A 144,179-nucleotide genomic window follows, 5' to 3' on the forward strand; every position below is an offset into this window, starting at 1 on the left:
CCAAGTACAGCAGAATAAAGCTTTGGACAGCAGAAGAGCAGAGGCAGTGCAGCAGTTCATCAGGGTTACCAGACAAAAAGGAATCAACAACTAACTACATAAATAAGTGAAGGGAAAACTACGTATATCTAGTTTTCCAAGGTTTTATAAAGCCAAGAGTTTCAAGGGGGTTGCTGGGGCTGTAACCAAGCATTGCTACTGAAACTTGGTTCTCCCTTCTGGAAAAACAAAGGGCTCGCAAGGCCTAACGACAATATCTGGCACTGAGGATTGAGTCTTTCCATTGATTTTATGGTCTTTGGCTCAAGTCACAGAAAGAGATATTATGGAATGAAGAATGGCATTTTTATTTGATTTAGGAGACACTATCAGACTTGCCTTTACTAATAAAACGTCAGTCAAAAATTCTGGATGAAGTAGACTTTTTCTGACACTAAGAAAGAACATGTATAAGTAATGTTTTGAGATTTATTTTTTTTTCTCAAAGGTTTCTTTTCTTTACAGACAATATGCCTTTCCTATAAAACAGAATGGGCATAACTTGCCTTCTCTTGTAGTTGGCAACTTATCTGTGGGTATGTGAAAGAGAAAACAAAATTATATCTGAAGTCGGTGGCATGCAGCACTCCTGTTCATTGAAGTGCAATAATGATTTCTCCCATTATAAGCCTCACTGAGATAAGGTTTATTTCCCCTTTCACCTTAAAACACAGCTTTTCGTATTGCACAGAGTTATTGCATCCCTCATCCACAGATGCACTTAAGCTTATGCTTAACCTTGTAGTCTTTAAGAGTAAGGCCACTGAATTCAACTGGAGCAGAGTCAAACTTTCATGTGCCTACAGAAGAGAATAAATAAATAAATAAATACATGGTATCTGCCAGATGTCTGACAGATTTTTCACGAGAATGAACCAAGCATTCTTTTAGGGAGGTCATGGTTTAGAGCTCATTGAAACTGATAGGCAAACTGCCATCCATTTTAATGAGCTTTCTGTCAGTCCTGACTTGTCCAAATGCTATTTCTGTCTAATTCTCAAAAATTGAAACATCTTATCCAAAGCTGCCAAAATGAATAAAGTCAGACAGTTAATGAAGCCACCAAGAGATGAAAACTCTGATAAGAGCAGGACAGTCTCACTGCCTCCATCCACATCTCTGTTATGAATCTCCTGTTTCACCTTTTCATATTTTAATTGTTAATAATTCCCAGTGGAATACAACGCTCATTAAGCGCTTCCTAATTTATTGAACATAAGTTTCACGAGGTAATTTTAATCATACAAAAATCATTCTAAATTAATTTTGATAAATAATTTCCTGTTGCAGTCTTGTAAGCTTCCTTTTGCACTCTGCCATTTGAAGCAGCATCTCTGGTTATTCTCCCATCTAGCGTCCATCATTGCAGATGCCACGGAATTTCCATAAATTGTTGCATGTATTTATGTAACTGCTGCCAATTGCTAAAGAGTTATGTTTTATTTATTTATTTATTTATTTTGTGGGGGGGTGAGAGAATTGATTACCTGAACTATAGTGAAAAAATTGTTTCACGTCATATATCAAAACCCTGCCTTCCTGAAACTCACATCTTGCAAATATGGGAATACTTAGGAGTCACCACAGCATGCCTTTAATAAGCTGGCTTTACGAAGTTGTCATATGTTAGATATTTAGGATAAATAGGCATAATCTTTTTAAATATGGAACAGGAAAACTACTCATAATACATTTGACTCAATCAGTCTGGCAGTATCAATGCCAGCAGTTCTCAAATTCTTTATATTGCGCAGCCTTTCCTTTTGTCTGAAATATTTTGCACCTTTCCCTTCCTTTCTCCCCAGTACTTGTCTCCCTCACGTGTACATCTGTTTCATTCATATACTGCACACGTGTAGGTGGGTGCATGTACACACAACACACAGGACGCCACCTGCACAGCCAGCCCATTTTATATGTGTATTTATAGGTATGTGTAACCATAGGTGTATATACATTTGAGTATTAAATACACATATTTAATTAATGTGCAGGGACTGGCAGGGGAGCAGCCAGTTATCTCTTATACAGATAACAATTTCATAGAAGATCACTGAATTTTAGTACAAACGTGCTTAATACCTACGCTCTTTCAAGGAGCAATCCCTTCTTGCTCTAGTTTCGGTGATACAGGATGTTCTCCTGAGCTACAGTTCTGATTAATGTTACCCTGTTGCTGGGACAAGACATTAAATCCACCGAGCTCTACATATGCGAAGAAAGGGCTGAGAAAAACAGGAAAGCACGCAAAGCAATGCAGCTGAATGACGAACATAATTTGGTTGTTTAAAATTCACAGACAGCTGCCTCCACTGCAACCAATGATGGAACTGAGACCTATGAATGTGTATTTACAGGCGGAACTTGTTTCCTGACATCTCTGATTTTTTTTATCCCTGTTCTTTCCACAAGTCTTATTGCCAAAAAAAAAAAAAAAAGTAGTTCAAATGAAAATCTTGTTATTATTCACTGTCTGCAAGCATAATAAAGATGTTTTCTAGCTGAAAACAGAAAGCAGGGCCTCCTACAATCATGGGGAAAAGAACAGTGAAGTGCCATCTATTTTTATTGAAGATGTATTGTTCATGCAACTTTTCTCAGGAAATCCAAATAATTTGCTCCCAATTGCTTTCAGTTTGAAAAAAATGGCAGCCTCGTGTTACAAGCAAGCAGAAAGAGCATTATTTCCCTTCAGTGCTTATTTTATAGGAAGGACACAGACACACTGTAGCTAGAAACTGGCACGTCCTGCCAAGAGAGATGAAATGTAATGAAAATGTGTTTCTGCTTGAAGTCAGAGAATGCATTTGCCGTATCACATGATCATAAAAACTTCACAAAGGCACAAGAAACTTGGGAAGAAAGGAGAATATTCACGTCCTGAGGGCTACATCTCTGTTCTCTGGCACTGAGGAGACACTGCTCTGCTCCACTGTTTCGGCAGTACTGGGAGTAGTTAAGAGTTCCTTGGACTGATTTTCCATGGCTTTGTCCCTCAGCTGTGTGTTTGTACCTGCTGCTATGCAGGTGTGAGTGCTGGCCTCACCAAATGGGGGACTCTGAGCAACAAGCATTTCGCATTCACAAAACACAAATATAATTATCAAATTTAAAACAGGTCTACTGACTTTGTAGAGAAGGCATTCTTGACTCGTATGTTCGTTCAAAAGACAAGAAGACCTTAAAGTATCTCCAGTTGAATAGGGTACCTTCCGCTACTGCACCTAACACTGCCTTTCTGCCCAAGCGTTGGTGTTACAGGACGCCAATCTCCCCTTTGCCTTGCTCTGCCAGTTCTGTGTGGTATTTCAGCAGTTGGAGAACATGAAATTCCTTTTCTCCTTGACTTGCACTGGGGGAAGGTGCCCTGCCTTCAGCAGGAAACCTTATGTGGAGTTGTTGCATGGTCAGGCAAACAAATCTTATTAAAAAATGTGACTAGGTGCAATTCTGTTGATTAGGGTAGCTTAACGTTTCTACTGGTACTTGTAATTTTTTATCCATTCAGACCCCTGAGTTTTTGCAGTCAAATTGTGAAAGATCAGCAGCTGAGCTTCAATAACATTCCTCCTCATTTTGCATGCTGCCTTTCCTGTTTTGTAGAGCTTCTGAATACAAAATGAAGCAGCAAGAGTGTGTTTGCTCTATAGCTAGCAAGGCATGAAGCACTTCTTTCTACAGCTGTGGAGTACGTCCAGAATATTCATAACAGTGCTGCAGGAGATGTGATTCAATGTGTGACAGTCAGTGTGCCATTGTGCGACACCAGATGATTAATGCTCACAGCAAAACACTGCTTGGTTTAAGCAAACAAAATTAAATATTTCTTTATGATTATAGAAATCACACGTTAGATCTCTGAGGGAACATCAGCTGCTGCTCGCAAATGCTTCGTATTTGTTGACTTGTTTTCAAATGCTTTGATTCTGCACTGAATTTCCCTACCACATAAATCCATCAACACTTTGGGCCAGCATGGTGATTCAGGGATGGGGGCGGTAGCTCAGGACACAGGGGGTACCTGCACATCAGTCTGCCTCTTGTTTTAGGACCTGCAATTTACAGCATCGTTATTGTTCCCATTTGCAGTCTTAGGAAGACACCACGGGAGTTAAAAAGGGCAGGGATCTTAACCCATGTGCCAAACCACTAGGGTTCTTCCTTTCCAGCCCCCAGGACATTATACCAAAGCCATTTAAAAAAAATGTTTCATACAGAAAACCTAAAGAATAAGCTGGCCTTACAGCACTGAAGGTAAATAAAGGTAAAGCATGTTTCCCACTTGAAAAACTTTGTTTACAGAGTTGCCAGGATGCATCTTCCGTGGAAACAGCAGACTTTGATCTGTCTTGTTCTTGAATGCTGCTCAGATTATTATGCTTACAATGAAGGAGGGTGGAAAATGGGCTGCCAGATGGTTAATGGCCCTCCTGAAAAATAGCCTTCTATGTTGTTTTTTGAAGTCACTTGTCAGGGAGCTATCATAATACAATCTCTGTATTCTTGTCATTCATAGAAGGAATCATATTTTAAGCAGGTGTTATCAAGGCCAAGAGAGCCCAAATTAACTTGTCCTAAAGCTACTTCTCAGTGCACTGCCAATAAATCTACTTACAAGTTGCTGTATCCAGAAAATACATGCAAAATAATACACAGGCAGCATATGAAGGAGTGATTGCTGCCAGCTCCTCAAATGAGGGTCACGACTCCTCTCCAGGGCTCTCTGCACTGAGAGTGGCTGGGTGGCTGCTGAGCTTTGCCACTGCCCAACATAAGCACTGATATCCCTTTGTTTCCCCAGCACCCTTTGCCTTCATTTGTCTATTTATTATCACTTGTGAATTCTCTGTGCAATGGCTGTAGCAACAAGAATGCACTGCCAGGAGTCCCAAGAGGCCTGAATTTATCTCATTTAATTTCAGGGACCCAAGGAAAGGCATCTAGCTAAGTTAGACTCCCTGAACAGTTAACGAGAAAGGAGGAGAGGCAAACAACCTATTTTTATTCTATTACATGCACCCTGCACCAAAAAGAAGTCCTCCAAAAAGCGCAGAATAGCTTGACTATTTTGTGCTGTATTATCTTACGGTTTCATGTAAATATACTTAGGTTAGGTTTTGATTACTTATTATAACATAATAGTATAATAATAGCAACAGTATTTGCACCCAAAATATACTTTTATAAATTCTAAAACTTTCATGCTTATAGTCTTTTTATTTATTTATTTATTATTTTTTTTTTTTTTTGGTAGAAACACTGATTACAAGTCCATTTTGCATTTTCAGGTATGTGGCCTGACGTCATATTTGCAATAATTGGTCAAAAATCACGTTCTTACTAATTATTCAAAATTAGAGCTCTATCACTTCCCACCTGGTTCTCTGTACTCATACATCAGGGCCTGACAGAAACCTGCAAGTGATCCCAAACTGACGGAAACTAATGGCATTTTTTTTTAATGGACTACAGAAGGATTTGGATCTCCAGATGGCTTTGTTTAAAGTTAGCTTTCTATGATGTTCTTTGTTGTTGTTTTGGACAGTACGCGACTGTTTACTTGATTTAAATAATTAACATCATGGAACTAGACTTTCCTTAATTTCTGCTCAGAGGTAACTAACTATACGTGGTCTCTTGGGATTGTTTTACCTACCTTGTTGTAATGATCACAGTGAAGGGGAAAGCTGGTAATGTCCTCAGCTTTTAAAGTGCTTGATACAAGGCTACTTTACTCTGTCCAACGTGTATCACGATTCAGAAGGTCACAAATCAACACATCACTTCTGCAGAACACTTTGTTCCATAGATATATATACATTACAGTTGGAAAAACTGGAAAATAAATGAATTAAAAGTATTCAAGATTGGCCTGTTCTGCTTGCGTAACTGTAGCACTATAGCACTAAAATATCGCGATGATTGACAAATAATTCATGTTCAAAAACTCTGAATCGAGCCTATAAACTCTACACTGATTAGACCAAGATGAAAATTCTGTAGAGGAAAAAATCAATGGAGGGACATATGCAAGGCTGGTGGGAGCAACATTAGAGGTGGTTGCTTTAACCTGTGAATTTCAATGAGGTTTTTAACAGCAGCTCAGATGATGAAGACGTATCCTTGGTTCAGAGCTGGCAGAAGAGTTTTAGGCAGTCCTGCTCCTGGAGGATGGAACCGCCTCCACACTCTGCTAATTCCAAGCTGCAGCTTGGCCCAAAGAGACCATTTCCCAGAAGACCTAATGAATTTTTCAGACCAATATTTCTCTTGTAATGAAACAGAGAAATTCTGTTAATTTGTCGAACTAGAGCAGCTTTCTCAATGTTACTTTTAGAAATATGCTATTTACAAAGCATATATAAAAAGCCTCAGAGAGACTTCTTGTGTAGGATTGTTGGTGACTGGTAATACCTGGCATTGTCTAGCCCATGATCCTTACATGACTCAGGGAAAGATGGACTTTGATATCTTGTATTTCTTGGCATGTTTTGGCATACTTCTTTCATACAGTTACCACTTGTAAACAGTGTGTTGTTACAAGTTGCTTGGTTCTAAAACACCGATCTTAACAAATACATGCAAATAAAATAAAAATGTTGAACTATGATTGGATGGAAGTGCATTTGGTAGCATTTGAGTAGTTGAATTAATGGTTGAAGCCCATCTAAACAAATACTTTTGAAAGAAAAAACAGGATTTTTCCATGGCCAATTCCAATCACCTAATGAAAGCATGAAAAATGTGATTTAGATACAAACCAGATTTTATTCGTGTATTTTTTCTTCTTTACTTAAAAGCACTTCTACACAAATTCAAAACCATTTTTCCTTCAGTTTGTCCAAAAGATGTCTCTTCCATAAGGAACAGAAGATGTGTGTTTATGAGAGCTAGATGGTAAAACAACTTCTCAGCAGCAAAGCACTGGTCAGATCTGAAAAGTCGTTTATGTCAAGATTCAGTGTGGCTGCAAAGATAAAAACTCAGGCAACTCAGGCTAAATTCCCCAGCTGCAGGAATGATTTCAATCTTTTTCCTCAGCCAGGTCCTCGTAGACTTAGAATTTCACTACTATTTGCCAGATTAGTTTCCAGAACACAGCACTGCAAGCACATCATTAAGAAAAAATCTTTCAGACTATTTTATCATAGTGGAGAGTGGACAGTGCTGTGAAGACGTTTGCATACTTCACTTTTTAGCAACAGCTGCCAACATCTTAAGCTTTGCTCTGCTTCTGCTTTTGAATGATTAGCTGCCTGACTTCCAGATGCAGTCATTAACAGAATCTTGAGGCTGCATTTGTAAAGTGCTTTGAAAACATCTAAACAATTTTTAAAATAGTGAGTGTGTCACCTATTGCTTGGATAACATTTATCTTCACTGCCTTTCTCCCTTTACCTACCTGCCAGGGTGGCTGTGAGTTAAGTTTGCTATCCCTCACTAGCCTTACAGCCTTGACTACTATAATGTCCTGGTGTCTACAAACTGCAATTTAAAATGCATTTTGTTACAGGACTTGTGTCTATATTTTGTTTTGTTTGACTACTGCCTCAAACAATTGGTCCACGACTTCTAATTACTTCTGTGAAATGAAAAATGTTCATATCAGTGTGGTTGGAAGAGCAGCCCTATATAGAGAATGTCACTTGAGAAGCCCCAGTAGCTGGGGGTAACATATATAGTGTTGTTCACAAGTTACATAGTACTGCTGTGTTTGTGTATTGCAAATGGTTTTCCATGTCTAACTTTGTTTTATATTCCTTAACCAATGCCAGCTGGAAGCTGAAGACAAACTATTGAACCAATTACTAAAGGTCCCCAGTAAGCAAACAGTTTTCATTTTGTCTGGACCCCTGTAACTACTGCAGCTTGATCCAAAATGCTCAGAGACTGCAGACAGTTTCACAAGCTAAAATAATCTACAATTCCTCATCAACCACATCAGTGGATGCAGAGTTCACGGGGGAAGCGAATTCACTTCTTGCTGGTACTAGCTGAATTACTAAGGTATGGTTTTCCTCCTCCTTGGCACCATGCTTTTAATAAAATCTATTTCCATTTCCCGCAGCGGGGACAAATGCAAAGATTGTTCATTAAAATGGATGGAAACAACATGAGAATTAGCTTGTAAACACAGCTTTTGGAGTATGCCTGGTATTCTTTTTTAGAAAATTCTTGTAGGGAAAATATTGCTTCCTCCCCAGGAAGAGAGGACAACACCTTACACTGGTGCAATTTCACTGTACAATGGGAGAATACACCGGGAATCTGCTCACATGGAAATTCTAGTGGTGGTACACAAGGCAGCAAAGGAAAGGGGAGATAACAGAGGTAAGCAAATGAAAACAACGGAATAGTAGGATCAGTGCATCAATGACTTCAACCCTGCCATTCCTCTAGTTAAGAAAATTCCATAGTTAAGGAAATGTCTCCTATTGTAGCACTTACGGCTCGGAAATAAGCACAGTACAGCTCTACTGTGGTTCATCAAAATGGGTTGAAAAACATTTATCATCCAGACTATGAACAGGACAAAAACACCCCTATGAAGAATGGATTTTATCTAGCAATCTTTTATCAAGAATCAGAGAAGAGCTTCTAAGTTGCTTTTTCTTCCAATCATTAACCTCAGGCAGTGGTTAATTACGCTCTCAAACACAACCCATTGATTTTACCAAGACCTACATACACTCGAACCTCATTCAGGATGTATTCAGCTTTCCAACATTCCCCTAGGATTACTGCCCTATGAGAAAGTACTTGTTGGCTTCTTAGGATAGAGTGACATCTTGTGGTTTCTCCTGTCCATCATTGAAAAATTACCCACAAAAGCTTTGACCAAATCTTTTGCTGTTACCTGTACAACACAAAGATCTCATTTGAGTAGTATCACGTACTTCTCTCAGTACCACATAAGTCCAGTTTTATACTTGTGCATTTGCTGTGAAACTGCAGTGGGGTGAATCAAGCAAAAAATGCAAGCCATGATCCTTACTGTAATTTAACTACAGACTTTGAGACTACAGCAAATGAAAAGCGCTTAGCATCTAATAGAAAACCACAGCCAGAAACTGACTGGCTTTCAAAAAATGTCAGTCTAGCCCCCCATTAAGTACATGTGTGATTGTACTAAGCAACAACTTGCTCTGCCATTTTCAATAACCTTTCAGTCTCTTCTGTGCACCTGGGAAGTGGTGGTTGTGTTTGGTGGTTTTTTCAGTCATTCTCAGGTCACAGCACCGCTACTAAAAGGACTTGCAGGAAAAATAGTCTCTTGAACTGAAGCTCTGAAAAACATTTCCAGCTGGACTCCAGTAAATGTATGCAAGAAGGACAGATGACAACAACATTAGGGAACCGCATCTTGTGTTTAAACTCGATGTGTTTCACAGAAGGATCTCAGTAGACACTCACATCATGGGTCACTTACACAGCACAACTACAGAAGTTTCAGTAATTTATTTTCTGATATAGCCCCCAACACAAAATACAAATTTATTTTTTAAGAAGACCACACACCTAAACTCAACATATGAAATACTATTGTGGAATTCCCCTTACCATAAAAACAGAAAGACAAAGTATTTTGCTAATTTCGTCTCAGAAGCAATAGCATCTTTGAAAAGAACATACAAAATCTAGATTAAAACCACAATGTAATAGTATTCATACACCTCAGTAAACTGGTAACAATACTTAAGATATTACTACTGAAAAACAGTATTGTTTGAGAGCTGCTCTTGTGGTGTACGACTAACAATTGTGCATAACTTAGTGAAAAACCCACTCTTGTTACTGAAAACCAGATAATTCTTGATTCTCAAGAAACATGAAATGGCTGTTTTGCACCTGTAAGGACTAGGTGAGTATCAAGTGAAATAACTAGTGCTTGCACCTCTGTTTCTGCTTGCTTTCCAATATGCCCACAGAGACAATTCTCAGAATAAGACTTAGCACATGAGAAACATAATTCCTCTCAGTACCTATGGTCTTCTAACTGCTAGGGAAGTCTGTGCACTTGCCTGATATCCTCTATAAATACTTCTGACTGGCAGTTGTCCTTCCATAATTCCATAGCTTTAGTTCAAGTCTATCTTCAAAGTCTTTCCCTTGGTAAGGAGCATCTACACTGCAAGGAACTAATACAGAAAAAAAAAAAAAAAACAACACAGAATTGGTCAGAAAGATCTTTCACTGCACTGGGAATAAACTTCACTGAGTTATCTTTCTCATGTTTTTCCACTTCAGTGAGCACCTCAAAAATTAGCCTGAAAAAATGTAACAGCATAAAACTCAGGCTCCCGCTGAGGTTAAAAACACGGATCTTTACCACGTGGGGTCACTTTTACAGACGTTAGGTGGTTTCTGTGAAATCATCTAAACATGAAGATCCAGCCCTTCTCTAACAGTGTCAAAGGAGCTGGATTTAAGTGCATTGAGACTAGTTCTACACCTTGGTAAAATTAGCCTTCTCTTTCTTCGGAGGAAGAAGGAATGCTTCTAGGTACATTTTTAACTATACAGAACTAAGATTATAATTTGTCTAAATTTTAATACAAAAAAATTCTTATCAAGTCTAGACTATAAGACACTAAGGGCTATACCAAACGGGAGAACAGTGCAGAAGAAGCAGGAGCTTCATTTTATTTTTCATTTTTCCTCTTTGCAATAGAACAAAACAGTCCAAGAAGGCAGGACTTGGTGTGCTCAAACGCCCTCTAAGGCAGCACACCCAGCCTCTGTGGATTGCACACATCACTTCGCAGCCTGACCTGTGGGATTTGCACCAGCAGGGTAAAAAAAGTGAACCACGTGCCAAACTTGGGAAGTTCTCCTTGCATGAGTAACTTTATGAGCAGTATCTATGCTGTTTTAAACTGAATGCATGCCTAAGAGGCCTGTAAGTTAAAATCAGCCAATGTGCATTTGTTCCCATAGAATTCAAAATAAAACTTCTATTGTCTGAAAACCCCATTTATCTACAAGTCTGTATTTATCATCTGTTTCGAGAGCTCCTCCCTTTTCTCCTATTCTCTCACCTTTTTAATAACTTCTGTTCATCTCATATTTTTTGCAATAAGGGAAGAAATAATTACATGCCTGTCTAGTGATCGCTGGTACTTCTTGCAAATGGAAAGAGCAGCTAATTCCAGGCTAACATTTACTTGTGGTATGTGTCATTTTCCTCTGACTGTTTGTCCTCAATAAAAAGTTAGGGAACGATAAGGACTATGCTGTTCCTTTAGACATTCATGAACTGAACATCTTTAGACATCTTTATACACTTAAAATTAAGAAAATAAGTATTGAGAAAGATTGTTCTAGATCACTGAAGTGAGATACTGTAAAGCTCAGGTTAAAAGTAGAACATCTACTTTTGTGGAAAAATAAAAAAGTGTTCACACAAATAACATGACTTCACCTATTTTTACTTCAGTCACATACATAGCTATTCTATACTGACTAGGTTCAAATAATCATGCGATCAAATTTTATTGGCATCAACATTTATGGAAGGTGAATCGCAGAATCGCATGCAGGAGCATTCATAAAAGCAACATTTCAGAATCACATGTGGGAGTTCACACAAAAAGTCAACCACAGTTATCTTAGAATCCATTAGGCTTAATCTTTTCCCATTAACTTTGATGAGACAGCATACCGCAGTCTGTTTACTATTACAAGAAGAGATTACATTTTCCAGATGTAGTTCTTCAACTGTAAGTTATCATCAAGGTTTGCCATTTCATTATTCAGAGCTGCACACATTCTGCTCCTTTATCATTGATCCAGTCAGTCTTTGGACTGTGAAAAATTTAGGAATTATGGATTTGCAAGTTTGTTGCTTTACAATTCACTAGAACAAGAAACAGTTGTTGACATGTACACAGTTTTATTTTAAGGACACAGCAATCACAATGACAAACAGAACCATTATTTTAATACTGTGAACTTTCCTCTGGAAACTTGACTTGCACACAGATCTGAAAGCATTTTAAACAGTATCTTGGGGGAAAACACAGCAAACCTTAAATACATTAGCTTCAAACTTCATGTGCTTTTTTCCTCATTTTGGTAGCTGGCAGTAGTTAAAGCTCTTCAAAGTCGTGGCCACTCGTATTCATTGCTTCAGGGTGCATTACCCTCCCCATGAATAACACAGTACCTGGAAAAGGGAAAAAGAGAGGGGAAGGAATGATGTTAGAACTAAAAGGAAATGTTGACGTTATATGATGGTGAATTACTGGTACTGACTTCTAGACTGTGTGGTCCACAATTTTTGAAAACAGGAATCAATCACAAACACTTTGGATATTCTTGAGAATCAGGGTAACCATTACAGAGTTCCCTGGCTTGCTTGCAGAGCAGGTAAGGCACTGAACACAGATCCATCTGACAGTCAGCTGCTGCACAGTAACATTTTGACACCCAGCCACAACCACAGCATTAAGACAACTTACAAATATGAAACTAAGGAATTAACTGAATCGTTGCCCATTTTGCTAGTGAATGCTGTTCTCATCTCTTGCCTGCCACAGAATATTTCAAGAGCACAACAGAATTATTCATAGCTGTAATATATGTCCATTATGTAAAACACTCAGTACTAGGAGCACAGCTCTTCCCACAGCGAAGCTCTTACGGAATACAGTGATTATGGTTATTCAGGGCAGTAACATTGCATTCTGATAAAAATGGTGAATTTTTATTCCCTGGGGCTTTTAATCACTGAGCTGAGTATTTTTCATGATCCAAATTTCAGTTTTGTATTTGGAGAGACATGAAGTGGACGTAGACTCAATCTTTCAATGTTAGGAATTCCAATACAATTTGAGGAAAATTTGTAATACAAGGACAATTTGTTGATCAAAATATGTTATTTGCTTTTGTAACCCTGGTGATACACTGGTGAAAGATGTAGAAGAGTGAAAAAAATCTCACCTGTTCTTCTGTTCCTGACCAAAAAGAAAAAGGGATGATCAACTATGACTTGGGGATACAGCACTGCCATTCTGCTAATTGCAATCATTCCTAAAGGAGAAAGGACATAGTCAACTGAAGCATCACTGCACATTCACTCCTGCTCTTCAGGAAAGATACTTGTAAGGCTGATGAGAAGACACTGAAGTACCAAACCCCAGCACTGAATGTCACCAAGAAATTGTGCAATCTAACCAAAAATTAAAATGACCTCCATAATAATTGCATGCCTAGTTGTGCTTTAAGAAATGTTAGGAATGAAGTGGTACAATTTCCCAGGCTGAGGGAACAGTTTATGATTTAAGATGCAGAACCTTAAGAGAAATTATGAAACCTGCTTACTTGTAGAAAGAAAATGCATTATGTTAGACAGCACTCCTGACCTCTTTTAAACAGCTTCTAGCCTGCCTTTGATAGGAAAAGGTAACCCTTAACAGCTACAGAGAATAAAACTAAACGGGCTGATCTTGCAGCTTCTAGCTTCACTTGCATCTTTAAACAATGCAAAGGTTGAGGGTAAAATTAAGTGGGAGTTGTACAGAATTTTGCTCTTCGTTATTTTTATTTGGTGATGCATGGATTTCTCCAGGGCATTATCTCCCAATGTTTCATTTATTTTTACAGTTTCACTGCACTGACAATGAAGACTCATGCATGACAGTAATCCCTGTCCATGTTAATGTTACAATCTAGAACAGTTTCTAATATTCATCAGCAAGTCAGTCATTTTTCCCTTCCTCAAAGAAAGGTAGGAGTTGAGGCAATTAGAAACCAGGTAATGATATGAAATGGAACTTATTTTCACGTAAACTAACAACCTGGGCTCCTAGGAGTAATACTGGAGAGCTTTTTTTTTTTTTTTTTTCATTCATCACTTCCCATCTTGCTTCTCTGTAAATGAGCTCAAAATGCAATTGCAACAACTCTCAGCTCCTAACTACTCTAGATCAAATGCTTTCAACCATTCTTAATTAGCAGATCAAAATTTATGAATGTTTATGAATGCTCAAGTTCCATGAAGATACAATCTGCAGTCTGTCTCCCCTACCCCCAACACTCATAAGCAAAATACTGAAGGTTTTTCACAGGATGCTCCAAACTTTGTGAAACACACCATGATAAGAAAACGCTAACACTTGTTTCCAAATTTCTCTTCTGATGAGGAATATAGTTGCTGTGCTCTGCCTCCATGCTACATGCTATTTAGCTTTCCTGGCTTTCCAGCAAGTCAGTTTTAAAATATTAATTAACACAGAATAACTCAGCATTTGAATTCGTTCTGCTTTTCAGTCAGGTACCTGAGGCAGCAGCAGCTTCTGATCCTTCCTCATTAACTTCTAGGAAAGCCTTGTGAAATGCCTTTGCCAGGTAAAGTTCTTTGTTATCTGGAGAGGAAAAAGAAATATATTTCAAGCAGCTCAATAAAAATGAAGCATTTAGGAAAAAACACAGCCCCAAACCCTAGCACTATTATCCACCCTCTATACCAAGTAGGGAATGATAAGAACGTTGTATGTAGGACTTGCATTACAATACCTTCTGCCATCGCCTTTAACAGGCCCCTTTACCTTGTTCAAGACCCTAGTGCTCTTCTACCCTATATGTATTAGAATAGCATGGCAATACCTAGAGCACGAACAAAACAGAGTAAAAGACAATCCTTGCATTCAAGATTTTGAATGTAATTACTGGGGAAAGGGTTTATGACACTGTAATACAAATAATTATAGAGAAAGACTTTGTCTGGGGGAAAAAAACAGGTATTTTCTTTCTTGCCATTACAAATCTTCAGTTTCTTTTAAATTTATTTACTGCAATAAAAATCACCAGAAAAATGATTTTTTTCAGTCTTGTTTTCCATCCTTCTTTCCCAGTATTTTAATTCAGGTCCAAGCCTACTCCTGCTTAAGTCAGTGGATGTTTCATTACTTTTCTTCGGTGTCTAAGTGATCAGACCTATTGAAATAGTCAGCACCTTGCAGGAAGCAATACATTACACCATTTAATCAGTTTGACTAAGTTTCATCAGTACGACATAATGAGGATTAGATATACATTTATTGTACCTGCATAAAACGCACAGTAATGACAGAGCACAACTGGCAGTTAGGAAAGGAATAAAAGCTTTCTCAACAGGGAGTTACACAGCCATGAAAATCTAATCTAACCACCCCAGTGAGACAGCGATGCCATTTTGCATTTCTGATCCTTCAATGCCAGAATTCGAGCTGAAGACTGAGTAAGAGGGGAAAGGCTGGGACTATTTTCTTCTAATTATTATTCATTTTTTTTGGCTTGCACAGCTACAGCCGGCAGATGTAATACTAACACGAACCAAAACCACAAGAGACAATAGTTTAAAATGTCTCTCCTGGCAGGTCTCACTTCTGCTACATACATAAGAGTGAACTAGACCTCATAGTTCAGCTGCTTAACTTAAAACTCTCCACCAAAAGCCCCAGATGATCCCCTTTGAGACTGTATCTAGTAAAACACACTAGATTGCTAATATTAGCAATTCTAGGCATCAGATCCAAGCCTTCAGATGTTGAGAGCTAGGATAAAATTTCCATTGCTGCTGTAAAACGTGGGACGTGCAGCATCCAATTATCTTGAAAACTAAGCACAATCCCCCCAGCATTTGTGTCTGTAACTCTCCTTAACTCATTTCTGTTAAGGGAAACACCACCTGAAAACTGTGCTTACATCCCAACACTAACAGCCCTTCCAAGCCCTGAGTGCTATCTGTAAAAACAGCTGAACACTCGGATCAGGTGCTTAATTGCCATCCCCTAAAGCTTCCATTCTTACAAATGCATTAAGACCAAAGTTTCCCCAAACCATTTTAGAACAAGCCCTGGATGTGCAAGAACATTTCCAGATAGACCAGGCAAAAGAGGGTGACAGACCCCTGCAAATCTGATTTCTATTGCACATCTTGCATTGTGTGCACTGACTTTGTGAACATGTCAGTTAACAGGATTCCTGGTAAGCGTGTTGGTCAGTTCTGCCCATTTCTTCATTCCAGGCAGCTGCATTTTGCTATCCTTGCTCAAGACCATTCCGCTGCTCTATTGAGCACTTAAGCTTATATACAACACATACCAGAAGAAAACAAACTCTGCAACCTTCAGAGAAAAATGCTGTTTCAGAGCTTATCTTCAACCCAAATAAATATTTACGTTTATTAGACAAAGACTTTGACACTTACCCTAATCACCCATTTCAATCATGGTTTTTATTACGGTACTTAGCCTGTTCCTGTGGCCTGTAATATTCACAGCAACACTCCCCATTTTCGTCCTGTATGTTTGACTCCACATAGCATGGCACTTACGTTACTCTGAGGTATATTTCTAGGCAGAACACTTAGCACCTTATGAGATCGGTTTCCATCTAATGAGCTTATTGAGTGTTACGAAATAGGGCCTTAACTCAGCCAACACAAACATCGCTAATATTTACCATCAGCTATAAAAACAAGCCTAGTTATAAGGGTATTCTGGATCTGTGGATAGAAATGTAATATATTGTTAACAGGAACACAAGTTCCATGGAAGATGAGACTGATATCTCCACCTGATCTAGTGCACTACTCCAGCTATAGCCTTATTGTTGCTTCAGTACCTGATAAAAGTCTCAGACAAACACTACTGCATAATTTACCCGAGAGAAAAACCTCCTCTTACTCAGCACATGCCTTATAACCTAAACCAAGTTTCTAATCCACAGGATGTATAGAGTGTCTAATCAACATAGTATGAATAGCTTTGATTGCCCTGAAAATAGGATTGTTTTTTTTAAATCCTATCAACCTCATGACCTCAAACTATATCCAAAGATCTCCGTGGTTAAGTTTTCCACAAGAGGGGTACTTTATTTAGTTTCAATTTCTTGTCTTTCACTCCAATAGATATCTTTGTCCTTGGATGGTGAAAATAGCAATTCCACATCCAGTTTACCTTCTCTAGACTATTTTCTTTATATTGCCACCATCTCATCCCTCTCATTTATCTCTCCCTGAAGCAAATCTGTTTCCATATGGGAGGATAATGTTGTCACCTGGTATTCAGACATCCTTCCTTGCTGTACTCCGTGATTGTCAAGTCACTGCCTGCAGTACTTTATCATATACAACATTATATCTTTCCCTTATGATTTCAGCTGTGGAAGAGGTGGGGCTTACCTGAGTATCTACTATCATGCCATTTTTCTCCAGCACCTTCTTTGAATACAGATTTTCACAGAGGTGATTTGACCGCTATCACCTCAGAAAAGACCCATGCAGATTTGGTGTCAGGGTAAGCCTTCTGCAGGACCCTAGCCTAGATACCCATTAATGTGTAGGAGGCTTACTTCTAATGTACATGACTCTGTTAGCATCACATTTCATTTGTCACTACACTCCATATGCTTGCAAACTCCTACTCAGAGTTGCCAACTGGTTGCTCTGCAAGTCTCATTTTTAAGCATGCATATTTATTGGCTTTTTCAGCTTAGGTTGCCCCAGAAAAATGATACCTTCCTCAGCCAAGACTTTGAAGAACCATTTACTGGGATGGTTCCCTTCCAACTACATTGTATTGGGAGAGCAAGTCATTAAAATCACTTCACTGGTCCCCACAGTGCACGACACCTTGAGGTTTAAAAGCATTTGCCATTTAAGGCATTATACAACAGTAAAATATTGTAATCATTTGAAAGAGAAGGGGAACTTTGCAAGTTCAAGTGTAAGCCCCAAGAGGTGCCAAGATACTCAAGCTGCAAGATCACATGCTGTGTAAGTTATAAAGCCCCAAATACAAGAAGCTGTTTCCAGATTTGTTTATTCCTGAATTCCAGGTTTGGTTATTTTGAACACCTGATAAAATCAGAGATTGAAATCAAATCTGTTAAAGATTTTTTTTTTACTGAAAGTGAGTCAGAATACATGAAACTAGATATTTGAATGTCCTCCTACTCACCTGCGTATATTGACAAATAATTTCTGCAAGAGCTGTATCTACAGCATGCATCTAGATTAATACTTTACTTGGTTGCTCACAATCCAGACATCCTGGAAGGTAAAACTGACTCAGCTATTTCCATTTTTCAGATTGAGTGTAAAAAGTAAAATAAATATTGAAAAATCAGTCTAATCCTGCAATTTGATTTATATCCACTAAACCCACATAGAGTTTCACTGAAGTCAACAATCTGTGCCTGGATCTGATTACAGGATTAGGGCTGTTGAAACTGCAGACGGCTTTCCTTGACAACAATCCAAAGGCAACAGCAACAAGAGAGGGGGAGGAGAGTATTTTTAAATGCAACTATTTCTCAAAAAGTCTCATTTTCTTCCCAAATTAAAAAAGTGTTGAGACAAACATTTTCTTCAAATATTTTCATTTAAGGTTTCATGAAGTGGCAAGTTTTCCAGAGGGCTGACACTGAACTGCATGTAAATTTCTGGCTTCAACCTCCTTATTAGCTGACACATTATTCAGGTAGTTGCAAAAGCAAGCTTATAACATTTTCCTTCATCATTTTCTTTCCTTCTTCCCCATCCCCATTTTACATTGGGGAAATTAGAAGTGCGGAGCATCGTCCATATTTTAATTACTTGAAAATTCGTCTCTGTAGCATGAACAGTAGGGTTTTCATTAAGGATTATTTCAAAAACATTCTTATTCTTAATTTATCAAAGACCTTTTTTGTTACCTGGTGGCACGTGCTCTATTAAGTGACAGGTAAGAATGTTACAGTAAAACTCATGATTTCTCTCCACACACTGCTCTACATTTAATAAAGAAGTTACTCTTTAAATGGTAAAGGAGTTAATTCATTTATGCAAAACATGGTATTTTGATTTTATATGGCACAATTGTAAAAAATATAAAACTTTAAACAAGCCATTAGTCACATGGATTAAAGCATGAGCAAGTTCCAATCTTTCTGCTTACCTCAGCTACAGTTGATATTTCACTGATATTTAGGCATATTTTAAATGAAATAAGAGCCAAGAGCTGCCTTTGCAGTTAAACCTGCACTGTGCATTTTCTATTCTCCTCAAATAAATTTTTTTTCCATACACAGACCAGAAGTTATTGTAAAGCTTACTTTTCTTTGGGGCAACAGAGAAATCAGAAGTATTTCTCTTCAGAAAACTGATTTTAGGGAAGCATTATTCATTTATGCAAATTGCTTTTGCATGAGCTAACTCTAGCTTTTCCCATCATTTTGCAGGAAAAGTCAAAGCAGCAAAACAGCAGGATAGGCTACACGACAGCCTATAAACAGCATTTCAAACTTAAAAGTGAAAAGGAGATGAAAGTGTTAAGCATTTTTCTGCCAGTTTTATAGGAAGGTTCCTCTTCATTAGCACCACCTTGAACAAGCCACACCAGTGTGTTTGCTTCCAGGATCAGCCCATTAGCAGCAGTTATTTCCCATCAGCTAAGCAAATGTCTGGCTGATTAGAAAGCAACCCATAGGGCAGGAACACATACAGGGAGGTGTCTACAAGCATCAATTACAAGAACCATCATCATCATCCCACACTGGTAGCATGTTTCTAGACAGAGAACGACCTGGTCTGCCACACCTCAGGTCTGGACAGACCATGCTAAATGTACCGCTTGTGTGGCTACTTGTCTTACAAACAAAGGAAGAAACTTTATATGAAGATCACTCAATTACCTTTTTTTAAGCCCTTCCATACCTTTTAGAAGGTATTAAATGCATAAAAATATCCTGTCCAACTATTTTTTTTTTTTTTTTTTTTTTTTACATATATTGGATATTTCAACTTCTGAAAATAGTCTTGACAACATAATGAAGAAGACAAGCAGCATACATTTGTTTATCTCAGAATTTTCTTTCCTGTGCTGCTCCTATACAGAAGGTGTCTGGGGAGATGACTAATTGTACAAGAACTGAAAGCTCTTATTGCCATGAACAAATAGCCTCTGGAGATGAAAGATGACAACCCCTGTGGTGCATGAACCCCATCTGCCATCAAGACACTGAAGCCACACATTGCTTTAACGTGGATCTGCTTCTTGCATAGTACTGAACTCTCTAAATTTCTAGTAAGACTCAATTGTAAAACACCCCGAATTAACTTTCCCAGGTCAAAATACTCCTTCCCACCTTGATGGATTGCTTCCCTGCCCCAGCGGCTCCTACAGTGAAAGTACTCATACATCATCCCCAAATCCCAAGAGATCAAGAACTTGCTAACAGCTTTTTTGTAGTTTTTATTTAAGAAACAAAACAACTGATAAACTCTATAGAATGTTATCTTTAGGCGGATGATTTTAGTACTTCCTCATATATCTTGGAAGACAAAACAAGAACCTCTTACCCGACATCGCAGTGAGGTCAGCGCTATGGCTGAACAGTTCTGTAATTCCAAGACCTTTCAAGACATCTTTCAGATCAATTTCCTGTTCCACTGTGAACCTGGAGAACATAACAGAAAATTGCAAAAATCAGAATGGAAACAGTACCTAAATTAAAGATTAAAATTTCTAGCTAATGATGATTAAAGGACTGAGGTAAATAACATAAAGCAGGAGATTCAGCACTAGTTGTGTAGCAGTGACACTTTGTATAAAAATGCTTACAAATAAGTTAGTTTACTTTCACAGCAAAAATATTTTCTAATGCAGGAGCAGTTAAAAACATGCTGATGGTACATACAGTCCCTGACCATAAAACCTCAGAACAAAATTATGCAGCATCTAAATGCAAAACGCTCGCGTCTTACACAACAGGTTTACTGTAAGAGCTGAATTTAATTGTAGACACAGTAGAATGGAATAAATAAGACAAAGGACTGTAAAAACTTCACAGGCAGCTGTTGGCAAAGAAAGAATAGGAAAGGATGCTCCATTTTTATTTAGTCAGATTAAGCAAAGACCAACAATTATGAACACTAATAGAACACCACGAACACAAAAGCATTGCTGACTTTGCGTCTAACTACTGCTGTAGCAAAGTTCTAATTGGGTTTTGAATATGAATGCAAAACAAAAATAATTGCTAGTGCAAATGCACTTGTGATGATCACCTGCCAAGACTTTGGGGACTTCGGGGTTAGCTTGCAAACCTGTGCTCTAGGTTACATTGCTATTCTGGCAGGCAGCACAAATTGAGATTTATCCTGAGGGCAAGATTTCAACCAAGAGCTTGTTCCATTTGCAAAGACTTTTCAAACATTCTAAAAACTTATGCCTGGTATTCATAAAATGAATGGATGGAAGGTTTGTAGATGGGCAGAAACAGACTGGGCAGCTACAGAAACAATGAAATGTGTCAAAATACAACGGCAGCCCTGCCCTGAAGGTGCCAGAAGTCTACAGACACAAGAGACAAATTGAGCAGAGTTGTGAGTTCTTTGTAGAATGACAGCATTAAAGATTTAAATTACGTTGACAATGACTGGTTACAGCAAGTGTACAGCAAAATATATAGTACATACAGTATTGTTAGTTTCTCCAGCAAACCTTTTAGTCACAAACAACTCTGCAATTACACTGTACTCTTTAGTGAAGGGTCTTGTCTGCGCTAGATCCAAAGAAAATAAAATATTCTTCTGTGCAATTTCCTATATATATTTTTTATTTTCTCCAGGACTAAGCTTCCTCAATTACATGTAGGAACATGTTCTTTCCAGGAGAAAGTATAATCCAGAAATCTGAGCAGTGAACAGCGGATGAAAAGCTGGATGAGTGATATGTCTGCATGTACAAGCCCTGGCAGCTTGAAAAAGAATAACCTGGACATCAAAAGATGACTCAGTAAGAGTCAAGTGGATCTTCCTTCCTTACACCAAGTGCATTCATAATGATCCGCGATAGAATAAATGTTAATCATTACTCAGAGAAGGATTTTATGCAAGCTAAAGTAAGATCCGGAGGGAGTTCAGGTTTGACAAATCACTGATTGCACTGCATGTGGTCATGTAACCTGTCCAGATGAATTCCAGTCTGTGCCTGGAATAAAACAGAACTGATACTTGTGGTTTTATTGTTTTGGCAGTTCTCAAAAGAATCAGAGGAGACCAAAAGATTTATGTCCAAGAGGAAGCTTCTCAGGTGTTCTGGCACGGAATGCATCAGCACAGCAGCATTTTTACAGGTAAATAAAAATAGAAAGCTTTTCTTAATGAATGATTGCCCAGAACTGTGACAATTAAGAAGTTTCATGTGGTCAAAAAAGCAATCTAAATGAGCCACCACTCAAAAATAGTATCTCCCCTATTTTCTCACAGATACTAAAATGAGTTATAGACAAGCTCTAATAATATTTAGATTTCCACGTATTTCTTATAGCCGGTGATGTCAGTTTTCATTTCAAATATCTACAACCCAGCCTCATTTCCCAAGCCAGGTATTTGCTGTATGGCCAGACTTTGGCAATGCTGAACTACACGATACTAGCCCCAGCCCACGGTTATCTGCAGTATCTGTTTCCTGTAACAAAACAGATGGCCTTTTTCCTACAATCTTTCAGGTGTTTCTGATGCTGAAAATAGCATGAGAAGTGAATTTCAGTACTTCGGTATCAGAAGTCAAGTTGCAACTGGGAGCATTAAAGACTGAATGGAAGTAAGAAAGCACAGCCACTGAAGGGAAAGCGAGGAACATTTTCACCATAGGGCTAGAAAAGAAATGGAAAGACTGCTTTATTGAGTCAAAAGGAGAGCTTTCAGAGCTAAGCAGTTCCGGAAGGTTCACCAACACACACGTACATGGCTACAAGCTCCCACAGGCCTCCTTAGGAAGCACTCAGCAGGAATAGTGGTAAGGGATAGTGACTGCCCATTCGCTATTAGTCAAGACAACAAGAAGTGAAGATGGGAATTCAGCTCCCCACCCCAATGTTCCTTTGTGAAGCCTTTCCTATATGTAAAATGCAGTCCAAAAAGCTGATCAAAAAGATGTTTTCCTTCATTTCCATTATCTTTGGGTCACTCCCACATGAAATGAAGGACAGAAAGATGCTTTGGAAGTAGTATTAGATTGAGAAACTAAAGCAGCTCTCTGGAGAGTTGAGCAGAGAAAGATAATATTTTCATGTTTTTCAAATTTAAAACTTACATCAGCATTAGATTCAAATTACACATTTATGTCATTGACAGTCTCCTTTGTTGTGTACCTGAAACTTTAGGTTTATATAAAGCACTAATTGTTTCAGGCTTTCTTCTAGTTTATAGACTTTCAAGGCAGAAAAGACAGCTTCATCTTGTACGAGGCTGTGCAGCCCTTCTGAAATGCTGAATTTTTACTGAAGTCCTTAGGTGTTCAGGATCATGTGGGACTGAGCACACTTTCTAGTTACACAGCAGAAGTGAACTACAGTCTAATGCAATTCATCCCAGAGGCTAGAATTTCAAAAATTACTATAAATTCTGAGTGAGAAAGCACAAGAAATTCCAGGTTCTCAGTTTTGTTCTAATACACTGCATTCTGCAGAACAAGAAGCAGAGGAATAGCTCCATTTCAAGAAATCAACAATTTCTTGCTTGGAAAAGAGGCCCTCAGGATCTGAACCACTATTTCAGCTTAGTAAGCGGCCTATAATACCAAGCTGCTAGCTGACATCAATTCCAAGTTTTCAGCTGGAATTTCAGCAAGGCTGTCCTGAGGTGGTAGAACTAGCTTGCATAATTTAATAGACTGACATCAAACAACAATAATCCTACCACGCTGCTGTTCTAACCAAGCAGAGCAAGGCAGGTTATGGCTCTTTCTCAGGCAAAGTCCTTCTGTCCAGGGCTAAAGATAAGCTGCAGACGTTGGCTAAGTGTGTATTTATTTCAGCAGTGCAGTTCTACACCTCCTGTGATAGCATCCCAAGAACAGTAAGAATGGCCTCATAAGAAGGGAACTCAAGACAGCATGTTAAAAAGGGATAATGGCTGGATTTTTTGATAGAAATAGAAAAAAAATCACACAAAGAAACTTATTTCAACACCATCTCAGGCATTTTTAAGACTCTTTCAATGAACACAAAAGCAGGAAGGTCATTGTGGAAAGCCAAGCGTGCTAGGACAGTCTTTAGGAGGCGATCTGCAGACTGTGGTACTGTCACTAGGTAGCAGTTCCTCCTGTGTTCTTCAAATAAATTGTTAGTTTTGTAAATTAGATTCATGGTCTGTTTCACTTCTATGGAAAAAACGGATTAAATTGTTGATCACTTTAGTCTGAGTTAAGCTGGAAACAATGATTTGAAAATGAAAATGAGAAAGTATAATTTAACAATTCTGTACAAATCTCTCGTTTGCTATTAAGAGGCGTAATATGCAATTTCATTTGCACACAGATAATGCAGACAGAAACTGGGAAGTTGTGATTAACTCTGCTTTGGCTAGTTGTTCAGGCCCTATTACAAGTGTATAAGTTTAAAAAATGTTCACTTTATAATTGGATAGCATCTTCCAGGATATAAAAATTTAATTTTATTCCACTGCTGCTTTCAGTTTCTCAGTGGACAGAGCCTGCAGGCCACATTTCATAACATGCCTTCCTGAGTCAGAGCATAAAATATTTATGAAGTTTTTATTTAGAGCATTGATAAAAATCCTGCAGATACCCTCCAAACCCCTAATGGAAATCCAACACCTTGGGAACATGCAATCAATCTTTAATTTTTATAAGGAAATTGCAGTATTACCGCATGGTGTTTCAAGCTCATGAGAGCTATCTTATAATCAGAAAACACTGAAGGTAATCAGCACCTGGTTGTACCTGTTTTACCTCTGTATAGCCTCAGTTTGAAAACATTTACCAAGTTCTTTGAGGTTCTTAAATGAGTGACATGCATGAAAACTAGCCTGAGGAAAGAATTGTTGGGCACAGAATAAATAAGGAAGTTATATGACCACACAAAACCTCAACCTCCAACTCATGTCTGAGATTCTGGCTGCAGAGAAACCTGGAGTCTCTGCTCACAGCTCCTGGGAAATGAAACTCCAGGTGAAAAAAAAACACAAGACACCAAGACTGTGCATTAGGCTCAGCCTGTACAAAATCTGCGGTGCATCTCCGCTGCTGTGCCTTCTTCAAATGAAATACTACTAAAAAAAAAAAGGAGCACTTACTGCAGGACAAAGATACAGAGCCCCAAAATGCTGCTGATCCCTCACGGTGACTCCAAGCATAATGGCTTTAAAGAGAAGCAGAATTCTATCTTGAGCTGGAATCAGGGCATGCCAACAGCACCAGTCCATCTCAACCTAATTTATCCTGGCTGCACTTGGTTTATGGTGCTCCGCTGCAGATAGCTCCTTGAGAATGGTTTTTACTAAGTTGATAAAAAGCAGGAATTCTTGGCCTGCTCTTTACTTGTCAAATATGACCAACCCAAATCTCCAAATCACATGAAAACAGTAACTATTTTAGTGATTAAAAGAATTCACTATATTTTTCTTCTTCCATGTACTGTTTTGCACAGCACCACAGAAAGCTGAATATGTAGGGGTAATCCACACCAAGCTTGTGCCATATTGTTATATCAACGCTTCAATTAAATCATTATGAATCACTTAAGGAGTATTATGAACCAACAACACAGTAGTAAACAAGTATAAGGTAAGCATGGAAAAAACAATTAGAGGCAGATGAAACAATTCAAGGAAAGAGAACTAAAGTGGTATATTTGAGTAAATACACCACTGAACACATAACTTATGTCTACAAATAAACAAGTTTTACTGCTCTAAAGAAAAAAGAAATCAGCCCTTATAAATAAAAAAAGACAAAAATTGACTGACTGGAATTACCTCTCAACATTCAGCTGTTTGTGTCTACATAGACACACCATTAGAACTTTTTAAATTAGCAGCAAATAGTAATCTAATTAGTACCCAAATGAAACATTTTAGCTTTTGTTAATAGAGGCTAGCGATATTTCTATGGCTCCCGTCTAAATTGAGTGGTTAACATAATGAGCTCTGCAATAAAAAGGGAGCCATCATTCAGGGCGAATATATTTCTGATGATGTAATCCTTTCAGGAGCTTACACACCTGGAAGGGACACAAATGCAGTGTTCACTTGTTGCTCAAACTACCACCACTCTACCCTGAATGCCCTCAGGCTCTCTTGTCACAGCAGCCTTCATTCGGCTGCTACATAACTACAGATTTGCTCAAGATGTTCAGGTTTTACCTCTTCCGCTGCTTCAACCAAAATGAATGCAGTCTTTCCCCTTTATTGACATGAGAGCATATTCTCACCTTGGTAAATATACTTCCACTTTTTGCTTTTTCACTGAGTTAGCCCATTCGTTAATCAACGAGGCTTTGACGAGGGGTTCCAGTGTGACCAGCGGAACTTCTTGTCTGGAAAGAACGATCATCATACTAATTTCATCTCCCTCATACGGTATTTCCAGAACTTGATAGATACCACCTGCTTCATTGGAGCCATCACTGAACTCTCCTACAAGAGAATACACAAAAAAATGCTATCAGTAGCGTTTCCTTCTGTCTACACCAGAGATAATGAAAAAATAAAAGGTTAATACTAGGCAATGTTTACTAAGTACTGGAGCTAAAGATGACCCACGATCCTACATAAAATTTATAATGGTTTCTCCATCATATGATTTGAGCCCAATTTCCACTTCCTTAAAGAAGGTAAGCTTAGGCAATCACAGTTTGTAGGTAATCATACCTCTGAACTTATTTATCTTCCATTATTTGAACAGAGAACTCTAACAGTTGTTAAAGCTGCCAAGAGTTCCATGGAAACAGGTAGAGGTTTTGTTTTTTTTTTTAAATTCAGAAGAGAATTTATTAATGAGTGAAATACTGCCCATGCTAGGTGCTTTAGAACCCATCTGGAGCTCAGGCTTAAGCTAAAAACAATCATTAGCTCTGCTGTTCAAAGAACTCGTATTTTACCTAAGCATGTTAGAGCATTAACGAACAAGCATTATTCTTAAACTAAGACTTTATATTTATTCAGAATAGTTCAGCTAGAAGATACCTACAAAGATCATCAAGTCCCACTACCTGATCACCACTTCAGGGCTAACCAGAAGTTAAAGCATTTTAATGAGGACATTATACAAATGACTCATTAACACTGACAGGCTTCAGGCATCAACCTCCGCTCTAGGAAGCCTGTTCCAGTGTTTGACCACCCTCACAGTCAAGGAATTTTTCCTAATGTCCAGTCCATTCATTTTTTAACACAGCACAAGAATACTTTAGCAAGAAGCAGGAATAGCTCCATAGTTGTAAAGAGTTTAGAGATAATGGATAAACATTCTGAAATTCCCCACGTGGCACCAAACATATCTAAAAAGTAATAAAAGATGTCATTATATATGTTGCTATCCAGTATAATACAGAAGCACACACATTATGAAAGCATCAAATAAGCATCCCTTCACTGGGCAAACACCACATTTAAAATTCTAGGTGGATGAACAGTCAACAGTACAAATAGGTATTACTGCAACAAAGCTATTAAGGGAAGACTTACTGGATTTAAATTGCTAAATCTCCAACTCACCATAGTAAAACTCTCCCTGCTGGTACATCATTGGAATCTGCACTTCGCTTTCATCATCTTTAGTAAAAGAAAAAGTTCTTGTATTTTCAGGTCTGAATTGTGATTTCCAGTTGCCTTTAAAGTAGATTGCGTTGATGAGAGCCAAATGAGTTAGAGCACCAAAATCTCTTGATGACACAAAATCTTTGATCATATCTAAGAAGAAAAACAACTGTCACTCTGCATGTCAAATTGAGCATTAAATCAAAACTTAAGACAGCTTGAAAAAAAAAAGCAAGAAAATAAAAAGCTTTGCTAACATGTAATTTCCAATTCAGATGTTCCATTAAATCTCAAATTAAACTGTCAGTGTTTTGTAAACCTAAAATCACAGTGTAGGTGCATAAATCTTTCCATCTAGTACATGTTAGTCAACTGTTCCTTTACCAGTACTTAAATATAAGCCCACAATGAAATCAAGCAGAAAAGGGATCAAAAATATTTACACAGGTGCTATAATATAGTTCAACATTATGCTCTTAAGGTCTGCTCATCTACAAACTCAGGTTCCAATCCAAAGAAGCACTTAACATGGGTGCTTCAAGTGCATAAGCATACCTATGGAAACTTCACCTAAGCCAATTCTGAAGTGCTCAGTTTCTAATCAAGTAACATCCCACTGATTAGTAAGGACTAATCATCAAAAAAGTTCTCAGCATTTGTTCCACTGACACTAACTGTTGAAAAATACAAAAGAAAGACATCCGGCATCTGCTCTGTGCAAGGGAGTGTGTCAGTTGAGCAAGGCAGCTGCTTTGCTCCTACTCCTAAATAAGCAATTTACATGAGAATAGTCTCACCTGCCTTAACTCACCTTAAATAGCTTGCTTTCCAGCAAAACAATTTTGAGTTTGTTAAATTTGGTGCACTGACCAACCACATTTGTCACTATTCTTGAAGAATTACAGCCTACTTCAGATGGCTTTCTTGCTTGTTCCTATTTTTAACTGATATTGCAGTGTAAGGTGTTAAAATAAACACATTCCTCAGTCTGATTATTACTTCTTAACCCATGGTTTAAAATAAATTGCATTCTGCTTTCTGGAGCATATGACACCTATCAACTGGAGTGAAATTTGCGTACCACAGGGCAGTATTTGTTTTGGTTCGGTGTTAATACTGCATTTTACCTAGAACATTCTTAAAAATGAGATATGACCCATACTTTATGGTTGGAAAAAAGGAAAAAATAAGGAATATACATCACGTTTTTCCTGTTTTATTTGGTACATCATTTCCTCTTGTGCTTTTCAGCCACATCTTGTTAGTACACAAACATATGCTAATTTTTCAGGCCAGAGAAACCTTCATTTATGTTTTCTGCTCTGAGCCTCCCATCATGCTAAACATGCTGGAACTGGAAACCTGACTGTCTTATACTCCTTACCTAATGAGAAAATGAGCCTTCTGTCAGAGCTGGCAGACAGGAGAGAAATAAAATGTAGTGCTCAGAGATTAGGCTGAGGGACTGTTACTATCGCAACCTAATGCTGAGAAACCTATAGCTGCCTTTGTTAGCTCGACAGTTCCTTGCAGGATGATGGTTATGAGCTTGGTCAGCAGATGTGGCAGCTATTAAGCATGAGATCTGGGTGCTCTTATAAAAAGAGTCTTACTTTTCCCTCAGACACCATGCTTCTCTGAAAACACTGTGCAAGCTGCTGTGTTACTTATATTCCCTCTATTTCTGCAGCTTAAGATAAAGGGCAGAATTTATTATAAATATAATAGGCTCTGTTTTCCCTTGGAAAAACTAGATCATTTCAAAAATGGTTTAGAAGCATTATACGAGGTGTTTTCCCACTTTGGTACTGTAAATTTCCATACAGCATTATGGATTCTTAAATGCTCCTACAATAACGATGGCGTGTTAGTTCCTAAAGGAGGCTCCAGTACCTTCAGTTTCACAATGGTACAACTGATGTTAGAACTGGATTTCTGTTGAATTGCTCAAAATATCATCCATCCCTCAGAGGGCACCAGATGAACTGCAAAGAGATTATGCTTTGATCCCTAGAAGGGGGCACTAAATTCACCCTCGTGCCTTGACTGCACATGCATTCAGAAAGTGTCACATCTCTGGGATGCCACATGTGAACAAGCACCACGCCAAACAGATCTAATAGGTACATTTACATCCGTAATTTTATGCTTTCTCCTTTCCCCTGCTACACGTTTTTGTTGTAAAACTCTGGTGACAATATTCTTACAATCAAATACCCTTTCAACATGCGATCTAGTTCCCTCACATGGAAAAGATTAAATTACAGGGTCTGATTTTGCACTTATTACAATTACCTTTAGCATTCATTAGTATTCAATTTCTCTGTACCTTGTACCTATGAGTTTCTCAGCATGTGTGATCCTCCCACACATCCAAAGCACAGGCCAATTACCCCTCTGTAGAGGTGTTTTAAGCATTTAGCGATACCACCTATCTACTTTTTATAGCTTAATACCAAAATCAGTATTAAAATGACTACCATTGAAACATTCTCCTTCAGTAAATATTACAGATGATCCCTGCACAGGAAAAATATAAACGCATGGAGAGCTAATACCAGTATGTGTTTGTTTTTTTTTTTAATGGGAGGATATATCTTGACTTTTATCTGTTTTGTTTAAGACTAAAGTAACAATTCAACAATGTTGTGTAACTCTGGAAACACAACAAATGCTTACTGCAGGAAGTATATAAAAATCACGTGGACTTACTATTTGTGTGATTCTCCACCCACTTATTGATGTGGGTAGCTACAGCTGCACTCTGGCTGAAATCTATATTCTCTACTTCAGCTTTAAAGTATTTTTTCACCAACTGCAAAAATTTGTCACTGACGTGAAATCCATTCTGCACATAAAGAGAGTTAGCAATATTCAGAACATAATGACTTTCTTCACTAGTTGCCATATCAGAAAGGTCCTTCAAAAAGGTAAACTCATCACCTGAGGAAAGAAAAACAAGTTCGGTGAGAAGGTTTTAGAAAAAGTCATTCCACATTTTTCCGCTGCAAATTCAAAGTCATTTTATGAAAAGATTCCTTTTTTAAAAATTGTTTCTAAATCCAGTAGTGATCAGCACATGTAGCCTCATTGACTGAAACCTGAACACGCCTTCAGATCTGAAAAAACAATCTGCAAGGCAGAACACGTTTAGAGCTTATTCTTTCTACTTCCTATAATTAGCAATATTAACAATCCATTTGAACTCCATTACAGACAAAGCTACCAAAAGCAATCCTTTCAACACCAGGAGTAACTTAAAATTATTTTTATGAGTCATACTTCTGTGCTTTACCACCACAAAGCCAACAGAATTTTCATTATTTCCTAAAAACTGTTTAGGAGCTTGGTAAGGCAAATTAAGTTCTGATGCTAAGGGACCCCCACAAGGTTCCTTCAATAAAGATTGGGTTTAGAATTTCCCAGGGTACTACATGGATTTAAAAAAAACATAGGATGTTTACCTGTTCCTGCAGCCAAAAGCCAATGGGACTCAAAAAATGTGGTCTGCTTCAAAACATAAGGCTTTTACTGTTGCGTTGCCTACTTGAAGCTGAAAATTCTAGCTTAAAATTTGAATTCAATTATATGTTCCAATCTCAAATTGTTGGAGTACTTTCCCTGAATAGCACTGATGCAAGAATGGTGAACGATCTGGCTCAAATCTGTTGCATAACTCCCTCAGTTACAGCTAGGGGATAGTTTAATCAACATTTAGAGAAACTGCAGAACTCAATATTCACCATTACTTCCACAGAAAGACATAATCTGCAGAGAGGTATGGTGCAAGAAAACTTGTCAAATAATTCATTTCTAAACTATATTCAGAATTCCTTCCCCAATATCCATTTGCTGAGGACTTAAAGTCCAACAAGTTCGAGGAATGAGACATTTAATTCCAGTTTTAAACCAGTCATTCCAACATCAAAATTCATAGAAACCACTTCTCAGAACAATTCTTTCCTCCTTTGCTGATCTTCTCCATTTGCAGTCATAATAGAGTGGTTTGCATTGAACATGCTTGCATTTCACAGCACTACATCCAGATGCATGACTGCTTATCCCATAGTACAAACAGGATGGCACAGAAGTATTGTTCTCTGCTAAAAGTGCATCTTGTGTATCAGCAAGGCTGAGGGGAACATGTTTGGTTGCTGAAACAACCAAAATGCTTCTATTTCCTAATTTAGCCTGCAAGCCTGTATGATGTATCATGCAGTGCAAACTGAGCATTTAAGACCTAGAATTTACGGTAAAATCTATGTGTTCTACCTATAAGAACCAAGCCAGTTTTGTCAGAGTAAGACATAATGGCATCAGTTAAACTACCAACATTTTCATACTTTCTTCTAAACAACATGGCTTAAAACAACTGCTTTCCTTTTCAGGTTTCATTATAAGCCCTAAAGAAAAGATACTTCCAAAAAGTCTTTTCACAACTGTAGAGACAAAAGCATCTTTATTTTGAAGAAAGGAACAAAGTTAATAGCTAACTGTAGTCATCTAAAATTCAGGTGCCCAAGTCACGATTGCAAATTGGCATCTCTTGACTTGGAATCCACTCAAGCACACCTCAGCAGATTCAGGCCAAACAAGATGTCAAGAAGGCTACTTATTAAGAATCTGTGAACATCACTGGGTCATTTTCATGGTGGTTCAAGCATTTTCAAGCATTGTTATCTGTTTCTTTAAGACAAAAAGCCCCTTGGAAAACATGATTAAAAGGCCTTACCATTTTTTAAGCTGTCAAAACCCAATGAATGACGAATTTCTTTCAAAGTGGTTCCATGGGCTCCAAGCTCTACCATTCCCATGGCTATTGCAATGCTCAGAGGAGAGAAAAGAATATTCTCATCTTCTCTTGCAGCTCGCAGCTGATTGTAAACATTCACAGAAAGCTCAGCAATAGTTTCATCAGGAAAATTTGTCTTGAAGGCTTTACTTTGCAAAACAAGCAAAGACAACAGTCCAAGGAAATACATGTTGTAAGATTTTAAGATCTGCAAGATGAAGTATAGAGGAAATAAGTTAATCTTATAAATAACAATGCATAACACTCAGAAAATATAACAGTATTTCAGTTTTAATGGTGTCTGGAAAAAATCTATTGATGTTAAATGTAGACAGTAGTTATTTGGGAGAGATACTGATAGATATACCCTTTGAACTGAAGGAATCATTTATTTTTCCCCCAAATAGCCTATTTCATTATGTGACCCCATGCAACTTCTACAGAAAAAGACATCAAAGCACAGCAACGCCTTTCCTACTTTTCCCTTTAAAGCAGGGTATTGTTAAGCAATCCTGATTTGGCATCGGTGTGTATTTCTGCACTTCATCCACCAAGGAGTCTTAGAAACACAATTCTTTCATTTGACCTTCTGGTAAGATGCAACTTATTCATCTAAGCCGCTCTAAGCCTGGAACTGGTAGAACTGCTTCAAGCACTGCAGGAGAGCTCGCTGACACTGGTGACAAAGGCAGCGTACCCTGATGTTGCTTGGTTGCAAAACCCACGGCAAGCAGCCAAAAAGCCTGTTGGTAAATAATAAGAGTTGGCTAGGTAAGCTAGCTAAGAGAGAAACCCTGCTCAGAGATCTGTAGAGGAGAGCTAAAGTTACTGTGTGTAACAAGAAAGTGAACGGGAAAACAGGTTGGTACTAAAACATTTGACTGATCTACCCCCACCCAGGCTTTCCTAAAAAGCTTCAGTAAACAACAGTTCTCATTCCAGCCCAGTTTGGCTTGTCACACAGCCAGTGACACCACCAAAACTCCACCTCATGGGAGACTGCACATCTTCCTTTTTCCCTTTCAGCTCCCCACTGCTGTGGCACTGAACCCGCCACTGCCCGGGGCAGCCACACCAGCTGACATCACCTGCATTTCAGCTACAAACCTTGGACACTTAGGGCATCTCTACCACAACAGAGTAGACAGCTCTGGTCCAGAAGTATTTACATGTTGTCCTGTAAATATGGGACAAATTCAAGTGGATGTTGCTTTTCTGAAAAGTGAAGACCACACACAGCCAGCCCCAGGGCCTCTGCCTCGTGCTTCCCAGCTCTCCCAGCTCCACAGTTACCAGAGTTTCTGTGCACCTCACACAGAGACCCTTGGTAAGCCTTGTACAACATTTATATAGCTCATCTCGTCTTCAGAGGACTGTGCAGCATTAGGTAATTAACTTCCATAACACCAAACGATACATAATTTAAGCACTATTCTTCACATTTTATAGCTGAGAAAATACAAGAAGCAACAGGGTGCACGTATGCGCCTTGGCAGCAACCCATGCGGCCGCTGTTTTAAGATTCTTCCTGTCCCTTGCCATGGCTCAGCCTTTTGTTTGGTTTTTTTTTTTTTTTTTTTTTCAGTGAGAAAATGAAACAGATGAACTAGTGCAGCAGACGTGCTGCAGGGGAAAAGGGCAGCATCTCAGTGAGACACAAGCCAGAGGCCTGTTCCTCCCTTTCCCCACCTCCCTTCTGATGACTGCGTACATATTTCTATGAAACACGCTCCATTTCTCAATTCCTAATGAGCCTGCCCCTGTGCTGGCTTCACTTCATCCCTGGGTTACCGGATGAATCTTTTTGAGTCTTCACAAGATATCAAAAACCTCCGCCAAAGGCTCGTAATCTCCTAAGGAACGGCACCGAACAAGTCACAGGCCCACAGCTCCCGCTCCATACTGTGCTTGGTGGCTGTATTTCAGCACGCTATAAAACTAACATTCCCCTGCCTCCCAATGGAAAGGCTTCAGACTGAGGCACAACTGCCATTTACCTCAAACACTGAAAAACTGTGGTCCAAAATAGTCTGAATATCAACTTCCTTAATAGTTTTTTAATAACACTTTAATATAAGTGTTTTTTTAAGCTATCTATTTATTAGTTACTGACAAAGATATTACAATTTTTTAAAGTAGACAACTTGATTTGTGTTTTTTTTTTTTTTCTTTTTTTGCAGGGGGTATTTGTCTCATCCTAAAAGCCCTGCCAGGTGTGACATGCACATGAATTTGTGTGCCAAAAAAAACATTCCAAAAACAGTGAAGCAGCAGCTTCTCTTTTATGTTGAGGATGAACACAGAGCATCCTTGTGGCTTTTAAATTAGCCTGTAAAATCGGGGAATCTCACATCCTAATTTAACCTAACTTGTGTTGCTCAATGATGTTGCAATTACACAGACACCTATGGGTTCCCCCTCCCACCCTATATGAAGGCCATAGCACTGCACTGCCCAAGCTGACAAGGTTACAGAAGACCTAAGATCATTTTCAGTTTTAAAAATGTAGGTTTCCCCAGCCTTTTAGTTGCAGAGGCTGCTATCCAGCACTCCACCACAGCTCCTTGCCACACATGCTATTACTAGGCAGGCTTAGATGACTGCAGCAGGCAGGCACAGCCAGAGGATGTGCTCAGGTCCCTTGGTGGCAGCGCTCTCAGGCTATTTGTGAGGCAAGGGCTTTCTCAGTGCACAAGTACAAAATGAGGGAAGGTGTTTTAAAGCAAACTAAAGATCTTAAAGATCTGTGAGGGATGTCAGTGGGGAAAAGGCTGTAGAATAACCCTTGTGCTAGCCAAAGTGAAAATGATTAGCTGTAAATTTTCTTTAAGTTTTGTTCTCAATCTAATCCAAGACATTCAGGGTAAATTCTTTAGTTCAGCTGTTGTGCTGGTACACATGCACACTGTTTTCCTGACAACTGGGAATCTCTCTTAATTATTATTCTAGTCATAAGTTACTGCTTCTCTGATTCCACCTTACTTTAGGCTATATTACACTTGGTTTTATGCTTTCACATGCCTCTTTATGCAGGTCTTGATCTAACAAACAGCTGAGCACTTACAGTGCAGCATGTTCTTAGTATCTTTCTTCAGTAGGATGAGGGCACTCTTGTTCCCACAGCAGTATGGAATTACAGAGCATTTAAAAAATGCCCGTACCCTGCTCACAAGCATACTTTAAGCAAAGGAAACGAAGCTGAACATTGTGCAACGTATGGCTGGGAAGTTAAACAGTTCTTGAGTATCAGACTTCCCAGGCAGCCTTTTCAGACTGTTTATCAGCAGTGCAGTCTGTCATAGTCTGTCTGTAACAATGAAATCAGTTAAATACTGCATCAGCTGAAGATACGAAGTCTACACTGAACAGTTTAAAAAATTCGAAGCCAGCTGGTTAAAAAGTTACTGCATACATTTTGCATTTATTAGCTACCTATATGATTAAAGTTGTTAGAGTTGCTTTCATCCCTTAAACACACAAATATTAAGACCAAAGATGCAAGTTTCTCATCTGAGGTCCAGTGACAGATGCTAAAATAAAGCAGAACTTAAATCAACTGGTACATGAATACCACTCTCTCCTACTACCAGGTGATCAAAGAACCAGCCCACACCCTTCTTGCAGTAGCCTCTTCTTGAAACAATTGTGTATCAAATCATCTGTTCCTACAGGTTTGTCAGAGCATTAGTTTTGTTCTTCGTTGTAACAGTTCCCAGTAAAAAGGCAGTAACAAAACATTAAATGATGCAGTATTGCCTCAAAAAACTGAAAAATGCCTGCAGCTCCATACAAAACATTATTGCACAGTTGTAGAGATGTTATTTGATGACTTGTACCTCCTGGTGTTTGCTCTGAGTACAGAGACATGTCTGTTTCACCTAGGGGCTTCTTTAGGTTTTGCTCTTTGGAGGTTTTAAGAGTTCTTTGGACCCATCTCAATGAAAGACACTCCTCTTTCTGATTTTTGTTTATTAATTCTCACACTACCTAAAATAATCAGAAAGAGCTTCCAGCCACATGCTATTCAGTAGGTGTTTGCACTGAAGGCTAGTTTCATTCCCCAAAAGCTTGTGTAAAGGTTTCATCGCTCCTGGAATTCAGCTTGCCACATTCCCACAACAGATCACTGCCAGCTCAGTGGAAGGGCAGCACTTCTGTTCTTTGTCCTTTAGCCAGCACAGATGTACTCCTGTACATGGGCAGAAGGGAAACCAATTTTATAACATTTGAAGAAAAACATGCATAGGCTAGAATACAGTGCTGATTAACTATAGCTCTCGCCTTCCTCCAAGCATAAGGCTGGAATGACTAAGAGGAAGTAGAACAACATCGCCCCCTCACACCCACAAGCTGTGAACTATTCAGATCATTACATATGCTTTCAGAAAAATGCAAAAAGGGGCAAGCATCCTCTGTAAGCCAGGATATTTTGAGACATCATACCGACAAACTCAAACCGAGTTCACAGAAATTAAGCACCGTGAATTTTGAAACAGCGAGAAGAATTGAACTCACAGTAGGAAGGTGCCAAAAATTCAATTAAGGGTCGAATTCTAGTACCTTGTGCATGCCAGACAGGTTGGAAAAAAAAGTTCTCTTTTGGTTGTCTTTTACACCTTCAGACTGTGGGTTTTATAAAGAAACTCCTTTACTGCTTTAGAAGCCTAGAGACTTTACAAAATAGAACTGTGATATATTGCCTCAGTTCCTCAACACGGACTAAACTAAGATTAGTTGCCTTAAAGATTACTCTTGGCTACATGTAAGCTAAACACTGAAAGTGTGGGAAGCAGAAATGGGAAAAACTGCTGATTCCTTCTGAGCAGTGCGTAAAAGAAAAGCAAGTATGGTGACAGGACTGGCTGCATTCTTTCCTGTAAAGAAGGGCATCTGTAGGAACAGACATGTCTGGCAGAAGGGTTTTGTAAAGCATGGATGCATTTACTTCAGGAGCAAGCCCTGCTTGTTGGAGGGCAGAAAACACCAGAGTTACATCCTGGTTGGAGCTGGGTGCCTTCTTCTGCCCCTCAAGGCCAACAGAATTGTATCACGGCTGTGACAAATTATGGAAGGAGACATGCTGAGTGAATTCAGCCTACTGCTTTGCCAGTTAGTGAACAGGACAATCAGAGAAACCCTTCTTTATTCCTGCTGATCTCTTGCTAGCAATCACAACAAACAGTACCATGGAGAGAGGGCTGCATAACTACAATTGTCATTTAGGAACTCGCCACAACTCTCCCTCCAAAGACACCAGAGGACACCAGTGGATCAGAGGAGATGCCTGGAGCAGCTCACATTTGGAAGGGCCACACACAGCTACCCTGAAGGATAAGCAGGAGGCACACAGCAGCACAGAGCCACTCAGGAGCTTGGGCATGTCACTGTAATCAAGCATCTAAATACAAAGTGTACATCCTACCAACTGTTTTACAGTCTGTGTGCACAATCCACTTGGGCATACTTGTACATGGAACCAGGCGGGAGCCTTCTTGAAGAAGATAAAAGTAGTATTGATTTTCAGAACACAAGACATGAAATTCACGAGGTGTTATTGCTTACAGCCAAGCAGGATGATGTACCCGAGGAAACAGGGAGTAACTAGGTGTCCATAAGAGATTAAGATACAGCTATCATGTGCAGTGCAAGCAGTACATGATCATGTTTACACAGTACCTGCCAAACTACTTGCTACGACAGGGATTACCTTTAGCCAGCAAGTCAACTTCACATCAGGGCACACATTTTTATATTCCTGTCTCGCAAAACATGTTTACCTCAAACATTTATCCTTCGCTCATGTGAGCATATGACCTTGTCAAATGGAGATTCTACAGACAGATGTAGAATCATTAAGCTCGTTTGATTCCGTTTGTTTCAGAGATGTGCAATTACATTCATATTTCAATCTGCACAGACATTAGTAATAAAGTTATGGGATTTTATCACCATCTGTCAATTATGGAATCACTGCCTTCTGGAACAGGAAACCTGGAGGTCAATTTCATTAGAAAGCAGCACAATAACAATGTATCAAATACTGTGGTATTTAAACCACTAGCATACAGGAGCTAAAACTAGGAAATGCTTGGACCATACCGAAATCTTGCTTTCCAACCCACAGCTAGGCAAGCCCTTCAGGACTTGGTTTTAAGGCCCCATGATATCAGCAGCTTCTAGGAAATCTGAAAAGAAAACACACTGAAAACTTTCATATTGACAATTTCTACCATTAAATCCCAAATGTTTTTAAACTTTCATGGAGCTTGGCACTGAGTCACTAACCTGCTGAGGCAATTATGCGAGCCAAAGTTGTCTTAATTGAGCTTCCTCAGGCATAATCCCTCAGCTCCAATTAAAAAATAGCAGAAGATGCTGAGAAGCTATGTCCAAAATACTTAAATTTGAATAGCCTAAAGCAAACATCTAAATCCAAGTCTAGACAATTAGGGTGGTCTTTTTTTCTTCCAAGGAACTGCTGCTATGAGGCCTGCAATTTTAAGGACCTATATACAACCTCTATATTTGTTTTTCCTGTCTAGGAGAAAAACATTCAAGTTCTTTGGCAGAGCATTTTTCTGTGACAGCCTCAACGTGTCCCACAAGGAATAAACTATAAATAAGAAAAAATACAAAAAAAATCTCAAGTGGGAGAGCTGATGTGCTACTACAGAAGTGGGGGATCCCAAAGGTTCAGAAGGGGGGGGTGTCTGCAAGCAGCCCTTTTGAGAAAGTCAAAGCCAGAGTGTGGAGAGCTTCAAAGCTGGAGACAAATACTGCATCGATCTGCTTTTGACAGTCCAAAAGGGTCTACCTGTCAAGTCCCACAGAAACAGCTTAATCAGGCATAGATTTTTAATAGATGTTCTATTTATGTTCAGGGGGGCTGTCAGTCCTGTACACCACTGAATGAGACCACTCCCACGCATGTTAGTCTTGATGTAGTGAGTTTAAGGTTTTGGGCATTTCCAGCATCCGTAAGTGATATGGATGGATTTCTCATATGAACAGGAGTTAAGACAAACAGAAAGGTCTGTGTAAGTGCCAAGCTACTTTACCTTGGATCCTGAGAAGCCAGCAGCTGGAGCCTCCCCTTAGGGCTCATTTTGCTGTGATCAGTGCCTGACCTGGGAGGGGAAGCTGGGTCTTAAACCCAGGAGCTGATTTTGACAAGCTCTACTGGAGGTTTTTTTTTGACAAGACCAATGTACTACTCCACTCATAACGCAACCATCTAGGAAGGATCCCAAATGAAACAGTAACGTTGTTTTTCCTCCCTCAGATTTCCACTGGGTGGTTTAGGAAAGGAAGGAAGAGGAAGGGTACGGTCTGATTCTGTAGTAGTCATTTTCTGTCGGCAGTAGAGATGGCACACTGAGTTATTTTAGATACAAAAACAGCTTCTTGCCTGCTCTTGCATGTACTGCAAATTCCCTTACTTACAATAAGTCACATTTCTGTTATTTTACTGTGAAATTCAGTTGATCAGCAAGCTCCCAGAAGCAAGCTCCCAACTATAATTTAATTAAAAGGGCAGTAGCTAAGTTTCACCATATGCAACTGCCAGATGCAATCACTGCAGTTCAAGTCTAAAGGCAATGTTACTGCATGTACTGGAGCATGGTTTTATAAGTGATGAAAGCTGTCACTTATGTCACAGACACTGCTGTAATGCATTATGATATTACAGTTTCAGCAGAACCAAAAAATATTAATACATTTTGTGAAAGCATCTACAGGCTGCAAGTTTGAAAACACATATGGAGTTGCAAGAAAGCGCATGGCACTTGGAACATTGTATGCAGAACGGGAGTTGAGATACTGCATTAAACTGCACACTGCATCTGGCATTACACAAGCTCTCAGAGCCAGTATCAGACCTTCAGGAGTTGGAGGACAGAAGGACACAGCTAATTAAGGATAAACAGAGCAGGGGCCCTTCAATATCCATAAAGTCATTGGAACGGTGAGTATCGCACCAAAAGTACCTTAAAATTGTTTCTCTTTGTAGGAAACTTTCTGAATCCATTTCAGAAGCTTACCAACCGAGGAAAAGTTCATGAATTTCTTAAATGCATTTTAATAAAGAGCTATTGCCTTTAAATCACCTCAAAATAGCTAAATAGACAAGGCATATACTCATTGTGAGACTATTTCAGAAGTTCAATGTATTGAAGCATTAACTTCTGCTTGATTCGGCTTCCTTCAACTGGAATTCAGACAAAAAAGATCAGGTTATGGATACAACTAAATCAAGAAAATGAAGAAAGTTAATTAAAATGTATCAGGATTTCAGAAGGAGTAGTCTATCACTTCATGAACTGAATGCAAGTCAGACACACAAAACAGCTTTCTAATCTACAAAACAATATTGGCTTCAGACTTGCAATCAACATTGAGCTCCATTTACATTTAGGTAATGTCACTATTGCAAAGAGAGTTATTATTCACTTGTTACACCACTTAGATCAGAATTAAATTTCTCATGGCACACAAATAAGACACACAGATTGCTTTAGAAAAATATAACAGCTAACCCTAGCTTTAAAGTAGATGCTAACACCCAATTAATTAAGTGGCAAATCATCTTTGTAACGATAATTTACAGTGCACAGGTATCACTTCACCTCATGGTCCATTCCCAGGCACAAGACAAGACAACAGCAGCCACAGCCATGGGTGAGCTTTCAGCCAGCTGCAATTCCTCCTGGAAACAGCTGCACACACCAGACAGGCCATCAGGACAGCCCTGGCCCTGACAGCCAGCAGCAGCAGGGCATTAAATGCCAGCCCACAACAGCTCAGGAGCATGCCACCAAGGCCAGGCCAGCAGCAGCCTGCTGGTAGAGGCTGCACAGGACCTCCAAAGGACTGCTTGGAAACCAGCTGAAAGAGCTGTTTTGGCAAGCATGCCAGGCCTGACCACAGAGCCACTATTGATACAAAACCAAAGTGAACACAGTTGTAAAGCTTGTCTCACACCAGAACTGAGACAAAGACAAGAAAAAAACGTATTAGTGTTTACTTCTGAACCAGCAGAATTGAATCAATGAACAACATTTAACACTAATGCTATTCAAGATTCCCCACTTGGAGTATTTAACATCAGAACATCTGTTACAAAATAAAGACTTCTAAAACCAGAATCATCTCGATGCAAACTTCAGGCAGCAAGATGTTCCACCCCAGACTTTGTACAACAGGAAACTCCAACCTAGGCTTTTTGATGTGAAGGGTGCTGATCACTGAACTTCCCAAAGGAAAGAGAAACATAGAAGACCTGCAGAAAACAAACAAAACTTTCCTCCTACCCTAAGGCCAATACCATTTTGTATCTCTCAAGCTTCAGCATCATTGCTGTGCTAGTTGTTTCCACGTATTTTCAAAAGTTTCACTTTCCTGTTTTATCTCCGTGATTTCTTCAGCTTCAAACCTCCAAGTTTATCCCCTTCTATTTGAGGGATAAATACATCAAGGTATTGATCTGCAAACATGGAAAGAAGGAAAGCATCTGGAGCTTTGAAGCTCTCTGGATCATGGTTATAGAAACCAATACAGACAACTGTTCAACTTCCAGTACCTGGGCAAGAAGAAAGAACTGTCCGCTATTTCATGTAAGCTGAACTATGACTAAAAGTCCTCACGTTTTCTTCCACATCATTCAGTTGCTTCCTGCCTCTCACCTCTCTGCATCCACGAGGTTGCCACCTTAGAAAAATGAAACAGTAACCTCATACTATTCAAACTGGGTGAACAGACAAGGTATGAAGTCAAGAAACAAATTCAGCAATGCGTTATTGGAATTGTTCGGAGGGCATTTGGAACAGCAGCACTTCCAAGGGATAAACAGCAAAGTGGGAAGTGGAATGAAAGCCATGGAGGAAAAAATCCCTGCTTTCTGTGGAACTTTTCTATAGAGGAAAAATACCTGTGTAGGCATCTTGTCCCCAATAGATGATGTGCACCAAAGAAATACAAATTCTTCAGTTATAGGAAAAAATAAGTCTCATTTTACTTAAAGATACAAAGAAACTACTCACTGTTTTTGTTCTAACAGTTTTGTTTATCCTGGCCTTTGAGACCTACAGCTGTCAATAAATCCCTTCTGGCTCACCATGGGCAAAACAGCTCAGTTTAGAGTCCAGTATTCAAGCTGTGTCTGGAAGGTGGAATTTGGCCTTGAAGATCACTGTGCAAGCCTCATTGGCTTGTGTTTATGAGAACTGATGCTGCTCCAAGTATCCTCTCCATGATAAGCCACTTAAAGACCACATGCAGGGAGCTGAATTTGTTTTAATCTTGCTTACTGTCCCACACAGAAGCCTGTATCATGTTAGATCTGAAAGTAAATGCTGAAGTAACTCATATGACCAAAAGCAAACGTGGAACACTTGTGTTGTTCACTGGCTCACACCTATACAGTCTCCCTGGGGGCAATATGAACATACATGGGGCAGGTTTCACCCAGATCTATGTATTTAAGATCATAAAAGTTTATAACTGGAGAGCTCCAATCCATTACAAAAAGCAACCGACACATTTCCAACACCTACATTCAGTGAAGAGTCAGGGTTGAACCTCAGTCCCCCTCACCAAAAATATGACTACTTGTTTTCCAGTAAGTCGTAGGTGTTTCCTCTAAGCTTTCCTATGGCAAGTTAATATTAATTCTGCCCTTTGATACAATATAATGCTAGCCCCGTATTTTGTATTAGAGACTATGATTCATGCGCGTCTGGTATTTTACATTGGTGGGTAAGACACACACCCTTCCGAAAAATTAGGTTAATCATCTTAATTAGCTTGGCTTTGAAAAACAAACAGGCTAACCCAAATTCTTGTGACTGTATATACGATTCCAATTTTCAAGCGCACCACAGGTTATTTGGTCAAGACTAAATGAAGACATTAAATAGGTGAGGTGGACAGCTGTACCTCAGAGCAAGGGATTTTGACCCCACTGTGTGCCACCCAGGTCCATTAGCACACAAGAGATATTTTAATTTTCAAATCAATACATCTCAGCAGCAGACTCATTAGCCAACAATCAGCAAGAACACATTGCCTCATACAGACCTCCTGCAGTTAGTGCAGCTGTTGCAAAGCACTGCCCAGAGCATGCAGACTTTTTAGTTACTCACTGCAGAACAGTTATTCTGGTGGTTCCAAGTACACCCCAAAGTGTAAATGGGCAAAAGTTCACCTCTGATCATACAAAGAAGCTGTTAACCCTTGAAGAAACACATCAACTGCACACCTTGTAGGTTCTACACTCCAGCCATCTCCATCATATGAAGTTCATCACCTTGATGCACTACATGTTTTAAATTATGGCTATTGGAGGGAGAAAAATCAGGCATGGTAGTGGAATTAAAAGCAGAAGCATTACTTACAATATGAAGTTATCCACCTGATGTTAATTTCAAGCTTATTTCTCCTTTGTTCAGTAAGGAAACAGGACTATAAAAGCTCCAAATGAAGAACCACACTCAAAGACTTGCTTTAAGCAGTAAGCTGCCTGCATACAGGTGGAAACAATTTATCAGCATCAAGAGTCCAATCCTGTTTGACATTCAATGGCAGGCACTTCTGCATGGCTTAAAAAGCAAATGGTAATCAGCTGAGACATCAGCTTGGTGCTTGTTTCCATAAAAATATAGAGAAGCCAAGTGCAAACATCAAACCTTGAACAGGACACCTTTTCCAGCTCCTGGTCTGCAGTGACCTACCATATTAATAACGGAATAAAAACTCACCCCATGTTTTCCTCTAACACTAAATTAAAAAAGCTAGCCTTTAAACAAGCCAATCTTTGTTACACACGGAGTTGCAGTATTTCCGTGTTTACTGTAGCTACCAAATACAATGTTAATGATGTCAGACAAACACACACTTGGCTAGGTAAGACTTATGTCTCTATCCAGAAATTAATAGCCTTACATTTGTCTCCCGTGATTCACTGGGTTTCAGGAATTGTTGCCATGTAATAGGAGGGGCAAAGAAAGGCCTAGTAAAATAATGGATTAAGAAAACTAAGTACAGCAAGACTTGAAAACAGGTTTATCAGAGCTCTAATTGCAAGCCTGAATGTTCACAGTTGATCCCTAACCTCAAACACCATCTGAACTCCCACTCTGAGGCTGCATTAGAAAAAAATATCTTTAGTGTGGCCTTATTAAACATCTTTATGGTTCTTTTCATTTAACATGCTTATATAAAGCTTTTACTTGATCTTGTGTCTTTTCCAGCCTAAATGGTTCTATGATTCAGGCCACGACATTACAAAGTTAGACCATTAACTACCTCAAAGTCCTCAGGTTGCACAGTTTTGCTGAAGTCTCATCACTGCCTTTTTGCTGAACTGTTTCAGGAAGGGAACAGGACAGGACCCACATTAACCTGCTATTTGTCAGCTCACCAACCCCTCTAACAATTGCTCTGCACTCCTGGGCGAAGCAAGCTTACTATTAACTTCTTTTAACGCTGTCCTGATCAAACCATGGATGTCTCAGTGTACGTCTTCTGGTGTTGCTAATGAATAAGAGCGCTAGATGGTTAGTGTGAAATATTACCTTGTATTCTGAAATAGTACTTTTCAAAAACCAGGAGAATTTTTTATGCCTAAGTAATTTACTCCTGAGCTTGGCTGTGACTCCAGCCCAGTTATGAATTCTATAAGGCAGGTGCTTATTTCCGTAATTGGACTAACAATGATGCCAGTTGAGGTAGCCAAATATCAAAGTAATGTGGATTTAAAAGCTCGAAGTCTGCCAGTTTGGGGTTGTTTTATTTCATCTTCTTGTTTGATATCAAAAAGGGAAGAAGGTGGAAAAGAGCACTCAAAACACTATTCTGACTCCATGCACACAGTAAATGGGATAAGAACAATCCCAAATTGCAGCAACCAAATGCCAGGTTAGAGTGAATAGTTTACAACAAAGACAATGAAGCTCTGGAACAGACCATCTGGGGGAGGCTCTAGATCTACCTAACATCCCATAGAGTCATTTAAGAAGGTGAGGCAAGCATGTCAGGAGTCAAGGAACGGTTGACTGGAAAGACAGATGAACTGGATGAGTGAGTTTTGAAGTTCTTCATATACAAACATACATTTCCACCATCCCCATGCTGACATACATCTCCTCATACGCATTGACTTAAGGGCCTTTTACAGCCTAAATGATTCCATGGAAAGCGAAATCCAAGAAGGGTCTATTGCAAACTCTTGGTTCAATGCTTATGCAACTCTTTGGCAAGGCAGGCATGAAAGGTTCCAACCTCAGGTCGGAGCCTCATATGAAAACAGGGACTATGTCCATGTTGCAAGTTATATGGCTGGCTTATAAAACCTATTAGGAACCAAGTTTTGTTCACTACACATCTTCACTGCTATTTAAAAGGCATGAAAAAAATAATTCTTTGAACTATTACAAAATATTGAGCTACTCAATTTGAATGTGTTGGGTTTCTCAATCCATAGGGGAAGAAGTTAATGACAGAGCCCAATTGTGCATTTATTGTCCCAGCACCAAGTCACTCACTCTATGTCCAGAAGAAACATTGACAGAGCTCATCTTGCTTTACAGAAGATGCAGTTACCACTTCTAAATAACTGAGCAATTAACAATATGCTGCTTCACACATTATGAAATTGAACCAAAGTGGCAAAATGGTTGAATTTAGCTCAAATGCCAGCTTATTGTGAACATGGCCTCTTTTTGTTCCTACATACAATGTCAACACTCAGGGCTGGAGATCAGAGAGCAGCACACCAGAGTGCAGCAGGAGCAGCCAAGCACATGAGAAAGCAAGCCTCTTATTGCCTAAATGAGAGAAATATTCCAGGAAAAAGGACTACTCCTAATCAGCAGATAAGCAATTCTGAGAAAATCAGCCTTTGACACACCTGTTTCCAGTAACATAAAGAAGGACAAATTCTGACCAGCTACCAGAGCTTCACTGGACTTTAAGTGAGCAACAGCAATTAATTTTAGCTAAAAAATCTGGTACATTCTTCAACAGATTTAATAAATATGGACTCAATTCAACTGTCAATATCCAAGAGATGTTATCAGTGATGAACTGAGCCCACAGGCAGAACTGTGCCAACTGAAAGGTAGTTTTGCCCAGACAGAAAAAGTACTTTGCATATTTCAAGATCCTATCAGCTGATCTATGCAGAACTAGTGTCCAGACAAATCTGCCACGCATGAGTGGGAACAGTCTGCAGTTACAGCTGAACTCTGGAATCCCAGAATTAACTAACAAGATACTTAAATTTTTTATTTACTCTATTAAATATAACATAGTGAACTTAGTAATTGTATTCTAAATGTAGCTAACCAATAACAATTAACTATTTGCACATAGACAAGCAGCTAAGACAACAATTTTTTCCCCTATAATATCCAGGGAAAGTTTTAGAAGGTCTGAATAGATTGGACTCCTATTAGCTGGAGGGTGACTTGCGAAGTATCATAGCAAGAATCTATTTGTAATTCATTAATATAATTACATAATTCAATTCATATTCAGAGTTCTCCAAAATTTCCTAGTTCAAGTCCTTAGACTATTCATCTGGACCCCAAAACCCACACAGCAAGAATACAAGGATGTATGTGAAGAAATTTTGCTACTTACCATGATTTTTATTTTCAACCATTCCCTTACAACAGGGGTAAGGAAACTGTTCTGAAGGAAATTAAAGCAGAACTACCAGTCACTTAATTACAAGAACTTTTTTTTTTTAAAAGGAAAGTCAAATTATTGAGAGAACAGTAACAATCTCTCAGAAGGGTGCCCTAAAATTATTTCACCCAAGCCACTCCCACACACCAGGTCCTTTTCTCCCCCTCCTACTTCCCCATCCACCCTTTATATTTTGAGTAGCTAACTGAAGAACAACCAGAATTGTTACTGTTCAGACTTGCATAATTGAGCTTAGAAAAAGATTCAACATGGAATTTTCTAGCATGCCTATGAACCACTAAAAAAAGCAGAAGGCTTTAACTAACAAGTCACTTCTGGATTTTGAAAGTTTCAACCTTAGCAGACAAGCTACAATAAAAATACAGCATTCTGGAAAACAAGCATTAAGTTAAAAAAAAAAAAAGCAGTGAAGGGAGAATACACGGTGTTAGAGTTAAAATGTAGGAAGGAGGGAATAAGAAAAGGAATTGAAGTTAGAATCCTAGAATTAAGATTAAAAGCAAAATAGGTGGAAAAGCCAACAATAGTATGGGTCAGTTATGGTACTGAATTATAGACTATATTCAGACCTAATCTAACATCACATTTAGGGATCAGATAGCTGTTACCAAACAGTACAGAAACAGGCTCTAGAAAAGAAACAAATGTTATTGTGCCCACCTCCCTGAAAAATAAAGGATCTATTTGGGAAGTATGCATGCATACAAGCCTCCTATGCGTTCCTAGCATTCTGTTTATGTAATGAAAAATAGAATTTGCTGATACAGGAGTCACATAGATCTAAAATTGACATTTTATGTAAGAGACCAGCCAATAAAAGACAAACACTGAAGTCTCCTTGATCAGTAATACAAGAACTTCTACGGCTTGGTGCTTTCACCAAGATAGCCCAATACCTTTGTTATGGGTTATTGATATTGTGCTTCTGAACCATTACTGAAATACCATCAAGCTGCTGGCTCCCACTGGGATACTGACCTAGCCACGTCTTCCTTGTTTTGAAGGCAGAAACCAATCACAAATCGGTACGTACAGCTGTAGGCTAGTAAAACCCTAACATTTCCATTAGGGAATGGAAGGGATTCCTTTGAAGCCAACAATTTGTAGCTTTTCTTGACACACAAAAATGGTTATAGCATAATTTAACTTTTACAAGAATTTTGACTTGTGTGCTAATTATCCTCAGGTTCAAGTCTTCCAACCAAATATACATGTCAGTCTTTGATGTGCTTACCTCCACACAGAAGCATGTTGTCACCTCATCAGGTAATCACTTCCACCATGCCAAAATATAGGAAGGTCTAAATACCAGCTAGCACAGTATATATTAGCTCTTGTAATCCCTGTTCGCATGACCAGATCTAACATGATTTCTGAGAAGTATTTTTATCACATAAGGCTACTGCTGCCTGGTATCATCACCATGTCAGGCCCTTTTGTTAGAAACCTCCAAGAACAGTGGCTCATCCAATATTCACACACGAGCTTAGCCCAAGGTTAGATTCTGCTTTAGAGGCTACAGCCCAGTACTACTCAGGCCAGGAAACATTCTAAACCAAATTAAAAAAAAAAATATACCAACAAGAAAAATAAGCGATTTCCCTAAGCATTTCCATGGCTTGCATAAGGACGTCAATTACCATAGCTTGTCTTCTAAATTAATGATTCACAGTGATGGATTATTCATGCAAGTCGGCCAGCTGAACATTATACTTTGACTCTGGGGAGAAAGTATAACATGTCTTAATTAACTATGTTTTGTATAAGCTAGAAGACAGTCAGAAACATTTTTCATTAATGTAGTCTACCAGGTAAAATGTAAGGAAATAAAACGAGTGGCAGTTGAACAAAAAGTCTCCAGTACTCCCCATAATTCACAACTGAAGTGAACTGGATAGAGCACATTGCTTCAACTAAGCTCTGTAAAGTAGTTCCAAAGTGCTGTTTAGTTGAACAAACAGACTTCAGATTTACTCCATTTAAGCATGAAAGATGGGAATTTCATGTTAATGGTGTCTGCTGTACACACAGCCTTGCAGAACTTCAAGGATGAAACAATTTGTTTCAGAAGGGTATCAAGTATTTTCGCACCATTGAACAAGATTCCACTCAACAATGAGTTTTTCCTACAAGTGAATGATGCATCATCACCTTTAACATTTTCTAAATGAATGCTGTATTCTAATGACCTCCTTGAACATACATAACATTATCCAGTATCATGAATAGGCTTATGTAACAGATCAGGACAGTGCAAAGCACCTGCAATTCAAACAATACCTAGGTCTTACAACCCTTAGCTTTCAGACAGCATTATTCAACTTCCGTACTGAAAGACTCACAAATTAATAATGGAAAGTCTAAGAACAAATGGTATCATTTGTCATAAAGTAACATGAATGATCTAGTATCTCAAGATCTATTGCAAGATGATCTAGGAAGGCAAAGACAACCATGCCTGATGAGTCATGGCCACCTAGTTGCTTACCCAGCTTATGTATAACACATGAAGGTTGTTAAAAGTATTAAACCCATCCTAATTGACCTATACCTTTTTAAAGCTAATACCCAGATGCCTGACAATCATTATTGGATTTTACTTTGAGAAAAGCCTGGTTTCATTTTATGCTGGAGAAATACAGGTTAAGTATAGATTAAGTTACTTGTTTTCAGATCTTAGTAGCAGACAAAGGAGTTTCTTCTTCTTTAGAACTAGGCTATCAATTGTAATAAGTAATTAAATAATAACTCACGGATAGGATAGTTACAAGATTATTTCAATTAATAAGAAACTCATTTAGGAAGGGATGGTAAATATTAATTCAATTCATTTCTACCAACACTGACATGACATACAGTGGGAACACAAACAACACATACATCTTCCTCTTCAGGGCTTTCACTGCAGGTAAAGGTGATAACATCTTAGATAGACTTAGCTCCTTGCAACATTCTTGTGTGCAGATTTGAACTTATATTGATTGCTTTTCCTTTTGAATAGGAAAATATGATAGAGTTCTTGTTGGGAAATATGTTCTTATCACATCAAGAATTTATTTTTGTTGTGAGCTTGTCCTCTCAAAGCTAGTTGGTATTTTGCTGTCACTTCATATATGAAGATGTGGTATTAGTCCCTATCAAACCTGTAAATGATGTCATAATATTGTATGTACATTTTCCTCCCTTCACACGTGAAAAGTTACCAATGGCATTTTGATTCATGCATTTCATCCCCTCAAAATAATCTACTTAGAGTCAATTTGTTTGACTCAATCTCCTGGATAACCTCTGTGTCTGCCCTGCTGCTCTGTATCCTCCATAATACATCTCTGCTTGCTTGTTTTTCTGATACTTGTTTTTCTTCTCAGTATCTCCTCATAAAGCTAGTATTCTGCTTCCTTTAGTATTTCAACACATGCACTACAGGGAGAGCAGATGGAAATTGCCAGCTACAGATGATGCTGAGTAGCTTCTGTGCAAGTGGAGACTCCAAACGTTTCCGAATCCACATGTTATTTGTGCTACCACGACATTTTCTGTGCCTCGGAGACATTGTGGAGGACTAATCAAAGGCTCTCCTACAGAAGACTGAGCACAAGCACAGTTACAGCATGCAGTGGCCACACCGGTGACAGAAATGAGGAGCTGCATGCAGACATGAATGGCACCTGACTTCAGAGCCTGTCCCCAGGAGGAAGAACAAGCACAGCCACAGCTGCAAAGCACCACGAGCTTTGTTTTGGGCTGCTTATTCCTTCAGACATCATTCTTCTGTTAGGAGTGTTACCTCATGCCTCACTGAATTTCCAATAGGTATTTAGGGATGCTCTTTACACACCTGTCAGTTGAGGGGCAGGGGGAGTATGTAGAGAAGTTATTCATCAGTCACTCTCCTGTTTCTGACTAAAACACATTTTAAAACACTTTTTCCAGACAAAGTTCATCGGGAGTTATATTTCAAAGACTATTATTTGCTGTTTGGACTGGTAGCAAACAAATTCCTCCTGTTTACTCTGAAAGAAAACCAGTCAACATTACTGCAGGATGCAAGCAAGATCACAGCAGTGAAAGACCAAAGCAGTGCTGAGCAAAGCTCTGCATCTCGCTGTTTATATCGTAATTGCAAGATGGGTTGGTTGTTCTTTTAGAACTGCCTTCACAGATTCTCATGCACAACCGTCCTGTTATTCTTAACTCAACTGGGATACCTCCAGTAATAAGTTCTCTGGATAGAGAGAAATGGGGGAACAGAATGAATTCTGCACTGCCAGGGAGCCACGGGACAACTTGCTGAAACAAGATCTCATTTTTCACATCAAACCATGGAATGAGAGGCATATTAAGCATTAAACTAAAAGGCTATTCTGTGATCTTTGACTCAAATGTCAGCTTTGACAAATATTATCTGAATCTTTATTTTAGAAGCACAAAATCAGCTTTTTTTTTTTTTTAAACTTTACAGGCAGCAGCTGTTTTTATTACAGCAAAGTTATTAGGAATACTTCAGTAGAGGCTTATAGTCACCATATGTAAGTGCACATGCTTTTAGAGGCAAAACAGAATTACTACAGTGTTTTAAAAGTCCATATCCAGTCTAATAAGATACTGGTTTATTCCTTTTTAATACTTATAAGAATCATTAGACATCTTTTGACTCCCACTAATGACTTTGGTTTTGGCAGACATTACTATTTCCTCCTCCTGCTTTCTGAATAAATCTGAAACTAACAAGTCAATAAACTGATATATTTACAGTAAAAATAACTCTGCTTTCTTATCTTCCTCCCACTTCTCATATTTCTTTTTGCAGATGAAAAGGATACAATTCACCTGCAGGCTTACACGTACTCAACTCTGTGGGTAGAGACCCAGGCATCTTTCCTTTACATCAAGAGGATCTCAAGTCGAAGACTCGGCATTACAGTAGCTGTTTGTGTTGTCAGAGGTTTAAATATCTTTAAGTTGTTTAGAAACTAGAGCAAATACCTTTTTTTTTTTTTTGAAATAGATATCTGAGAAAGAAAACATGAGTTGCTTCAGTGAACTTAAATTGCTATGTGAAGTACCCAATCATTAAATGCTCCAAGAACTGCTTTAATTTAAATGTACAAAGAAAAGCATTCCAAAAGGGCAATTTTAGTGTGCCAATTAAGGAGATGTCTTAAATCTTTAAACCTATTTTCTTTCTAGCGATAACTTATATAACTGATATGTACACAGGAAAAACTGGGGCAGTAAACGCTACCTCAGACAGAAATTGCAGTTGCTGAAAAATGGCATTTTGCTCTATTGTCAAGGCGGGACGCAGTCTCCAGTGGCTCAGTGATCATGAGGAATTCAGACAGGCTGTCTTTAGGAGAGTACCCATGCTCCTAACACTACCCTGGCATGCCAAGGTCAGTTAAAAATAGCATTTAAAAGTCTGTAAGTCTTTAGCTTACTCCAAACTTCTGCAGGAGAGCCAAGGGCTGGACTGGCATCTGTGCTTTAGAAGTCCTGGATGCAAAATGCAACTGGTGAGCAAGAGTCTGGGCATATTTTACTGCAAAGGCAATTAAAGTGCTTGCTGCGGTGTCTGAGCAAAATTCAGAGAATTCAGTGAGAATTCCTGAAGTAAGACAGTCTTAAATACGTTGTTAGAAGAAGTTAGAAAGCAATTGATAGCTCTCCCTTCCCACACAAGAAAAAATAAGCCTATTACATAGAGTATATGAAAGCAGATGAGCACAGGAACTGAAGTCCTTCCAAGGCTTAGAGGGATCACTGTGAGCTAACCAGCACTCCTGTTTGCTTAGTTCAGAAATCCCACTACACACACAGCGCAGTTTCAATTTTGACAGGAGATCTTCCCAGGAGCCAGCTGTCCATTAGACCCATCAAGTCATCGTGAGTTTAAATTTCTCAGACATACACGGCACATTAGATACACTTTACATTATTAAGTGATTATTAGTGCAGATGCAATGGTAATGCTGAAGAGCTGCAGGGTTGAAGCACAACCAGATAAACAGAAAGATGCCCTCTGATTAAGAGGCTAGTGATTTGGTTATATCTGAGCACAGCCACATTGCTCAACTTTCTCCTCCTGGCAGGAATATTACTTACTATTAATTCTTCCAGGAAGAATAGTCTCAAGATTTAAGAAAATGTTCCTAAAAAATCATCATAATATTTAAACACTAAGCTAAACCAAAAATCCTCTACAACACAGAAGGTCAAATCTTATTAACCTAAAAGCAAGGCACATATTTAACTCATTAGCTTGTATCAACATAAAATTTTCCTCTTTTTACATCTCATAGCTACAAGCTGCTTTGCAATGACTCTGAAAGACCAAAAGGGATGTGGATAACTCGCGCAGCTTTTATCACATTAGCCACACTCCGCAGTTTTCATAATCATTAGCTTTGAAGTATATTAAACAAAGCAGAATGTGACCTTAGAGTTGATATTTTAATCACACCCCATAAAAACAACTCCTTATCAAACATTTCAGGCCACCAAACGAGATGCTGTTCAGAATTACTCAAGACGTGAAGAGGCAGTAGAGAACACCACTACTGCCCTGCCAGGGAAGCCAGGCAGTGACCTCCCTACCAGGAAGGGCTGTTTTTTAAGGGACAAGTCACTAGACAGCTCACAATTTGGGCTTAGTTGAAGAAATAACAAGCAACAGCACACGTATGAGACTAATATGAGAAATGAAAGCTTACTAAGGCAATGTAGCATAGCTCCATTTATTAACAGAATGCATAGATTATCTCTAAGTTTATATTTAGTGTAGTCTGATTACCAAAATTCCACTAACCTTCTGACATCCAGTTCAGAAGACTAACAGTATTCAAGACACAAATTAAACCCAAGAATTTTAAAGATGTTTCCAAATTTAAATTAACTACTCTGTTCTTAAGTGCACATGAGCAAAAATAGTTATCACTAATCACAGTTGACTACGTAGATGTCTTTCCCTACCATCTGTCCATTACACTGTAACCATTAATACCCACAGTATCAACGATACACAGCTATATATACAAATAGAGGGAACTAGGCATTCATTTTTAAAAATGTTTACATTTTGATTTGTAAGATTATTTTAATAACAGAATGATGGAGATGACGACAACCTAAATACATAGCATAGAACAAATGCATCTTGTATCTATTCACATTCAGCCTCTGTTTTACAAAGGCACGATAAGTCTTGCCTGCTCAGAACATGGTTTGCCAGAAATTATTTTAAGAGGTACTCAACCACATCAAATGTGTCTTCATAGAAGATGAGCAACAAAATAAATTTGAGTTTGAGGAAAAAAAAGTTAGGTACAGTAGATGAAAAATAATCTAAAGACCTAGAAGTAGCTAGAACTTGATGTGAGGAATCCTAACCTTATTAAGCTTCAGATAAGCATATGACATTTATCCTGTAGATGCAGGTGTCATCTGAGCAATTACAGCAGTGTAGTAAGTGTAGCAGTGTAGGTGGTCAGACACACTCCTAGAACCCTGTCAGACTGTGTGCATGCCTTCTTATAGAAGAAGAGAGGTTACAAGAGACAGATCTTAAAATTAAGCACCAGAAGCTCACCACAGCCTCACACTGCAGTAGGAACCAAGTCACGTAACAGGTACATTAATCCCAGGGCAGTTTTGGAAGCAGCTTGATTGAGATGCACTGCTGTAGCTAGAGGATTCAGACACACGGAGTACTGTACAGTTTCAAAAAGAGGTAAGAAGATGAGTGACAACTTCAGGAATACCTTCACATACACATGACCAAAGCATTCATGGGAAGTGGCTAACAGTGTAACAGAATTAAAACAAATTTAGAAGCCCAAAATCAGCATGAGAGCATTAACACCTAGGATGGGCAGTCTTGCAGGGTCAGTACAAACTCTGCAGCTTGTGTATAAAACGAACAGCAAACTTAGCCTCACCACAAACCTGCACCCTGTGCTGCCTCCTAATTGCCCTGTGCAGTCCTGTAGAGCATCCATAGCTTGAAGTACAAAGCCAACAATCATCCCTTCTTTCTCCCTCACCTTACTGAGGGTCACTCCTCACCAAGCTTAGAGTTACAACTGTACTTAAAAATACAAAAGACAAAAATAGCCAAGAATGAAACCGGTCTAAAACCTCAGTGCTGAAAAAGAGCATCATAAAGTATCATCAGATAGGATATACTATATCCTATAAATAATATACATTAGATAGGATATTTCAGGTGTTAGCAGGACTGCAACTTTGTAGCTTTAAAGCATGCTAGTTTCACTGAGAAGTGAAAGCACCCCAGACAGGCGCATGCTATGACATTTTGGCAAGTCTCCCTCCCCTAAGCAGGGCAGCATCACCTCCTCCTGGGCTGAGGCACTGACCGCATCAGAAACGGTGAGACGAGAAATCAGGAACCGGAGACAGCAGGCGACGAACAGCACACACAAACCGTGCAAGTTCGGAACAATCCTTCACCAGCACGACACGCAGAGCGGCTGACACAGGGGCTGACACACACGGACCCGAGCAAAACAAGGCAGGCTGGCGGCCAGGACAGCGGAGCACCGCCAGCCCTGTGCTGGCTCCCCCGCAGGGAGCTGACAGCGACCAGGAACACGCGTGGGGTGAGCACGGTGCCCTCGGGCAGGTGCCAAAGCCTCTCCCCTTCGCATCCCAGCGTTACAAGAGGTCGGAGCCCGGCTCGGTGGGCACCGGGCTCCCCCTCCCCACCCGCGGGTTAGCGCCGGGACCTGGAGCTCTGCTCACAGCAGCTCGCGCCACGCAGAATTGTTAAAAAGTTACACGGCAACGCACCAAAAACGCGGATACCAACCCAAAACGGAGCCGCACTGCCCAGACCAGAGCTCGTTGTTAACTCTGACACCTTCCGAGCCCCTCAGCGCCCCCGAGCTGGGCAGAGCCCCTCAGGGGGCACCATGAGGGCAGCAGCGGGGGCTCCCCTCAGCGCCCCCACCCCACGCTAACCCCGCAGCGGCCGCTCCCGGGCGGCTCCCCCCCACCGCTCCCAGCCCCACAGGAGCCCCCTCAGCCCAACCCCACTTCAGGGGGCACTCACCAGCCCGCCGCCCTGCCCGCCCGCTGGGTACCGGCGCGAGCCCGCCCAGCAGCACCGCCCCTCACCCGCCGCCCGCGCCCTGCCGCGGGCACTGCCGCTGCCGCCGCCTCCCGCACCGGGTTATGCCCAGCGCCCCGCCCCGCCCCGCCCCGCCCCTCGCTCCCATTCGCCGCCTCCTCCTCCTCGCGCCCTCCCTCCGCCCGCGCGGCATTGTGGGGCGGGTGGTTGAGGCCGGCGGACTACAACTCCCAGGGGGCCCCGCGGCCGCCCCGGTAGTTCCGGGCAACGCCTGCTGGGCGCTCACCGCGGCGGGCGCTTCCTCCTTGCGGGCGCTTCCGGCGGCGGCGGTGAAGCCCCCCCGGGGAGCTCCGTGGGCCCGGCGGGGCGGGGGGCGCCCGAGGTACGGGGCTGAGGCCGGGGCTGTCCCCTGCGGCAGGCTGAGCCTGGGGTGGGAATGAGAGAAGCAGGGCGGGCGGGTGGGGGTCACTAGGGCGTTTGCGTAGGGCCTGGATCTGCCCGCGGGGCTGCGCCGCGCAAGGAGCGTAAGGCTGCTTCCAGAATCGGGGGGTGGCGGAGGGCTGAGGGAAGGCGGCGGGCGCGGCTCGGGCCTGGCCGGGCGGGGAGAGGCCGGGGGGGACTCGCGGCGGCTCGGGGGGGATTTGGGGGGTCCTGCCCGGCCCCTCGGGCTCCCAGCCCGGTCTCCTGCCCCCAGCAGTGCTGTCTGGAGGTGAGGGGCGCTGGCAGGGCCGTCCCGGGCCCTCCCCTGGGGTGGAAGCAGCGGGCGGCCCTTCAGGGACGGGTGGCGGCGCTCTGTGGGGACCGCCCGTTAGTGGGGGCTTGGGGGGGGGGTCCTGACCTGAGGCTGGGCCAGGTAGGGATATGGGGACCCCTGTGGGAGGGGTGGGCTGCTCCCTGGGCTTTGTGTGCTCGTTGGGGGGTGGTGGTGTGTGTGGGGGATGGTGTCATATCTCCTAGTGCCTGGTGGAGTAACGCAGCCACTGTGCTGGCTTTGCTTTTGGATTCCTAAGGAAGAGGAAAACAACTTGAAAAAGAAAACAAGAAAACACTGTTGCGGTTATATGCACGCAGAGCGCTGTCCCCTTTCACTTGTGCTGTGTTACAGCTCTCAGTGGGTGACTACTGAAACTGGGGCCTGATCCAGGTGCTGTAGCTTCTCTGGTAGGCACACAAAACCAGCACTTATGTATTAGAGCGGACTAAACAACTCCCAGCCTGAAGTTCACAATGTGAATTAATTGTCAGCCTGATCTCAGTGTGGGCTCGAATTGTTTTGGAGTTGATGTGAGCCTAAAAATAGGCATCTTGTGTTTGCTGTGGTTCGTGTGACGTGAATTAGTCACACAAATTGCCCTCACAATAATAAAATGCATAAGCAGTTATGCGTTGTCTGAGTGAACCCGACCGTTAGTGGCTGTGATACACGTGCATGGAGATGTTGGAAGAGTGCATGTCTCTTCTAGCAAGAGGCATTTAAAGGCATTTAAATGTTTTAAAACTCCAGTCGTATCTTCTGATAATATTCCTTTGGCCACCTCTTCAAACTGCCAAGTTTTAGTAGAACAGGGAACTGATGCAGTACAGTGCCTTTTTCTAAGTTTCTCGCCATCTTCGCTGGTTAATAAGGGAAACTTAAAGGCACCAAGCTGTGCAAGGGGTAGGTGTATAGTTAAAATAGCACGCTCTGTAATTTTTTCTCTTGTGTAAAATTTGCATCTGTAGTTAGGCAAATATCTAAGCTCTGTTCTGCTGTGCCCATTGGTTTTACACGTAAGGGCCAAGAAGACCTTTGCCCTTAAAATCAAGATAGGCATCATGTTAAGTGCTCTTCTCCAACCTTTCTTCCTGACCTTAAATATGTTGTTCTGGTAACTCAGGGGTCTTGGAGGCTTTTCCTTTAATTCAGTCTTCTTGAATCCTCACCACAAGGAGTGGAACAGAACTTCTTGGCAGTAAGGATAACCTTTCTGTAGCAGGGGCAGAGCTGTGACTTGGTTCTGCCTTATAAGCCAGCCATTGAATTAATTGTTCTGGTAGATTACTGCCTCTTTAGTGCTTTTCTTAAAGAAAGAGCATCTAAAAGTGCTTAAAACTTTCTACATCTGATGTAGATGGAGCCTGGAGAACAGAGCAGAGACAGCACTGGTGGTGCAGGTGGATCTCCTGATGACATAAGTGACCACTGACATCCTGCCAGAGTTTCCATTGTTTTGAAAGTCTTTAAAGGTTGCAGTCATGACACTGCTGTCTTCTCTTGAAATACTCTTCCAGAAGCTAATACTAAACAAATGCCTTTCTTTCATAGATCCCTTGCTTGTCTTCACCCTGGCCAGTGAGCAGAGGTGGGTCTGGGGAAGATTGCTGCGCTCACTGGTTGTTTTCTTACTAGGTAGCTCAGTTCTTCTCCTACTTGATGCTTAGCACTTGACCAAAAAGTCTGTCAGTAAGTGACAGGTTAGAGAGAGAGAAGCAAGCTTTCACCTGGGGTACGTAGCACGGTAGCCGTACATTTGGGGAAATTTGATGGTTTTTGCTTTTTTATCGATTTTTGTTTCCAGGAAGTTTATCTTAATGTAGCTTTTTTCCCCTGACATAGTTCAACTGAATGATTTAAAACATCATTGGATGGGAATGGGGAAATAGGTCTGTAACAGAACACGTCAAAAACTTGTTCCTTGTCAGAAAGTGCCAGTCCCCTCCGTGACTGCTGAACACTTGGGGTAGTATTTTAGTGCCTAAATGGTGAAGGTTATAATGTCAGATTTGTACTGACAGTGAAAGTGTCACAGAAAAACTAGTAGCCAACTCTGTGCTAGTTCTTCTCAGGGAACAGAGCTTGATGTGTTTGATTTTAACACTAAGCAGACAGGACTGTACTAGGTGGCATCTTAGCATTGTTTTCAAGTTGAAATCACCTTTAAATTCACTATATCTGTCCTGTTTATTCTCCCTGATGGTTGATTTCTTCTGATGCAGTGTGAAGCATGACTTCTAATTCCATATGCTGGGGAACAGGCTACATTTGAATCTGTGGGATCACTGTTTAAAAAGAAAAATCAGGCTAACATGCAAATTATATTTGGCAGTCTGTCTCTTCCCGTGCTGTATCTCCTTCTATCTTCTTGTCTCCCCCATCAGAGCAGTTAAATTTGCCAGCTGAATAGCACTTTTCTTGCACCTAATATAAATTTGCCAGGATTTTCTGAGCCACGTGGCTATGCTGTGCTGTTGTAGTGGATCATCTCTTTATGGGATTGTATTCCAGCTTTTTTGAGTGTCTTCAGAGAAAAAACCATTGGCAGGTGAAGCCAGTGTAAATTCCTCTCAAGTAAAGCCACCTGAGATTCTGGTGAGCTGAACTTATGCTTTTAGGAGACGGTGTTGCCATAAAGCCTGGCAGCCAAGCAGATGGCTGCTTTTGATCAGACACCAAAGAAATGCTGAAAGCTCAGAGTTTGCTTCATGATAATGTGTATTAAACCGTGGCTTTAGCCAAGCCATCTTGAAGGCTACCAGAATATCTAATAATTCACCTAAATGATAGAGTTGGCTTCTGTCTTCATGGGGATTTGGTCATAATCAGGACCTCTTAGGAAGCATTTGTCATGGGTGCACTGGAGCCCGTACAGTCTCTGTACTGCAAATGTGTTTTGGGGGAAGCCTTTACCCTGCTATTCAGGGCTGACCAAGACTGCAGCACATCCAAGTTACCCCAAAAGGTGTGGAGTCATTCCTAGCTGCAAAGAGAGAGTGGGGCAGTGATAGCAAATGGATGCACCGGGTGGAACGTGGGGTTAGCATGAATCAAAGGAAAGATCCTGTTGTACGGAGCAGCCGGTGTGATTGAGATCCCACATATATTTTCATACGTTGGCAACAGAAGGATTTCGAGTCTTAACTTTTTTGGTGTGTACACATATTTAAAGCCAGCCCTTGTCTTCAGTCACAGCACTTGTACCCGTTGTGTTAGTACACATCCAGGATTTATTTACTTTGTTTGAAGAGTGTCGGTGCCTGGTAAGGAGGTAGGAGATGGTGCCTGATTGTTTTTATATGGGGTGTTTAACCGCACCATGGATGAGTAACAGTGGCTTATGGCTCTTCAGGAGAAAATGAGTTCTTCACAATAGTCAGCGGTGAGGCTTTCATCATCATAAAAATCTATCATTTCAGTTGGTATTTTATTTTCTTTGTGGATACTGATAACCCATAAAACCGAAGTAATTATATCTAATGGTTATTTTGTCCTTCTTTGCCCTTCTCCTGATGATCAAAAATCTTTTGGGTAGACTAAAGCAACGCTCATTTACCTGTTTTTAAAAACTTTTATGTTGACAGCACAGTGCTTTAGATAAAAAAAACAAAAACAAAAAACCTTGCAGCCAATTAATCTGAACTCTGTCTTCAGCGACACTTTTTTGTGTAGGATCTTCCTGGAGTGTTTATTTTTACTGAACTTCCAGAAACACAGAAGGAAACTGCAAAACAGGCAGCTCGCCTTCCACCCTGCCCCTTACATGTCATAGTCCTTGGTGCAGGCAGTATGAGTGTAGTAAATAGACAGGGACAGCTTGGGCTTGTGCTGGGGAGACAAACTTGTTCAGATGAGTCCCCCCTGTGAGTTTTGCATGAATTTGGGTAACTCTGGATCGAGTTCTTTAAAGATAATCAACTTTTTAAGAAATAGCAAATATTTGATTGTATTCTTCCAAGTTCTTGAATAAAACAGCTACCGGTAGGTGTTAAAATGGTGAGCCCTGACCTTCTGCAGCTCTACTCATGCTGAGGTTTCTACACAGACCCCTTTTATTTAAAGTCAGGGTAAGCCCTTTTTGTGGCTAAGGGACTCTGCTCATGTACGTCACGCTGAAAGTTTCAAACACCAAGAGAAATAGAGATGAGATTTTGCAATCTGCAATCCATGTCAGCAGGCCTGTATAAATAGCTGTCGCTTGTTGCTATATTTATGTTTAACTTCCAATAATATTTTCTTAACTGTCGGCTATTTCTGTAATGTGACTGGTTCCTCCCTTGGTTTATCACTTTGGGGTATGTTCATACTGCCCAATCCCACGCTCGGGTGAGGCGGGTGTGATATTTGCAGCCATCCAAGTTCCTCCTTGTGCTTACTGTAGTCAATAACAACTTTCACTTAGCTATAATTACAGCTATACTACTATACACTTGCCCTGGGCAAAAAGTTCATCTGTTTTTCTACTTAAATAGTTCAATGCAGAAGATTTCTAGCAAGTGCAGAACAAAAGGGGGAACATAGCTTGAAGAAGCATCTTAGCATGTTTTGCCCTGTTGATGCTACTGGGAAGTGATATCGATTACTGTTGTAGCTCCTGCTCTTTTCAAAGATTTTATTTTATTCATTTCTCACTAAAGTATCAATAAAATCCAGTACTTGAACATACAAACGCCAGATGTCTAAAGGTTCTTGGGGATGGAAAAACTCCTCTAGCACATTAAATACTGAGCAAATCTAAATAAATAATAATAACCTTTTTTTGTGCATCTTTATTTCTATTTTGGATGTTAAGTCTTTAAGCTCCATTATGTTATACAAAACATTCTCAAAATCTTGTCTTGTTGAACAGAAAACACAGACTGTTGGAGAGATTGCTTATGAAGTGCAGGGCTACCTTCTTTTTTTCCACTTAATTCCTGGGTCTGAGCAATGATCACTCTGTGTTGGGTGTATGATGAGCTAGACTGGGTGGAGAGCTTCCAAAAGCTAGGTTCAGTTACTGGAACAATAATTTTCCATTGAGTTAACATAGTCCTGGACACACCCTGAGTGGAAAGATGACTGAAGACTCTTGCTTGTATAAAAACAAAGGCATAGTATTCACCATTTTTTTTATCATGTATCAAATAAAATTACTTTCAGGAAAATTAATTATGTAAGAACTTGCAGTAAAGATTTTCTGGTAGTATGCTACTATAAAATATTTGCTCACTTAATAAATTAGAATTAAGGCTTTAAAATTGCATGAAGTAGTAATTCTATATTTACTTAAGCTGATGTCATAAAATAATTCGTGCTTTCTGGGCAGGAAATAACGTTCTGTGCTTTTCATTTTTTTAGAAATCGTTAGTCATTCTAACTCATAATTGTTCTTTTGTTTTTTTTTTTCCCTATGACATAAGGACAATATATTTCAAGTTCTTCAAATATTCCTGCACAACGAGGAAAAAGAAGAAACGTTTCAGTGAATGAGGAGTTTTTTGCTTCTATAGCATTTTTCTTGAGAAGTGGTTCTTTGAATGAGGATGACAATGGAAGAGATGAAGAATGAAGCAGAGACCACTTCTATGGTTTCCATGCCACTCTATGCTGTTATGTACCCTGTCTTTAACGAGGTAAGCTCTCTGCTTTTGCTGTAGAACATAGTAATCCTTTTATATCAGGAAAGCCGATGGCAGTAACAGCCAGCTTAGCTTGATGGGGAGAAATTCTAGTGTTTAACCCAGCCTTCTTTCTATGCTTTTCTTACTCTTTCACCCCACTTTCCATGAACACAATTCGAAGCTTGTCAGTGGTTGCTAGTTGTCTTGGCCCTGGTCTTGGTCTTTTTTCTTAGCTTTTACAGAGGGTTTTAGCAAAAATGCTATGTAACATTCGATTTTTTTTTCCTTGATGCTGCAGTTCCTTTTCAGATGATTATTTCAGTGTTCTTATTTTCCTTTCATCACTGTAAATGTGCACATAACTTTTTGCGAGGCTTTTTGCGAAGCTATTTCAGCTCTAATGGTCACAGATCCTAGCACAGCATTAGGAACTAGTGCAATCTGTGACAGGAAATAAGGTGCAGTTTAACATGTACCTGTGAGCAGCTTGATGCATGTGTATTTTAACTGCTAATGGCTATAATTTAATTGGGTACTTGTCTTTCTGTAAGTATCAGAGGCTGTCAAGATGTTCTTAAAGTCTTCTGTCAGACTTCTGATGAAGGCTGAATAAAAGCAAAGTATGTCCAGTGACATGTTTGGTTATTTAGGGAGGAAGTCCTTTGTTTGGATCAAACTTCATACTTTGTATCTGTTTCAGTTCTTCTGCTAAGCACCTTTATCATGCTATGTAAGGCAAGGCATGAATACTTTACTTGTTTTGTTCTGATAACGTTCAAATTGCTAATCAGTCTAAACTTTTATTGCAGCTAGAAAGAGTAAATCTATCAGCAGCTCAGACACTGAGAGCGGCCTTTATTAAGGTGAGAAGTTACTTGTATTGAGGAATGGTCATTTAAAAGGTAAACAATATGGTGAAGTTAAAAATAACTGCTTCCTTGTGTCGTCATGTTTGAAGATTGGATCTTCCTTAATCAGTAGCCTTAAATAAAAATGTGTGTATGATCACGTGGACTAAGTTTGAAATGAGTGCACATGTGAGTTGGAATCTGATTAATTAAAGTATATTGAGCAATTTCAAACAAAATCTCACCTTGTGTATGTAGTATAAAAGGTAGCTAAGCAGTGCTTTGCTGTTTCTCCACTTTAAGTGTACCTAGACAGCTACAGCTCACAGTCAGAACTCTTCCAAGTTAAATGTTATTTACAACTCGTGGTAAGGGGCTGTGCTGAATGCAAATAATAGAAACTGAGATATTGGAGGAAATGGTAGTGCTAGCTAAAAACACATGCTCATTCGTACTCAACACAGAATATTTTTTTGATAGCAGCACAGGTACTGTGAATATGTCCAGTGTTAGAATCCAGCTTAGCTTAATTTAGATATGTCATCAGTCAAAAGGAGTTTTCTGTGAAAAGGGAGTTCAAAGATGTTTGAGCATATGTGTTTTGTAAGAGGCACACTTAAAAAAATTCCATGTGGAAGATGGGGGAGTTGCGCCTGTGAATAAGTGAATTAAATTCTGTTATGTGCAATATCTTTGTTTCAAAGCAAAGTGTTTACAGGAATACAACAATACAAAGAATTTCTTTACAAAATATCTCTTACTCAAATTGAAGGGAGTGGAAGGGTTTATTGGAAAAGTTGCTTATACAAAACTACTTAAGAAAATAAAAATGGAAGAGCAGTTTTCAATGTAATATGCTAATTTTAAACCATTGTACCTCTTAGAATTTTCTAGCAAATTGCTGTGGTATGTGAAGCAAATTACTTGGAAGTCTGCTTTTGTCCTTGCAGTATTATGATTGCATCTTTAAGAATAAATCCTCTCTCAATGCAGGCTGAAAAAGAAAATCCAGGTCTCACGCAGGACATTATTATGAAAATTCTGGAGAAAAAAAGTGTGGATGTAAACTTTACGGAGTCTCTCCTGCGTATGGCTGCTGATGATGTAGAAGGTAATACCAAGTCTCTTACGTTGAATAAGCATTTTCTTAATTACCGTGCCAAATTTCTCTATGCCCATTTTCAGAGGAAGTTTTCTGTTAATAGATTTCTTCTACCATGCTGAATAGTAGGAACAGTTGTCTTTCTGAGTACATCTGTTGGAGGTACATACATGACTAATAAGAGAAAAATAATACTTAGAAGTAGCTCACCTTCTGCAGTTTGCCTCAAATTAAAAGCTGGTGTTGCACTGTCAGAGAAGGGCAGTGTATAGTAGGCTTAAAGTTCTTTTAGTACTGCGTTTAATTAGTGTAACGTGTTCAGCATTTCTTTTAAATAACATCTCCAACTTGCAATTAGAAAGGTTATTGCTGCGCTGTGTTTCTGTTAATGCAGAGTATTTACTGTGGGTTTGTGGTCATGGCTATCTTTTGTGCAGTCAGCCTTCAAATCCTTCATGGCAAGACTGCTGCATTTTGTGAAGCAGTTTTTTTTTTAGCTGCCACAAGGAACTTACTGAAAAATGCCATTATTTTTTCTTCAATATGTTCTTCTTGTTAGAATATATGATTGAAAGACCAGAACCAGAATTCCAAGATCTGAATGAAAAGGCGCGAGCACTTAAACAGATTCTTAGTAAGATTCCAGATGAGATCAATGACAGAGTGAGGTTTCTTCAGACAATCAAGTAAGTGCTGCATTATATATTTTTCTGCAGTTTGAGGGGATCAAACTTTGCATTTATATCTGGATGCTGAAATGCTGTGGGAGATGCTAGCCACGGTGTTGCTGTTGGAAAAAAGCTTGACCTGTGGTTATAAATGAGTGAATAGAGTTGAATATTCTTAATGAGAGCCCTGTGTTAATAGACAGAAATTAAAAATAATCAACAAGTTGAGTTGCCATGTTACTTGTCTAGCTCTTTCATCTCAATGGAAGGAATATCAGATAGGATGTAGGGCTGTTGAAAGGCGTTTAAATTCCAGTATTTAAATAGTATAGCTTATTGATATTGCAACTCTTTTCATTGTTAAACAGGGACATCGCGAGTGCAATAAAGGAACTTCTTGACACAGTAAATAATGTCTTCAAGAAATACCAATACCAGAACCGGAGGGTACGTGAAAACTTTTTTATACACCGTTTTTAATAGTAGAAGGGGAAGCAATTTGATCAAAGGATGAATAGGAGAGCATAACTGGTCAATGACATAATGTTTTAACATGATTGTTTGCTAATTCTTAGCATTTTTTTTTACGAAGAGGATGACTTCTCTGCATGTCTTTCTTAAAAATAAGTAAATGCAATGTAAAAAAAAATATATACTACCACCCTTAACCTAAAATTCCTATATCTGCATACTGTTTGCTTGTCTTCTTCTGCCTTTAATGTCAAGACCCTCATTGTATCCAGTCTGTGATCTTATAACCTTCTTGGTGTTTTTGTTTTTTTTAGGCACTTGAGCACCAAAAGAAAGAGTTTGTAAAATACTCCAAAAGTTTCAGTGATACTCTGAAAACCTATTTTAAAGATGGAAAGTAAGTATACTTTTGTACTAAATTTATACATAATGAAAAGGTCTTGTTTGCCTAACTAGTTTGGTTAGGGAAAATAAGATGATTTTTGTTATAAGGGCTGATATGTGTTGTTCACTTACCCCAAACATACTGAAAGATACCAGCTCTGTTCAGTCCTGTGTGAAGCAAATGCTGTGCCATGTGTTGTGGGCATAAGCTTTACAGTGCCTTAGGTATTATCAATATTGCAAGAAATCCCAGGTAAGACTCATGTTCCTTGTAACTTACATCTGTCTGAACTACAGGTTCGTTTACCCAGCTCCCACCAGAAAGGAGCAGCACTAACCAAAATAGTCTTGCTTACAGGTGTCACTTCTGAGATTAAAAACCTCAGTGACCCCACACTTTTTTGTAACAAAGATTACTGAAATAATAGGTATTTGAGGAAAGAGTTGCAAATTCTGAAATTATCAGGGGATGGAGTGAAAGGAACAGGCATTTAATGATTGTTGCTCTACTCCTTTTTGTAGCTAAAACCACAAAACTAAATAGAGAGCCAAAGTCTTTTAAGTTCCTGCCAACAAACATAGTCTTTCTAGAATAAGCTATGCAACTAAGTCTGTTTGCCAGCTGTAAGTTTCAGGTACATCACAATATGGTAAGACATCAGTATGTTTCCAGTTTGCCTAGATGCCAATATGTTTAGTTACCCTGATTTAATGCAGTATTTATTGAACAAAGTGCTGAAAAGTGTATCAACTAATATCTTTGTTTTTTCTACCAGGGCAATAAATGTGTTCATAAGTGCCAACCGACTAATTCATCAAACCAACTTGATACTCCAGACCTTCAAAACTGTGGCCTGAAAACTGTATATGTTGAGAGTTGTACTTTTCAATGGTGAATAGGGTACCTTTATATGTAAATTTTAAAGTTGACTGTATAAATTATCAGCCCCTCTTTAGGGGCCTAATGCAGGATTTTGAATGGGATTATTGCCATCTTACACCATATTTTTGTAAAACATTGTAGCTTAATCATAATCTCACAACGAAGATTTTTTGCATCACTTTTTGCTATTATCATTCTTTTCAGAATTATAAGCCAAAAGAATTTACGCCTTAATGTGTCATTATGTAACATTCCTTATAAGAATTGTAAATATTTGGTGTTCTGTTTCTGACATTTTAACTTGAAAGCGGAAAACTGCAAGATTATGTATTTAACAATATTGGTGGCAAATATTCAATAAATAGTTTACATCTGTTAGACTGTCTTTTTGTATGTGAACAAAAAAGCGTAACTCATCTTTTTAGAACTGCAGAGCATACATTAAATGGAAAAAATAAAACTGGGTGCTTAAAGTCACTGGCAGTTCAAATCAGTATGAAATGAAGGTTTTTCCTTAAAACTGAGATTTAGGTTGTGATCCAATACTAGACCAGAATACCAGAATAATCCTATCAAAATGTCTGACAAAGTAATAAAGAACCCAAGAAGTGAGGTGTGTGTTTTGCTTTTTCGTAGAGACTAAATCCAACTTAATCTTTTGGTGGTAGGCTAACAGGTTTTTACTCCTGCTATTCCAGGGTTTTGTGCAGTAAAGGGTGAACTATGAACAACTTTTTATTTAAACTGGAGGGAGGAGGAGGAGAAAATAGAAGTCTTCCAAGAAGCACTAGTGATATCTCTACTATGCATGCCATAAAGCAACTTTTTCCAGGGATTTAAATCATGCGAGACCTAGCTTGACAAATGTTCTATAGATGGTTGAGAACTGCTGATGGGCAGATTGAACGTTTGTCACTGTGAGTTCATGGTAGCTTTTTGCAAGTTCTACTAAATATCGTGCATGCCCCTCAATTGGCACCTCAATTTTACTTTGAAATACTAGGAATCTAGAAGAACTTCAGGATTTCATTCTATAAATACTTACATGGGCAAAACTAGTAAATTTAGGAAAGAATGGAGCAGCTTATAAAGCTGCAGAAACTGTTGCAGGAAGATCACTTCAAACTGAAAGAGCACAATGCTATAGGACTATTCTTTGTGTGTAAATGATGAATAAATATGGCCAGACTTCTCTTATGCACTGGCCTGGTGCTGTACTGCTCATCTGGGGTGAGTGCCTTATCCAGAGTACACCAGCTGGGTCTTCAAATTCATTTATCTGCTTAAATGCTCTACAGAAGAAAAACTATACATACCTGCTGCCTCCAAAGTAGCACTAGATGGTTAGCTAGGTAAAAGAAAGTCACGCAGAGTTTTTGGAACTTTATTTCACTTGAAAAGAGTGTTTGGAACTGGGGAAGCTGTACCAGTGACTGTAAGGAGAAATACATCAGCTTGGGTTACACTCTGAGTTGGACCTGAAGTTTTTTTCTTGTCTTGGATTGAGAGGACCAGTTGGCGGTCCTTTTTTCAGTTGAATGGTGATACTGTGCTTATGTACTTGTTCTGCAGGTATTGTTTGAAAATATATATGTTATGACTTGGGGACTCAAAAAAGGATTTTGCTATGTCCTACTATTTGATTCCTTGATGGTAAAATCAAAGAGGCTGTCAGGAAATGAACTGTTTCTGTCCATCAGTTCTTCCTATACCTTCATCCTTTATTGCATAAAGCTACCTAGTATAGGGCTAAGCTCCAGGTAGTCTGGCCAACATGTCTTGTTTGTAAGCTTATCATGACTTTTTTTTTTTTTTTTTTTTTACCTTTTCAGTAGTGGAAAATTATTGTAATCCATGCCTGGTGATAGGAAAACTTGAAAATTGATACCAGGTCGCACTCTTCTACTGTATGCAATGAATACATATCTAGTAGTCTTAAAACTTTGCTTTATCTTCCACTGAGTACAAGCTGGGGCATATATTTATCTGAATTTTATTATGGTTTTGCACTTTATCTTCAAGTTACCCAAATAGCTAAAGATAAGTTTCTCTTAATGCATTTATAATACGGTAGCTGGTGTTGCAAATTGGTATCAGAAAACTTCTGCTGTGAATGTGGGTTATACTTGATATGATAATGTTAACGTACAGAATAAAACTTTGTGTATTTGTTAATAATGCAAAGAAACATTGTCTTAATCACTTGTTTTGGTAGTCCTTTATCTAAAAAGAAATGAAGAAAAACATGGACTTATTTCTGGTTAGCAGCTTGCTGTTGTAATGCTGAATTTTCTTTCTTTAAAAGTGTGAGATATGTCAGGTGCCCAGCTTCAATCAGAGCTTTGTCTTGAGCTGACTTGAGGTAGTGGGTGTGAAATGTCATGGAAGAAGTGGTTGAGGCCAGAACACCAGTTCGTGCAGGCAGTAAGTTGGTCAGGTAGTATCGGCCTTGATTAACCGTCATCTTTTCATGCAGTCTTAACTCGGTTACCATTGAAGTGTTCCCTCCTAGTGTTCTTTTCAGGTCTTTGACTGTATGTCAAGGGAAAACACACCTTGTTTATTCTGCAAGTGTTATCTGGTCTGTTTACTTTACACCAAGACCATGTGTGCTGCTTTGAGAAATGGGTGGGGAAGGGAAAGGTTGTCTAGACAAGCCTGTCACAAATCTCAGGTTTAGGTAACTTCATTCTGAAAGGAAGGAGCTAAAGGGGAGCTAAAATAAACATCAGTTAAGGTGTGAGATAGTAACCACCACATTTGGCACAGCGCTGATGATCACTTACCTGTGGAGAAGGTGCTGGCTGTTCCCCCTGAGAATATCACTGTGCCAGGCACTGCCTGGCTGTGTCTCCCTGCAGCACCGCTAACCAGCGCCTTCTGAAATGGGTACTGCAGGCAGTTTCTGCTTGTGAGCTGTGGGAGCTCTTCCAATTCATGTAGTGGTTCAGTGTCTTTGCTAACTTGGTCATTTTTCACGCCATGGTTTTGGTTTTCCCTTGTTCTGTTCTGGGCAGGCTTTCCTTTCGGAGGAGACTTGTAGGGACTGCACTTCAGGAACAGAACCACGTCTGAGTTGCAAACTTAGTGCTAAAAAATAGCGCTCAAAAGATGGTCCTGGGTCATCAAGCTTGGCTTCTTACCGAAGTTAAGAAGTACCTACCGTATAATGTTGGTCATAAATCTATCAAGTTCTATTTTAAACCACCTTCCTTGTCCTCATTCCTCTTGTTAGGTATCATTTTAGAATGGTATGGAAGGGGGGGAAAGAAGCCTTCAAATATGGAAGCTTAATGTCTATCATAAATTTAATTTATGATGAAGAATTCACTAACCTTGTTCACAACCAATTGTTCTTTTCCCCCTTCTTCACTGAGCCTTTTAATGTGTTATGAGGGTCTGATTGTATCCCATCTTGGGCCTCACATTAAAAATACACCATCCCAAGTTTTTGGCCTTCTCTAAAAGTGGAGGCGTAGGCACTGCTAATTTTGCCCCTTCCAGGCTGATATTAAACACCTTGTCCTCACGAGGTGGAGAAGGAGGGCTTGGCTTATTTTGAGACATCCCTTAGTGGCTCCGTGTCTCCTCCCCACAGCTTGTTTGTGAACCTGCAGGCATGGTGCTTGATTTCTAAGACAATGCAAAGCAGTTCTCGCTAGGTACAACATGGTTGGGTGGCATAAGCCTCTTCTCCATAGCTTCTTATTTTGTGCCTTTTTCTCCTTCGCCTTCCCCCAGATACAGCTGCTACAAACAGGGCAGGAGGCAGAGCACTTGTGCTGCAGGGGCTGCAGGCAGCACAGTCACATCGAGGACTCAGGCAGTGCTGGGAGAAGAGCTCTTCATTTACTCTGGGGCTGACTCCTAGATGCTCAGGTGTGATTTTCTTCTCTAATTTTGCACATATTGTTTGTCTCCACATTTTTTTTTCAAAACCTGTAAGCACACGGTTCTTCTTAATACCCATTGCAAGGATGAGGAATGCAGCTTGCCAACCTGAGGTGCAAGGATTGTTTGTGCCTGCATTGCCCTCATCATAAAAATCTTGGACTGTGATAACGATACCTGGACACTATCAGAGTACACGATAACAGGACAAAGGGTTTAATCTCTTCCCTTCTGCCACCTTGCAGTGCTTTTATCGCAGCCCAAGTTGTGCTAAGATCAGTAAGACCTGACCTGCAAGCATGAGCAGTGAGAATCTGTAATTTTTGGAGTCTGCTGTTTGTGAAATGTACATCATGTAAAGATCGCTTTGGTTGGAAAGTACCAGTTTAAAATCCGTCTTTGTTTAGACTTTGCTACTGTTATTCTTCCAGAATTCTTCTCACCATTAAAGGTTCATGGGTGCTTATTATTCAACCAGTAACCAACGGTAGCCATGGAGGAAACTTCGCTTATTTAGGGATTGTTGGGGATTGTGACGCCTGTGAGCACCAAGAGCAAGGGATGCACAGCAACTGCTGTTGCAAATGTTAAACTTTTTTCCCCTAGAGACACGAGTGTTCCTGCTTACTGAGTGTCTTCAAGAACGAGCTGGAATTAAAGCACTAAGCAACGCATTATTGGTGACAAGGTGAGCAAAATAGGTTTGCAATTGCTGATTTCTAATGCGTGCTCAGATGCGCCGCACCAAATGTTTGTGAATTTGCTTTCTGTGCCAGTCAAAGACATCATTGTACCAGATGGATGTAATGACTGGAGAGAATATTTTGTAGTATTTCACTAAACTAAGAAGTTTAAAACACTATATCTAAATTAGGCATTTGTCTTTGACATTTTATTATTTCATAATTGTAACTACCAGGCTTTTCAGAGTGGGTAATTGCTTTTTTCCTGAAGCTGTATTAGTCTTCAAGGACAAGTGATGGGTGAAATAGAAGCCTGAGTGCCTGAAGTTTTAAAATAAAGAGAATCAAGTATGAGCTACAAGTATAATTCACTTAAACTCCCTTTCAGCTGCTGGGTATCTAATCTCAGACAGAGCCACAGTGAAAAATGCTGTGGATGAATTTGAAAGCAGACTGAGTATAACCTTTAAGAAAATGCAGGACCGTTTCATGGTAAGTGAATTTTCTAATTAAAATGTTAATTGGAAGGATTTTGCATTGCTTATCGAGAAAGTGTGGTAACCATTTTTCATTGCTGTTTGCATAGCCATGTGGTATTAATAATTTTGTGTGCTTTTCTGCAGCTGCTTAATGAGAGTGACAAACAGAATTTTCTGAAGTGGTTCGTTATGGAACATCAGAAATTCCTGTCAAGGATGTCATGCAATAAAGGTATTTATTATCTTCTGCAAAGGCGATGATGGGCCACAACTGGAAAGGCAGATGCTTGAGGAACTTTCCAAAATTGTTATGTGGTTCTAGCATAACGGTCCTGTTTTCTCTGGAGATGCCATCACTCAAGTCACCCAAATGCTATTAGGAGGCAAAAAACAAAAAGGTGTAAAAATGCAGTAGAGAGTACAAGCTGAACTTTCCACTCTGAGCTACTGAGCAGGCTTTTGTTTACAGGAAGCTTTGTCAAAATCAAGTTTAAGAAAAGTCCCGAAGGAAAGTTCTTCCGGAGCTTTGGTTGCTGCAAGTAGGGAAAAAAATCCTATTTGATATGAACTATCAAGATCTAAGGGGCAAAGGAAAATTAAACTGGGCCTGAGTTTTACTTACATTTTTCACATTGCAAAGCTTTAAATATGAAAAATTGAAAGATCAAACTGTGAAGCCTTGTGCAAGAAGATATTTTCTATCACAGAAACATCTCAAATGAGAACTGAGCTGTTCTTTCCAAAGAGAAAACGTCGGCATTATTGAAGCATAAAAGCTAAGTGTTTTTTTTTTCCTTCTAGCAGAAGGAAAGCAAAATATTGCTTGTATATTGTGAAATAAAAGCAATAACAACTGCTGATGATGCCAAAGTAAGTGAAGTTCAGCCTGTTGACCTCTTACTAGCTGGAGCTGTTTCTCATGAACATGCAATAATGCCGCTGTAATTCTCTGCCAATATATGGAAACAAGTTGCATTAGCAGAGTAATGCATATGGCAATTACAGCTGAGGTGCAAAAAACCCTGTTGTAATCATGTCTTTGCTAGACACAAATTAAACTGCGAGGCTGACGTACTGGAATAATTAGAGATCAAAACTGCCATTTGGCCAATTCTCATTTACTGAGGTGTCAAGTGTGATGGGTAACCTTGTGCCAGCGCTTCATCTGCAAGGACGCCGGGCCCGCGGGACATGCTCCCTCTTCTGCCGTCTGCACTGGGGGAGGAAACCAGCGGCCCCCTCATGCTGAGGTTGCTTTTGTTCACCAAACTCCTGAAATGTTCAGTGAGCAGCCACTGCTTCTTCCTCTGCTTTATAAACATACGTACATACGTGCATGTATATGTATAATTTCAATTCTGGAATCTAAGAATAGAGTACAAACCTTTCAGACTCCCAGAGAGCATGTATTTACCAATTTTAGCACAAAAATCATTATTTACTTCTACAGGGCACAAATCAACCTCATAGATGTTGGGTTTAGAGCAAACACTGAACTTTATCTGGGTGTAGAGCTGAGGGCAGGCAGGCTGGGGAGGGCACCGGCATCCCCGCTCTGTGGCCGTGCTGTGCAAGGCCCTCCCTCAGGTATATTCAGTGTCATACCTTTCCGCACACACTTGTTACTTCTTTCCAGTCTCTTTTGTGGCCTTTGAGGCTGCTTGAAACGGATGGGGTTCATTTGTTCAAGGTACACCTACATACTGCCATTTATTTTCATAGCAGCAGTCTTTGGGCTTCCTTTTGTGTGCTCAGCCTGAAAGCTCCAATTTTGGTTCTTCTCCAGGCTATTCGTCACTGTCCTTCGAGCCTAACTTTAGGAACAACTGGAGAAGTTCATCATCAAAAATGCCTAAAATAAATGGATTTTGCTAGGGGAATGGCCCAGCTGCAAACCAGTCATGTCTGCTCATCTCTGGAGTCTGTCACTCTGAATCAAGTGCCTGCAATTAAAGTGCCGGAGCTGGCAGCTTTGTGGGGTTTCCAATTTCATAAAGGCTAAATTTTAAACCTCTTCCCTCAGCCACTTGTACATGTTGCATGCAGAACTTTTTGTTACTTCTACATTTGCAGAAAAATATACAGAGAATGTGTAGTAGAACTGAATGAAAAACTTGGTTGTTGCATTTGTTTTCTTGGCCTCAGAAAAATAACCAGTGTGTTGAATGCCTTGGGGAGGAGAGGGAACAAAGTTCTTGGCTCTGCCAGCAAATCTGTGGCCACTCAAGATAATTTTCCTTTCTGTACCGGGCTCTTGCATGCACCCACCTCATCCCTTTTCCTATTTGTGCTGTATGGTTGACATCAGGTCTTTTCAAAGAGGTGGTGGACCAGTTGTTTTGTTTCTACTTTTGCTGTGATGTTGGCATCTCAGAAAAGACTGTCAGAACAAGGACAGGATTCTTTCAAATGGTGGTCGCGCTTGCAGCGATCCTACCCTTTGTGTGACCTCGCCCAGTGTGCCTCATTTCTCTGTGCCTCAGTTCCCTGGACATTATTTAAGGAGCACGCACAATTGGGCCCTGATCTTTGCTACATTACTGTAATAATAATAAAATTTCCCAAGCATAAAGGAAAGCTTTGCAAGCCAATGAGTCTGTCACAATTTTAGAGTGCTGTATAGTCTTTGGAATGAGAAACATTTTAATGTGAGCAAGGGCAAATCACTTAGAGTATGGGAGAATTCAAAACCTAGATGGTATGTTTTAAATATTTTAGAATTGAGGTAAAATAGAGAAGTTAGTGTCCTTCAGCTAAAGGGCTCGGATAATTTTCTGCACGCCAGAGAATATCAGAGAAACAAATACTAGGGGAGAATGGTCACAGCTTGCAGAATATGGTTGTGTGAAATATGAAAATCTTTCCTTTTTCATTAAAGTCTGCTGCCTGGTTTCCTCCAGGGAATACTTAAGATACTTCAGCAGCTTAGATTGGTCCTTCTCCAGCTGAGTGTTCACCAGGACCTGCAGAGTTGCCAGGAGGAACTGATCCATGGTTCTTTGGGCTGCTATGTGCCATTTTGGGGGCATCTTGCAGCCACCTCACTGCTGCCCGTGCACCCTCCTGGCTTCAGGAGGCAGCACTGGTACACACCAGCCTCTGAGACAGCACCGGGGGGCTGCTTTATAGGGTGCCAGCACCCTTTGGGCAGTGAGAGAGGAATGAGAATGGGAGAGATGGTCTTACCCACCTTCCCTGTGTGCTTAAATGGGTTTCATTTATGTGGCAGCGAGAATTTCCAAGCTTCGCCTTTTTTTCCAAAGGTTGTTTGAAAAATGTCTTGAGCTAAAATGTCACCTCTTATTTCCCTATTTCTTTTGTATCTTTTCTATTTTAAGAGTACAGTAGGAGCTCTTAATCTTTATGAAAAATTACTCCTAGGTGGTCTCTATTTCAAACTTATTCTAGAAATATAGCATAATTTATTGTATTGTAATACCAAAAGTTGTCAGCTCAGAATGGGGTCCTGTTATGGTTCATTTTGTGCAGAGACGCAAGATGAATTAAGGGTGAAAGAGCTTGGAGTTTAAAACAGTGTGACTCACAGAATCGGGAAGAAAGGAGTTTTGCCAAAGATCCCTGGTATAATGTACGCAGAAGCCAGGTTTCCTTTGCCCCGGCTTTTTGTCCTATTGAATTATGTCACTTCTTTACAGCCCAACCTTTCTCTAAGGGGAAAAAGTCCTACAGCTTGATTTAAGCAACAAAGGCTGTTAGGACAGAAAGTCACAGAAAATCATGCAAAAGTAATATCATTTGCAGTATAATATAAAATTTAAAAAATAATAAAAATCCCTTGATGTAAGGTGGCGGTGGTTGAGAACAGGCTCACCTTTGACTTCAAGTTGTAGTCTGGTCATACACTCTACCTCCTCTTAATCCTTGCTTAGCATTACATGCTGATTACAAGGTGAAAATAGCAGAGAGTAGGGCAAATTGGCTGTGTTAGAACAATGTTTCTGATCATCTGCCTCAGAGCCTATTCACCGGAGCTGGCACAGATCTTGCTGTATGTATTCATTAAAAAAAAAATACATTTTGAAATTGAGTCAAGTTAAGTAACGAAGTACGGGATGAAAAAAGTGGAAAGTGAGAGGAAGCTGGCAGTGTCAGAAGGGACAGAAGGAAATGTTTTTACATTAAGAGTCCTTGTAGGTTACACAGATAGCCCCAATTCTGAGGACATTTTGGCACATACAGTCGTTGTGGCTAAATATGTGCTGAGAATATGCCAAGTTGCTTATCCATGTTTTTGCTTAAAAAGGCTTGTATACTGTGTCTTTTGAAAATAAAAAATGAAATGGTGAACCTCTTGGGAAATTATTGCTCTAATACTTTCTTCATGTAGTATTCACATGGTAACTACCAAACGCTCTTTTACTCTATACTGCAGTGTGTCATTTCTAAGCAGCTCGACCATCTGTAGACTAGAAGGTGACATTTTGAGGGTCCTGTGCTGAAAGAGAAGCAGATTTTGTTCATATCCTAATAGATCTAGGTCGAGTTACTTGAGTACAAAACATCTTAGGCAGATATCTTGCTTGAGGAGGGACTGTGGGCACCAGCGTGAGGAAGACCTGAGAAAGGGTCCCATGATTATTGTTGTGAAACAGTGGGGGAAGCATCTCTGATATTTTTTCTCAGAGAAGTGTGTTATAACTGTAAGGGACGGTGATTAGATGCATGATGGAAAAGTACATGTATGGCTCTGGTGACCATACATGTCTCAAAGAGATTGCCTTCAGTGGAAGTGGAACCAGAAAAGTGTATTTAGGAAGATCGAGGGAGTTGATTAATCTTTTTGTGAACAGAGATTAAGGGCTGGGCTTGTTCAAAATGTTAGCAAGGTCAGAAGAGAGATTATGAATTCCTACTTAAATATTTGCAATAGATATAAAAAAAAAAAAAAAGTCTAAGCTAAAAACTGGTATGATTGTATGATCAAATTACAGTTACATGATGACAGCAGTTTTATTAGCTACTAAAAGTGTGTAAAAAACACTTTCTCCTTACTTGAGGAAGAATTTGTGTTCCTCCAAACATCTTATGAGGAAAAAGAATAAGGTGGAATTTAGCGAGTTTCTGGAAGACATTGTGTAACCGAGCACGAGAGCTTCTGGGGACAGGAAATTAGATGAAGCCTATAAATATCTGAGGCTTATCTACACGTAAGGCAAGAGGGTTAAAGGTTGTTGGGTGAGTGCTTTCCACGCGGTATTTGCACTGCATTCATCACAGGCTTTTGCTGGTCACTGGCTGGGGCTGGGAATTTACTTTTCTCTTCCTCAAATGCTGTCATTTCTTTTTAATTATTTTTGGTGTCTGTGTGTGACGGGGGATATTTGGGCTTTTCTCACTTTCTATCTAATTTGCCTGCAGCCAGCCAGGTAGTGCTGGCGCTCCTATTGGCATAAATATTGAAGCACCTGGACAATGTCAACTTACTTTGTATGTGTATATGATGTACTTTGGGGATATAAGATGATGTCAATTCCATTTAATCTTTCTGTAAAGGTCTTATAAATTGTGACTTTCTAGGAAGGATGCTGTGACTTAGAGTGTGTGGTGATCTACTGAATAGATGTACTGAAGCTCCGTTCTCTTGTATAGGTCAGTGAGCTTCAGAGCACAAAATTTTTTTGAATAAAACGTGCCACTTTGGATTGTTTGAAACTACCTGTTTTTTGTTTGTTTGTTTGTTTGTTTGTTTGTTTTGTCGTTCAGCAAAAATAAAAAAAAAAGGGGGGGGGGGGGGGAGGAGGGGAGGAACATTATTATTAAAAAGCATAGAGCCATAGAGTGGTTTGAACTGGAAAGGGACCTGAAGGAGAAATAACATAAAGTTTTAATCCTTTTAAAAAAATTACATTTAGAAAATTAATTTTTAGGTTTCTTTAAAAAAAAAAAAATCTGTATTAAAATATGCCTATTAGGAGAAAACCCATGATTCAGTTTGGAGGATTTTTTATACATCAAAACGAGAAAAATGATTTTGTTTCCTTTTGATTTCGGGTTCAAGTCACCAAGCCACAACATCAGTTATTCTGTCTCTGCTCTTATTGTCCTGCAAAGCATTTAGTGTGCACCTTAGAAAATAGGCTGTTTACTTTTCATGAAGCAGAGGTCCTTATTCTTATGAGTGAAATGCTATTCATTAAATATATAATTTGTAGTCTAGACTATCAATGTAAAATGTGGACTTCTAGAAATAGTAATAACAAATATTAATAAAATTGACCTTAGCTTTAGTTCTGATTTTTCTACATAAATATTATGAAGCTGAATTTCACTTCTTTCTCTCCTATTTTTATTTGATAACAAATAGGAAAGAGTACTTGCTAGTCTAGACAGGGATCTGTCGTATAGACATGGGATTGTATTCCTAACTTCATTCTCCACTGCTCTCCCCCAGGCTGCCCGGCCTGGAGTAAGTACATACTTTTTGTTGATAAAGGACAATTGAAGAAATTGAGGTAAAATGTGTGCTTTGGATAATTGCCTAGGAGATTACTGATAAGATACAGCAGCTTCCAGCCAAGTTCACCAGATCAGGCTGAGCCCAGCAACCACAAATCACTGCCATCTGACAGCTATTCAATAGATCATCTGAAATAAGCTTGTGGTCTCAGGTGTCCAAAGCTCAAAAAAACTCATTAGAATTGGAATTAATTTGCACCTTTCATAGTTTCAGCAGAGTGTCTGGCCCACAAAGAAGGCAATACCACTGCATTCCCCAGGGAACTGAAAAGTGTTGGAATTACTTTTTTTTTTGAGCTGAGTAGAATGCAAGAATTTCAGTCTTGCCCTCACAGTTGTAGATTTTAGCAAGTTGTTGGGTCTGTTTCACCTTTTTACTGTCGAATTAAACTCCTCCCTGAATGTCAGGAATGTTTCCAGAAGAATCAATTCTGTCTCAAGCTATAAAAAAAACATTTCAGCACAAATTCTGTAATAGCTTTTAATTTTTCAGCTTAAAAGAAAACAAAAAATCTCTCATTACATTAAAAGTCATTCCTCATTGCTCCTTGTTGCTGTCATAATCTGGCACATTTATGGGCATTTATTTATTTATTTATTTTAATAAGCCTGAGGTTATCTGATAAGTCTTTGAAGGCTGAGGGAAGCTATGATTGCATTCATATACATTTTAAGCTAATAAAAAGAGTAAAAAACAAGCAAACAAACAAAAAACAAAACACAACAGTTGGGTGAAAGGACAGTACTGGCACAAGAACATTTATAAATCGGTCTTGAATGATTTAGGTAGGCAATTATCATTAGGGGAGCTAGTTTCAGTTCAGCTGTCCACTGGGAACTCTAAAAAGAAAATATAAACTATCAAGCAGCAAGAAACTATCCAAACTACATTAGTCAGATTATTAAATTTCTGAAAAGATTTAATAATACGTTGCTTGCAGCTTCAGAGCTTTGGACCCACTGGCCTAGGAGGTTTGTTCCATTACTGTACCTATGCATGACCTGAATGAAATGCAAAGGTAGGCAGGAAATATCTCCCTGAATCATAAGATGATGGAAATTACAGGAGAAAAGATCTCTCATGTCATTTAGTCCATTTCCTTGACAGCACAGAACATGAATTCAGCCTCACTGTTAGAGCTTTTTTCTAACATTCAGGATAAATTACCCTCATCCTAGCTGCAAGCCATTACTCACATTTATAATCATTGTACCACACTAAACAGTTTTTTCTATTTACGTTGGCTGCCTTCAATGACTCTCACACTTTGTCACCCCCCTTATTTGTCACATACCCAGGCTATATATGTTTAGGTCTTTCAGTCTCTCCTCCTAAGCAAAAGCCCTTCTGCCTCATTAAGGACAACAGCCGTAGCAGTCATACTAAAATGTAAAGAGCTGCCAGATAGGAATTGTTAAGCAGGTAGGATCTCCGTGCTACACTTGGTGCAACTACCTTGTGCTGATTTGAAATGTCAAGGTTGACAGAACTTTTTTTTTTTTTTTTTTTCCCCTCAAGTTAGATCTTTGGCAGGTACAAGTTCCAATTTCCCCGTTGAAATGATCAGCTTCTTCTGAAGAAAGCTGCAGTTTTTTTTTTATTGAATCATCAACTGATCTTTCCACCCACAATGTCACATTATTGAGGTGAGCAGTTACGATTGCCAGAGTACATGCAAATTCAACCAAAACCCCTGAAAAAAAAAAAAAAACAACCCCAAGATAATGTGTTAGTGTGGGATCCGTGGCATGGATATCCTAATCCTTTGCCCTACTGGTACTACTAAATGGGGTCCTGCTGGATGTAGAAGACAGCTGCTGGAACCATACCAACCAAGCACTAGCAATGTTGAGAAAAACCATTGTCAAACCTGGTTTATCTCGGTTGTCATTGATTTTACTTGGAAAAGTGCCCTGAGATTTAGTAGGAAAGGGCCCATAAACTTGATAGATCTTGAACCAGACCCCCGTTTACTTGGATATATAACTGATGTACAGCCATATCTATGTCTTATTTTACAGATGTAGAGGTTGCATGCATGTCCTAGGCCAGTGAACGAGGGAGATTTTTATTCTTATTTTCTGCTTTTTTATAGTACAGTGACCTTGGGGGCCAGATCCCCACGCAATGAAACTCGCAAGTCACTGGAGCTCTGCTGGTGTATACCTGCAAGGAGTCTGCTCCTAGAGAAGGTTTTGCTGAGTATCCGGACACTTCTGAAAAATGATTTCGAAGAATGAAGTAAGACATTGCCTAACAGCTGAATATCAAGCGCTCTGCTTTTTAAAGTGGATTTGACGTTGTGGTTTTCATAGCAATATTTGAGTTTTCCCTCCATAATTGATGTTTGAGCACTGCCATAAAGAAATTAATTCTGTCTCAGCCTGCTCCTTTCCCCCAGTTTTCTTCTCTATGAAGTTTTTAATTTGTTGCGTACTTTGATGTTATGGAAATTACTTCAACATCACCTTTTAGTCAGTCATTCTCTGAGGAGCATGACTTAGAATACAATTTAGTCAGAAACGAGTTTATGTCTTTGTAACAAACTGCAAATTACCAAGCTCGTGAAACACAACTTCTCGTAAATGCCACTTACAACCTTGCAAATTCGAGTCCTCAAGCAACAGTCTAAGGCTTTTAAGCTTTCTCATTTGTCTTTCTGTATGGACTGCAGAGCAAAAATTAAAAATTCATTTGGATATTAACTCAAAAAACTAAGATGGTGATTTCTCAGCTATTTATGCATTTTGATCCCATCATAATTATACTGCAGAGTAACCATGTATTTGTGGAAGAATAATTAGTGTGTATTGTAAACACTAGATGCTGGTTTTGCTTTGCTGAATGAAGAATAACTAGCCTAGCAGTGTGGACAGAATTGAGATCATTTAAGAGAAATCACATCAGAACCCTGTTTGGAAAGAAATGGTAGTGGTTTTCATGTCAAGTTGATGGCAAGTCAGTTGTCACCGTCCATTCTTTCTGGATGGATCATAACTGTACACGTGTGCTTACTGCCCAGCAGTGCGATGTGTTTCACCACGGTCAGTTCCTTTCTTGGTCCATTCTAGAGCAATGGATATCCTACAACCATCAGTCCGTAAGAGTTGATGCCACTGAATGCCTCACAGGACTAAATATATGTTTTCCAACATGTGCTCAAGTACATGTGCTTGTTCTCTCCAGTCATATCAAGTATATAGTAAAAACCCTAGAGGGTCTCCAGAAATGCACTAAAGCATGTGAGCAGTTTTGACTTACAGCATGAGAGTTTGGGAGCTTGCAGGATCCAGCTCTCTGGGATTTATTCAAGACAAATGCATTTCTTTGCAATGTGGGGAACATTTTTAATAGTCTTGGTATCAGCCTGTAGCTGAAGTTTAACAGGTCTTTCTTAATTATGTGCCTACTTCTGTATGGATCGATTCTTGAATCTATTTTTTTTTTTTTATACATAGTTGTTCTTCATTAAATGCCTTTATTTCAAGTGTAGCCACTGTTATTAATGTGCTGGTGTGGGGAGAAATACTCTCTTTTACAACTATGTGTTTCAATATTGCCCAAAGAGCTCATGCTTTCAATTTCCATTCTCAACTCATCTTAATTTTTATGGTAAAAATATTCAAAATTAATTCTCTCTACTAATTTACCATGATTTATTACAATGGGTAGGATCATGCATTGTGCCAATATTTCTTTTACCTGTATGCATATTACCCATCAGAGTGAATTATCACATCAGTTACAACAGTGTCTGTGATTTCAAAAGACAAATCAGCTTGCAAAAAGAAAAGATAGGTTGGAAAATCTTTGGTGAAGTTTCAGGTAATTGAAGATGGAACTAAAAGAAAAAAAAATTATGTACTATTACCACTATAATAAATATAATATATAATAAAATATTTTAATATAAAAATGGATGACAGCTTACTATGCAAATGTGTATATATTTTATTTTATATATATATATTTATTTTTTATTATTTTTGAGAAATGGAATAGTTCATTAAATAAGGTAATTCCTCCTCTCTGTTCCTGAGTCCTTCTTTGTTTAATCTATTTTGGTTTAATCTCTTTTGCTTTTTGATGTTGAAGAGCTACTGCTGGCATTAATCTTTGGGACCACTATGTCATGACAAAGCCTACTGGTGCTCTCAGACTACTCAGCCAATGCAATAGATGTTCCCATTTAGGACACTATTAGCATCGACTGGAGCACGCTGGCTGGGCGCAAATGTTGCCCTTCGATTTGGTTGCTCAGCTTCTGCGCACATATATTGTCAGATTATATTTATTGAGTATTTAAATTACTCCTGCCTGGTTTATGTAGTGTTTGCTTTAATATAAGCTGAAATCTACAAACATGGAGAAAAGGAAGGATGGAAGAGAGGTGATTATCCAGCAGCTGTGGCTGCTTCTTGCTGTCACACTATGGAGATTTTCAGGTGTAGCCTCATGAGAACAATTAGGGAACACCTGTGTGGCAGCACAGAGGGAAAAGCTGCCTCAGTGGCTCACTTGTAGAGCTGCAAATAGCAGGCCCTTAGGATTACTAAGGCACAAATGTGGCTAAGATATGAAGAGACCTACTGCATCATGCCACAGAAAAGATTGAGTGTTCTTAAAATCATCTCCCCAGGAGGTATTTCAATATATTTTCAAACGTAATGCTTCAGATAGTTTTTCTATCCAGGCTTTTTCCAATGCAAAGGCAAGAAAACACACTTCCAATAGTGTGTAACATTTTAAAGTAGTACTAATATTAAAGACTTTTTGCTTTTCAGCAGAGTAGGGCTAATAGATTTTACTTGTCTGAACTGTAGCAAGTACGTGATGTTCTTAGCACTAACACAAGCCTGTTTGATGAATCTAGGTCTGCGTCTCAATCTTCTTCACTCTGAAGGATGTTATTTGAGCTTCTGTCAGAAGGAAACCACATCTAAAGTCTTCCTCTGTGCATTACAGTTTTCCTTACTTTTTTCCCAACAAAGTTCAGCTTCTAAGAAGGCGTAGGTGTTGACAGCCTGGGAGAAATTACTGGCGTCAGTGATGCTTTGTTACAGGTGAGACATGAGGACAGCATGTGCTTGTCTTCACTTGGTGACAGCTGTGTGCTAACACTTGAATTTACTGCTTCTGCAAAAGGCTGGATGAACAAACACAGACCCTGACTGTCGAGACTGCATCAAGGCTTCTCTGCCACTTATTGTAAGAGAAGCCTAAGTGGGAGATGGGTGCCAAAACACCATGGAGGATTTCAACTGCAGAGGAGAGCTCAGTGCCTGCAGAGGCTGTTCAGGATGGAAAAGGCTCCTCAAGTGTTTGCTGCTGTGGGCGGTCGTGCTGCGTGTGCCCCTGTCCTGGCTCCCAGGTACGTGTGTCCTCCGGGCCCCTGCAGCCACAGGCCTGTGCTGTGACCTGCCTTCCTGACTTGCCAGCAGCTGAAAATTTCTCAGGTCCCAGAGTGGAGGCACCACGAACTTACAGTGATGCAGGGGAAGCTGTTTGATGACTTCTCTGTGTGATCTTGATGACTTTTGGGGTTGAATTTCTGATAGTTTGGGCATCTTGGCAGCTCTGCTTCTATTCTCTGCCTCTTTTGGCCTTGGGCAGGACGAGCCCAGTGTGTTGGGCTATCGATACACTGGAGCTGCAGGTTTCCAAGAATGCCACAGAGAGTAGGCCTGTAATCTGTAACAGTTATAGCCATATGCTTAATAAAAACCCTTCACAACCCACCAAGTAAATAGTGGTTTAGGAATTACCTATTCATTTATGTGCACAGTAGACCATGATATTTCCATCTAAGCTGTCGGTCTTTTGCAGCAGGCCCTGTGTGATTCCTCAGGAGATTTTTATCGCATCACTTCCTAACCTGCATTATTGGCTGCAGAGCTCATGTTTAATATTTCCAGATCTCTGGAGGCCCCTGCAAAACATAGGCCTGAAAATGCAGTTGCAAATTGTTTAAAGTTTTCTCTGGTAACTCTGCCTTTAATTGCTTTCTGTATGCAAGAGCAGAAGATTTGTAGAAATAACGATTTTGCTTCCTCTCATTTGCCTGATTATAAAACAAATGTTTCAATGCAGATGCATCAAGTGAGAAAGGCACGAACTGTGGGAAAGAAAATACATGTGATTCATTAGCTGAGACATTGCATTCTATTGAGATCAGCAGCAGGTCTGATTACAAACGTGCCCTTTACCTACTGTGTGACCTTGGATAAATCACCTATTTGCTTTTTGTCCGCCCTTTGAACATGCAGTATATAAGCCTGTCTAGTCAAAGACTGTGCCTCAAGAACAAATGACTGCAAGGGCTAACTGGGCTCATCGAGTTGATTCTCTTGCATTGCAGGCATCTGGGCAACAGGACTTTGGTTGTAAGTGTCCCCTCTGCTCTGCTGCATTTATCCTAGCAGAGACCTCTCAGCTGCTCCATATGGCAAATGTAAAATCTTCTGTAAAAGCATGTGAAAGCCACAAAATATAATGTGCCAGAGTAGGAACACGATATCACTGGAATATAGTTTGTATTCATACAATGAATAGTAAATAGTACAACAAGGCCCTGGCTATTGATATAAAACAAATAATAATAGAAAATGGTCATTGACAACTCTTTACAAAGCAAACCAAAATGTATTTAGTGGTAAATGAGGAAAATAATAAGCAAGGCAGACCTTCTGCCGAGAGAGATATTCATTTCTGAATCCCATTCTCAAGCAAAAACTGGAGATAATTGGTGATTTCTCTATTATGTTCACAGGTGTTGAGGATCTGGGGGCATTCAGCATCAGCTGTGCATCCAGAAGATTGCTGGCTTGTTCCCAGAGATCTGAAATCCCATTCTTCTCTCTCTTTTAATGAAGCTCAGAGGTACCCCTTTATCTCATTTGATAATTGACTGATGTTACTGAAAAGGACAAGGAAGCTAGTAGAAGGGTCAGAGGCAGCAAGAAAGTTGTTAATTGTGTGCTGGGTGATTTAGCTGTGAAGCAGGTAAAGGAAGAAAGTGAACCAACCTTTCTGCATTTCTTTGATTAAAAAGCTTGAAAGTGTGTCCTTAGAAGAGATTTCCAAAAGTTCAGAGGGATGGAAAGAAACAACCCTTTGCTTCAGAAAGGAAATTATCTCATACTGACGAAGCCTAATTGTGGTGCTTTTTGACACTCCCTCGAGGGAAATATGGGTAGTTTGCTTCTCCTAAATTTGAGTTGAACTGGCGCACTAGCTGAAGTCCTTCAGCCTTTCCCATCTGAATGGGGCTTAGTTTATGATAAGGGTTCAGTGTTACAAAGAGATACAAAATCTTCACATGTCCTGTGCTTCAGTGAAACACCGATAACAGAAACAAACCCCCTGATGTGAGATGTTCTAGGGTTATCTCTGAGGAAAGCTGCTCTTCACGTGACTGCCAATTGCAAATGAACTTAGTTATAAAATTCGTCTTTATTGCCACCTTTCCGTATCCCTGAGGTTAATTCTGAAATGTGCATGGAATATAATTAGCGCAGATCCATTTCTGCCAGCACGTTTTACATAAGTGGCTCCCAGTGGCAGACCTGGATGTATTCATAATAAAATGATTCAGTTAAATGTAATACCACTTGGTATGCAGCATGAGTGTTGTTTGTCTTCACAGTACTTTAATGATGCACTGCAGTCTTTGGTATCGAAGCACTACCTGCATCTCAATGAAGAGCCATGGTTGCTGTACAGGGGAACGCCTCCAATAACATTTTCTTGAGCTCAGCCAAAACAGCGTTCTTTATCTCCTGTTTGAGATGCAAACTTTGGAGCATATTGTGTACTGATATGGGGTATCGTGACTTTTGTCATCACTTCGTTTGATGCAAATGAATGTTTATAGTATGGCAGCAGTGCTACAATCTGATTTAAAAATGGGGAAAAATAATAAAAAAAAAATAATAATAATAAAAAAGGAAAAGAAAAGCATCTAGTGATCTAGTTTGCTGTCACAGCTCTCTCTGTCTGTGCCTACCTGTCTGAAAGTACTCAGATACTCAGAATCCTTTCCCTCTGGACAGAGTGTTTTCAGGTTAAAGAAAAAAGTGCTTCTTAGACACCTCACTTAAAGCTTTGAGATTATTTTCAACTGTTTATGAGAAGTTATTTGGCTGCTTCATTAATGGGGACACTAATGTAGCCTCTTCCTAGAAGCCTGTGTGGTTAACAATTATTCCTTCACAATTTGTTGTCCATTGCTCAGTGCTAAAACAGCTCTTGGAATCATTGGAGCTTGTGCTGGGAAATTGTAGTCTGAATTGTCTTTCCGCAACAACTTTTGGTGCGCTTGAAATCCATCATCATCAATTGCTGTTTGTGTTTGGATCGGGCTCGGAAGGCGAGCTCGCTTGAGAGTTTTTTTCCTGTCTTCAGAAGCTGCATCAAAATGTCACTTGCCAGCATGTAAGCAGAAAATTGTTTGTCTCCAGCTCAGTATAGATGCATCATGCCACAACAAAAAACAATTCTGCAAGGTTAGAGCCAAAAGAACCAATAACAACATTCTGCAAGATCTTATACCATATGGACTAAGTCAGTGTCTGATCTGATAAGGAGGAGGTACAGAGCTTGGTCGTGATGCTGGGGTAAATGTGCTGCTGAAGGGAACAGCTTTCAGACATGGTAGGTAAGCTGAGCCCCATGCAATAGCTAGGAAAGTTACCGAAAAAGTGTCTTTAGCATTGGTATCCTGCCCATTTTTCAACTATGACTGTTGGATTTTGCCTGTACAAGTTCTCTTCTGTTTATAATTGACCAAGAGTTCTTCCTTTACTGCCTTGCTGCCATAAAACACTGGTACGTATTCATCGTAGTAGCAGCAGAACTTCTCTGGGCAGTGGACCAATTCCCATATGTTTTCTATAAAAGACTTCAAAAGAAATTAGGATTGGGAATGCTAAGTATAAAATTAATTTTATTATTAGTAAAATTTCCTTAGAGTTACGTTGTTTTCAATGTACATATGCTTGCAGTTTAGCTGTTGAAGTTGAAGGCTCTGTGAGCCACAAAATCAGAATCACAAAGAACAGATGACTAATTCCTGTAAGAGAGAATCATCAGTGGATGCTTTTATTACAGGGACAAAACCATCTACAAGCCTTTTGTGGTAGTGGTATTCAAAAGTTCAGCATATGTCTGAATTTGGATAATTAATTTATTCTGAGATAACACTGAAAAGATAAATACCCAAAGCACAGACAGTAATTTATGATACAAGCTGTTGTTGAGAAGGTGATACCAACCTTTTCAATTTAAAATTTGAAAAAAATCCCTATCTGAAATGATGAAAAATGGTTGTTACTATTTTCTGTTAGAAAACTTTTCCCTTGCTGCGTAACATTTACCCATCCCTCTTTTATTTCTGCATACGTTTGACATAACTACTAGAGACGCTCAGAGGAACAAGCTAAGACATTGCTGCATGATGATCTGGGAATTGATGCTTAAATACCTCAGCTGTTTCTGGCTGCAATAAGAATCATGGATTTGACAGGAAATGTTGCATTTGTTGTCCGTTTTTCTGAAATTAAACATTTCATTTTGTGAAAGCTGGTAATAAAATATTACCTGTGTGAGGGAGAACAGAATCATCTCAGAAAAGCGTAAAACACGTCTGGTAGCCTGTTTAGATGCATCAGGCTCTTTCATCGAGCTAATGTCTCACATCTAGAAATGCAAGTAATCTAGATTGATTTTCCTCAGCTGATGAGGGTAGCTAGTATTTGGATTTAAACCTAATATATTGCCCTGCATCTTTTGTGTGCTATTGCTAAATAGAACCTGTGAAACCTGCATTTGCTGAGTTTTACACCTGTCTTCACTTACACTGGTGTAGGGGCCTTGGATACCTTCTGTGCTGTGTTGTATGAAGATAACAGAGGTTAAATACAATTATAGATACCAATTTTCTTGAACTGAGCAGTGTCTGGGAGCACCTAGGAGTATACCTGCTGGGAGTGCCCTGTTCAGGATCACCCACTGGCAGATGCAGGACCGCAGTTACATGGGAACAACCCCACCAGTCCCCACAGCTGGACAGCGTGCTCCGTTTCCACTGGCACGTATTGCAAAACCAGCGTGGTGTCATTAGGATATTACATCTGCCTGGTATAAAGAGAAGATTTAACTCTGGAGCTACGCACTGAAAATTGTTTGCAATTAGCAGTAAATGGGTTAATAAAAACACCTATTAGAAATACGTTAAGAAAGGAGGAAAAAATCCTTCTGTAACTTCTCACCCAGAAAAATGCTCTTTGCAAATCTAGGAAATGAGCCATGGAATTTAATGTTAAATTCAAAACCACCTTTGCTGTCCTGAGCGGTGATCATATCCCAAACTGCTCCCACAGTGATCAGGGGTGAGCTTGCAGAGGCTCCTCCACAGCAGGAGCCAGGCTGCTGTCTTTAGCGTGAGATGCTTGTGAGGCCAAGTAAATCTTGAATTTTTCTGCTTTTGTAATCTAGTCTCCCCAGAGCAATGAAGACACTTCAGTGCTGAGCTTCTAGATACTGTCAGGAGCTTTACCTGTAACTGCACGGTCCTAAACTAATTTCCTCTCCTTTCTGGCTTTTTTATTAGGGTACAACCACATTTTCTGGGTCTGCTGTGCCATTTATCTGACAATCTCAATGTAGTCAGCAACAGAGCTTATGTTTCTTGGTGTCTATTCTTCGTTTTAATCACTAGATATGGCTTTCTGCCTCTCAGTCCTTGTTTAAGTCACTGCAATGAGTTAATCATAACACTGAGTGTGTCAGTCCCAGGCCACAGAAGAGCAGAGGGGTCCCAAGAGGCAGCCCTGGGCCATTAGAAGTTGTTCTAACATTAAAAACTTCTGGTAATGGAAGCTCCCTTCATTCCTCAAGTGATTTATTCTAGTCTTACTTTCTCCTTAATGTTAAAAAGCTTTTTCTAAAGCCTAACTACGTTTTCCTTCCTGCAATTTAAGGTCCCTACTGCCTGCCTTATCCTCCTCTAGTCACGGACAACAGATTATTCCCTTCTTTCAGTGCAACAGCCTTTAGTAACTGAAGATCGTTATCATATCTTTCTTTGGTCTCCTTGATGCTAAAATAATCCTATACTTTGCCTTATTTATTTCCTCAATCCATATCTTTTTTGGACCTCTCTCCAGCACTGGACGTAGGGTTGCCCTGGAAGCCTTCCTAGTTCTTCAGAAGTCTTGCAGATATGTGAGCATATCTGTCATAACCAATGTGATCTGTATGAAAATGATCATGATTTCTAATTCATTCTCTAATGGCAGGTCGGATGTACCTCCACGTCCACATCACCAATTCTTTCTATCATCCAGGTAGTTAATGAAATGAGGGAGTGGAGCCAGACCTCTGCCCACTTTCAGACCTGCAATGCCGTAATGCCCTCCCACTTCAAAAATAAATTCCAACAATTATCTATCTGCTTTGCCTCCGTCCTGTAATAGTTTCTTCTTGACAACTAATTAGGAGAATGTCTAGCTAAAAGCAAGATATATTCTTTCTGTTTTACTGCCGTGAAAGAAAATGAGAAATACTTTGCTCTTGATGAGTGAATGACGGTCTCTGCTCTCCTCTGTTACCCTCTGCTGCTTACCAGTAGTATGATCATTTAATTCCTGATTTTAATTCCTGATTTTTTCAGCATTACACAAGTGATGCTGTCTTGTTCTTGTTTTCTCATCGTTTTTCTCCCTTTCCTTCTCTCATAACAGACAGAGAGAACAACTGCCTTTTCAATTTCCTGATACCGTGATGTCCATTTACAGCACATGGTAGCAGGAGTTTGTCATCTCTGAGCAGGTCAATGTCCACAGGCCAAAACACAGAAAAGAAACAATCATAGTGTATTTTATGTAAATTTTCTCCTAACTTGTAAATCTGATTTGACTGATAAATTCTAAAGCTCTTCTGCTGTCTTCTCAGTTTCCTTGAATTTCATGGTCCAGATGCTGGTAACTCATTGCTCAAGGTGTTGGTTAGCCAGGAAAAAGAAGGAAGGTCTGTCTAACCACCACACATCTTGTGTTAGATGTGTCTCCCAAACTGTGGGTGCTGTGGGGATGCCGTTTCACAGCTAATGATGAATCCAAGGGGGCCAGCCACCTGTCTTTCCGTGAGCTGTAATAGTGTGGGATCAGACATCTTTTAATGAATCGAAAATGAAAAAAAATAAATCAATGCCAACTGCTCTGCAATTTGCATTTCAGATGTTAGTAATTCTGCAAGTTCGGAGCAAATATGTACAAGATTATTGTAATGAAGATGTATATAGCAAGACTTAATTCTTCATCACAGTTTCTGTTTTCCCCTACGTAATTAGCTCAAGCACAGCATCCACTGCTGTCTTCCCGGTGACTGGCAGTGGGCAGAAAATCCAACAGTTTACCGGTTGTCATGGCAATGCTGAGTTTTCTAGCACTATGGCCCTGATGCAAGTGAGATGAGGCTTTTAATTGGGAGCACAAATGGAAACGTAAGGGTGTAGTAAAGCTCATCCTTCTCCTTTAACCTGTCAAGGAATTGGCTTCTCTTGCAGTTTTACTCATCCTGATACAAAATGCCAGAACAATAGCAGATTTTTCCACTGCCTTGCAAAGAAAGATGATGAATTCTTACTGCTGTTGGAAAGTTTAGTTTGGTGTCGTTGTTCTTCTAAGACCCTAGATAAACACAGAAACCATGGCACATAATCCTTGCTCCAAGGAATGTGCATTATACAGTAGAAATCCCATTTTTCTTACTCAAGTATTGCAGTCAGCAAAAAAAAAGGCTGTATCAGAAACCATGCAGGGATGTGACCTCAATGCTTCTGGCTTCCCTTTAGTTCAGCTCTGCAGCAGTCCCAATAATATGCCATGCCCTGTGTAGTACAAGACTCTTAAAAAACCAAAGCAGGATGTCTCGTTGTAGTACTCATCACTTAGAGCGATGTGTCACCAACTGGTTAATAGGGCTAAAAGTACAAGATAAATGTTTTGAAAAGGGAGCTAGGCTGGCAAAGATAACGTGCTAATTTCTACACTACCGGTGTCTGTTCAACTGGTGTGTCAAAAGGTATTAAAAATTAAACAGGTCTGTAATGTTCTCAAACATTTGGCCATGTTGCAAGCCACCTCACGAGATACACAGACTTTAGTCTTGGACCCAAGTGTACACGCTGCAGGTGAAAATACATTTTGCAAAGAACTGGCCAGTATGCAGCACTGCTAATTTTTAACCTGAAGGCACACCCAACTCTAACTTACTGACCAAAGTCACCTCTTCAGAGGGGGTCAGCTCTGACACATCCCATTCTGTTTACTAGTTGTGTAATAAAAAACATCGTATATCAGGAGATGGTAGCAGAAAATCCATATGCAGGGAGTTCACAGTGCTACAGAACAAAGGGTGAAAAGTGTGAGAGCTGAACAAAAGCAGTGCAGAAATTCAGCAGCTGCTGGCCAAGGAATCAATCTGATGGTTCCCAACACGGTGCTTGCTTGCTAGACCGTGCTGATGTTTAACCTTGCTACTGGGCTTTAGATAGTCACTAGATTTGACTCCAAACACTGTCTATCTGGCTTATTCTGGGGATTGACCAAAATTGGATGGATTTGAAAGTCTGCCACAAACTCACTGAAAGAGGGGGGCACATCCTGTAGCTATAGGAAATGTGGCAGCCCAAGTCAAACGTACCTGTTCATATATTTCTGGTATGTCACAGGCACAACAAAACAAACTAACAACAACAACAAAAAAACACTTCTATATATAATGACAAACTTTTTTTTATTACTATGTTCTGCCTTGACTCATTGTTGTAACCTAAGGGCAGGCTTATGCCCTTAAGCCTTTCCCTATTATTCACAATGCTGGCGCTGAGGTTGATGTGCAGTAAACTCTTGGCTTTGCCTAAGAAGTGCTCTTAGAGGAACGTTACTTCAAAGTAAGTTCACCCTAATAATAATAATAATATGAATTTCCTGGAAACGTAGCTTCTCTTAATGTTACACGAGGACTTGTCTAACTACAAATATTCTGACGCTTCAGTGAGATTTAGTGACCAAAATGCTATGCACAACTCTGGATACAACACAATTACATCGTGATATTTTACCCCCTTATGGGAAGAGATTGAGTTATACTTGCAGGAATGTCATAGTAGGATTAGGTCTCTTTTGTCTTCTTTATTAACTTTTTTAAAAATAACAATACAAAACTGTGGCCCTATTTTAACTAGGTAATGATAAGAAAAAAGCAGGTGCAATGGTGGTGTTCTTCAAAGAATAACCTAAGCAAAGTTCACCTTTCAAGAACACAGTTTTAAATTAGTGTCTTGAAGCTGAGGTCAAATGTTTCCAGCAGGGATATTATAGCAAGGGAATTCCTTGTTTCAGATTTCCTGTCTTGTAAATAAAAGTGGAAGATGAAGCCTCCCTGAATCTCACTTACATAAAATAAATGTATGCAACACCTTTGAAATAGATTCCTGCCATTTAATATGCATAGCTGGAACAGCAAGAGATGAAATACATTCCAGCTTTAATGGCAAACACATCTTATTTGAAATTATTGTCAATATAAATTGTTGCTGCATGAATTATATTGCTTTTAAAATAAGATGTACTACCAATATTTCCCCAAACTGCATCTTTTGAAAAGCTATTCTAATTACTAGAAGCCAGAGAGTAAATTAACAAATACCTGGCTAAGAAAAGCACACACATATGTGTGGCAACATACAAACCCTGCTTTATTGGTGTTTAGAATGATGTTGGGCTAGAGCAGAAAGAACTGAGTTACAGAAAAAGAAATAAAATAAAAAATCATTGCATACAAGGTGAGTGTGCTGGAGCATAGCTGAGCATTGATCTAGGAGGGGGTGTATCGATGGCCTGAATTTCCTTGGGCTCAGTGGAGATCGGTACGTATTTCTGAAGTCCTCTGAGCAATGATTGAGAAAACAGTGAGGCATTGGCCCTCCAGAAGGGTCACGAGTGTCCATTGGCGCTCCTGCTTTTGTGGCAGGCTCCTAACTTAATAGTATACCATCAGATGATGTTTTATACTGCACACCGAGCTGGCAGTATCCTGCAATCCCAGGTGAACAGTGTGCCCAGCCAGAACAAGGTATGCAACACATGCTGAATCTCTTATATCCCAGTACATTAATTTTACTGCACACGGAATAGCTGCTTCCACATAAAAGCAATGTCTGCCATATTCTGAAGGTGTCAGAATTGCTGAATATGTATAGGATTACCTGAAAAAACAGAGGAGTTTCTTTCAAAGCACTAAACTGTACAAATACAACCATGGGTATTTGGATAATTTTTTTAGATAAAATTGTCTAACTACCATATCATTGGCTCATCTCCTGCCTCTGATGTGCAGCGCTGTTACTGTCTTAATGACCTGCAACATGTAATTTAAGTTTTGTCTGGTTAAACTGCCCATGCTGTCAGTACTACTTTCTTCTGTGTCTTGATGGATAAAAGTCCACAGAGCGAGATAGCTGTAGGATGTGACATAGTAATTCCCACAACCTATTTTTTTTTTTGCTAGTATCATTTTTTTCCCATTTAATCCTTTTGTTTTTCATGCATCATCTTTAATTTATAACAAATGAGACATGAGAGATGCATTCCTTCATTGCCTTATTGATTCTGAAATTACTAGAGCATTTTTCTGCTTTGCCTATACTAGGAAATTATTATCATTTTTTTCTTAATTAGAAGTTTGATTTCACTGTTGGCATAAACTTAGTGCTGGAAAGGACGGAGCAGTTGTCATCTCTCAGGTCCTGCTACTAAAGGGGCTGATATTGGTTGCAGGTTGTGACAGGTACATATATATGTTATATGAAAAAGTAGGAAAAGATATATTATTGAAATGTATTGTTTGCTTCATTTTTTAAGATAAAATCTATCAAAGTCTAATTTTCTCAAAGCTTAGTAACTCACTGGTTGGTTGGCAACTTGGTTCAGGAAGAAGATTTAGGTCTGGCTGCACATCACTGGGGAGAGAATATTGCTTGCAAAGTTGTAGCCCAGCAGAGGAAATGACTTCCCATATCTCTTACAAACTATGGCACCAGTTCTGCACCGATGAATCTCAAATCCTGTTTCAAGCCAGGGGTCAGTCCATATTCAGGCTACTCTAAGATTTGTGTTTACAGTTTAGGATTGCCCAAATATTGACTTTCTGAGGCTTTGTTCTCTCTGTTTTGTAGAAGAGGAGAAAGTGCACTTTACTGTGGTTCAGGATCATCAAAGAATGGAAACAGTAAATACATCTGAAAGCACTTTTCTTCTATTTTTGATACCATATTATGAAAAACTAAAACATAATTTGATAACGTTTCATTTGTAAACTTAGCAACTAAAAAAATACAGATGTTGTTGTACCTAAGAGGAATGACTCACAGAGCACTGGGAAATGAGGAATAAAAAAGGTTACATTGCTTTTGTGTTGCTGTTGTTGTTGATGATGTTTTTTGAAACTTTCAGTACAAATACTGTCTTTCTGTGCTTTTTAAGATATAAAATGAGTGAGCAAAATCTTTGGTTTTGGCCACAAATTCACTCAATACAATGTACTGGAAATGGGGAAAAATACCTCATACTCTCACTAGTACCTCCTCATGGGTCACCATATAGTACCAAGACAGTTGTCTGGTTTCTCTGATAGTCCCTTTGTCATGTCCATTTTTCTACGATTTTGCTATTTTGACCCCTTGGGGGAGGTATACTTTTAGCTATCACCTTGTCGCCTTCTAATCAATAGGGATATAGAAACTTGAAGAATGTAATCAATTAAGTGTTTAGCTGAAATTTCCTTGTCTTTCATAAAATCCTGTGTAATTACAGACATCCGCTTGAGCACTGCTCATTGGAAAAGCATTGACACCGCTTCTTCAGGTGGTCAGGTCTGCACAGCCATGGGGTGGATCTGAACGTCACTTGAAGTTGGGATGTCACTGGGCTTTGTAGGTAACATGTTATGGCATATTCACAATTAATACCGATATGTCTGCTGAGAAGAACACGCATTGTGTTAGGTCATTACAGCTGCATGACATGCAGTGCTCAATGTCCATAGAAAAGCAGCCTCTGTGGCAGTTACTGACTCCTTTGATTCATCAGCAGGCAGCATTTTTATGGCATTTCTGTTCAAAATTCAGAATAGCCTATTAGAAATAATAATCCTGTTAAAGTCACCACTGATAAAGCACTTCTCTGAAGTAGTAAGGTGTGACTAGATTAATTTGCTTCTGACTGGCTTATTTGCGCATCTTTTATGAGGCTAATTACAGTCTTCCACCTGAGCAACATGAAGTGATTTTCTGTCTGAGCTGAGAGAGGGAAAGGAGGGGTCTTGGTATCACATCCATGCTGCATTTGACTTCCAGGTGCTCTCAGTATAGGTAGCAGGGTGGTTACTGCCTGCAGATCCTCCTGAGCCTGCCATCAGCAGCACGAGGGCTGGCTGCAGCCCTGGATGGCAAGACCACGGTGCTGGCTGGTGTCCAGGCCATACAGACACCACCACATCGTCCTGTAGCTATTCTATTGAGTTTGGACACTGTGGAAAAGTATTTTTTTTCTTCTTATGTAGGCATTGTTTTTCCCAAAGCGTGTATGTACGTGTGTGATTTACGGTGCAGTGACTGAAAGGGCATCACACAGGCTTCAAAATAATGTTTGCTGTGTAGCACATTGTGCACAAAAGTACAGCGTGTACCCAAAAATAAAATAAATGAAGGATTTCATAGTGCTATATGTAATCTTTATTCCTTATTGGTTTTGTTTGGAATCTGTACGTTTTAGCTGCTTAAATAATTTATTGGCTTAGTTGGCATGTGTTCCTTAGCAGCTCGTTGTAGCAGAGAGAGCAGGTAGAGCATTCAAGCTTTTAATTTGGATGTTTTATGATATTGAAGATCGCAAGTTCAATCTTTGCTACTAGAATCAGCAGTTATACAGGCACTGAGATTAGGCAGGAGCCTCAGCTCTCACTGGTTTTGAGAAGGCAGGACTGAAAGCCCTGGGGAATGTGCTGTGTTTCTGGCCTCAGAGGGATGGTGAGAAATGCTTCCCTCCTCCTTGCTTCTTCCATCCACCTGCCGCAAAGACTGAAGGAATCAGTCCCGGCAGGACACCAGTTCAAAGCTGCCAGGCACCCTGCATTTCTGAGGTGCTCCTGGATGGAAACCTCATAATGCAGAGCTTCATGTTCATGCCACAACTCCACGTTACCCTTCGATCAAACACACTTGTCATCTTGTGAGATGAAACCTGAAATAAAACCTCTTCCCATTCAAGGATTGGGGTAAAGCAGCAGGCAGTAGGAGCTGGGAGGGATACACAGAACAGCAACAGCCCCATTGGGTTCCCTTTCTCACTTCATTAGAAAACCTTTATCAATATTCCAGTACTCTGATCTTTATAAAGAGTCCTTTTCTCTGTTTCTTTTGCAGTCACCAGTGTTGCACCATACAGGGATGCAAATTCCCTTCATCTTTTTAAGGTGAACTTTCATATAGCACGTCCATATATGAATTTCGGTAAGAAATCTTTTTCATGCTATAAGTTTGGTATGTGATTGGCAGATATATTAAAAGTTAGTGTTGTTTAGACCAGGGAGCTGTGGTAAACAAGTTGTTTGGAATAGCAATATGGAAATTGCCTGCCTTAAACTTTGCTTCAATCCTCCAAAGCCTCTGCAATCCAAATCAGGAGAAAAAGCAACCTATCGCAGGGATTTTGTTGAGAACTGGAGGTGACATGCTATCTTCTCCTGTGCATATAATATCCTGGGTGCTACTAAATTACTGATAATTGAGTGCAGACGTGGGGGGATTATTTACAATGCTGTCCTGTCAGAGTGACAAAAAGCAGCCTTGAGATGCTGCTCACTTTATTCACCTCCTCACTCTCAATATATTCTCAAGGCTATTGCTTCTGTCTACTGTCACAGACCTACATCAGCATTTTCATATCATCACCTCCAGTGAGGAGCATTCCCTTAATTTCTGCCTTGTTTAGTCCTAGACTATAAATAACACTAACTGCTCATGAAGCTGAGCCTTGCAGAGCCCTACCCTGGAGACTGCTCAAAACCTGAAAATTTCATTGGTTTGACAGTCTTTCCAGACTAACACCTAATATATAATAATCCTCATGCCAGCTGGAAATCCATAATTATGGCCCATACTCCACTATAGCACAGTAGAGGAGAAATAACGTGGAGTACTCCTCTGAATGAAGTGTATTGAGAGTATTTGTCAAGCCATTTTCTCTGTAAGGTTCTTCTTTTGGCTCCCTCTCCCCTGACTCCCCAGTGAGTATGATGGGAAAATAAATACAGATATTTATGTCCATTTCCAGGAATGCGGTTGTCTCCGTGCACACAGCACCCAGGAGGGCTGTAAGGAATAAATTAGTGATCTACTGTGTGCGTACACCGGCTCTGATGCATCTCTGTTGGACTGCTTCTACAGAGCTAAATATTTTAGATGAGGAAGACTTATAGCGCTGTGAACATCCCCACCATGCCAAAGGAATGATGAGATTATTCAGCTTTTAGGGCTCTAGTCTTCAGCCTGGTGCTGTTATCCCAAGTAAATCATTATGGGGTTGTTGGGGTGAGTGAAACACCAGTGCTGGTGGGGCTGGTGCTTGGGCTGCCCGGAGAACATGACCACTGCTGTTCCTCTGGTCCCACAGCCACCCTCCAGAAGTCACCATCCAGCCCTCAGGTGGCAGAAATTCTCCACCTCTGCTGATCTAAAAGGAGCAAGGGCAATTTGTGTTAGCTGAGGATCTGGCCCCGTAATTAGGTAATGCTTTTCCCCTTCAGACAGCTGCTGATGTGTAGACAACTCATTGATGTAGTGGCTGGGATGTGCAAATGAGGCAGAGGCTGTGTTTTGTGCTCATTAAAGAAGGCACTAATAATCTCGTATGGCCACCATCTGCCACCTTGTTTGTTGAGTTTGATCGTTAGTCAGTGAATGGTTCTGCTGAAATTCAGTGATTAAACTCCGGGATATGATTCTCTTTATTGTGATGAAAGACGGCAGAATTTAGCTCATTATTATAAAATTGTACAAACGTGAAAGTTCTCCTAAAAGGAGATTCAGATTCGTAAAGCAGATAAGTGCAAAAATGGAAAAATTACCTGGAAGTTTTTGTAGTGCCTATGTACAAACCAGAAGCTCCTTGAAAATACCTGAGAATGTCTCTCACAGGTGCCCGATCGCTAAACCAGCATTGTGGCTCTGCTTAAGAACGTCTGCTGGAAGGCACACCATGCCCACAGGTGATTTTAATGACTGACACTGATTTCAACAAGATATTATGAGCCTTTTCTTCCTAGACAATAGAAGGAATATTTCATTGACAGGTGTTTTAAAGTATTTTCTGTACACTGCCTTGGCTCAATTTGTCTATAATGAATGAAATGAATATTCGGGAAAGGGGAATTATTAATGGTTCTAATTTATTAAGCATGCAGTGATCTTTAATTTTCTCCTCCTAAAAAGCAAGGTTCAGTTAGAGACCTTGAGATTTTTAATTGTGTGTTGGAATATTTTTTTAACCAACAAAGCATTAATTCTTGTTATAGACCCATTTCTCCTTTTACGTGAAATGATTTGACCATAACTGATACTGACGGGGAATATAAACAGTCTAAACAAAGTCTGGCAACAAGCAGAATCATAATAAGTACTGATTTATAGCCCATGAAAATGCTCTAAAGTCAGGGAGGTTGCGTAGGATATAGATGATGGCACATTTTGTTTTTGTGCTTGTATCTTCTGCTGTTTTCTGTCTTGAGAATGTAAAACACATTCCCTGTTGCTTTGACTGGGCACTCTTTGAATCTGCATTGTACGTCGACAAAAGGAATTGAAAAGCTGTGGATTTATTTATTATGATTGAAGAAATCTCTTCAAAGGACTATTGATTTTTTTTCCCCGCATCTATAAAGTATATTTGTTTTCACTGTTATTTTCACTCTTATAAAGAAAACTGTTTACACAGATTTAGTTTGGATCACAGTATCCATGAATAGAAAATAAAGGTTAAATTTCTGAAAGTACATTTTTGGTCCTATAACTCTTCTGTATTTTGCATTGCTCTGGGAAATGAATGCTTCTAGCAACTAACTTGCAATATATACTCGTGGATGGAATTTATTTGCAGATTTATCCCCTTCAATATTTAAAAATTGGCTGGAACAAGGAGTTTATGCACAGCAGAGACTACTGCTTCAATGCGGAGTTGCTCAGCCTGCCCAGTTGGCCCCACTCGTGTTTTAGGAGGAGCAAACTTGGTTTCCAGTGGCAGCCCTGGCTTTGCAGTACCCTGGGGAGGCAGCTGACAGCAGGGTGCGATGCTGGTGCTACAGCTGGATCCTCACCTCACCACCGATAAAATGAATCAGTATCTCCTAACAGGAGACCTGGCAGGGCAGGTGAAAATACAGAATATACAGGTAGACTGCAAGAAATCAGTCAACTCTTTCTTTTTGTTCTCTAATTTGATAGGAAAAGTGAATAGCAATTTGGGTTTTTCTTGTGGTTTTATTTTTATTTTTTTAATGCTTCAAGCTGCAGGTCAAAGCCACTGCGCAAAGTCTACAGGAGCCCTTTATTGACTCTCCTGAGTTCATCCAGGCAGCTAAAGAAAAACTATTTCCCCCTCCCTGCTAACCATAAAAAGGGATTAGCAGAAGGAGACTTTTCCTTATCAATCCTCCAGGGCCAGGATTACAAGCAGTAAGCAATGACCCTTTGCAAGCTTTCAGACTCCTCGTGTCTGTATTTGGATGCCTGGAAATTTTCTTATTTTGGCTAGGACTGATGTCTTGGTCCCAGCGAGATGGTGCCAGCCACGTCCCCTACCCAGAGTGTCCCAGGCACCCCAGTTCTGCCATTCCCCAGAGCCCTGAGTGCAGAGAGACCTCTCTGCACCCATTCTCTCTGCAGCTGCAGAGCTGCTTTTAACAATGTGGGGAGCACTTGCATGCATCAACATATTTTTTCATAGCAAAATATGGCCTGGTTACTTCCCATCTCCTTAATAAGTGACTTCCTTACTTCTTCACAGCCCTTTCTGTATTACCGGGGAAATGTTCAGGGTCTCTGTTTTCCGCTGTACTAGCACTTTCTGTGGAAGGGTGGAATATTTTAGGAACGACTTTCCCCTCCTTAGACAGTGCTTGCGTAACAATATGAAATACAAAAAGCGAAAAAGTAGCAGCTGTGGCATGGTAGTTACTCTCACTTTTAAAACAACACTTTTAAGAACTGCCAAGGTAGAAATAAATACTATAGCTCCGTGGGTGCCTCAGGGGAGAGATGTGCTTGCTTTCTTTGTCTTTTTTTTCTTTCAGGAAAATGGTGACAACTGATATATTTATCTTTATATAGAGGAGAGTCTGCCTATTTTATTTGAAGACTATAAGAAATTATTCAAGCTTCAAGCAACTCTGTGCGCAATGCTTTCAGAAGAAAATCAGCAAATTGAAAATATTATTGTCTTCTAAAAGAAGGATGTTACCAAAAAATGTACAAGTAAAAAGGTAGAAGAGGATGAAGATTCAGTGAAAAAACACTTTCTCTTGACAACAAATCTAATTTTGCTGTGAAGGATGAAGAGCGTTTTTTCTTGTATCTTACAAAATGTGGGGTTTTGCGGTGGTACACTTTAACCCGTTATGTCAAATCTGGATTAAAAAGCCAAAAACTATGGGGTTCTTCAGGTTCAGTTTTTTGGAGCATATTGGAAGCCTTACATACTTTATGCTAAAGAGTTCAAACTGGAGACAATTTGAGATATTTGTTAACCTAATAAAATTTATTTTTAAAGTAAATTTGTGTACTTTCTCAAACTTATTCATGCTTGACTTTCCCCATCCTCCAGTAAGCAACAGGATTCAGGCCAAGTGCAAAGAGCAAATGGAAGTTCCCAGCATCGCCTCCATGTCAGGTGCTGAGAGCTTCTTGTCTACGTGCTAGGAAATGTCTCTTTCAAATGGAAAGGGAACAATACAGCTTGTTAATATAGAGCATTGCTAATATAATATAATGCTTAATTAGTATATTTATGGACTCCTCAAAAATAAGGTGTGGTTTGTTAAAAGCTATGATGAAAGATAATGCTTTGACCTGCTGACAAGATGATGTCTTAATCTGTATCACTTTGGTATGCTTTTAAGAGCCTCATTCTTACTTTCTGTATCACAGGCTGTACAGAATACAAGCAGAGTAGGATGTAATTGTACTAAATTAGTTTCTTGTATGAAACTTTATGAACATAAAATCTTGAAGCACGATATTAAAATAATTCTTGGATAGCATTCATACATTTAATCTTAGCAGTACTTTTTGCTCTGAATGATCTAACCAAAATGAATAAAAATTGAAGTTGATTTTTATTGTTTTTGGAGTTATTTCTGTAAAGGTTAAAGTGTTTGTTAAAGACCGAGCAGCAGATAAAGAACACCAGTATTAGAGTGAAAAACACTATTAATATACTATTTTCAACACACTATTAAGATCTAGACTCTAATTTCAGAGCATTCCCCCATATTTTGCTTCATAAAGCAGTTCCAAATCAGACCTGAACTGAGCCCAACACCTGTCATTTCTAGTATTTTTATAGAAAAATAGCAAATTGCTAAACAGATACCATTCTGTGAGCAGAGCACACACGTCTCAGTCATGCACAGAACCATCCAGCAAAACCTTTGTGCTTGTCAGGTTGCAGGGTCTGCATTTTTCTGAGGAATTGCTATTTTTTGCCAATTCCCAAGTGCTGCCTCTGACACGGAGTGGTGCCAGCCCCTTCTTCCACTTCACAGCAAGGCAGGTGCCTTGGAAGGCCTCTTTAGGGAGGGAAAGGCAGAGGGGTTTGGTGTGAGCCTTAGAAGTGTCTAAAGATAAATAGATCTAGTTGTTCCACTTCTGCTACATTTTTACAAGCACATGAAGAAGAAGCTGGCGTTTGGGTGTTCTGGTAAATATTTTACTAGAAAGTGGCCTTGTGAGGGATTCTCTCTTTCACTACAGCCAGATTCCTCAGAAATAGTGCTTTTAGTAAAAATTGCTTTGGGATCACATCAGCGTGTCCTAGTTTCCAATCCTGCAGTGAGGCATTTCTTGGAGCATGGACTTTTTCTGGAGACACTTATGGTAATGTATAAACCTCTAAACTGGTTTACTAACTTTTACATAATTAACATTTCATTAAAAAAAGATGATTGGGAGCCTTATATAAGTTGAATTTCTGGTTCACTTGCTAAACATTTTGCTTATATTCATTCGCACATGAGGGGGTCATTTCACAACTGATTTGCAAAGGGCTGCTGGCCTGATCTCAAGCCTTCCCAAATTGCAAAGATCCTTTCTAGCACATTTAAAGGGCTTTTCATCTGACCATAAATTGCTACAGCTACTTCTGTTGCTTGTGCTCATTGAAAGAGAAGCTGCAGACTTGCAGATATATTTGTGTGCTGTATCACTGCATCGTACAGCAGCAGCTATTTCTGCAAGGGGTAGCCACCTCAGGATAATGATAGAGCACAAGCAACCCTTTGGATTTTGTATTTAGCCAGAGAGTGCTTTATTTTGTGGAGAAAATCGAGAGTAAAAAAGCTTTCCACCTCAAAAGTACATAAAGTTCTGATGTGGTAAGCAACTATTTTGACATAATTTCCCCTAGCCACCTGCATATCTAAATACAGAATATTCTGGGCTTACTTTAAACTTTTCTTTCCAAATAAAAATAAAAACCAAAGGTAAAGTCAAAAGAATAAGAAGCTTTTCTACTGAAGGATGGTTTCAAAGCTCGTTCTTTGGTTATGTTATAAAAGGTATCTGCCTAAAAGCAGCGTCCTTGTTGCTGTGTTGAGAGCTTACTACTTGGCTGGCAGGCAGTAAAAGTTATTCTGCAATCTTCCCTAGAGGTCTGTTTCACGCTGTATGTACATACACATTAAAAATGCACCCTCTTACCCCCTAAAAATCTTTTTATATGCTGATTAATCTCACCTTTCTATAGCTTAGGGGAAGACGGAAGACAACAGCACACACAACATCAAAATGTAGATGTTGGCAGGCAAATGGTAGGTAGCTGCTCCTCAGATCAATACTTATAGATTCCTCCTGTGAGCCTGACCTTGAGGGAGATGCTTGTGTTTGGCTTGCCCTGGTCGGGGATTCCTTGAGTGATATGACTTGTGGGTTGTATAGATTTATTTCAGCTGTGCCTCAGGCATTTTTTTTGCTTTCAGCATGGGCCCAAACTGATTCCCAACTGACTCTTATGACTGTTGTTTCAAATGGCACCTCAATATTTATTTTTCTTCCTCAACAAAAGAAGCACAGCACCTGAAGTTTCTTCATGCAGTTATTTTCATAACACACCATAGTAATTCACACTATTAGTTATATTCAAGAGGCCGGCCCAATTTCCTGCATGTTCCCATTTCAGAGTATCTGGGTTCATCTCGTTTAGGAAGGAGCTTATCTATGCCAGGTAGAGTTTTGACTTTTTAACTGAAGTGCAATCTGTTTTTAGGAAACAAGGACATTTTTTCCCCCTAAAAGATGTTGAGGAATTGACTATTTTTCAGGGACTAAAAAATTATCATGGTTTTATCCCACACATCTGTTTAGAGGTTCTGAATGCTTTTTGCCTCTAACTATATTGTCTGCCTGGTGGAATAATATTATGAAGATTAGATGAGGAATGTTAACTCATCACAAAAGCACAATTGTATTTAGTTTTCTGGTAAACCTGGAGTTTTAAGGTGTGTTTAGGGCCTTGAACATTGGAGCCCTCAAGGAGATTGATGGTGCAAACAAGTCTGACTTTGTTCTTCTCCCGGAGAAACACTTTAGGGAAAAGATAGAGGAGAGGTGCGCTGAAAACCTGAGTCTTCCCAGCCTATTGGAAAATAAGTAGACCTTCATTATACTCTCATTACTCCAGCTCTCAGCACAGAAAGGCAAAAAATAAAGGTCACTAGCTTTTACCATCTGTGCTAAAATGAGATGAAGGTAATAGAGAACTCCAAGATTTATTGCTTAGCTGCTGATCTGAGGCTTCAAGTAAGTAATAAGACGTATAATCCTATCTCAACAACTTCTTACTTCGTAGGGGCATGTTCCATACCCCACTGAATTTGATTGGAAAATCAGAATTTCTTTCATCAGGCACTGGATTAGGCTTTACAAGTTAATTGAAAAAATTAATCTGAAATCCTGACTTCAGAATTTAGGACAGAAGAAAAGAAGAATTTTAATTCACAAGCAGATTTTTAAAGAATGTATCCAAGAGTCTGAGAGACAAATGGTATTTGTATATAGTACCGGATGATTTCTGCTGAAGTATGATGTCTAATAAGATGATAGACTTCCCTCAGTCCATTTGGGGAAAATAACCTTCATTCAGCTGTCAAAAAACTGAAGATAGGAGAATGATAGCTGGGCAAGAGGCTGTTTCAGCAATCTTGAGAAATAATTCTCACTGTAGTGTAGTTACAGCTGAAACCCAGCAACGTCGGACAATTCCTCTTTTCACTGACCAGTGCTGAATGTGTAAGCAAACTGATGATGGCTTAATTGGCTTGTTAAAGAGAAAACTTTAATGGAACGGAACAAAGTTGGAAATGATTCAAAAGTAAATATAGCACTAAAAGGGTGGGTGTAAGACAATTACTTCTGGTATCAATCTTTTCCTAGCACCTTCAGACAAACACATTACGACATTCTGCTATGTGCATTCCTATTTAGTCCCAAAGAAATGTCAATGGTATCCATCTCAAAATAGGTATTTGCTATCTAGGTGTTATCTTGGTTCAGAGAAACATTGCTACTGTTCAAGTCTAAGTGGCTCTCGGCAAGGTCTTAATTTGATTCATTAAAGTAGCTGATTTGTGCATTCATTAGTGTCTTTGCATCCTTGATGAGACGTTCTGATGGCTTTGCAACTTGTTTTGCAGTCTCTCCCTACTCTTTACAAAGTCTCCTACATAACTGCTAACAATCTGACTATGTTATGAAGAATATACAACACTTTGAACCATGCACCTTATAATAGCCAATGGATAATGGCTTATAGATACAAATATCAGCGATTTGAAGGTCAGTATTTGGTGCTCTTCTGTGAGATACTATCAGCTTTTGGAGAGATAGATAGCAAAGGTCAATTGCTAAGTTCATGAAAAGAAATGAGGTGAAAGAACCTGATTGTTAGACATTTTGCAGCTGAGTCAGCAAGGTCAAATGTACAATCTTTAAATACTTTGAAACTCAATTAATTGTCATATAAGCTTTTTTTTTTTTCTTTCCTTTTTTTTTTTTTTATTTTAACCAAGTGCCCACTTTCATATGAGCAAGGGATTTTATTTCGCAGCAAGGATTTAATTAGCACTCTCCTTGCTGAGAGTACCTCTCACTCCCCACCTCTTCTTGCCTCTCCTGTGAAAGGCAAGGTGTAAAATACCGTTCTTGTAATGTTTCCTAACTTTCCCATTATTTCAGCTTTAACTATCCAAAACTCCTTCTCTTCCAGCAAAAAAAGAACAGGTCTTACACTTCCACATTACTGTGAGTTGCTCAAAATGAGAGGTAAGTGAGAGATAATGCCATAAAAATAGTGTGGGCAGTGCAATATTAATAGCAAAACATGAATGAGGTGTTAATTGCTATGTGTGAATATCACCAGCATTACCAAACTAAGTAAGTGCAGGGGCTAGTAAATCTGCATTGTATTTCTAAGTGGATTTGGCTTCTCAGTGACTACTGTAGAGAGGAAACAGCTAGCATACAGACTTTTGGTACAGACCTGTCACGTCGCACCAGTGTGTCACAGCACAGTTTGAATAGTTTTGCAGCTCACTTTAACGTCAATTCATGGTCAAAAGTGTTCACATTTAATTGCATGTTTAAATTGCTCATGTATTAAGTAGCTGTTTTTTTGTTGTTGCTGCCTGTTTTTTTTTTTTTTTTTTTTTTTTTTTTTTTTTGAGTTTAACATACATTTTAATTAACTGGAGCCAGAGATGCAGTTTACACCTTCAAAATTCTAATCCTTTAAATCACTGAGAGTTTCATCCTTAGCTTACTGAAATCAATAGATAAACTCCTGTCGCTTCCCCAAGAGCTAAGCACCTGCAATTATAGCTGTAAGGTGAGATTCCACAGTCTGACAAAAACTTGTCTTGAATTTTTTGCTCCTTGCTTTCCTATTCTGCATGAAGGATATACTTTCCTGCCTACACAGTAATGAGCAGGGCTCTGGGAGAACCTTTTATTTTATTTTTATTTTTTTTATTTTTTTAATGGTTTCCACACTGCTGGCAGTCATTTGGGAATTACACTCAGCCTTTGCAAACTGGACTCATAGCTTGTTAGATGTAAGTAAACTTTTGGGTTAAATGGCTGCAACAAGTTTGATCTCTGCAGCTCATCTGTGTTCTGATGGGCTAATGCTCATCATTTTCTTAACAGGAGACACGTATGTAATTCCTAACAAGTTAATTCCTCAGACTTCCAGTCTGCACTACTCAAATGAGATACCATCAGCTGTCATAGTAACAGCTCATGACTATCATTTAATTCTTATTCATAAGCTAGTCTGTCTTCAGTGGGAGGGATATGTGTGCATAAGGAAGAGCCTTGTCCTTAATCCAGGACTGTAGGAATCCCTGAAGATCAGCCTGCCGTATGCATGTAAATAAATTGTTGCAGGGTAAACCTGCTCAGTCATGCAGACGTTCAATGAACAGTTTTAATGCTCTTGTTTTAACAGAGGATTATTTGATATTTTATGAGTCCTTAGTGGCAAGAAAGAAGCTATAATAAATTTAAAACATGGGGGATTCACTGCCTCTGTGAGGAAGTAAAAAGTTGTCTCCAGGTTGGAAGGGTGGTGTTATGAGCAACGTGTGCAGGGAGGTTGGGAGGCCTCTCCCTTTGATCGCTTCAGGATCTCTGACTGAATTTTAATACACAGATTGAAGTGGGGAAGGAATACATTATACTAAGCAAGTAGAAGAGCACCCATGAAGCCACTTCTGGGGATTTCTCCCTTGTGATTTTCTGTGCCTGAGTCCAGTGCCTTGCGAGGTGCTGGCTCGGCCTGAGGGCTCTGCAGGGCCTAGAGCAGCGTCCTCCTCCCCTGCTCCCTGCTTGCTCTGCTTCTCCAGGGGAAAGCCTTTTTCTCTTCCACCCAGTCCATCTATTTTCACTTTCTGTAGGAATTAAGTTCTCCCCAAGATCTTAGCTTTTTCTTCAGATTTATTAGGCCTGGCCTGAATTCAAGCGCAAGGGAGAGCCAGACACAGCGCAGTCCTCAGGACTGACCAAGCCTTGTTTCCCCAATGGGCGAAAACTACCAAAAAGCTAAACTTGTCAGCAGAACTGGAAGCAGAAAATTCATTGTTGTTCTATGAATTATAGTGCTTCAGGTCTGCTTCTTTTATTTCTTTCCCTTCCCACAGCCTGGTTTTCACAGTGCATCTCAACAAATGCACAACTGAGTTTGATGTGGAGTTCAGACTTGTTTTGTTGCCTTGAAAGTTGTATTTGATGAGAAGAGCCTGTTCCCAAAAGAAATTCATGATCATGAACAAAAGGCAAGGCAACTCTGTGAGTGAATGTGCAGTTGATGGCAAGATAAAAAGAAATAAGCAAGCAAAGCTGGAAGAAAAATAAACCTTCTCTTACAAAGGGAGGTGTGTATAAAGAATGCCACATACAGAGCAAAATTGCCTTTGCTACATGCTGTTATTACTTTTTACAGTGCAGTCCCTTTTTTCTTAGGGGCAACATTTCCAGCCATTACTCGGGACCTCAGCCTTAGGCAGCTCTTAGGTCTGAACTGGGACCCCATCTCTCTGGCTTCTGTGTGCTTCATCGAAGTAATTGAGATCAATGAAGTTATTTTTATGCTTTTTTGTCTGTTTTGGATCATTTTTTCTGTCTGATGTCCGGATGAAGGTATTTTGATGTCCATGGAGTGCTTTAAAACGGAGTGCAACAGAATCCAGATTTGATTTAGACCAAACTGTTTGGGTCCAGTACAGTTTTTGGTATTTATTTACCCCTGTCCAACTGCAAGGGTTCTGTAAGAGATTTCTGTTCTGACCTTAAAAAGAGAAATGAAAGTGTGAGGCCCCAGAAGAATCTTGTGTTTACAAGGATTTTCTTGCTAAGCGTGTGCTGTCCTCAAGGTTTGAAAGTCATTAATCGAGACTGAATAAGTACTGACCCAAACTTCATCTCCTACTTCTAAGCAGATGTTCCTTTGTATGTGTGAAGGCATATGCATATGACAATTAGCAGCTGAACTGGATGCTTGATTGGATTAGGTGGTGTCAAAACATCAGTCATACCAAGCATGGCTCTTTTCCCCTTGCATTAAAAAATGGAAAAATATTTTGTATTTCTTCTGGGTATGAAGGCATCAATATTCTGACACTGGTTTTTTTTTCTTTCTCAAATTCCTTTTTGAATCTGAAGGCCAAGAAATCTCTGTAGACAACCGAATTTCCTACATTTTCTATCTTAATATCTGTTCTGGATAAATGTGGGGAAAGTACTTGACTATTCAAATGCTTGGCTACATTGAGGGAACTGTTTTAACAGGTGCTTTTTCTCTAAACTCAAGCCCTAATTCTTTCTCCGCTGGGAGATTTGCTGTTCATTGCAGAGCAAGGTCGGATTACAGGAAGAAAACAACTACCTGGTTTTCAACCTCAGCTGCAGCTTCTGGTCAGGAAATCCTACAGCATATGCTTGTGTGTTCGTCCTTATTGTTTCTACTGGATTTTTTTTTTCTTTTCCCCACTAGAAAATGGACCTTATTCAAACCAATTTACATATCTTACTGAAATATTGTTAATATTTTGGCTTAACCTCAAGTTTAAGTTAATCTGCAAAATATCCTGTTGTTGAATAATTTGCATGTGCATTTTTCCAGACTAAATCCTTCAAAGATTTAAGACACAGGTTGCATTGAATTCAGAAGGACTACACAGATTTAGATAAGTTTAAAGAAAGTATCTCAAGTGTATAGCTGTTTACAACATCATTTTTTTCCCCAGTATTGTGTAAACTTCAAAGTAAATAAAACCTCCTACAAGAACACAGTCACATGGTAACATGATACTAGTTAATATCAAATATATGTTCGTTAACTCAGAGCCATTTTAGCACCTAGTGGCATGGGTATAAAAGTCAGTGGACAGCTTCATGAAGCAAATCATGCTGAGGAAAGTTAAGTAATTAAACCAAAGCCTTGAATATAAGAATTTCGAAGTTTTTTTTTTCCTTTTTTTTTTTTTTCTTCCCCTCCAGAACTGTATCAGATCTCATGCCTGTGATTTCTCTTACAATTTCTTAGCATTCTCCTGTAATATTACCTTAAAGGCTTCAGGACCTCAGTTACACAGATACTAGATGCTTGATGCTTTCTAAGCTGTGAAAAATTATCCCTGCTATGAGAAACTCTAATTCTAAGGTAGATAATTAAAGTAATCAAATACCAGAGTGAAATGAAACAAGCAGTTTGTACACATACAGAAGTGTTTAGGTAGATTTGTAAATGGTATGGCAAAGATCAACAGGATCTTAAATGCAGGGTAGGAGCAGATAGGTTTTGGCTGACTGCCGCATGGTTAAGGGGTGTGAAGAGGCGCGGAGGATTGTTATGAAGGGCGACAGAAAGATGTATCTGCACGCACGGCAGGAGCAAAGGGTGCTTTCCCTTTTGACTGCCTGATGCTCACACAAGACATTTTCCTTTTCATATCAGTTAAACTTAATTTCAAACCTGAGGAGTTTCAAGCAGAGGCCAATTTTTAAAAATCGATCTGCTGTAGCGATGCCCTTTCTTGCCTTCCAGAAATGGAAAGCAATTGTTGCTCACCTGCCCCTGATCGGAGTTACGCAGGTCTGAGGAGCAAATGGGCAACAGTTTTGCTGTACCTGTGGCTTAGGCTTGATTATGTCTGTCCTCTGGGCTTGAAATAAAATGTTTAAACTCTTGAACAAAGAAGATTCCTGCCTTTCCACAACATCTACTTTTAGTCCTAGGAGATCACAATATGGTGGGCTTTCAACTAGCACCACCTTTATCTACAGAAAGGCCTTCCTGGTCATTCCCAGGAAGTTCTAAAAACTTTCTTATGGCACTCTCTTCCTTTAAATCTTGAGCAAGCTTGAATTTAACAAAGGTGGAGTGACAAAGAATGTTTGTAAAATGTGGCATATGGACCACATGGACACCTGGGTTTCTTTTAGGAATCAATAACTCCTTTATTGATGACAGTCACTTCAACTTCTTTATTGAGGACAGGCTCCCTTTTGATACCATTCACTCTACAGCAGTACTTTTCCACTAACTATTAACTGGTTAACAACTTTGCCTGGCAACAGCAAACATTCTGCACCTTCCAGGTCTTAAGGGTTGGAGAGCAAGCAGTTTGAGACACCTTGCTGTCTCCTGAATCACTCTTCTTTGGTTCTTCTGACTTGTTTACATTCCTCATGGCTTCATCATCAGGAGTCCGATGTTATCACCAACCATGGGGCTTGTCGAGCCCCATGGCAATACTCCCACAGTAAAATATCCACAAATGATGTACAAAAAACGTACAGATACAGCACACACAGACTGGATAACGTTACTGAGCTGAAATGTATGTGGGACGACTTGAAGTCACAACAGCCTTACCTCAACCTCACACAGATTAAAAGCTTTTGAAATGTTCTATCATATATTTCCAGTGCTTTTAGTGTCACAATATTTCTCCATTTTAGATTATTGCTCTAAGGTTAATGCTGTTTTGTTCATGTGTGCCTGTTCAGCTAGTGATAGATTAAGGAATTTTTCTACATTTGCAGAAAAATTCCTTCATTTGCAGTAAAAAGGCCTGAGTTGAATTGCAGCTTCTGTGCTGACTAAGGAGGATTACAGCAGTTGCTTCTGGTTCTTTTTGCTATGGGAAGAGGTGGAGGGGGTTAAGGATGGGATAGAGAGCCGTGGTTTCGTGTTGGTGTGCACCATTACACGCTGCCCTGCCCTCCAGCGACTGGGAGCTCCCAGAGCTTTGCCCCGGGCTCCATTTTGCCATCCCACTGAACCCAAATGTTGTTCCCTCCATTAAGTTCTCACCAAAGGCATGGCACCCAGCTCATATTGCTGCATTCAGGAAGGCAGCCTCTTGTTACAAAGCCTGTGCCCACCTGCTATCGGTCTTGGTGCACCAATCAAATAGGGTTTCATGATAACTATTGCCATGTCCTTCTTTTAGTCTTTGTTTTCCAAGGCAAACTTATTTTAAAACTTAACACAGCCCTGAACAGTAGGCAGGTGTAATGCTGTTTTCCAGGTAGTTGTACGTGTTAATCTTTTAAATGGCTTTTGGGAACAGTTAATGTATTAGTGATGGTTATTCACATGAGACATCTTAAGTGTTAGCAACAGTAGTTAGTGACAGCTATTAACACAAGAAAGCTAAATATTTTAAATTGTCTTCAGTATTATCGCTGCCTAAATCCAAGTTACTTTTGCTTAAGCTTTGAGCAGTACAACAGAGTGGTTAGCGTAGCCTTAATCTCTGCCTTCCCTGAAGACCAGTAAGTTTGCTATTGATCTCAGCAGAAGCTGTTTTGGAAAACTTGACTGAATTAAATATATATTTATCTCTGAAACTCAACATGTTTGGGCATTGATCCACAGCCTATTAAAGTAAATGGGAAGAGTCCCATTGGTTTTATTCCTTTTCAGATGATGCCTTTAGGGCCGAACAGGTGATAAACAGTATTATGGGCTTGGTACAGGACTCTCAAAAGAGCGGAAGTGAGATGCTTTTAAAATTCCTGCCTTCAGCTCCCTAATGTGATTGAAGTTTATACTCTAGGTTAACACAGGAGAGAGATACTATTTCTTTGTATAGTGCTTGTCCAGTGAAAAATAAGAATCCCATAAAAGAAAGTAAATATGCTGAGGCAGTTCTTTGAATGGAGGAAAAGGGTGTGTTGGTGATCCCTTTGAAGTGTGCTTCTAAACCAATATCTGAAATTAGCATTTCTACAGGAAAGTTTAACTTGGGCTTCCAAACTAAAAAATTCTTATCCTTTCAGTATCACGTAAGGTCAGCTTTATACCAATAACCTTTAGTCATCTTAATTTCAAATTTCTGGAAGGAAGCAGCACTACACAATTGAAAATCTGGTGTCCTATTTGCCAAGGGAGATGCTCTGCACTAGCAGCAGAGTATTCCACAATAATTAAAATAATGCATATGCTTGGTATTCTTGTGTATGTAAATGATACACCATCTGTGTACATAGCATTTCCTTCTCAAATCAGGGGAACAAGCCATTCACTGAACTCAGTTCTCCACAGGGAAGAAGCTCTCTTCCAGTTGAGAGACTATTTTCAGTGTGTCAGTGAGTGGGGTGAAGAAGTATGTTACCTTAAGGCAAATTATACTTGTAAGAAAGCCATAAATATGAATTTTAACTTTCACTTATATGGATTTTTGTGTGATTAAGTCTGACTTTCATTCAGAAGGTTACTTTAGATGCTGATATACATAAGGTCCTGTTCCAGGTCAGAGATAATGATCCCAAAAGATGTGGACAGGTTCCTTATCACCGGGTTTACACGTGAGCCAAAAAGACTGAACAATAAGGCTTCAGAAAAGTCAGTACTATTTTATCTAATTTTCTCAGACAGGCGTAGTGCTGTAAAGTCATTTTTCTGCTTTCAATAATTTAATTTGTTTCAATCATTCAGAGGGGAAAAAGCTGCAGTAAACTGCGCTATAATGACAAGTGCTTAATCGCAAAGCTCTGCTTCCACTGCTGTTGCGACGTCCCTGGCTCAGAGACCATCCCAGGCCCTGTGATGCTGAGTGCTGTGCACCTGGCTGTGGGTGTCTGTTGGGCCCTTCACCTGTCCTGCCACTCTGCTTCTTCACGTGGGGCAATGGGGCGAGAGGGATGAGCACTTCAAGTGAGCTTTGGGATGCCAAGGACATTGGGAAGCAATGATGGTGAGGATCTCTTGATCTGCTGTTGTCAACCTGTATAGAAAAGGTGAATTCATGTTTTTAAAAGCAGGGCTATTTGAATCTCAAAATTTGGAAAGCACAACAAGACTATTTTAATTAGTTTTTATCATTCTAATACCGTCTTAACAAGTACAGTCACTGATTTGCACTTGGAATAAAAAGTCGGAGGCATGTTTAGTGCCACTGTTTCCTACCGTTGCCTTTTCTAGACTCACAAAAATAATAACTTGCCAAGGCTTTTGTCATGTGTTCATGGACATCGGGTCCATGATGTTAGTCTACTCATTCAGACAGATGATTACTAGCTATTATAACTTGTTCCCATCAGAAATATTTCAGCAGACAAGTCGCATTAAACACCACCTCTCTGCCTGCTGCCAAGTGCCCCGCAGTCAGCCCCTGGCAGGAAGGTCCCTTTCCAGGCTGCCTGTGGATGCAACATGGCACAAACAGAGCACTGACAGTAGGTGGCCAGCACACTAAATGAATTTCTTATCCTGTGTGCTTATAAAATGACAGCATCAGAAGACTAGAAGATGAGGATGGAATTTAAGAGAGGAAAAAATACTGTAATAAGCTGAACTGCCAAGTTACTGGCGTAAGGCAGTTTAGCCGTAATGCTAGTGACATCAGTAGAGGTGCTTTGGAAGTGCAGCTGATACAGGCTTCAAAAATAGAAATTAGAATCAAATATGTAATCAATAAGGTAAGGATTTCAAAATACAAGTATTATCAACAATGACAGCCAAAGCACATAAGTGACTTAAAAAATCACCTTTATGCACTGGAAACCAATCAAAGACAGTCAAACACTTGAAATTTTCAGCTCCCAGCATCAATTTATTACAGAACCTAGGAATCTAATTGGCACGTTGCCTTTAAGTTGCATTTTTCATGTTTTGCTTTTGAAATGAGTTTTATTCATATTATTATTTAGCATTGCGCCTTGAAGAAACTCATCAGGTTACCAGCCAGACTTTGCCATGCCTATGCTGAGCTGTGTGTTAATTTTCTGAGTAGTCCCTGCGCCTGCTTGTGATGTGAAGTGCGTTTTAGGGGAGGAATGAATTTGGCCATAAATCACTTCACATGTCTGAGTTGCAGAAGGATAGATTAGGTCTTAATGCTGAAGGGGTGGCTTCATTTCATTTTCCGCTCTACACAGGCAGGGTCGATAGCGGTTTCAGAAGCCATCAGATTGTATTTATGGGAGGGCTCTGGGTGGGGGCCAGGAGACAAAGCTAATCTGACCGCCTCTGTCTTTCTGTCATGCTGCTCATCGTGAGGGTCAGAGCCGGGGTGCTTGCAGCTGGAGGCATGGTGGTGTGCAGGCAGAGAGCGCATGCAAAACAAACAAAAAAGCATTTGCTTTCTCATTCTTTTCACACTCTCGAGCCTTTGTTGCTTTCCCTGTAGCTGCAGGTAGCTTCCACCTGCTGGGGCTGCCAGAAAACGACAGGGCATCCTCTTTTGTGTGAACCAGACAAGGATGTTGCCAGTTTCCCCAGACATCAAATTTCCTTGCCTATCACCTTTACAAAGATTGTACTGTTTGGAAGGAGAGATCGTTATTGATCGCTCTCAACTTTGTTTCATTAAAACAGACCTCCTGGCATAAAGGCAATGTTCAGCCCGTTGCTGCTCATTCTGAGAGCAGCCTTAGTGGTGCCGTACTGCGAGTTTCAGGGGATTATGGAGTGGGTTTTGTGTATGGCTAACAATGCCCTGACACAGCTGCTTTATGTTGTTCCAGTGAAGACGATACAAAGCAGTTATGTTTTGGGGGTGAGGAACTGTCCCCCTCCAGCCACTGCTGTCTGTCACACTTCAAACAAAAAAATTAAAAAAATTAACATTTCATCTTGCCAATGTCCTCTACCTTCAAGAAGGATTCATTGTGAAAGGATTGCATTGCCATAGCAACGAGGACTTTTTTTTTTCAGACGGCTATAAACCTGGTGAATTTCCAAGACACAAAAGCTTGCTCAGAGCCCAGAAGTACCTGGATAGAAAACAAAACAGATGGTAAATTCTCCACAGCTTTTGCAGAATCATTTTTTGCCAGTTTCTCCCATGTCCTAAATGTTTGTTTTACAACGAATTTGTGATCCATGACAGATTCAAGACTTTGCTCGGTGGGACTGGAAGTCAGCACCTCTTTTTCCACCATCGCCTGTCCAGATGAGTGGCTAATCTGTAAAGGACAGGGGAGCTCCTGAGCTGCTCTGAAAACACCAGTGATGATCTTTTCATTCTCAGCCACCTGAAACATTTCTTAATACTGTTATATCCAATGATATTTCCTAGAGCTTAAGGGGTTGTGATACTGGGGACAGTTACTTCTCACCATGCAAAGAGTGCCCGTGCTGTAAATGACTTCTAAGGATGCACCAGAACATTACTGCAACCCCAGATTTGACTCTCAGGAGGGAAATTTTCTTTATAGTCAAAGGTTTTTAAACTCTGGAAGATGGTGTGGTACTGATGCAAAGATAATCATCTGCTTCTCTGAAAGGATATGTGCTGGCAAGTGTCGCAAATTCTTGCCATGAGCACAAATGAGTTTTCTTCACACGTATCAACACTTCAGCTCACTTACACGAGTAAGGAGAAATTTTCTTTTGGCAGGAGTGACAGACTCCTGCAGACAGGCTCTGTGTACTATCCGCTTTTGATGTTAATTCTCATTAAAAGACGGCGGATGATGCTGTTGTGATTGTTCCATAGGAGATGACTGCAAATTTTCTTTCTCTGGGCAAATTAATATGAGAAAATCATCCTGAGTGGGGAACTTGGGCTGGCTAGGCTTGTCCTGGTGAAGTGCACTTCACAGGCGAGTGAAGCAGTGTTGGAGCAGAAGCTGCCCGCGAGCAGCTTCATTAAGGAAGAATTCTTCATAGCTGAGGTATCAAGGAGGCATTTTCCCCAGAGAATGAAAACTGCTATTTTAATATAAGTGGGGTTCTTCACATATATCAAATATTAACTATTGCCGAATACCAGGCATACCACTTTGCCTTTATTCTAGCTATTTTTCTGACTGTCAGGAGAGCTGTTGGGGTTTGGAACTGCCACAAAAGAAGAAGAGTTCAGCTTAGCCCTAATGCTTCAGCAGCAGCTATAGCTGCAGATGTAGTAGATAAACGCATTTTTCAGTTCAGTTGATTTGAGGCTGGCTTACTGAAATTCTGGAGGAAGAGTTGGAAGTAAGTCTTCCAGATATATTTTTGGTATTGTACTTCTTTCCATTACCTTTCATTGGTTTTCCTGTAAGTAAAAATAGAAGGTCTAACATACAGAAATGATGAGGATGTTTGTGGTGTCAAGCTCTCATCTTGCTTCTCTGAATTTAATGGGAACTTTCCCATTGTTTTTGGCAAGCAGAAGATCCAGTTCCTCCTGGGCTCATTGCCATCCATCCCAGACAGGCAACGACCCCTGTTCTGTGTACACAGAAAACCCTGCTTTCTTCTGAATATTGCAGCCTGGGAACAAGGAACTCTCCTGCACTGCACAGCACCAGTGAACCCTGGGCTGCTGAGCTCTGTTGGCTGCCACTACTTTTGTATTACACCTTGGGAATGTTAATTTTGCATTTAAATTAATTTCTGCTCTAGTTTTCTGGTCCTTAGGCTGCTCGTGAACTTGTTTTAATGCAGGAGAAGTGATTTACTACACGTAGCGAGGATGTTAATAGGGAACTGGAGATAACATGACTTTATTTTAATGATGGAGTTTGTCAGTATCAAATTTTAATTCTTAACCAGCACATTTTCAGTTGTAAACCACTGTTCTTGAGCATATCCTTTATCACTTAAATGGGCCTTTTTAAGCCTTCCATTTGCCAAATGCCTACAGAGAAAGTAATAACTGTAGTTAAAGCAGAATATAGTTACAATATGCCCTGTGGATAAGTTTTAAAATGAAATGCCATGTCTTGAGTGGAAGAAGTTAAAATCATTTGCTATTTTAAGGCAGTTACTATCAATGATTATTTGTGCTAGGTCTTAAAGAAAAAACAAGTTACACAGCATCCAGATAAAGACTGAGAGAGCTTTTCTTCCTTGGAATTGTCCTTCTGCTGAGATTTTTCACCTTCTCTAAATACAATTAAGCATTAAAACAAACAAGCACTTATACTGGAATATTTGTCAGAAGAAAAATCCTAATCCCTTATCTCAGCTTTCCTTGTTCTTCATCCCGAGACAGTTGAAGAACTTTAGCACTGTAGTATCCTAATGCGAGGGTTTGGCAGTGCTCAGCTGGGGAGCAGTAATCGTGTTTCATTTCTTTATTTCACTGCTAGAAGGCAGCAATTCTGGCACTTCTGCACAGCACCATATGATGGCAATCAGCAAATGACTGTGGAAGGGGAAACAGGAAATTCCCCACACCCTTACACACTACAATTTTTAACAATATGCCTTTAATGAAAATTTATACTGTTTTATGATCTGCGTTGGATTTAAAATGTCAAAACTAAGATACTTCTTAAATTATGGGTTTGAATCAATGACAGATCATTCATGGGAGATGCAAATGGCTGCCATAAAAAGCAGAGAAATTACTGTTATTTTTAATGATTACACAATCGGTATTTTTGTCGGCGTGTCTTCAGAAATGAATTATGGAGAGTCTCTGGTAATGACAGGCATTTAGGAAACTATGTAGGGCTAATGTGTCTCATCACAGATAGATTCAGATAGATGAATGTGTCTAACATTGCGTGGTTGTTCTGAAGGATTGGGGCAACACTGGTCATTTCCTTCTTGCCATACCTTCCTGCTCCAAAATGCTAAATTTCCGTGTTCTTCACAGAGAAGAGTGAAGCACTCTGACAGATGCAAGTGCAGCTCAGGATGATGATCAGACACCACACTTCGGGGTGGAAAATAACAGGCAGATGGTACAGTTGGTCCATCTCCTCTTGTATCTGTGAGCAGAGCCTTTGGTGATGCTGATCAGTGTCAGAAAACTGGAGTCAGAACACGGTAAAAATGTAAACTTCAGGGAGCAATGAAAGCAAGGAGCAACGTGAGGAATTACATGCCAGTAATTGTACCTTAACAGCAGTTCCGTACCAAACAAAAACTGAAAAAACCCTAATAGGTAGCACAAAAGCAGTCAACTTTACATCAACTTGAGAGATGTGCAACACTAGTTTGACTATAACACATGTTATACGTTTAGATTTTCTTGTTCAAATAAATATCAAGGGCAGGGCAGGTCAGTTTAATTGGTAAGTGAAATGGAATTTTTAATGTTCTGTGACATTACATTTCACTATGGTATTTTGTAATGCCAAGGAAATTTAATAACTGATGAAAAAACAAAGTTCACAGTAATGTTTACTTTTAAGTAAGTTTTCTTCTCCTTCAAGTGGTTTTTGGGGAACACTGAAAAAGCTGACCAGATAATAAAGGGGGAAGTGGGGTAATCACATAAATCTAAAAGGATATAATTTCCTGAAATTACAATCCGATCATTAATAGTTAAGAACTGCTTTTATTCATTTAATGCTAAAATGGTAAGAAATGTTGAAGTTCAGAATAATATAAAAAAAGATATTTCTCTTGAAGCTTATTCTTTGTCCATACAATAACTGTCTGCTTGTTCATCTTAATACAACTATCAAGAAGATGTATTTGAACTCTGTATTGATTAATTCATGCACACTGCGACTTGATATATAATTCTTTCTTTTGTCAGCTTGCTGGAATTGGAAGAAAATGTCTGATCTTATTCCTCTGCTGTAATGACTTTTCTGTGAATTTTCTAACAATGAGATCTTCACTTGTATATACTTGCAGCACTAATGTTTTAGTCTCTAGCTCTGGCATGCTAGCAGAGATGATTAAATTCTATTGCTTTTGCTTTTTGGGACAAAAAGGGACTCCAGTGAAGATCTTCTACAGTGAAACTTCTTTTTCTTTCTTTCTTTTGTTCTTAACACCACAGCCGCTTTGTGCTTGCCTGTTTATTTTTTTGATTTTTTTTAGACACCACTTGAATCTTTTTCTTCTTTATTTGTGGTATTGTCAGCAATTTCCTGATAGATCTTCTGTCTTGTCTTTTCTCAGTAATGATCCAATAATTAGACTACAACATTTACACTATAAAGAGATCTGTGTTTATAGGCAAATATCTAACACATGCTGTTTTCTTGCTATTAAGTTTCTGGTGGGGCCATGACCAAAGCTGTAATTTTAACATAGGTGTGGCTAGCAGCCACCCCCTATCCTGACCTTAGTTAGTCATGAGTAAGTACTTTTTCTGTGGGCTCTGCTAGGATTTTATTCAGAGAGAGGGTTCATTTGTAGGGTACTGGTGATTAGAATGATGATGTTCAATTACGGCATTCTGTAAATAGTTTTCTGTGAAGAGCAATGAATCTAAAATATCTATCCAGTAAATGCTTTTGGCATCTATAGTGGTATTTAGGCAGACTGAAACGCCTAAGTTATAAATAATAATTAAAAAAAAAAAAAATCAAAAAATGAATAGTTAACTTTGATACTAAAGTTCTCAGTTCAGCCTCTGCTTGGGGGTGTCCCAGTCTGATTAGCTTGATGTTCATTATCAGGTTAACATAACTGGGATCCAAACATTTCCTTGGCTGAATCTCTTATTCATTATTAAAGCAGGCACAGTTAGACAAACATAAAGCTGGTCACTTAAAAAGAGGCCACCATCACCAGCTCAGAACAAAGCACAGAAACAGAGCCTTAAGGAAACTGGGGAAAACCCACACACCAATAGAAGAATGCAAAATGTTTTTATCTAAATTGCTAATTATGGAAAGGAAGAGCTCTTAGGAAGGGGAAAATGTTCATTTGAGACCTCCTTGACTGAGATAATCAAGGCATATTTTTTCCCCTTTTTTGGAGGGATATAAAACAGAGAATTTTTAGAGGTGGATATACTTACTCTTAAAATGAGAAGAAATTATTGTATAGAATGAAAGAATTCAGATAATTGTTGCTTTAGATCGGTTGCCTGAGATGCTTGCCTCTCCCATGCATTGTGTACTGCATTTAGATATCTTATCCAGGGAGAGATACCACTCTGGGAGCCTAAAGGGAGCTAAGCATATCTGTTATTAAATAGTTAGAGGGGAGAAAATGTTCCAAAGTTTATATCTTGCAAACCTGTAGAGAACTAATAAGGGTAATTTCTCTAGGCTTTCTGATTGCTGAAGGCTGGCTGCAAACAATTCAAGAATTAATTACAGAACTAGGAAAGTAACAAGGATTTTTATTTTTATTTTTATTTTTTTTTTAAATCTTTGTAATGGAAAGTTTCCCAGCAACTTAAACACAGGAAGCAGGCCAGTTCTTCCTTTAATATAACAAAGACTTTGGCAATGCAAAAATTGGTATCTCGATGCAGAATTTTTGCTCCATCACCTTTCCTGTCCCACCTAACAGTAGTAGCAATGTCAGTGAGCGGTCATATTTGTCTGTTGATCACAACGCTTTCTCAACAGCTTGTTAAAAGTTATTCAGCAAGTGAGAAATGATAGCAATGTGACCTAAGATACATTTGTTCCTAAGAGCTCATGTCCCTACAAGCCCAGAAAAACAGGATCTGGGCTTTTGATTTTGCCCATTTCAATATGCCACTGCAGGGACTGTGCAGTGAAAGGGCTTTAATACAGGCAGACCCAACCATCCTTATCGACATTTTGCACACATTGTACTGAGCACATTGGAGCTGAAATAAGTGAATAGTAAAAGCCTAGCAAAAGTTTGCAAGACTACAGTCTTGTAAAGGAAAAAAGTCTATAAAAAATTGCAAAACTGTAAACTTTTGCAAGACTGCATTATCTTAAAAATTATATTAAAAACCTTCTTTTCTAGAGAAGCATCTCTCACTTTCTCTACAGACCTGCTAAATAAGATATACTTTCTTAAAATTGTTACCAACGACAGTGTAAGTTCTTTAAAAGATGATATGTTGGCGTTCTGGCTGTAAAACTTTACTGTGATCTGCATTCCTCTGTGTCTTATTCCTTCACTTTTTTATATGTATGAAAAAATGGAGCTACTTCTACTAGGGCTAAGGGAAATAACTTGGTATTGCTGTTAAAACCAGTCATTATTCATCTATATACAGCTCACTTAATGTTTCTCATATCCAATTTTTGAATAAAATATTGATGATGACATAGAAATACCTTGGCAAGACTTTGAAGAAGCTCTACGGAACTATTGCAGAAATAAATTACAAAACTGAGGAGCATTCAGTAACTGTGTCAAGTGGAAGTCAATATATAATGTTCAGTTGATGATTTGGTAGTTTGAATCCTTCTAGGAAGTTCTTGTAAACAAAATTCATCTTAGGCAAGGTGTCTCCTGACTTCTGGTTTTGCTCATTCCAGAACTGAGAGAAATTAAGTTGCTCCAGTTGTGAAATTTGGAGGAAAACATTATTAACCACTTCAAACATCCAAATTGTGCAGTTCAGTTTAGGTAAACACTGCTGTAAAACAGGTAAGATCTTATCACTTATCTTATCTTATCTTGTAACAGAGAAAAGAAAGCTCTCCTGCCAATACCCTCTGGGGCCCTCTGCTGAAAGTTGCATTGGTTTCAGGCTGTGGAAATTTGGTGTGAGTGAGAAATTTGGCTGTGACAGCAGCTCTGAACTCATGAGGTGGACCTGTATTAATGACTACATAAAAAATGTGTAGATCAGTAACCGAGGAGAAGGAGACAACCAAATTCACCCTATCCTTCCTTAAGAAATACAACTGCCATTTCTGTGTCTAGCCAGAAAATAAAAAAAAATAATTAGAAAAACTATCTATCTTGTTTGAATACAGTTCTTACGTGGTAGTCTTCAGCCAGGCTGGCTGCATCGCATGATGCACACACCTGGAAAAACCATTTTTTGGTATGAATGTGATAGCAAACCCCATTCAACCACTGGTATCACTGGGCTTACCTTGCCATCCTGCTCTGCCCACCCAGTCTCCACTGCAACACCTTCAGGAAAAGGCCTTTTCCATCCAGCCTCCTTGGAGGTTTGGGCCTAAGAAAGAATTTTCCTCTCTGACCATGAAGATTTTAAGTGAAAGGGGGGGCTGTGGTTCTAGGCAGAGGTGGAAATGTCAGGGTGCTGAAATTTGGAAATCTTTCAAGGCGATGACTGCCAACGCGCCTCACCATGTGTTCAGCAAGTAACTCTTGATTCTCCCACTATAATATCAATGTACAAACAAGAAGCTCTGTTTCCTCTCTCCTATGGCTTGAGAGAAAAAATGCTGTTTCTATTTGTAAAACTTGAATATGCCTGATTAATATTCTTATATGAAAAAGGAAGATTGTCTAAAGACAGACAAATAAAGGAGTAGCCAAAGAAAACAGTTGTGTTGTCCTTGGCTATGAAACAGCAACTAAATGGTTAAGCCTTTATAATTTCTTAAGCCATCTATAACTTAATTTGCCTTCTAAAGAAACTGTTTTGGCTGCTATTTTCACTCTTTTGATCTTTTATTTTATTAATATACATATATATATATTTATTTTCTTAGGGCCTTGCAATGAAAGCTACTTTAATCTTTGTAGATAAATCTTCAGGTTTGTGGATTTTTTTTCCTCTTAAGACCTTAGCTGTCTTAAGTCTTTCCATTTCATCATGTTTAAATATTTTAGACAATTTGAAGCCCTATTTATAAATGGATATGATTAAGATTAGGCTCTAATAACTGCTAATCTTTCCCTCCAACCAGGGAGATAAAGCCTGTCTTAAACCTGGATGGCTTAAGACGAGTTCATTTTTTTTTTATCCTTACAAAGTGAACAAATAAAACACTATCCAGCAGCTGTATTCACAGGAAGCACTGAAGATAATCCCTTCCATTTATTATTGCAAAGTGCTTTTCTTTTTAAGTATCAGCCTGCTTTACTTTCAGATGTGTAGGCTGCAGATTACAGAGCTGCCTGAAACTTCGTAATGAAACCTGAAGCTCACCTGGTCTCACATCAAACCCAAAGCTTTGCTGTTTTTTTATAGTTTTGATTGAATTTCGGGTGAAGCAAGGCCAATAATAGCACTAGTGTTTTCTTCTCTGAGGCATTTATAAGCATAAATTAATTATCTAGTCTTCACACCACTCCTCAAGGTGAATGATATCTCCTTTTGTCACGTAAACTCAGATGCTTTGATGTGCATCCCTCTGTGCTGTTTTGAGTTCAGTTCTGAATGTGCTTAGCTGAGCCCAAGGTTTTTTAATCGAACGAGGAGCTCTGCCTAAGCAAGGTAATCCCAATTTATGAAGAATGGTAAAAAATTATTGTACATGACAATGTAGCCCTGGAGTTCTGGGAAGTCTGAAGGACAGTTTTGACAGTAAACCAAACATGTAATAGACTCTTTGATCTCAGGGTTTTTACTGAATGACAAGCTGAAATACTGGAATGAGTATTTTATGACAAGGAGCGTGAGTTTCAGCACACAGACCGCAGTGGTCATGTAAGCTCCCTGGATAACTGGCATGTTTCCCCCACCATCTTCCTTGCATGTGCACCCTGCATTGGTTGGACTTCCCAGCAGACTTAACCAGCCCTTGCCCATCAAGCAAAAGGGATAATGCTGTTCAGGGGTCAGCTGGCAGTTAAATAGCTTTAATACTCCCTAAATGGGATCTGATGTGATGAAAAGTGTAACATGCTTCACAGCTGGTTGGTTGGCATCTTTCATTCCGTGCATCTATCTGCAGCCCCAAATGGTGCAGTGGTGGAGGAAGGGGAAAAACAAGGTTCTTGCTGTACGACAAAGTGGAGCAAGTAATTCACAACTCATAACTACCCTGGTCTACTCCTGAAGACTGAAAATACTCTGCTTTTATTGGAAGTGTATTAGAAGTGCGTGGTCAGGTAAATAAAACAAAATTATTTCTATTTTTTGCCCGGTCATGAGACCAAGCTGTTCCAGAGCAAATTTAAAGTTCATTTCCTGCAAATATTTGTATATGAGATTTTAAAACTAGCTTTTGGTTCATGAAACTGGGATTTGAACTGCAAGAATACTTGTGGAAAGGGATCTTCAGAAAAAAAAAAAAGAAAAAAAAAAAAGAAAAAAAAAAGAAAAAAAAGGGGGTATTTTCTTCATTTTGAGTATTAACCTAACTTATCGCTCCCCAGCACAGCAGGGCTGAAATTTTGGGTCTGGGACCTTGCCTTCACAGAAGGCAGTGTCTCCTATGTTCTTATCAGTCTCTGCTGTAGGCACACGGTGCTACGCAGGCGGGATGAGGATGGGATCTTTCCTGGAGCAAAGCCTCCTCTCCTACTCTGGTATCTCCCCCCTGCAGCCCACCTCTCCGTACTGGCGTGCAGCTGCATGCAGTGACTCATCTCCTCCGAGAACGGCAGGAGGCTGGGTGGAAGTAAAATCGGACAAATCAAGCCTGAGGGCCACAAACCATTTAATATTCATTTGTCTCAAGGGTTGAGCCTTGTTCATGGTATGGAAATGTGGTCAGACAATGTGATGCAGAGAGCTGACTTGGAAGGCCCAAATAACTGGTTTTTAGCAATGTGTAAGATGTCCAGTACTGAACCAAACAGACTTCCTTACTTTATTTACCATGTGTCTTCCAGCTCTTTCTGCCTTTGCAATAAGAGTGCTGTCCTATGTATCCTACCTAAAACTACAGGGGAAATCCATTAAAAATGACTTCAGTTTCAGAGTTCCTCAGTAATGATCTAGTTAAAGCTGCTTCCAATTATTCCACAACAGGAATAAACGTTATTTGATTTTGTTTGAAACCGAAACCAATTTAAGGGATTGCAAATCAAAATAGGAATGTGGGTTGGTACTAAACCCTGCATGGAAATGTTGGTAAGGTTATTTTGCCTCTGTGCTCAGGTATTCTTTCTAACTGTGTCTTCAAATACAGAGTTTAAAATATTATGTTCCACAATATTTTAACATGGATTGAATAGACAAAACCTATGAAGTTAAAAAATCTGGTTTTGCTTGTTGAGAAGATCGGTATGGGTACAAAGGCAGATAATGGTAACAAGCAGAGCCTTAAGAAACAGAGAAGGTTTATAACTTATAGCACAACTCCACCAGATGGATTTTAGTTGAATTTCAGTTGTTTTTTTGTCCTTATAAACTTTATGTTTAGTACCAAAACAAGTGACTCTGAGAGAAACTATGCATCCACTCCTTTATTCTATGTGATCTGCATTTGTGAAAGTTGAATGCAAAAGTATGAAATGATATTTGATTATGAAAATCAGATCTAATTATGTAAAACAAAGTATAGAACTGAACACTGGGGAAGACACATAAAATGGCTGAAGTATAAATAATCTAATTATAAATATGTTGATGTGTAGAATCAAATTCTGCATTACTTCATCTCCCATCTATGTAAATCTAATGGTCCAAGTCTCATACAAAATAGGCTTTTGATACTCTTCCAGCTAAAGTACTTGATCCAAAGCCCACAAAGTCAGTATGAATCACTTAAATTTTGGAAATAAGATGCCAGTTTTTCTGCAGAAAGTTATCTTACATTATAAACTGAAAGGTTTGCATTTTTCTGAGTGGAAACTTTGAAATTAAAAGTAGTCCTGAGCATTGTAACAGTGATTCAGACATAATTCATCTAGAATAACATTAAGGGTCTCATGTACAGGCTACTGAAAGACATCATTATAGAAGATGTGATATGAAGAACTGTATTTAGGTGGCTACTTAGGATTTTCCTACAGGAAAGAATGTGTTTAAATGCTACAAATGTGCTCCAAATATGGTCCAGAATACACATCAGCTATTGCTAATGATATATATTGCACTGGAAACACCTGCTCTGTGCAGTCATAACAGAGCCTAAACTAGTTACAGTTTGCATAGTTTGAAATTATTTTATTAAAATGAATATCAATTTATTTGTACTTTTTCATCAAAACATCCTTGATGAAACAGAAAACATCTCCAAATTTGTTTCAGAGAAGAGAGCATTAGGACATATTTTTAAATTTACACATATTATGCAAACTATGATTCCTTCTCAAGAACAAAAAATCCATATGTGTTTCCACAGGCTCTCAACACAAATTGCCTGTCACAGTAAAATCTTGAAAACTGTACTGTAACCAAGATGATGAAGGAAAATTACTGCCAGACAGATTATACAGTCAAGAAAAACTGTGTAACTTATTTTGTGCCTCCTAGCTTGACTACATATGGGACAAATGCAAATTCTCCAGATGAAGTACAGCTCAGAGTACATAAATTTCAAACAGATAGTAGTTTGCACTTATTAAAGCTTGGCTTGGATCATAAACAGAGTGTTTTTTTTTTTTTTTTTTTTTTTTTTTCATCAAATGCCAGCTTTTCTGTAAAGACTTTTTTTTTTTTTTTTTTCCCCTAAAGGAGCATCCATTATAAATAATGGTTTAGCCACCAATATTGGAAGGGCTAGACTCAAAGCAAATAAACTGGAAGACATGATTGATTAGAACATGATTATCCTGTCATATATTCTAGGTATCCTTGGAGGGGATGGTTCGGGGGTTATTGCTTACTGGCAGATACATAAATTCCTGGTCTGGAATATCCAAGACGTGATGTTAGGGCTACACATATCTGCGGGATGTGTGTGCATAGAACTTTCCCCAAAAGTTAAATGTCTCAAGCAAGCCCTATAGTTCTCAGGGTTCTGCTAATGGGACAACTTGTATGAAAAGTTTTTAGAAGCTCTAGGTTGATTTAGGTTTAGCTTCTTATAGCATGGAGCTAATCAGTAAGAAGTGTATATTGATTCTTCTAGAGAGGAAGTTCTAAATAAACAAGAATTTTGAATGAAAATATGGAAGAGTCCACATTCAAACATAAATGAGGCATACTTCATTGGGGCCTAGGGTATCATGGCGGAAATGAGATGGGAACACTTGTGGCATAAACAGCATGGATGTTGTGAAGAGGATGTGGCCTCCTTTCGCAGCACAGACACGCATCCCTGCCCCAGGGAAAGTCTGTGTCAGATACAGTTTGAGATAATCCCAGTGCTGCCAAGCTTTTTAGGGTACCTAAAGTTACCACTTCTGCTTGGAGGAAGGCAGTTAATAGAAACATCACCTCATTCAGTGGTCTAAAAAGCACCTGCCACATATTACTGTTTTTACTGAATAGAAACCTCTGCACTTCTTGTGGGGGAAAAAATGTGAAGAAAGTACGTCCTGAAAACTCGGAAAGTCAAAGGATAGAAGTGCTGTGAAAGTATTATTGTGGCTCTGGGTTCTTGGTGGGCCTTGCTCTTGGCTCCTGGGCCTGGTGGCCGCTGTGTGTGCCAACACCAGCACTGGGTTTACTTGATGTGAGAGGACCCTGAGGGCCAAATTTAATCCACCTGGGTGGGAAGCTGAGAGGCCCAGGCACCAAGGTTGGACATTATAACATTTATTCTCAAAAAGAGTGGTCAGGCATTGGAACAGGTTGCCCAGGGAGGTGGTAGAGTCACCATCCCTGGAGGTATTCAAGGAAAGGTTGGACCTAATGCTTAGGGACACGGTTTAGTGGGTGACATTGGTGATACGGTGATGGTTGGACCAACTGATCTTGGAGGTCTTTTCCAACCACAATTCTATGATCTGTGTCACAAGGGCTGGGCCCCGCTCTTCAGTGGCTGGGGCTTCTAGCTCTGGAGCCCCACATAGAAATATCAGCAGGGCTGATGGATATCACAGCCTGCAGACGGGTGGCTGCCGAATGGGGCAGCTCACAGCGCTGGCCCCGGGTGTGACTTTATCTAAAACCCAACGCGTCCCCATGGGGAATGGCAGAGGACCAGGGCCCCACAGCCCTTCCACGGCCCCTCTCTGCCGAGGGGCGGACACCTCAGCGCAGCCCCGCCTGCCCCCCCCTGCAGGCAGTAGGCTCTCCCCGCAATCCCCTTCAGCCGAATGGACTCTCCTCCTCCGCGCGTCCCGCTGCCAGGGCAACGGCGACGGGGACGGGGACGGGGACGGGACCGGGCCGGGCCGGGCCGCCGGGGGTCGGTGGGGAGGGAGCTGGGGGCCGGGGAGCCCAGCCCGTGTCGGGGCAGGGCCCGGCGTCCTGCCCGTGGGTCAGGGCTGCGGCTGATTGCTGCTGCCTTGCTTCGGGGGGTGGGACGACAAACAAACCCCAGAGCCACCGGTAGCGAAATAAACGAGCAAAGAAAGAAGGCCGTTCGGTAACGTTTTGGGTAACAGCCTCGCCTGGCAGAGCCTCCGGGCTGCTCAAGGCAAGTGCTGCCCTCCATCCATCCCCTCACGCACCCCTGCTGTCCCCGCTCTGCAGGGACCCCACAGGGCCCTTGCTGGGGCTCTGTGACACTGATGAGCTGGCGGTTATTGCAAAATGTCCTCGGTGATTTTTTATTTTTTGAGAATTCTGCATGGAGAAACTATCCTGGTAGCATGGTCTGTATTTGGAATTAGAATAAAGTTGAAATCGTAGTTCTTTGTTTAAATGGTGAAGATATACCACAGGTGGTAATTGCTTCTCAGGTGTTTGCTTCTCAGTCCCTGTGACATCTTTCCAGTGTGTGATAACATTAACTTCAAATGGGTGGCTGATGAGTGATGTTAGACAAAATCTTGGTTACATTAAGAAGTCTTCAAAATAAATGAAGAATAGTGACGTTTGAATTATTGGTAAATGGCCAGGACTCAGTCTAGCATGAAATCCGTGTTCATGGGAATGATAATTAGATGCAAGTTATAACATATACTGTATGCATGTAAAATCCTCTTGGATTTTATGGGTTTATTGATATGAAAAAGCTGTAGGAATTTCATCAGCTCTAGTAAAACTCATGTATTTAGAAATAAACTGCAGTAATCTTTAGCTGTTTTAAGTTATGAAGTTATCATTTGATTAGGAAGAAAATTGAGCTAAGCTGAGATACAGGGTAGACGGTGTTTGTGTTCATTTAGCTTTGCAGACTTAAACTTCATTTAGCAGAAGCAGCAGTTTTTGCTTTCTTCAGTTGCACTGCATATCAATTAGCAGCACTGAGGAATCTGCTGGAACGATGAAATTTGAGTACTGGAGTGTGTACGAGAGCAGGCAGAAAGGAGGTGATATTTACTGCTTGATTTATCTGCATTGATGAGTTGCTTTACTCTCTGCCTCACTAAAAAAATGTTTTATATGTTAGAAAGAGAAGGGATCCATAGGCAGACAACAACCTCTCAGAAAAAGGGAACTCTCATCTGTTTCTGAATTACAACTTTGTTTGCAGGTACTGGCTTGGTTTATGAGGAGTTACAGTTTGGGTTTTCCACAGAAGTACTTAACTTGCTTTCAGTGGAGTTCTCTGGCAGTCCTCACAGCCCATTGCGTGGGTACTTAAGGACATCCTACAAGCTTAAGAGGGTGTGTGTTTCCCCAAATGGTGCATGTTTAACTTTCAGACTCTTACATTGAGACCATAACATTCAATATTTAACAGCTGTTCTCATGAACATTAGGGTTGCATTTGCTATTACAATTGACTAATATTTAATAATGGTTAAATGAGTTCATGTATTTTCTTGGAACAATTCAGGTTTATGATCACCCGCTGTCTGTCCATGACACCTGCTATCAATAACTTCATGCTTTTATTTCAACCAATATTACAATATTCTTGAAACTTTGTGGATTGTTTTCTGTCTGACACTATCAGAACTTGAAAGCTACCTCTTTAAATGTTTGCTTCCAATGGAACATGTTAAAGTTTATGGAAATAATGTTCATGACATAAGTCTTTCCCTCCTTGAGCTTGTTAAGCTGGCCCCAGTCATTTACCTCCATTTTTACTTTCCAGTAGTCTTCAGGCTACATCTAAACCAGAGCGTTATCCTGCCTGTCTAGCTGCACTAGTCCCACTAGCACACTGGAAGAACCTTCTGTTCTAAGGTAATAGAATCTCATTTTATCTTACTGTATAATAAAAGAATAATTGTTATTGGGAAGATGGGGAAGAAGGAAGTGCTTGCTTTTTCCAGCACAGTAAGAAACATGTTTTGTGTGCACATCTGACGTTTCTGTCCGGGCTGAAACATCATTGGTTAGGTTCCACCAGATGCTTTCAACCTAGGTTATACACTATTGATGTGCATTTTGCTTCATGAATGGGGGTGTCGTGAGCATGGCCACTAATGGGCATTTTCAGGTTTAGGTGTGAACATACTGCTGAACTTTTGCTCTTGAGCTCAGATACATTTGATGTATTTCAAATCCTAAGCTTCTCCACATCATTTAAGTCTTGCTTTCAGCTGGAATCTGTTAGCCAACCGTTGAAGAACAGTTTCCAAATGGCCTGTCAGCTGGAAGTCTCTGGACTTTGGCACTGTGCTTGAAATTGAGTGTTGGCATGTTTCTTCCAGCAGCCTATTTAGCCTGTACTAGTTATACTGCAAACATTCAAGTGCAGGGAGGGTATGGATATTAAGTTTTGTTTTGGACTCTTTGCTATATAGATTTGCTCGTTGGAAGAGTATTTTACAACCTTGGGGAAAAAAAAATCTTTAAAACATCACTGTCTTGAAATTTTGAGAGTAGGTAATAACTCTGTCTGCTCTGCAAGTTATTATGCTATTTTGAATCAATTTGTATAGGATTGAAGACATTTGTCATTCCAAATCAGATGAGATGGTTTTGCAGCCATTGTTACTATTTTCTCCTTCTCGGTGCTTTCTATGAGTCTGGTTCAAGAAAGCTGAAATTTGTTTAATATTAAGCTGCTTTCTTTGAACTTTAGGGAATTGCCCAAAAGAAACAGACAAGTAAATATTTTCCCTGGTACCATAAATGTAATAAAAAGTTTCTTTCAGTTAGATTTAATCTAGGGTTGGTTTAGGTTTTTATTGAATTTCATATAAACCGCTTCTACTCTTTGTTCCTCTCTTTCTGTGTATTAATAGTTCTTTGCTTTGTAACAAATTTTTACCATTTTAATTTCAATCAAATTCCCATTTCAACAGGTTGCTAACCGTAGATCATTCAAATTTTCTCTCTCTCTCAGAATAGATTGTACTGGGAATCATGAACAGCAGTGGTTTTGTAATACTCCCAGGTTCAAAAAGTGGAACCTCAGTGAGATTAAAAGCAAAGTAAGTGCATTTTATCTGAATATGATAGAGATATTGTTTCAGCATTTTCAATATGTTTTAATGAAGCATTAAAGTAGAAGAACTTATTTGTGTAAGAGCACAGAGAATTATCATTTAAACATAAAATTGATCATGCAATCTTCACAACTTTCACTTACGTTTCACTTCTGGCATTTTCCCTACGCTTTTATGCTTGAGCCTTTCTTCTTTCTTAGGTTTTAATCTACTTTCTGAGTAAGGTACAGGTCTTATGACTCTGTATGCTAACGTATATAAAGAAATACTAATAAAGCATTCACTGGGATAGTTTATTTCATCATCATTAAGCAACAAGTCTTTCTGAATACAGACACAATTACATCACTTTACATTGGCACTATAAGTTTATATTGGAGGAGCCATTATCACTGTGAAAACCAAACCAAACAAAAAAAAAACCCAAACCAGAAACAAACAGAACAAACACCAACAAACCACAAATATCTTTATAGCAGTGTGGGTTTTGCTGTATAATCTTTCTGTTCCTATGTCTATATCATGAGAGGGCATGCAACTTGGCAGAAACTTAGCTTGTCTGTCTAATAGGATGACTGTGCCATTTGAACTGTAAAAACCGCTCTGTGACGAGGTATTCTTGGGTGCAAGGATTTTGCACCTGACCTGCAGTTCATTTTCCTTTGTTGTTTTCAGTCAGAAAGGTGTCCTGCCTTTAATAACATTTTTTTTTTTTTTTGGTCTTGCTACTTTAAACTCTTTCAGCTATCTTACTGTCTTTCACATAATTTCTATTGCATATTTGATCATTTTAACTTTTCTAGAACTGTTCGAGAATTGCGGTTGGAGAAGGTGCAGTTAGAAATGGAGAATAAAGAGATGGAGAAGAAATTACGGCAACTGCAATCCAGCATGAGCAGAGAAAAAGAAGAGAGAAAGTAGGTGAAATTTCTGTTTAAAAGATGGAATCCAATGTGGTGCTGCCTTTGCATCCCTCCCAGACAGGATCTTTTGCAAAGTGTAGAATTCACAATGGTATTCAGTCTCCTCTCTCCAATCTTTCTTTTTCAGTGATAAACTTGCTATTTTTAAACTCCCATGTGAAACTTTGATTTTTTAGAAGTAAATTAACAAATTCCCAACAGGGATATTCCTTCAGAGGCAGAGATCCCTTTTCCTCATTTATTTTATTTTCTTCTTTTTTTCATGTGCCATTGGATTTGTCAACTTGGTTTTAAAGAAGGATACAAAAAGTTGTTGCTCTTGCACTATTCCTGTCTTTTGACATTTCTGGAGAGGATCCTGTTCTTAATATTGCTTTAATCCTGTTTTGCATGCATCCGTATAGCTTCTCGGAAAGCTGTTTTCTGTGTGATGGAAAACATGGCTCAGAAAGTAAGCATAATGTAATGATGCAAGTGCTAGGGTGGAAGTTTTAAGCGTTGGCCCTGTTACTGATGCACTCTAAATGTTAGCAAATCTCTGCAACATCTGCTTCTGCTTCTTTGTATTTCTTCCTGATGTATTTTGACCCTGGAGGCACACCTACTGTTGCACAGTGCCTTGGATACATTAGTGCCTTAGTCTTGGTAATTCTAAAGACTTGCTTTTGGCAGCTCTGTTAGCTTTTAATTTTGCTGTTGAAGCAATGTTTTCCAGATAGTGTGTGGCATTGTTTTTCCCCATATTGTTTTCCTGGCCTTGTACCTGCAAACCCTGATGGTGTTGTTACGGTGAGTTCAAATGATAGGAATCATTGGCATTTGCACCACAGCTGGGAAGATTGTTTCTTTCCCCTCCAATAAGTTTGCCTTCTTGTTTTGTATGCTTTATTATTATTTTACAGGAAACCAAACACAATGTAAAACAAGGTAGATAATAGCCATTTAAATACCTGAAAAATATTATGCAGTAGTGTATCTGCATTGAAGCTTAAAACCCCATGAATGTGAAGAACTTGTGCTCAACTAGCATACTACAGTGCAAATAGCACTGTAAATGGGAATGATGAAAAGTATACAGCAGTAGGAAAAAGCAGGCTGAAAATAATCAACACCCTCACGACCAGTTCCTCTGGGGACCTTGGTACTGCTCTTCTCAGCTGGCCCCCCAAAAAAGTTTTTTCCCTGTCCTTTTTCATCTCCCTTTTAAATATATATATGTCACATATATAAATATATGTCATATATTCCCAAAGTAACCTTCACTATTAGAGTTGGTGGCTGCCATCAGCTATGGAGTCTGCTAATAAATCTCTTTGTGAGTGAACCTGTCCTAACATCCTTTATGCAACAGTGTGCTAAAGCTGAAAAATACCATCTCACCTCCCTTAGTCTTAAATTCTTCCCCACTGTCTTCCACATTAGTCATAGTAGTTAATATCTAAACTGACATTCCCTGAAATCTGTATTTTAGGTGTGTATGCATGGCTTGTTAAAAGATGTTGTGTTTCAGCTGTGCTGGATGAATGCCCTAGGGTAAATTGGGATAATGAAGACTTATCTAAAATGCACTTCTGTTACATGTTTATTCATCAGTTAAAATTCAGTGGAAGGGAGGGTCTTGTGTTATGGGTAATTGGTGACCGTATAAACCAGTGTTTTTTCTGATGCTCTGTTCTTGTTTAAAATCCCCAAAGAAAATGTATATGCTTCTCTTGTTTCCAGAAGACATGATGAGTAAACTCTTTCTTGCCTTGCTTCATAGGAAATCAAGCGCTTATCACTGGAAATCTGGACAGGCAGGACCAATGACCATCCAAGCCCAAGTTTTGTCACAAAGCAAAGAAAGAAATAATAAGGTAAAAGGCTATCAGTGTATTCGCAGATAAAGCTATTTTAAACAAAAGAAGGTTTAGAAAATAAATGCCACAAAATACGGTAATTTTAAATACTGTAAAAATAAAAGATTGAGCAATTCTGAGTAGAATTTGTAGCTGTTTATTTTTCCATGCCAATCTTATGTTTCCCTTTGAGCTGGAGGAACATCAAGTTCTGTTTGGTGATCTGTTGTTTTTTGATTGTAATAGATACTGAATTGGTAGAAGTAATGATTATTTGCTATTGTAAGAGTTTAATTTGGTACTGGTGGAAGTCATCGGGAGCTTGTCTTTCAAATTAATTAGGCCTTGTCTAGTGTCTATTGTGAATCTGTAATAAAAGACTCCATGTGAAGTTTTGAGCACAAGTTTACGATCTTCACAGATATTAACTCTGAGAAAGGCACACCATATTTAAAAATACTACAGGTACATCTTTTTATTTTCCTCAGTCACTGTGTAAAGTAGTACCGTCATATGAATGGCATAGTGAAATGTGGTTCTTTTTTTTTTTTTTTTTTTTTTTTCCACTTCCGTATGTCTTAAGATGCTTCTGCATTTCTTCCTTCTCAGTAAGCACAGAAGGGGAACACAACTTGTCATGTGGTCCATAGTACACGGGAGGATTCCTACATTTGTCCCTTGAGGACTGATGCTAATGGGTCAAATGCAGGCTAACCAGATCTCTGAAGCATTCTTTTTAACAAGGGCCAACAAAGACTGGATATTTTGAAATGTGGATTAAATTTGTCTATGGAGTCTTGTTCTATGAGGTCCTCGCTCGGCCCTGGAGAGGGGTGTAGAACTTTTCTAGTCAGCCATTGAAAGACGTTTGCTTTTTAATATGTACAAAATAGGGTATTTCCTTATTTCTTTTTTAACATGGCTAGGACAATTTTGCAGAAACTCTCCAAACATATTAAGCATAAAGCAGATGTTTCTTAAGAAACTTGAGCTGAAAGTGGTTAAAGTTGGTCAAATTTATAAGCAGCCTTTCAGACAGTGTTATCACTTCAAACTGCAATAACCTACTCTCAATATTTCCTTCTGTGGTAAAATAAAATCATCACTTTAATAGCTTAGGCTTTTGTCCTTGAAGCTTTATACATCCTGGAAGCAAGCATTAGGTATATCCACGATCAAACAATGTTCATGAATGCTGTTAAAATACCAATTATGGTAACAGAACTGATGGTTTTTACTCGTTCCCTGAATTAGTGTGAAAAATCTGTAGGAGATTTCCAATCCAAACTACTTCAATTTAGAGATACTTCCTATTTCCTTTAGCAGACATTGATGTGTCTGAAGAGACACAATAGGTCTGAATGGGACATAAAAAGAGAGCTTTATGATTTTTTTTCTGGAAGCTATGCTATGTATGTTGTGGTGAAATGGGAGCTGTTAATTAAGGGAGACTATTCAAAACTGGCTGAAATGAAGCCTGTGTAAGTCTTAAAAGAAAAGCAGACAATGACAACTTCAGACTAAGCCATCACAGTTGCTATTTGAAGTCTTTTGAAGCAGCAGCAGTTTGGTGTGAAGGTCTTTTTCAGCCAACGCACTCAATTTCAATAAAATTGCCTACTTGCCTCTGAGTAGAAGAGAGAGGATTGGAATGAAAGGGTTTTCTTTAACCCACCTCTTTCTCCTTCCACTGCTCTGAGACAAGTAGCTTAGAGCTGTTACTACTTCAAAGTCTTCAGATTTCAGCTGTGTTGGCAAAGGAGAAGAGGCAAAACTTTCAAAATTAAAATGCCTGCAGATTCACAGGGGGGTGGGGGTAGAGGGGTGAGGGTGCAGTGTGGACCCTGTGGAAGGAAAAAAAAAAATGTTGAAAATGATCAGTTACTGGGGTGCAAAATCTTGGAAGGATGATGAAGGGAAGCAGAACGAAAACCATCTAATTCCTCCCTTCCGGCCCCCAAGATCTATAGGTAGGTATATGTGCAGATGGCTGGACAGATTTTCAGTCTGTGCAAATGACTTCACTGGTTGAATTTTGAGGTTAGGTCGCTACGGTTGTGAAAGTTCTGCAGGTCTGTACATATGGAATACACTTGCTGTGTACCTAGTAAATAATACGTGCCTAGCTATTTTCCTAGAAACAGTAATTTTTTGATTTTATAAGTTATACGTGCATTCATTTTCATTAGCACCTTAAGCTTCTTTTTAATATTCATACTCTAATACCTTAATGTTTATATAAATGTACATAAATATTTTTTCATATAGGTTTCTTCAGGAAAAGTGAAGTTGCAAATACTGAAAGAACAGATGAAAGGTAAAGGCATCTTTGTTAAATTAAAACTCACAAAATTCTGATAGTGTTTGATTCTGGGAGGTTGCTGCAATTAAATAATAAGGAGGAAATCAGAGATTGGAATCATTTATATTTATATATATATATATATATATATATATATATATATATATATTTTCCAGAGCCAGTGAAAGAACCATTTAAGCATGAAATGTCAAATTCTGTAGCTCATGAGAAATCTGAAGTGAAGGAGCTAGCATGTGGACAATGTGAAACTAAGAGCGCGCTGCTGGTAAGTAAATTACACACTATATTCTGCTGCTACAGAGTATACATAATAGCTGTGTAGTAGTATCCAGATGTACTTACAATGTATAGCAAAACGATTTATCTTGGATTTTTCTAAGCTGTAAACTGTATGTAGTCTACAGAGACAAGTCATCTGATGTGGGATTCACTTTCAGGCTCCTTCATGAAAATATGTACGTATACACCTAAAACACAAGGGCAAGTCTAAATGTTATGTTAGTGTAGCGTGTGCTAGCTTTTTTGTACATTGTGCTTGTACTATGGTAGTTAATGGAAGTTGTATTAGTTGCCTCCTGCCCTTTTATTAAAAGGAATTATTTTAATGACAGTGTTGCCACTTTGAAATTATAATGTCAGGGAACTGGTCTGAACTTTTCACCAGAGAAGGTAAGGCTAATGCAAGATTTTTATACTTTATTTTTGCCTTTTGTTCAGCTGCTGGGACAAGTAAGTCATTAAAAGGATTCTCTAATTCTCTTAAAAAGGTCCATTTGAGCTGCCAAATTCAGCTATGCACAGCAATTTAAAAAGAGGAAAAATATAGTTAAAATTTTTGAAACTATTTTGATCATACTTTATTTAATATAACCTTACCTTGCTGGAATTGAAGTTACAGTAAATTTTTTTTCACTTGTTTGTCAAAATATTTTTGTATGTTCTATATGATTATATCCATGTTAATTTTATGATTCCTCAGTGATAACTACTTAGTTCACATGAGGTAAAGGAAAGTTTTACATCCTGATCTCATGAATGGCAAAGAAACAGATAAATAACTGTTATCTGTTCTTTAACAGGGTGTTTCTTTAAGTTGTATTTTTTTTAATTGACTCAGCATGTGAACATAGCTGAAGAAGACTAAGACCACACCATGTGTTTAAAATAAGCTGTAGGGTTGCAGGCAAATAGGGCAAATTGAATAGTCTGTGCACACTCTGTAATTTAAAGTACTTTGATAAGCACCAGGGCAAGTGGTTAATTCTGGCTGCTTTCTGAGCTGGTATTTTCTGGCTATGTTACAGTGGAAATTAGTATTATCGAGTATGAGGTTATTTTTATTTAATAAAGAGAGTTTGCCTCTTAGCAAGTGTACATAGAAAGCCTAACCTCCAAAATATGATAGCCCCTTACTATTCAGTTATTTAATTTCTGAAGTAGTTTGTGGAAAGAGAGTAGATCTGTTGTTGAATGAAGAAATGACACTTTCTTTTAAAGAATGCAGTATTTTTTTTTTTCTTCATGTAATACATGCTACAATATATTTGAATCACTTTTATGGCAAATTAGAACACTTGGAGCTGCTAGTTCTCAAAAGGAAAAGACCTTTTTTTAATTTATTTTTTTATTTTTTTATTTTTCCGCTTCCTTTGGGAAAAAAACACGTGTGGATTTGAAATCCCCGTGAAGATCCCTGCGCACCAAAGCCACCTGCGTTTTGCTCCCTTGGATTCTTTGACTGCTTCCCCTTCCCCTTTCCCCCCTCTTCAGCGGCCGGGTGTGGGGAGCCGGCCGGCTCCGGCTGCCCCCAGCCCCTCAGGGCTCCCTCAGGGGCGGCGGGGCCGGGCCGGGCCGCCAGGGGCCGCTGCGGCTCCACGGTGCTGCCGCCGCCGGGCAGGCCCCGGCCCGGCCCGCCCTGAATGCCTGAGTGTGGTTGTGTGTGTGTGTCTGAGGCAGCAGCTCTTTCACCTCAGAAATATTTGAAATTGTCCCTGAGCTAGAAATCCTTGCTTCTGGGATGAGTGAAACTACTGCTTGCTTTTCCCGCCTCCCTAAATTCACCTGGAGCTGTGCTTCAGAGCGCTCAGCTCCTGATCCCAGGAGGTCTCCTGTGCTACCACTGGCTTTGAAGACAAAGCGGGTGGATAGCAAGGTGGTGTTTTATCACACCTTAGGTTACAAAGGCATTACTTTGACACTATTGAATGTGAGTTTCTTATCCACTAGTAACTTTTACAGTTAAAAATTGTGATTAGAAAGAATCAAGGTTACTTTATTGCGAGAATAAAAGTAACAAAAATAGAGAAAATGTTGGTAGGGGCTTGACTGAGCGCAAACCAATTTAACTCTTTCTGTTCTACAATATGAGGTTTTCACGAAGACAGATTTTGCTTTTCAATAATCACTCGATATAGTGTCCTGTTATTCCTCTAAAATTTGTTTGTTTTATTCCTTCTTCCTAGAGAGGTAGTCCTTTCAGTAATGCAGAAAATTATAAAAGTTGTTGGTCTGATAAATGCATCCCTGTCAAAAGGATACTTGCTTACAGTATTTTAGAAGAAAGATGACATCATTTGGTACAAAAAATTCAGGTGGAATTTAAGGCAGTTACAGAAGGTTACAACATCTACTGAGTATAGAAATGCCAGCAATAAATAATATTTTTGGCATGACATGTTATACTGAGTTATAAAAATATTTCACCACACATACTTAAAGGCAGGCTCTTTAGGATTATTATTATTATTATTTTTAATCTACTGTAGCAAGTCTTTTGAACCTAGAACTGAAAACTGGGTGGTGGCAGTAGTAAGATAACAATGATATATCTTGACATTTGTAATGCATTCTTTTTTAGATGCTTTTTTAAAAGGAAATGCTATTTATCTCATTTTTTAGCGGTAAACAAACTGAATTGAGATGTTGGAAGTATATTTGTGGGGATTAAAGGTCATGCAGCAGTTTGATGGAAGAATACAAGGATTCAAAATGAGAGTCATAGAGTGCTGTGAGCACTTCATCCGTGTGAGGAGAGTTTCACCTTAATTGTCTTGATTTATTTTTTTCCCCTTTTACTTGTCTTCTTCCCTCTTCTTTCCAATCCTACTCTGAAACTAATTAGTAATTGTTTCTATTAATAAAGGGAGCTAACAAAACAACACTGCAGTTTTGCACAGATGCAAAAAGTTTTTTTTTTTTTTTTTTTTTTTTTTTGCATTTGGTATAGAAAACAGTAGCTATAATTCAGTTTTTCGTAGGGAGAAAGATTATTGCAGTCCAAGTGAGATTCTGCAATTATTAATCTAGAATTTTAGCTGCATAATTGAGGAGTATTGGATGTTTTTAGAGAAATTACACAGCAGAAAATTTAAAGGCAGTCAGTCTAGTGAGAATCTAGAATCGTGTTTTCTAAATTTCTTTATGGGTCCCATTGCTGCTGCCTCTCTTTCTTGTCCCCTTACTCCTGGTACTTCGGGAGAATTTGATACCTGTGTTGGTTTGGCATCATACTGGGAGAAAATTAGCACCTGAGTTCAGCTGCTGGGCAGTTTAACATGAGGCCAAAACAAATCAGCTTTGCAATTCTTACAAATTGCAAAATCTAGCTTCTTTTTTGAAGCAATTGAGCAGTATGTGAATTAAAATGCCATGTTGTTTAAATAAATAATGCAGCAAGCTAAGTCTTACAAACATTGATCAATTATTACATACTGTGTGCTAGACTACCAAAAAGAACCATACATAATGCAACTGTTCTTTCTCAAGGAGAGTAGTTGCATAAAGCTACATCAGTAAAACTATTTCCTTCAAACGTGACTTCTGAATTCTACTGTAGTCTAAGATTATTTTCTTCATGTGGTGAAAAAGAAATCAACGCAATCTTTAGCTGTGTACTTTTGGATGCATGTACATTAGAAAACAGAATGAGACAAGGAGAATGGCAATTACAGAGACAAATTTAACTGTTTCTCCTTTAGTGTATGTTTGTCATCTTTATGTGTTTTAGCAACATGTTGGTGAAAAAACAATCATGATTAAGGAACATGACAAAACATGCATGTTCATACAGTAGCCATTGAAACTTATTCATCCAGCAGTGCAGTGTAAGAAACAGAGGAAGACAGCAAAAGGAAAAAAGTAACAGCTATTTGAAGCAGTTAGTGTCCTGGCATGCTCGCTGGTATGTCAAAGTACCATTTAATGCGTAACCAGCAATTGCAAAGTTGCTGGGTCGATTATAGTGTAGAGTAGGTGGAAATGAGAAGATGTGAGTAAATTCTAGTTTTGCAATGACTGCTTGACATCTTGTGACTCTTTAAGATTAAACGTTCTGCCTGTACCTCTTCTGCTCATGTGTTTTGGTGGTAAGAATATGTGCCATGCTTTACTTTGACTTTATAGACAAATTATCTTCCCTTTTGGCCTTTCTCTGTGTGTAGAAAGGATTGACATAAAATAATTTTCATTCCTGCTTGATAATCATTCAGGAGTTGGTAATCAAAATCTTCATATTACATTTTAACAGTAATTTTTTTTTTGTTCTACTATAGGTTGCACATCAGTGAAGTTCCAGTGGAGCAAAACTCTTGTTCTGTAGCAATTTTTAGTCAGTTATCTAGTTCTTCCTAGGACTTTCCTGGATTTTTAAGTGCGAACTGATATTCCAGTTGGTTTGTCCTGTGTCATACCCAGTGGAGTATTCAGATTATTGACTTTTGTTCACGTTTTTGCACTGGGATTATTAAAATTAGTATGTGTTTGCATTGCCATCATTCTGTTTTCAATATGCAGTTCTCTTGCTACCTTCTATTTTGCTGTTTGGTGGAAAGTTGGATTATATTTATATTAAATTAAAGGTTTTGTAATATTCTATCAACAGACAGAAGCCAATATGCATTTTGGAAAATTGAAAGTTGTCCATCACTTCACCAACGAAGTAAATCTGAATGAATCTAAAATTAATCATGAGGAGAAGAAAGTAAACTGCAAACATCAGGTCACTTCAAACAGATTTTCATCTTTGCCAGTGTCAGTGAGCAGTGCTGAGGTAGTACACAGTTCAGAAACAAAAAATAAAAATATTGTCAATGTTTGTGACATCTTAAACAGAGTGGTCTTAGGTTTCTCACATTGTACCAAATGATGGATCAGGCTATCGGACTTGCTCAGTCTGTTAACCTCTGTTTATGTCTCTAGGCATAATATCTATCCTATACATAGGATGTAGGCTACCTGTGACTACTGCTTTCTGCCTACTAAAAGTATTTAAATATATACTTTTATGTGCTTATACCATTTTTGTTTGTTTGTTTGTTTGTTTTGCTTTTTTTTGCTCTTGATAGAACATTGCAATTCAGTCATGAGCAAGATCACTTGAAAATCGAGTGACTCTGTTTACCAGGGTAGCTAAACTAAGGCCAGAAAACAGGGTGCTCCATTTCCATAGCTAATAAAAATGTTGGTGCTGGGGAGAGGATCATTAGAAGTGCTGTATTAATTATGTTGTGGAACTGATTTAGGAACTCTTCTCGGAATCAGCCTGGACAGGCCTTGACGATCAGGACAAAGGGTTATTACTAAATGGTACATTTAATGAGGAGGAATCTGCAAAGTCTTTTCAGGAAGCTTTGATTCAATGGAGAAAGGGTAGTTGTGATCACAGAAAAGAACAGCATGCTGGCAAGGTCCTATCAGGTATGAATTTTTCTATTTTAATTGCACATTAAAAACTCGAGTGGCCATTTTGATGAGTTAGCAGCTAGTTAGCAGCTAGTGAAGATAGGTGTTCTGTTAGAGTAGTAAATGTTTTTTCTTCTTATTTTTTTTTCTTTTTTTTTTCTCTGCATTTTGTTATATATTACCATCAACCTCTGAAGTTTTATTTTTTTTATTATTATTTTTTTTTCCTAGATATATATAATGTACATGCTGTTGTTGTATTAGAATTTTTGTAATTAACTGTTACCTTAGCCGGATTGTTCAATCTGTGTCTATACTTTTCTATAGCATTTTTTTCTCATTTAAGAATTTAATGTGAATGGTAATGCCAAACCATAAAGTCCAAGTTTTTAACTAAGACAAAGAACGTGCATGGCTTGGGACTTTGTATGTTGTATCAAAGTATATTTTCTGTTTACATTCCACAGGCTCCTAATATTTCTTTGTTCCAGTGAAAAGATGCAATCACTTCAAGTATTCATGGAAAAATACAAAATAACTCTTGTCTGATTGGATTTGTGCAAATTGTCTTCATTCATTTGTCTTCGTTCATTGTCTTCATTCTTGGATTTTCGTACAAAAATACACAATACCGTTGTTTCCCCCTGCACTGTTTTGGCTTTCCCCAGTTTGTAGTAGTCTCCCTTTATATGCGAAGTTGCAAGGAATGAGGTTTTACTGGCTACTGCTACTGCTAAATATTTTGTATAAATATGTTTTTTAAGATCTCATGCATCTAGAAAGTAGATTTCTGTGAATTAAAGGCAATCGTATATGTCAAAGGATTTACAGGTGCAATGAGAAATGTGTTATATATCATTAGGTGCAAGGAATGCTTGCATATGTTGCTGCTTATCTGTAGAATATTTATGTGTGTCTTGAAATTTATTTACTGACCTTTTAGTCATAAAAGGAGAAGCTGGGTAACCTTTAGATATGCAGTCCTATCTAAATCTAAGCGAAGACCATATTTTCTGCAGATTCTGACAGTCCGTGAATTCTTTCCAGCTGAATCCAGTAAATCCAAACAAGTTTGCAAATTATTTATGTGACTCCAAACTCCCTGTTTCTTTTTGTCTACTAGAATTATCCTGACACTTTAAATTTTAGAATTATGCAAAGACTTAGCTAGGCATAAGCTACTAATGTGACATTCATTCAAAAATAATGTATCTAAATAGCAGGTTTATAAATTTGAACTTTTTTTTTTTTTTTTTTTTAATAATTCTACTAGAGTCTGTTGGAATTTGTGAGGTACAGACCAATCTGACTAGTGTGAAAGAACGTTTCCAAATTCAATTCAAGGAGGGTGGCCTGAGCTACATGGAGAAACTCTTGCTTAAGAAATACAGAAGGTATTGTAGAAATTGCTGGTGCTGGTGAAGGTCAGAAACGCTTTATAGCATTAACAAAATTGCATTGAAACTTTTTAATATTAGCTATATTACCAAGAGTTAATTAAGGTGACAAAGTACTTGATCTTAAAAAGTAATAATTATAGCCAGAGTTGATGACTTCGTGTATCAGAATTACAGCAGAGGGAATATTTGGAGAGATTCTCTCTGCTATCAGTGTGTTGTAGAATTTGAAGAGCAATAATGATATTTGGAAGCCTGTTTTTGCTACAGGAGTTTTATAGAGAAAAAAAAGGAAGATCTTCATGATACTTCCATAAATATAGCAGAATTACTTTGTTAGTCCCTGAGGTGTGAGGTCATTGCACGAAAATTAGGAGTTGCTGCTTT

At 39.3% G+C, this 144,179-nt stretch overlaps 3 protein-coding genes across 3 annotated transcripts in view; 2 read left to right on the plus strand and 1 right to left on the minus strand.

Moving 5' to 3' along the window:
* Positions 1–9,510: 9,510 nt before the first annotated feature.
* Positions 9,511–56,196, minus strand: SERPINI1 (serpin family I member 1). The gene is made up of 9 exons (XM_032192877.1): positions 56,143–56,196; positions 32,304–32,571; positions 30,284–30,514; positions 27,530–27,724; positions 26,245–26,449; positions 20,366–20,463; positions 14,319–14,405; positions 12,982–13,071; positions 9,511–12,205 (listed from the first exon to the last, which is right to left on the minus strand). Exons 2-9 carry the CDS (start codon positions 32,551–32,553, stop codon positions 12,129–12,131), a joined length of 1,233 nt encoding a protein of 410 aa, XP_032048768.1. The 5' UTR covers positions 32,554–32,571; positions 56,143–56,196; the 3' UTR covers positions 9,511–12,128.
* Positions 56,197–56,426: 230 nt separating this feature from the next.
* PDCD10 (programmed cell death 10) lies at positions 56,427–67,485 on the plus strand. The gene is made up of 8 exons (XM_032193363.1): positions 56,427–56,542; positions 62,317–62,529; positions 63,327–63,380; positions 64,359–64,476; positions 65,027–65,153; positions 65,504–65,582; positions 65,921–66,003; positions 66,767–67,485. The coding sequence occupies exons 2-8, from the start codon at positions 62,434–62,436 to the stop codon at positions 66,846–66,848; spliced, it is 639 nt and encodes a 212-aa protein (XP_032049254.1). The 5' UTR covers positions 56,427–56,542; positions 62,317–62,433; the 3' UTR covers positions 66,849–67,485.
* Positions 67,486–130,364: 62,879 nt separating this feature from the next.
* The window catches only part of ZBBX (zinc finger B-box domain containing), a 21,651-nt gene continuing 7,836 nt past the window's right edge, over positions 130,365–144,179 (plus strand). Inside the window, exons 1-9 of the mRNA XM_032193449.1 lie at positions 130,365–130,421; positions 131,530–131,617; positions 132,436–132,549; positions 134,318–134,411; positions 136,662–136,710; positions 136,872–136,981; positions 141,596–141,763; positions 142,236–142,410; positions 143,669–143,789. Coding sequence (XP_032049340.1) covers positions 131,550–131,617; positions 132,436–132,549; positions 134,318–134,411; positions 136,662–136,710; positions 136,872–136,981; positions 141,596–141,763; positions 142,236–142,410; positions 143,669–143,789 — 899 coding nt within the window. The 5' untranslated portion in view covers positions 130,365–130,421; positions 131,530–131,549. The remainder of the gene's footprint in view (positions 130,422–131,529; positions 131,618–132,435; positions 132,550–134,317; positions 134,412–136,661; positions 136,711–136,871; positions 136,982–141,595; positions 141,764–142,235; positions 142,411–143,668; positions 143,790–144,179) is intronic.

This window comes from Aythya fuligula, chromosome 9 (genome assembly GCF_009819795.1).
Source record: "Aythya fuligula isolate bAytFul2 chromosome 9, bAytFul2.pri, whole genome shotgun sequence".
Classification (NCBI taxonomy): Eukaryota; Metazoa; Chordata; class Aves; order Anseriformes; family Anatidae; genus Aythya; species Aythya fuligula.

Coding starts and splice junctions, on each gene's coding strand:
- SERPINI1 (XM_032192877.1), bottom strand. CDS start 32,553: ATGTATTTCCTTGGACTGTTGTCTTTGCTTGTTTTGCAAAGTAAAGCC. Junction 20,464..26,244: donor GTGGAAGTATATTTACCAAG/GTGAGAATATGC, acceptor TATGTTCTCCAG/GTTCACAGTGGAACAGGAAA. Junction 13,072..14,318: donor AGAAGCTGCTGCTGCCTCAG/GTACCTGACTGA, acceptor TTTCTCCTTTAG/GAATGATTGCAATTAGCAGA.
- PDCD10 (XM_032193363.1), top strand. CDS start 62,434: ATGAGGATGACAATGGAAGAGATGAAGAATGAAGCAGAGACCACTTCT. Junction 63,381..64,358: donor TGAGAGCGGCCTTTATTAAG/GTGAGAAGTTAC, acceptor CTCTCAATGCAG/GCTGAAAAAGAAAATCCAGG. Junction 66,004..66,766: donor ACCTATTTTAAAGATGGAAA/GTAAGTATACTT, acceptor TTTTTCTACCAG/GGCAATAAATGTGTTCATAA.